The sequence below is a fragment of the Oryctolagus cuniculus genome, chromosome X (assembly GCF_964237555.1).
Source record: "Oryctolagus cuniculus chromosome X, mOryCun1.1, whole genome shotgun sequence".
Lineage (NCBI taxonomy): Eukaryota > Metazoa > Chordata > Mammalia > Lagomorpha > Leporidae > Oryctolagus > Oryctolagus cuniculus.
This window is the reverse complement of record NC_091453.1, coordinates 6,981,988-7,126,166: the sequence shown is the minus strand read 5'-3', so window position 1 is coordinate 7,126,166 and position 144,179 is coordinate 6,981,988. Positions and strand designations below refer to the sequence as shown.

Genomic DNA, 144,179 nt, shown 5'->3' with positions numbered 1-144,179 from the left:
GCTTGAGATTAAGGTGAGTGAGTGAATCATGTGCACAATTAAATTAGCATTGTGCAGAATTGGAACCAGAAGGGGCATAGAGCATAACAGCTCTCTTCCCTATGGGATGGCTTTTCCATCTGTACATTACAGGCCTGCCACCAAATAATGAATGGTAAGCTATCCCAAGATGACAGGTGGCAGAAGAATACAGAAGAATCCCGTTAGCCAACTCCTACAGTATGTATTCCGGGAGGTACTCCTCAAATATTTTTTTCCTTAAAGAGTACCTATTATCAGAAATTAAATAAGTAAATTTCTTTACCTCATGACCACCTGTAGAGAGAAGTGTGCATTAAAGATATTAAAGGGAAAGCATAAAGAATGGGAGCACTAAGGCTATTTTTTGAGTAACCAGGTTAATTATCCTATCTAGAAAGGTCTCTAAGGAATTCTATCTCCTGTTTACAACCCATGAATTTGGAGATAGCATTGGGACAGAGAATACAGCTAAAATTAAGCCAATCTGCACGTTGCATTTTCAGCACACAGTGAGCAATTCACTGACGGTTTCATGATCATTTAGGAGTCTAGGAGACAAACTTAGGCTTTTCTCAAGGCCTCAGAGGAAAAGACACTCTGTTATATGAACATAAGAGATTGTAGGGGGCTATATTACTGCCTTCATACTGCTACTACATGGAGCTTGAGACAGAAGCAAATAAAATAGAAAAACAGAGATAGTGAGATGGAGAAAAACAGTCTTGATGGCATTTTTGAGCACTGAATTCAACTGTGCCAAGGAAAGTGATTTGTTAAAAAAATTGGAACTCCTCTGAAAGTTTTAGACTTTATTGAAATTTTCTGGTGCTTAATTTATTTCAACTCTAGTCAGATATTACTTTCATGTAGTATTGATAAGCATAATATAATGATATAAGGTATAACCGGTGGAGTCACAATGCTTTTACAGAAATGATACAGTATTCCTGAAAATACAATGTAGATTAAGGTTTTTTAATTTTTTAATTAGTCCTATTAGCAAATGGTTGACTCTCAGTGGGTGCATATTTAAGAAGTTAGTTGCTGTACCTATAAACAAAGAAATGTTAATGTTGCATTTTCCAAAAGAGATAATAAATAACCATCTTAAGATGAATTTAAAAGTGTAAGTATTAAAAAATTCCAATAATTCGATAATCTTCCAAGATATCTTTTGAAGCAACTGAAATAAAAGACTAGACTTCAGTTAACAAAGCCTTTTTTTCCAACCTGATGATTAAAGGAGGGAGTTTTTCCTTTTTGTTTTTTAAGGAGGTGTGGGGAGCAACTCAGACTAGACTGTTACTTGAATTAAGACTTATTCTATGCATCTGGTCTCCCACAATATGGCGCTGGCAGAGGAGGAAACAGCTTCTACACAGCTGCCTCCAGTTCAACCAATAAACAGCAGGACCTGCTCCTGATTGGAGGAGAGCAGCGTACTCGGCGTGTGGGTAGCAGAGTTGGGATTGGTGGAAGAGGACTATAAAGGAGGAGAGAGACAACATGCACCAGGAACATCTAGGGGAACACCTGTGCAGCCCCCGAGAGAGCCGGCCGGCGGTGTGCCGCTCCCCCGCGGAAGTGGGGAAAGTGGCAGGGGGAACCGCCCTTCCACAGAGGTGGAAGGGACGGTAGCCAACCCGGGAAGAACCAGCAGCAAACCCGGGGAGGGCCGAGCAGACAAAAGAACAGCGCAGGGTCCTGTGTCGTTCCTCCACGAAGACGGGGAGCGACATAATGGTGCCGTGACTCGGATATGAAGCTTAGGAGGGATAATGGTGCCGTGACTCGGATATGAAGCCTAGGCAGGGTTTAGTGTCGTTCCTCCACGAAGAGGGGTAGCGACATAATGGTGCCATGACTCAGATAGGAAACCTAGGAGGGAAGAAGCGGGAAGAAGTGGGAAAATACCGGAGAGAGAGACTAGCAAAGAGCCTAGGGAAAAGCCGGACAGAAAAGGTGCCAGAAGAAGCTATCGAAAGCCTAGGCATAGACTCGGATACGGACTATGGGGGGAAGCTGGGAGAAATCTCTAAGGTCGAAAGCGAAAGTGAAAGCTAGAAGAAACTTAGACTCGGATATGGACTGTGGGGAGAAGCCAGGAGAAATGAGAGGGGAATATTGTTGGAAGAAAAGTTAGGAAACATACCAGGTAAAGAAAAATATGTTAGGGAGGATGTAGCCGCGGGGGCAGGCTGAGGCGGAGACGTAAGCTAGCTTGGGATTCTTCAAGTCAGCCCGGGGAGCAAAAGGCGTAAACCTAAACCAGAGGCGGAGACGCGTAAGCCAGGTTGGAATCCGTCAGATTAGCCCGGGGAGCAAAAGACGGGAAGCCAAACCGAAAGGCGCAGACGTGAGCTAGGTTGAATTCGCCAGGTCAACTTAGATTGAATACCAGTGGTGGAAACGTAAGCTAGGCTGTGTGATTCGCGGAAGCCACTGCGTGCAGAGAGAGCACGCGGGGCACAAATGGGGAGAGTGCACGGGGCGCGAGTAGGAAACGCGGGGCTAGCGTGAGGCCGTGGTGCGGGCGCGAAGGGCGCAGAGACCGCGGAGCGCGCGCGAAGCCGGGAAGCGGCGCAGAGCCGGGAAACCGCCGTGGGGCGAGTCGCCGAGAAGCAGCCTCGGGGCGGGCGCCGGGAAGCCGCGAAGATAAGAGAAAGAGAAGTTTAGAAATAAAATGAGAGAAATAGGAATGCTGGCAGATAGAAGTAAAATAGGAGAAATAGGAATGCCCGGAGATAGAGAAATAGAGAAAAATAAGGCCTCCCCACAACATGGCAATGAGGGCTTGGATTCGGTCTGCCTGATTAGTAAGACGATAAGCACCTGTGGGCGGCTACAGGTCACCGAAGACAGGCACATTATCAACACCAATAAGTCTCCCCACAAGACGGCAATGAGAAGGCTTGGATTTGATTTGCCTGATTGGTAGGGCTTGTAAGCACCTGCAGGCAGTTCTAGCAGAGCAGAGCATGCGCTGCAGGGCACCGAACACAGGCACGCATCAGCGCCTAAAAACCTCCTCACAACATGGCGAAGAGAGGACCCGGATTCAGTTTGCCTGATTGGTAGGGCTTGTAAGCAGCTGTGGGCAACTCTAGCAAGCAGAGCAGAGTGTGTGCCGTGGGGCACCAAAGACAGGCACGTATCAACGCCAAAAAATAAAAAGAAAGGGGGAATTGTGGGGAGCAACTCGGACTAGACTGTTACTGGAATTAAGACTTATTCTATGCATCTGCTCTCCCACAATATGGCGCTGGGAGAGGAGGAAACAGCTTCTACACAGCTGCCTCCAGTTCAACCAATAAACAGCAGGACCTGCTCCTGATTGGAGGAGAGCAGTGTACTCGGCGTGTGGGTAGCAGAGTTGGGATTGGTGGAAGAGGACTATAAAGGAGGAGAGAGACAACATGCACCAGGAACATCTAAGGGGAACATTTATCTGAAGGAACACCTGTGCAGCCCCCGAGAGAGCCGGCCGGTGGTGTGCCACTCCCCCGCGGAAGTGGGGAAAGTGGCAGGGGGAACCGCCCTTCCACAGAGGTGGAAGGGTCGGTAGCCAACCCGGGAAGAACCAGCAGCAAACCCGGGGAGGGCCGAGCAGACAAAAGAACAGCGCAGGGTCCTGTGTCATTACTCCACGAAGAGGGGGAGCGACAAGGAGGGAGTTTTTTCCCCCTCCCATTTTTGAGCAGTATTTCAAAGATGATGAGAGAATGAGTGAATCTGTTGAGTAAACCAAAACACTCTCCTCATAAAGGATCAGCTATGTCCACAAGATGTGAATGTATATTATATACCTGTCTGTTGACTCAGTTTAGATCTGTGAATACAGTGGAGACAACAGTTGCTATGAGCCAGCAAGTTAAAGAATCAAAAGATCTAATTGGAAATCTTAGCTCCTGTACTCCATAAGTAAATGGCCTTGGACAGGTTACCTAAACTTCTTCAAATTTTAAGTTCCTGATCAATAAAATGAAATTAATAAATGCTAGTTACTACTCCTTACTTTTTTTATTATAAAGGTATTTTTCATTTGTAAAGTTTTTCTCTATGCCATTTGTTACACCAACCACAAAAACACACATACATTCTTAAACTCTATGAGGCAGATATTTTAATCCTTATTTTATAGATGTGGAAACTGAGGCTCAGATAAATAAAAATTAAGTATCTTATGATCACATGGCTTGGATGTGATGAAACTGAAATTTGAGCAAAAGTCCATCTGAATCCAGAAACAATGATTGTAACCCACAAAACTAACCGCTATGGACTATAATAATTAAAAACAAATTGGGACCTGCAATTTTACCCAAATCACAATTACTCCATAGTATGGGGAACATTTACTAATTTTGTTTATTTCTTAGATGGTTCAGCAATGTATAAAGGGAAAACTATGTGTAAAAATCTTAAACCTCAGAATTCTGTCTTTGGGATATAACTGAAATAAATAGACCTTGTAGTTGTGAAACTGTAGGCAGAATGAGCAACTTATAAAGCATAAAGGCAGAGCAATGAGCCAGTAAGTATTGTAAGATGTGACCACAGTCACTCAGAAGATAACAGAACAAATCTCCCCTCACAGTGGAAAGATCATTCAAAAAATTGCACTGAACTCCATTGTGACAGAATCTTCATCAACCCAAAACTCTAGGCAACCAATGACACTGATTGAGATGGGCAAATAATATGAGACAGGAGTTAATGAATCTACATATGCTGTGAAACTTCCCTAATATACCAAATCTTTACTCTGGTATGAAGCTATCTCTGGTATGGTTCTATCAGTTCTAGAATTTTAGAAGTGATGATGTCTAGATGGGTCATAAGCTAGTGTCAAATGCTGGGAGTCACATTAAGAACCTGTGATTTCTGGACAACAAGCCATACTTTTTGAGTCAAATGTTCTAGTTTCATGTTACTTTATATTTACTTGTTCTTTGTTATCCTTGCACTTCAGGTAAAATCTGGTTTAAAGAATTTGTTCAATTATTCTGTGATTTTTTTATCTGGGACCAAGGATAATAGTGGTCAAAACATTGAAAAACAGTTGTTCATTCACATATGGAGATGTTCTGTAAATCAAATAGCACTTTTTTTTTATAGCGATCATCTCTTAATTATCTAACGAACAACCAATTTCAAATCTAATTTGAATCTTGTTAAATGTTTAACCCTGATGAATTCTTTTGCCTTCTTAAAAGGTTTTATTGCTTGAATTACTTCACTCCTAGTTTTCTGCTAAGTTTTTTATATCTTTTTTTTTTTTCAAATTCCTTCATGAGCTCTTCTTCTGCCCAATATTTAATGTTAGTTTTCCTTCCAGGGTTCTCAGTGCCCTGGGTACTGTTGACTTTATACATACCTTTTACACATTATGCATACCAAATCTGGGTAATTTCATTGTCTTGATCTTAATCACTTAGGACTCATAGACTACACATCATGAGATACACAACACTAAGCCTTACATAATGAACAGAATTTGACCCTGTTGTTATACGAGATAGGCAGAATGGACCCACACACAAACCTAAAATTGGTTTAGATATTGAGAATGATAATACACATGTACCAAGAGGGTATGAAAAGATTATTTGTCATATAATGAGGCTTTCTGGAGAGAGCAGTGTAGGCTCCCCCAAAGGTCCAAAAGTGGTTCGAGAGAATAGAGAGGGGTGACTGCTTTGGATTTTATTGTGGTTATGTTACCAGAGAAATTGCAGGGTTCTTGTCTTCGTGCAAGAAAGAATTCAGGCGTGAGACAGAGAGTAGTGGGAGGTAAAATAGCAAGGTTTATTAGGGAAGGGACATCCGTAAGTGTGGATGGGCACCTCTCCAGACAGAGCTTGAGAGACTGGCGGGGGAGGTAGAGGTCACATGGTTGAGTGGAGAGATTATACCTGGTCAGACCAGGCGGGCGGCTCAGCAGAGAGGCAGAGGGGTGAGCACGCAGTCCGGTTGAGGCCGGGGGAGGGGGGGCGTTTAAGGAGATGGATCTTTGTCTTCACACATCTCCTCCTGAAACAAAGGATTTTATGGCTGTAAATATAAAGAAGCTCCTATCTGTTTTCCCTTGAAGGTATCAGACAGGAGGAAGCCTAGCTGGCGCCATCCTGGGTTCAGAGGAAGGGTGAGCAGGACCCCCTAGAGTATGGGGATCCGGAGCAGGGTGTTTGAATGCAGATACTAGGCTGCATCTGGGAGATTGTGGAAGATTTGTCAGGCAGAAGGGGCGGGGACTTCCACCTGGCAGGTTATCAGGTAGAAGGGGGCAGGACAGGATTCGAAGACCAGGCTGCCCCTGAAACATTGTCAGGATGACTTTGAGATGCAGATGCATATGCTGGACATAGACGTCTTCTCTTTAGGCCTTTATGTCACACACACATAAGCTCATAACTGACTTCCTACCTAACAGTTAGGTAGTGAGACTGAGTTGAAAATTCCTTTGCTTGGACTGAAGCTTGAAAGATTTGAACTTACCCCTGGCACCAAAGAAAGGAGCATCCAGGCTACCTTATCAACTCATCTAGATGTATAAGAAGAGGAAATCATGGGGGTTTAAAAGCTGTAATCAGTCAGGTATCAAAAATGGAGTCAGATTTTTTATTATAGACCCCCATCAAAACTAAGTCACAGTTAATTTAGATTTGACCACTACTTCTACATGTATTCTCAAATCCATGTTTTTAATCTAATTGTTTTTTCTGAAATATAGAATTAGCAGGCTTACCTTTCTTCTACTTGGAGGTCTGACAGAGCCTTCAAGTTCAACATGTTGAAAACTGAGTTCTTATTCCAACTGAAGATAATAATCTCTCAATTTACCCAGTTTTCCAAATTAGGAACATGGGAGGTGTCCTAGGTGTCTCTCTCTTCTTTTTTTATATTTTATTTAATTATTTGAGAGGTAGAGTTACAGATGGAGAAAGGGAGAGACAGAGGGAAAGGTCTTCCAGCTGGCTGGTACCACAACTGCTGGAGCTGAGCCAATCCAAAGCCAGGAGCCAGGAGCCTCCTTTGGGTCTCTCATGTGGGTGCAGGGGCCCAAGCACTTGGGTCATCTTCCAATGCTTTTCCAGGCCATAGCAGAGAGCTGAATCAGAGGAGGAACAACCAGGACTTGAACTGGTGCCCATATGAGATTCTGATGCTGCAGGTGGAGGGTTAGCCCTAGGCCACAGCACTGGCCCTCTCTCACTTCTTGCCACCTCTCTACACTTTTCTATTAGTCTTAAGGTCCTGCTGATTTCTTACTAATTCTACTTTTGATGACTTTTCTGATCCATACTCTCCTCCTCTTCTAGATTCCCATTTTACTACTTAATACCAGCTAATTCAGTCCCTTATAGTTTCTTAACAGGACTATTGTAATATATCCAGATTCTAATGGCTGCTGTGCTTCTAATAGCACCCTCCATGATTTTCAAGAACCCCTGCCTACTACATTTACCATCTTCACTGCTGATGAAAATATGATCATGTTACTCTCCTATCTAAAATTCCTGTTATTCTTGACTAGGCATACATTAGAGTATATGTCCTTGAATGGCTTATGAAAGCTTTTTTGCTTGTGTCTCAGACTACTTTATTGCTCTGGTCTACCTACTCCTTATACTGACTTTCATTGTTCCAAATTTACCCTGAGTGTAAACTATAACAATATGTTCAACTCCTCAAGTGACCTGAAGTCAATTTTTGTCCCTTTGCCTTTTCATATGCTGCTGCTTTTGCCCTGAGGACCCCATATGTCCCTATCCTCCAGACAACCCTATTTATTCCTTTTCTCCTGATGCAAATAATGTCTCTCCTGTGAGGCTTTTCTTAACTCTCCCAGGCCATGTTGCAAACATAGCATCCTGAATATAATGAGTATAGTAACCAGCTATTTATTCTGGGACTGACACCTGTGTTGTAGGTAATCTGTATGATGTTTGGGAGCTGAAAATTGAGATCCTTTTTTTAAACTATGCAGTGATTGGGAATATCTGGCCTGCATTCTGTATAAGTCCTGTGAAACCATTTGGTCTAGTCCTGCCAAGGTAACTGCAGGTGGGACTCGAAATTTAAAATGTCTATAGCAAGCCTATAAGTTAAGTTAATGATTTTGTATGGCCTGTGAATGACACTATAAATGCCCAAATGGCCCTTGGCAGTATAAAGGTTCTCCACCCCTGAGAGGATATGAAGGCAAAGAGAGTTACAGTGAGTTACCCAAGATCATATTGCTACCAATTAATAGATCTTGAATTTTAACACAAAGTTATATCACATAAATATTCCATTTCTAAGGTTTATATGTTTAATGACCTGTCTCCCTATAGTCATTTTTGTATTGCCTAGAACAAACACATAGTAGACATCCCTTCCACATGTTGAAGAAATCATTATCTGTAAGGTGGACTAAGCAAATGCCAAAGAACAACATGATATAGGCATTATATTCATATTAAAAAGTTAGACCATATAATAATATTTAAAATCTGGGAAACTGATTAGGAAAAGGCTGAGAATAGGTGGTAATTTTTCTTCTTCCCTGCTCAAATATAAATGAGGGAAAATGGCTATTAATTCTTAAAAACCATAAATGATTGAGATGGAAACAATGTAAAAGGTCAGTAACAGTAAAATGTCACAGCATCCCCTTCCCTCACTTACATCTTGAATGGTCCATAAAGAGAAATGACTCTGGCTTCTGCCATCTGTTCCCTGCATCAAGAATAAGTACCAAGGAAATGATTGAGGATTGAGAATGCATTTTATGCAAGAACTGTCACACAAAGAGCAGACATTAAGACTGCAATTGCAGTGCTCAAATTGAAGAGTTGAACAGTGGCCAAAGATGGGAGAAAGTCTAACATCTGGCAAGTCAAGAAAAGATGGGAAAATGATTCTCATTGTTTAACTTTCAAAGGTGATCTCTTAAAAACCATGCAACCTAATTGCAGCTCTAGTGTCAATGCAGGAATGTCTTTTCGCATCACTCAAATCTACCCTCCCTGAGTTCCATTCTTGCCTATTGATCTTACACATCCCTTGTGATGTAGTTCGAATGCTACCTCTTTGGTGAAACATTCCCTAGTCTCTCAGTACTGATAACCTACCCTCTTTACTTACAAAGAACCCAGTTTATATCTAAATTTAGCACCCTTTAGTTAGGCTCTGGACCAAATTTGAGCTTCTTAAGAACGAAGAAAAATTCTTTATCTCCCAAGATTGTGCTAACCACATAGTAGAGGGCTGAGCTTACACTAGGCTTTCAGTGAAGGGAAATGAAACAAATCTGTTGAGGTAAAAGAATGACTCACTTGTAAACATCTTTCTTACCCAAATGACTTGTTCCTCTAAGGATAAGTTTTAAAGAATCAGGATGTCTCAAATAGTCTCCTTTGAGCCCTGTTTGTATTTGAAATTTTTTATTGAAATTTTAGCCTCTGAATTGCACTCTTTGTTAAGAAAAATTACTTCTTTGGAGAGAAAGTTCAGATATTATGTGTAATTTTGCCTGAGTCATGCTTTAATATTCTTTTAACTTTGTAAATAGTCAACCTTGATTCACTGTTGGATTTCTTGGAAAGCATCTCAAGCAGCTACTGCTGCCACCCCACTACTTAAAATGTTGGCCAGGATCTGTTTGTCCTAACTATCTGGGAGGTCTAAGCAATAGGCCTCTAACTGAAGAGAGAGCCCTTGGGAAGCAGCATCCAAAGAGTGGGCCTAAAATTCTGTAGTGTGTAGGAAATGGGAAAAGAGAATTTTAGGCAGAGAAAATAAATGTTAAAAAGGAGATTGAAAGAGAGAGAGAACACAAAATTTGTTCTCCTCACCTTAAAGACTGCACATTTTATTTATTCATTTGCCTATCCACTTCAGACCCAGAATAAGACGTTTTTCTAAGGCCATTTTGTAAAATGGAAGAAGACTAGAATTAGTAATATTATTGCAGCATATAGGCACATGTAGAATGACTCAGCCATCACCAGTTTTCAGTTATGTGCTATATTGTCACATCAATTAGAATGATTTTCACTGCAAATAACAGAAAAACCAACTCAAAATCATTTCAGCACAGGGAATTTAGGACTTCACATGACAAACTCTCTGGAGATAAGGTGGCTGCATCGTTTATTTCAGGTGTTCAATACTTTCATTATGGTCCCAGGTTCTTATTTATTTGAAAAGCAGAGTTACAGAGAGACAGAGAGAGAAGGAGAGAGAGAGAGAGAGAGAGAGAGAGAGAGAGAGAGAGAGAGAGAGAATATCTTCCATCTTCTGATTCCCTCCCCAAAGAGAGAGAGAGAGAGAGAGAATATCTTCCATCTTCTGATTCCCTCCCCAAATGGCCACAACCAACCAGGCTGGGCCAGACAGAAGCCAGGAGTCTCCCATGTGGGTTCAGGGGCCCAAGGACTTGGACCATCCTCTGCTGCTTCCCAGGCACATTAGCAGGAAGCTAGATCATATGTGGAACAACCAGGGCTAGAACTGCTCTCATGTTGGATGCCAGCACTGCAAGTCATGACTTTAAGCCACTACGTCTTGGCGCTGGCCCCCAATTTCTTAATATTCTGTCTGGTAGCTCTCCTTGAGGTTATAAAATGGTTGCAATAGCTCCACCATTACCTTTTGGTACACTGAAGTTCAGAGGTAGAAAATTGTTCATATTTCTTGTTTCCCTTAAGAGTTATGAAACATTTCCCAGAAATAGCCCCTGAATCTAGTCACAGATCTCCTTTCATATCTCACTGGCCAGGATGGGTTGGTGATAAAATAACTATGTTGGGCTTCATCAACTCAAGAGTCACCCACTGAGGACAGAGATGGAGCCAGCCCTCCATGAGGCACTGAAGTGCCACATGAACAAGCCATAGAGCCATGTAATGTTTTGAAAAGAAAAGGGGGAAGTCTTTTGGCAAGGTAAACCAAGCTGGATACTACAATCACTTTCTTGTGTCAAGAAAAACACCAGTGGCATTTGAAGAGCTCACATATCATTAACTGCTGTTTAGTGCAGTTCTGAATATGAATTCCATGGTTGCTTATTTCCATAGAAGGGGAGAATGTTCAGGCAAGACTGGAAGTAAGGAAGAGAAACAGTATGAGAGAGTAATTGGTCCTGGGAAGGGTGGGAGAGAGGAATTGGTGAAGAAATTTAAAAGTATCAAAAAAATACAATAAGAAGCAGGCATGGATCAATTCATGATGTAAGAAGGATCTTCATTATATTCGTATATAGTGGGACAGGGGCTTGTTCTTAAATTCTAATTGAGGGGCCAGCACCGTCGCTCACTTGGTTAATCTTCCACCTGTGGTGCCAGCATCCCATATGGGCACCGGTTCTAGTCTCGGTTGCTCCTCTTCCAGTCCTGCTCTCTGCTGTGGCCCAGGAAGGCAGTAGAGGATGGCCCAGGTGCTTGGGCCCTGAACCCATGTGGGACCAGGAAGAAGCTCCTGGCTCCTGGCTTCAGATCGGCGTAGCTCTGGCTGTAGCGGCCATTTGGGGGGTGAATCAACGGAAGGAAGACCTTCCTCTCTGTCTCTCTCTCTCTCACTAACTCTATCTGTCAAATAAAAAAAAAAACCTCTAATTTGAAGTGTTAAGGACAATTTCCACTGCTAACCTGGTAAATGTTTAATTAAAAACACATTTTTCATTCTAACAGTTCAAAAAAATGAAATATTCCACTTCTCATGATACCTCTCTATGTGGATAGGTAGAAAAAAGAGTTTCCAAATAGAAAATTTTGGTTATCTTAGAATCTCCACTGCACAGTTTTCAAAGCAACAAAACTTGTTGTTCAGCCTAGATAGGGATCTATATGTAGAGTGTTCTATGTGCCAACTGAATTTGAACATACTATCCAGGCACAGATTTCCACATAGACTGATTGCAATTAAGTCTATCCTTTTACACCGTACTTAAAATCCTACTATTTTATGCTCATTTCTTTTAACTTTCCTGAGGTGACATGTAAATGGCTTCCTGTGTTCACCCCACATCCCTTTTCCTTATCTCTATATACAGAGAGAGTGCTATTTTGAAGGAAAGATTTGTTGGAACATTTTCCTCAAAATTTTCTCAGATGGGATGATATTGTTTTTTAACAGACATTACTTACCACTATATCCAAGGGAGAGGAAAAAGAGAAGCAAGAAGTACTCATAATTTTTATTAGTTTCTATAGAGCTAAGGGCTAACTGTACAACAGTTTCTTCCAATACCTCCTGCTTCAGGCAAAGAGGGGAAAGAGCAGGAACAATTATATCTGCAGAACTACTTTATTGATTATCTTTTGTCATTTTTTCTCCTGTTATGTTGTAGATACTGTTAGGTGATAATTTTACTATTTATATGACTGCTAAGAGAAAACAGCTAAGAGGAACATCTTTGCACTTAAAATATAGTCCAGAGTTTCTTGTCAATCACAAGATACTATTTTGTTTTATGAGAATCAATAGGTATTTTAAAAATAATGAATTGATTTTTATATTTCTAACCTTTATTGGTCAATTTTAAATGACATCATTTGATAAAATACAGAGAAACATTGGAGTAACAAAACTATTCATGTAATCCCTGCAGCTATATACCCCAAATTCTTCAACCTTGAGTTCACATCCCATATTGTAAGAGCCTTAGCATTTCCCCAAATTTCTAAAAACTCTTAACAAAGTGTACATTTCTCCTAGTCATCTTGTACTCTAGTATCTCCATCCTCTTGATTCTCTGTTCAACACTGTCCAATAGAAATACATTAAAAGCTACATATATAATTTGAAATATTCTAGTAGCCACATTAAGAAAAATAAAATTTAAAAAGTTAACTGAATATTAATATTGCATCTTTTAAAACACAGTATGTACAAAATGTTATGTCAACATGTGACACCAGCCACAATTGAAGTGCTCAATAGCCAAATGTGCTACTGTCTACCATGTTGGACAGCACAGATCTGTATTATAAGTCTCATTTCCAATGATAGGTCTCTTTCCTCTCTGCCAACCCTAACATGGAACACTGGACCTTTCCCTGGTTTCCCAAAGCAGCTGTGAACTATGGTTTTTAAGGCACTACACTTTAATTTAAGGCTTGAGGAGAATGGAAGATGGTTACCTTATTATACACCCTGCCCAACCAACCACTAAGATTTTTTTAAAGGATTTATTTATTTTACTTGAAAGTCATAGTTACACAGAGAGGGGGGAGAGAGAGAGAGAGAGAGACAGAGACAGAGACAGAGACAGAGAAGTCTTCCATTTGCTGGTTCACTCTCCAGATGACTGCAATGTCCGGAGCTGTGCCAATCCGAAGCCAGGAGCCAGGAGCTTCTTTCAGGTCTCCCACGTGGGTGCAGAGACCCAAGGACTTGGGACATCTTCTACTACTTTCCCAGGCCATAGCAGAGAGCTGGATTGGAAGTGGAGCAGCCGGGTCTCAAACTGGTGCCCATATGGGAATGTGTTGCAGAACTTTTTTTTTTTTACTAAAAGTTAAGTGTCAAGATTTTACCATACTGTCTTCCTCATGATCAAATTTCAAAGGAAGCCTTTTCTGACTTCAACAAATAAATATAAAATCTTTGTGGAAACTTACATGAACTTTTCTTAAGCCAGTTAACATATTTTGCCTTGTGATAGCTGCCTATTTATTTACTTCTTAGAGCCTATCTTGTTACCTACAGTATGTACATACTGATTTACTTATGAGAAAAGACTCTCCTACTTTTTGGTCATGTAATAACTTGCTCATTTATGACAGCTCCTGAGTATCTCTTACTTGTGCAAGCACAGGATGCTTATGTCAGTCTCCTCGCTTGGCTTCTTTAACCAAACCACTGCCACAACCATGATGCCTGTGTATCGTGTGTAACAAATCTGCCTGTCTGCACATTGCTGCCACCTCTGCCATTTCATCCATCTTCTATGCACTTCGCAGGGGCCATATTAGCTAAGTTTGAGTCAAAATGTGATATAATGAGGTCTTTTATTTACTTAAACTTGAAGATAAGACAAACATTTATAAGATTTATAGGACAAACATCTCAAATGAACTGGAGATGACACACTGGCTAACGAAAACCAAATTATAAACAAAAGAAAATATTTCAGATGTTTGCAAAGCTTGGCTGTTCACAGCTCTGAATTTTTAACTTTTCAATGCTATGTGCTACTTGCCCCTCACTGAGCAAAATGAGCACTTTTAGCCATTGCTTTGGTGACTGTTTTAATGGTGACATGTTGACGAATTTTAACAATAATCTGCACTCTTGGTCATGAAAAAAATAAAAGAACAAATAAATATGCAGTCGTTGTGGGAGACTTTAAAGTATGTTTGTGGTAGGGGTGGAAGGGTTCTTTATTTTCTTAGGGAGTTTGAAAATTCTAAACCTTCTGACTTGCAAATACTAGTTTATAACCAAGATAATATAAATATATTAAAAGTTTTTGATAATTGTTAAACATAAAAATGTAGAATTCCAACTCAAATGCATTTCTTAATGATGAGAATGAAACTTTTTAATCTAATTATATGTGGCACTTATTAGTAGAGTGACACAGGAGTCAGCATCATTCTCATCTTGATTTTCATGTTGTGCGTGTTAATACCAAACAAGCTTATTGACTTGGAAGGAAAGGAAGTCACTTATAACAATGTCTCTCTAAGTTCTGTGCCAAAACCCCATGTGCTTTATCATCAAAAACTACCTTCAATGACCTATCAACATTTCATAAATGTTGTGGAAAGCACAAAATTGGACACCATGATTTTAAGATAGGATTTGTTACTCTCTTACTAGAAGCATTCACTTTTATATTGATGAAACCAGTATTTTGAATTGCTACCTTGTTTGGCCCTAGGAAATTTTCCCCAAGCAGTGTAAGTGAGTGTCCAATAATCAGACTCAAGATGGTTGAGAAACAGCCTTTTCTTTTTGTAAAGTGGGAAAAATATGATTCTGAAAGCAAAAGTGGGATAGGAAAAGCAGAATGATGGCAAGCACATTCTCCCTCGGATCAATATTAGGAAAGAATAGATAGGAGTAAGGCATCTGGAAATTTATTTTACAGCTATCCATGCTCAAACTCTCTTTAGTTAATTTTGTGTACATAAAGGAGTCCCTCAGCCTAAAATTTCTGAAGAAGAGCACACACGAATCACTCCTTGGGGCTCCTTTGACATTACTGAATGGTAGTCAACTGACTAATAATCATATACTACCTGGGGAATTTTCTTGCATTTTTTGGTTTAGAATTTCATATATGCCGTAGTGGGTTATTTATTTTTATCCCCAAATATTTATTAGTTCTTGTTTTCTTACTTCAATTATATGCTGTTAAAAGATTGGGGCTTGGGTCCGGCGTCTTAGCGCAGTAGGTTAGTTCTCTGCCTGCAGCGCCAGAATCCCATATGGGCGCCAGTTCTAGTCCCGGCTGCCCCTTTTCCAATCCAGCTCTCTGCTATGGCCTGGGAAAGCAGTAGAGGATGGCCCAGGTCCTTGGGCCCCTGCACCCTCATGGGAGACCGGGAAGAAGCTCCTGGCTCCTGGCTTCGGATTGGCACAGCTCTGGCCATTGCGGCCATCTGGGGAGTGAACCTACGGAAACAAGACCTTTCTCTCTGTCTCTCTCCTCTCACTGTCTGTAACTCTACCTCTCAAATAAATAAATAAAATCTTAAAAAAAAAGATTGGGGCTAAGTGTCATTTAGTGCCACACTCACTGCAGTACCATTCGCAAAACTGACACTTGATTGTTGGCCCTGGTCAACCCTGATAATGGCTTTGATAGGCAAGTTCCTCTCTCTCTTCTGCTCTCCTTTACTTCAAAACACAATCCTATCAGATTGCTTATCCATAAAAATTGTCCTTTAAAAAGAAATGGTTCATGTCTGTGGTTATCTCTGCATTTAGATCCTAGGTACCCCAAGATCACAGGCAGATGTGCCAGTTCAAGGGAAACAGAAAGCTTTAGGGGTGTATGACACTTTAACTTTGGAGTATTTCAACTGCTTATAGGCATCCCACTACTACATTTTGAGGGAAATTTATTAGACATGTAAAAATTTTAAATTGCTATGTAATTCTTGATGGATTAAGATTTTTATCCTTATGCAGTTATGTAGCAATTATAATAAATTCCATTTTTAATTTATAGACCAGATATCAGCAAACCATTTGGAAAGGGCCAGATTGTAAATGTTTTAGACTCTGCAGGCCCTACAATATCATCAGAACTAATCAACTCTGCCTTTGTAGCATGAAATCAGTCATAGACAAGATGCAAACTAACAGACATGGTTGAGTTCCAATAAAATATAATTTGCAAAAAAAAGACAATGGTTAGATTAAGTTACAGTTTGATGACCGTTACAAACTGACTAATATTAATAGGACAAGTCTAAGTCTACTTTGATTATTTTTTTTCTTTTGCTGTCTTTTCATGTACAACCTCTCCATAATCTTCTGTTTCAGGCCCTGGTAACAAGAATGTAGCATCATTTTTTTTCTCATCTATTTTGAGAGTCTTTTCCTTTTTGCTAGCTAATTAATACATTTGTGTTAAGTAGATCACTTATTAATACTTGCTAATTCAATCTTTATTTTTGATTTCTTTTTTTTTCAGTCTACCTATTTTAGGTTCATTGGAGGTATCCCTACAACAGAGAACAGATTAACAAGAGAAAACTAAATGGAAAATTATTAACATGTATATTTTAAAAATATATGGGAGATAACCCAGGGAATAAGTAATTCTCAAAGAGGTGGCTTAGATCTCTGACTTCTATACCATCTTTAACAAAGAATAGTAACATTTTAGAGATGTTACTAGATAAAGGAAAAGGACTTTGAGCCTCTAGAAGTGACAAATCATGGAAAGTCAAATGTAACATATAGTAAATAAATGATAGTTTATAAAGTTTGCCATAGAGGTACCCTTTGTACCCTTTCTAAGCCCATAAGAGTCTAAAGTTGTTTTGAGTGATCAGTTTTTGTCCTTCATGGTAGGAAGGGGTAGAGGGTCACCTTTGCCTTTGTAAATTTATGTCTTCCTTTTAGGAAAATAGGAAAAGAACAGAGAGTTTTTCTAATCTATGCTTTTTCTCACTTGCCTTCAACTCACACTAATCCTTCGGCCAAGGAGGCTTATAATTAGTGTGACGTATTTTGGTCTCTTACACTACCTCTTAGAAAAGTGGGGTTTCTTTAATCTGGTCTGTTTTGGAATAAAATATTATTGAGAGAATTCTTTATGTAATTATCATGCATTATCTGTTATCCCTCTAGAGGTTACTCTTGAAATCTTACTATGCATATTTACCTTAAACCTACATTTAAACACCAATATTCCTCCCTTTGAATAGTAAATGGAACTTTTAAAATTTAATTTCAATCATGCTCATTCCTGGTTTAATTGCTGTTTCTGTCTAGTAATTTGCTTCTATGCTTTTTTTAGCCCATCAAATTATTCATGGTTATAGCTATTTTATAAAATAATATTTGTTTACATTTACTTATGTATTCATTCCCTGCCCTTTATAATTACTCTGCATTTCAAACTTTCCTTCTAGAGATTATGTTTCTTCTCTCTGAAGCATATCACTTAAAGTGCATTTAGTGTAGGTCTGACTTGGTAGATTCTTTAGGTTTTTTGTTTCTGTGTGTTTTTCAAAGGAGAACTACTGGCATTTTGAGTGAAACAAGCCTTTGTCATTCAAGAGTATCTTCCTATTGCAAGATGTTTAACATCCCTTAATGTAGCCAACTAAATGCTAGAAGCAAAATTTCTGGGCATTGAAACAAATAGAAATACCCTAACACAAATTGCCCCTAGAGGGATAAGGAAGCTCCTGGTTTTTGAGTACCTAGAAATCTTTATTTTCCATTTTTTCTCAAAATACTTTTGAAGTATAGACAATCCTAACTTGACATTTTTAACTTCCTCAAAATTAAAAACTTTTGCTCTGTAAAAACCTGTTAAGATAACGAAAAGATAAGCTACAGACTAGGAGAAAATGTTTTCAAGTCATGTATCCAACAAAAGTCTCATATCTAAAATACATAAAGAACTCTGAAAAGTCAACAGTAAAAAATGATCTGGTTAGAAAAGAGGCAAAGACATCAAAAGATATTTTAAGGAAAAGGATATGCAGATGGAAAAACAGCACATGAAACGATGTTCAATATCACTAGCCATTAGGGAAATGCAAATTAATATCACAATGAACAGCTGATTTTTAAAAAAAAATTAATTTTTTATTTGAAAGTGTTACAGAGCAAGAGGGACACACACACACACACACACACACACAGAGAGAGAGAGAGAGAGAGAGAGAATCTTCCATCTGCTGGTTCATTCTCCAAATGGCTGCAAAGGCCAGAGCTGAGTCGATCCAACGCCAGAAGCCAGGAACTTGTTCGGGGTCTCCCATGTGGGAACCCAAGCACTTGTGCATCCTTCACTGCTTTCCCAGGCATATTAGTAGGAAGCTGGAGAGGAAGTGGAGCAGCCAGACAGGACTCAAATCAGAGCCCATATGGGATGCCGATGCTGCAGGTGGCAGCTTAACCTGCTGCACCACAGTGCCAGCATAGAACAGCTATTTAAAAAAAATAAAGTAAAATGAAGACAACACCCAATGCTAGAGAAGATGAGGAGAAAATGCAAGTATGTAAAACAGTCCATCCACTCTAGGAACCAATTTGGAAGTTTCTTTAAATACAAAACAAAACTAGACATACAGTACTGTATGACCCAGCAGTCACACTCCTCAGCATTATTCCTAGAGAAATAAAAACCTTTGGAAAAATCTGTTCTTTTTTTTTTTTTTTTTTTTTATTTTTTTTTTTTATTTTTTTTTTTATTTTTGACAGGCAGAGTGGACAGTGAGAGAGAGAGACAGAGAGAAAGGTCTTCCTTTGCCGCTGGTTCACCCTCCAATGGCCGCCGCTGCAGCCGGCGCACCGCGCTGATCCTGGCAGGAGCCAGGAGCCAGGTGCTTTTCCTGGTCTCCCATGGGGTGCAGGGCCCAAGCACCTGGGCCATCCTCCACTGCACTCCCTGGCCATAGCAGAGAGCTGGCCTGGAAGAGGGGCAACCGGGACAGAATCCGGCGCCCCAACCGGGACTAGAACCCGGTGTGCCGGCGCCGCAAGGTGGAGGATTAGCCTATTGAGCCACGGCGCCGGCTAAAATCTGTTCTTGATTGTTCATAGCCACTTATTTGCAATAACCAAAAACTAAAAGCTACCGAATTGTCCTGCAATAATTAAATGGTTAAACTATGATACATCTATACTGTTGAATCCTACTCAGCAATAAAAAAGGGACGAACTACTGATGCACACAGAAACTTGGATGGTTCTCAAGGGTATTATGCTGAGTGGAAAAAAAAAAAGCCAAACTCAAAAGTTCACATATTGTATTATTGAATTTTTATTACATTTTTGAAATGGTAATATTATAGAGAAGGACAACAGATCAGTGGTTTCTAGGGGTTAGGAATGGTGGAAGGTAAAGGGATGGATGTAATTATAATGGCAGATCTTTGTAGTGATAAAGTAGTTCTATGTCTTGATTGCCATGATAATAGAACCTATATTTGATAAGATGACATAGAGCTGTTACACACATTGTACCAATTTCAGTTTCCCAATTTTGACATTGTATTATAGTTATTTAGCTGTAGCCATTAGATGAAATTGGGTATAGGATACTTGGGACCTCTCTGTACTGCTTTTGTACTTCCTGTGAATCTGTAAGTATTAAAAAAAACTAAAAATATCCACATTATATTTTCCACTTTAGAAGTTCTAGTTGACAATTTTCATATCTGCCTTCATCCTTTCTATTCCTACAATTATAAGTATTTTCTATTCTATATTTGATAATTCTAATATCACAAATTTTATGTGCCTATTCTCATTCTTAGTTCTTTGTTTCTCATATACTTTTTGATTTTTAACTCTGGGCTAGTTTCTTAGAACTTTATTTTTACTAATTGTTCAAAGTCTGTTTTGAAGCCGAGTTTTTCTAGAACAAATTTCTTTTTTGCTTCTGCAGTCTTCCGAGTATACCAAACCTGAACAACATTAAATTTAATCTTCTACTTGAGGTTTTTGGACCATATTAATATGAATTCTTAGAGAATATTTCATATTCTTTCATCTAGTGACAGTTCAAAATAGCCATGTTTTCTTTCTGTTTCCTTTGTGCTGAGAATGATTTTTCCACTCACCCTTATTCCATGGGTGTGGTCCTTTGAATCCCTATGTCTGTGTGGGAGATAACATACAACATACTCCACTTGGACTGACCCTGGTCCTATCCTCCACATCTTGTTCAGTTGGGAAAGGAAGACCCTCAAAATTTCCATAGTCTGGCAAAACCCCAAGGTTGAAAACCTTTAGTACTCACTCTACTCCCCCTCTCCCTGGGGTTCTTGGCTTAACATTTTAAAATTTTGGTTACATTGATTCTCTGCTTTTATTTGAGCTCAATAATGATAATGCATTTTCTATTTTATCTAGCATTTTAGTGTTTCAGTAGAGAGAATAATTCATGCTACATAATCTGACATATACCCAGAAATGGAATTCTGCCAAATTTATTTTCTTGTATATGTTTTTAAACTCCCTGTTTTGTAATCTCTAGTCTTCCAGAAAACACTGCACCCATAAACCCCTCCACACACAACCCCATGAGTCACAAAGCACTGCTTTTGTTCTAATAAGTTTTGTTTTGAATATTATCTACTTTTTTTCAAATTGTATGCTCCTAGAAACTTAAATTAGATGATTGCATTTGAAGATGAAATGGGTACCAATGAGCAACATATGAAATATCACAGTGATATTTCATATTTTAGAATCTAAAAAGATTTTTAAGATGTTGCTATGAGAATATGCAGGCACTTGATGTCAGGAAAAAATCTGAATAAGAAAAATTTTTGATAGTTTTCAAATAGTAAAGGCACAGCCAACAGAATGAAGCAACCAGAAATCTCTAGCTTCACTATGGCAGGGAAGGTAAATGAGAACCAACATGCCATCATTTAGAGATCTTTGGGAAAATTCGACCTGTGATTTCTCCAGGAGACTATTAAGTACTTGGGCCCTGCACCCCATGGGAGACCAGGAAAAGTACCTGGCTCCTGCCATCGGATCAGCGCGGTGCGCCGGCCGCAGCGCGCCAGCTGTGGCGGCCATTGGAGGGTGAACCAACGGCAAAGGAAGACCTTTCTCTCTGTCTCTCTCTCTCACTGTCCACTCTGCCTGTCAAAAAAAAAAAAAAAAAGAATGAGATTTCTCAACAGAATAATCCAGCAAATTTGTTTGCTTCCCTAAATTATCTAGGATAAACCTCTCCCTGGCCTGGCCTGCAGGGTGCACTGAGGCTGGATTTAATTGAAGGCAAAGTGAATTCTCATTAAGCCTTTCAAGAGGGAAACAGCTTCTTCCTAAGTAGCTCAAGTTCCTGTCTTCTGTAGATCTTGCTTTTCTTAAAAGAGGCAGCAATAATTTGATTAATATCTTGATCAAAATGATCTCCCATTCCTGTAAGAAAAAGAATCTGAATGTCTCTGCATGTTCCAAAACAATTGAACTATTTTTTTTTTTTTTTGCTTCAGGTACATGGCTACTGCTTGCTCTCTGCTAGGAATTTGCTTGATTAATGCTAAGTATTTTCTCTTTTTCTGAGTTTCAGAAGGTCTTAGAGGGTTTTTATATTTTACAGATCTGTCAACTACATTACCTGTAGTCACAAATCTGCTCTTACGATGAATTCTTTCTTTTTCATGGTACAGATCTTGGGTAGCGCATATCAAAGGACACTGATAATATGTGTGCAGCACCCCCCTCCTGACAAAATAAGCACTTTTTCAATCATAGACAGTGATAACTGAAAATGCTCGTTTTTTGAAGTTTAATACATACAACAGAAAGGGAAGGGACACACAGAAACTCTGAAAGAATAAGTAAACAGTGGTGGGAATGTTATTTAAAACTCTATACAACTTTGACTGGAATGGAAAAATGCCAAAAAAAGAATACATAAAGCCTAATGGGGCGATTATATAATGAGATCATAATTGGCAACCCAAAAATAAATCTGAAAAAAATAATTATTCAAATATGTAAACCATGAGTTATCATGGGATGATATTATAATAAAATGCACATAGATATTTACAGTTTCCAAAGGATGTATTCAAGGGCCCAACAAGTTCATGTGTCCATGAGATACTTAATATAACAGAATAAACCAGAGGTGAAACAAGAGTTTAAAAAGCTAGTAAGTTCAATGACATTAGAACATCATTATAAAGAGCAAATGGGTTTTCTATCTAAGTCACAGCTCTGATCAAGTTATTTCAGGGAAAACAAATCCTCTGAAAGCCCTCTATTGACAGTAGGGTCAAGCTGAAAGTCCTTGGGAAGGGAAACAAAGGTATACAATCTATTTTCAGCTTACTATTTTAGTCGGATCTCTCAACATTCCTCCCATCTCAAGGTCTTAATAACCAGTCACACAACGGCTCTACCAATAGATCCCACAACATGTTATGCTTTTTCTTTTTTCTTTTTGGCTGTTTTTGTCATAAAATACTGTAGTCTTGTTGTGAAAAATTAACACAGTGTAGGAGAAATACATTATCTGAAAGTATAAGTGTCCATCTCTCCCCAATATTCCCACCTAACTTAATTTTCTAAGAATAATCATTTCTGGTATGAAAAGTTTGCTGAATATTTTCCAAGGCATTTTGTATGCATATAAGTTATATGTGAGGGTTGGCACAGCAGGTAAAGCCACCTCCTGTGATACTGGCATCCTATATGGGCTCTGGTTCATGTCCTGACTGCTCTACTTTCAATCCAGCTCCCTGCTAATGCAACTGGGAAAGCAGTAGAGGATGGCCCAAGTCCTTGGGCCCCTGAACCCATATGGCAGACCCAGATGAAGCCCCTAGCTCTGCTTTCAGCCTGGCCCAGTGCTGGCCATTGGCAGACATCTGGGGAGTGAACTAGTGGGTGGAAAATGTCTCTGTCTTTCTCACTCACTCTCTTGGTAACTCTGATGTTCAAAATAATAAATAAATCTTTAAAAATATTTATGTAATAAATAATATAGTAACCCTAACCCTGTATTATACATAATAAAAAATAATACAAATGTAATATATATATACATATATATATATGGCCTACACATAAACAAGGCCTTTTTTACAACTTTAAAGCTATCTCCAAATTTAACTTCCTAAAGCTTTGAACTCTAAAATTTTCTTTTACAAAAACATTTTGAGCAGAGAATGAGGAGAGGGGAATAACATCCCATTATTCTGTACACAGCAAAATTTTCAAAAATTCCTCTTGATAATTCTCTCTCTCAAAGTCAATATTTATCATGATCTCTCTTTCTCTGTCTTCATCTGCCTCTTTTCAAAAAGTTCATCTATTTCTTTTTTCCCCAGATAGACTCATATTCCACCTAATGGAATCAAATTAATGACATTGACTATCTCTTACCATTCCCACCTATTACCTCTAAACAACATGACAAAGACACGGAATCTGACAGACACAAACAAATATTCTCTTTAGAAGGGGGAAGACAGCTTTCTGATGTGTTACATTCTATTGGCCAGAATTTTATTGAGGATTTTTGCGTCTATGTTCATCAGGGATATTGGTCTGTAATTCTCTTTCAATGCTGCATCTTTTTCAGGCTTAGGAATTAAGGTGATGCTGGCTTCATAGAAAGAATTTGGGAGGACTCCCTCTTTTTTGATTGTTCTGAATAGTTTGAGAAGAATTGGAGTTCTTTAAATGTCTGGTAGAATTCAGCAGTGAACCTCACTGATCCTGGGCTTTTCTTTGTTGGGAGGGCCTTTATTACTGATTCAATTTCTGTCTCAGTTATGGGTCTGTTTAGGTTTTCTATGTCTTCCTGGTTAAATTTAGGTAGGTTGCATGTGTCCAGGAATCTATCCATTTCTGATAGATTTCTCTGTTTGCTGGCATACAATTCCTTGTAGTAATTTCTGAAGATTCTTTTTATTTCTGTGGTGTCTCTTGTTACATTTTCTTTTTCATCTCTAATTTTGTTGATTTGGGTCTTTTCTTTTTTAATTTAGTTGGGCCAATGGGGTGTCAATTTTGTTTATTTTTTCAAAAAACCAGCTCTTCATTTGGCTGATCTTTTGTAATGTTTTTTTGGGATTCAATCCTGTTGATTTCTTCTCTTATTTTAATTATTTCTCTTCTCCTACTAGTTTTGAGTCTGGTTGGCTGCAGTTTTTCTAGATGCATTGAAAGCTCTTTATTTGGTGCCTTTCCAATTTCTTGATGTAGGCACCTATTGCTATAAACTTTCCTCTTAACGTTGCTTTTGCTGTATCCATAGTGGTTTTACCAGGTTGCATTCCCACCAAGAGTGGGTTAGTGTCCCTTTTCCCCACATCCTCGCTAGCATCTGTTGTTGGTAGATTTCTGTATGTGAGCCATTCTAACCAGGGTGAGTAAAACCTCATTGTGGTTTTGATTTGCATTTTCCTGATGGCTAGTGATCCTGAACATTTTTTTCATGTGTCTGTTGGCCATTTGGATTTCCTCTTTTGAAAAATATCTATTGAGGTCCTTGGCCCATCTGTTAAGTGGGTTGTTTGTTTTGTTGTTTTGGAGTTTCTTGATCTCTTTGTAGATTCTGGTTATTAATCCTTTATAGGTTGCATAATTTGCAAATATTTTTCCCATTCTGTTGGTTCCCTCCCTACTATACAACCCAGCCATCCCTCTCCTTGGAATTTACCCAAAGGAAATTAAATTAGCGAACAAAAACCCTGTCTGCACCTTAATGTTTATTGCAGCTCAATTCACAATAGCTAAGACCTGGAATCAACCTAAATGCCCATCAACAGTAGACTGGATAAAGAAATTATGGGCCGGCGCCGTGGCTCACTAGGCTAATCCTCCGCCTTGCGGCACCGGCACACCAGGTTCTAGTCCCGGTCGGGGCGCCGGATTCTGTCCCGGTTGCCCCTCTTCCAGGCCAGCTCTCTGCTGTGGCCAGGGAGTGCAGTGGAGTATGGCCCAAGTGCTTGGGCCCTGCACCCCATGGGAGACCAGGAGAAGTACCTGGCTCCTGCCATCGGATCAGCGCGGTGCGCCGGCCACAGCGCAACGGCTGCGGCGGCCATTGGAGGGTGAACCAACGGCAAAGGAAGACCTTTCTCTCCGTCTCTCTCTCTCACTGTCCACTCTGCCTGTCAAAAAAAAAAAAAAAAAGAAATTATGGGACATGTACTCTATAGAATACTATACAGCAGTAAAAAACAATGAAATCAGGTCATTTACAACAAAATGGAGGAATCTGGAACACATCATGCTGAGTGAAATAAGCCAGTCCCAAAGGGACAAATATCATATGTTCTTCCTGATCGGTGACAACTAACCGAGCACTCAAAAGGAAACCTGTTGAAGTGAAATGAACACTATGAGAAACAGTGACTTGATCAGCCCTTGTCCTGAATGTTGATGAACAACTTAATACTTTATTCCTATTAGTATTTTTTTATTCTACTTAATACTATTGGTTGAACTCTTTACTTAACACAAAATAATTCTTAGGTGTTTAAATTTAACTGAAAAGCAATCTCTGTTAAATATAAGAGTGGGAATAAGAGAGGGAGGAGATGTACAATTTGGGACATGCTCAATCGGACTTGCACCAAATGGTGGAGTTAGAAACGTGCCAGGGTATTCCAAATCATTCCCATCAAGGTGGCATGTACCGATGCCATCTCACTAATCAAAGTGATCAATTTCAGTTCACAATTGATCATATTGATAGGTCTAAGAGTCAAAGGGATCACATAAACAAGATTAGGGTCTGCTAATACTAACTGATAGAATAAAAAGGGGAGAAAACAATCCAACATGGGAAACGGGATACACAGCCGACTCATAGAATGGCAGATGTGCTAAACAGCACTCTGGCCTCAGAATCAGCCCTCATGGCATTCAGATCTTGCTGAAGAGCCCATGAGAGTATTATAGGCATGGAAATCCAAGACACTCTGGCAAGAAAAGACCTAAATGAAAGATCTCTGTGAGTGAGATCCCAGTGGAAAGAACAGGCCATCAAAGAAGGAGGTACCTTTCTCTGAAGGGAGGAGAGAACTTCCACTTTGACTATGACCTTGTCTGAATAAGATCAGAGTCAACGAACTCAAAAGGCTTCCATAGCCTTGGCAACTCATGACAAGAGCCTAGGGTGATTACTGACGCCATAAACAAGAGTGTCAATTTGTTAAGTCAACAACAGGAGTCACTGTGCACTTATTCCTCATGTAGGATCTCTGTCGTTAATGTGTTGTCCAATGTGAATAAATGCTATAACTAGTACTCAAACAGTACTTTACACTTTGTGTTTTGGTGTAGTGCAAATTGTTGAAATCTTTACTTAATATATACTAAATTGATCTTCTGTATATAAAGAGAATTGAAAATGAATCTTGATGTGAATGGAATGGGAGAGACAGCAGGAGATGGGAGGGTTAGGGGTGGGAGGGAAGTTATGGGTTGAAAAGCCACTGTAATCCATCAGCTGTACTTTGGAAATTTATATTTATTAAGTAAAAGTTAAAAAAAGAAGGGTGAAGAAATCTTTATAGGAGTGGAAGAACGGATTGTATATTTAAATTTTGACATTTACTAAAATATTATATATGCACATGTATATAGCCATGTGCATATATATATATATATATGGCATAGAAATTACTGTGTATGTTACAACTTTTATTCTATAGTCTGTACCTTGCTGCTCGATATTTTGCATGTCAGCCCTTCCAAGTTGGTACTGATACATCCACCTTATTTTCTGAGAGTGTTACAGGCACCATAATAATTTAAGCTTTTCTTCACTGGTGGACATTTAACTTATTTTCACTTTTCTTCACAATTATAAACAGTACTACTTCATTGTGCATAGATAACAGAACTTCAAATAGTTCATGGAAAGTAGAATTAAAAGAAGTTTATTTTGGTGCAAAAATATTGAAACATATGCATAGGTCATTTCAGAGTATGCATTTTTTAACATTTTATTTCAGGGTAGTTTTAAATTTACAAAACAAAAATTGTGAGGCAATAATACAAAGAGTACCCATATATCCTACACCCCATTTCTCCCATTAATGTCTCATTTTATTATCTTTGTCACAATTCATGAACTACATCCAGCTTCCCCAATTTTTATCCAAAAATCTTTTATTGCCTGCCTCCTTTGAAGTACCCTCATATTTTTGTCTCTCTTTCTTGTTTGAAATACTGTCAAGTTTATCCTCCTATTACTTCTATATGTCAAAGTCTCTAAAACGATGTTGAAAATATTCCTGTTGCATGAATTTTCATTAAAGTTCCAAAAGTGAGGGTTTAAAAAGAAGTGGTAAACTCTTACTCCCATTACCCAGTGAACCCATAAAGAAAGAGAACACACTAAAGAAAGATGTTCTGCTAAGCAGAGAATTTGTAAGATTTTAGTTAGCTATTAACCTAGTGGAGTATTGATATAACTATTTCTTTCTTGTGTTCTGGCCTTTTGTCAGCTACCAATATCTATTAAATGGCACCTGAATGCTTTTTCTCTGAAGCTATCGATGCACAGGGCAGCTGACAATTTGAGAGTACTGGAAAAAATCTATACCTTGATCTGGCTAATGGTTATAGGGAGGGAAGAAGGAAAATTAAGAGAAATGTGGACTTACATAAGAAAAATCACCAAGCTGTACACTTAAGATTAGCACACTTCACATTGTTTACTAATTCTGACTAGACTGTCATAAAAACATAGAAGCATTTCTCCTTAAGCCATTTACATTCAAATGGCTAAAGCCAGATGTGTTTCAATTTTCAACATGTGTGCATGCCTAAAATGATCTGCTTTCAACATACCTGATTGGTTGGTGTAACAAAATTGGTTGATTGTTATATAGTCATTCTTTTCTCCAAGTAGCTCAGAGTCTTTATTAATTCATCTCATGATATGAGCATTATAAACAAGGTAAGTCTAATTTATAAGAGCACTTATCTTGCATGCCAAGTGTTTATTTAAAAAAAAAAAATTTAAGACTGCATATCTGAATGCAGACTCTTGTTTTTGTTTATCCTGTTATTCTGCACACCATAAGTGTTATTGGATTATCATAGGTCTTAAAGAAATCTTGAGAAGCAATATATCCAGGTAATTAGCTGACTCTCTTATTTCTTATAAGTATGACCTTGTGTAATGGCCCAAGTTCTGGGAATTAAATAGGTTAATATATTTTTCAGGGCTTAAAATAGTTCCTGTCACATGATATGTGCTTAAAAATGGTCGATACATAACTTCACCATTTAAAAATAATTAGATGGCAACTATAAAAGAAATTCAACTATCATGATGTCACCTTTCCAAAAAAATAAAAAATCTAATGTTTGTGTCTTACCTTTGTAATAGGAAGGCATTTTCCCAAAACAGCAATATTCTCTCATGTCTAAATTCCTTTAAAGCAGAGATTTTATGGGTATAATAATCTTAGGACACACATGTATATTTTCTCCAACTGAGAAGTAAGCAAAGATCCTTAGCTTACCTAGTGGCAGAATAGATTGTATATTTAAATGGCATAGACCTGTGAATAGGAGAAGAAATGCTTATTGTTGTATACCACTGAATTCAGGGGTGATTTGTTAAATTATTAATCAGTATCTGACTAATATACAGGGTAGATATCAGTTTAGAGCAAAGGTTAGCAAACTATGGCCTTTGGGACAATTCTGTTTCAAGGCCTACTTTTCTAGAGCTAAGAAACATTCTTTACTTTTTTAAGGGTCGTTTTTTAAAAAGGAAGAATTTGCAACAGAGAACTTATAGTGTTTGTAAAGCCTAAAATACTTACTGTAGGGTCTTTTAAATAAAAGGTTTGCTGATTTTTGGTCAAGAGTAAAAGATAAGAAAGAGAAAAGATAAATTTTCACAGAAGGCATAGCAAAGGAAGGGGCGTGTTTATGGACTACATCCCCATCTGGCCATATGTCCCTATTTTGGACCTTGACTAGATGTATGCTGCTGAGTGAGCAGAAGACCACTTCTTTTTTGGGGAAGGTTGTATATACACGGACAGGATATTGTAAGTATTTCTGTAACCCACTGACATAAACAACTGCTGCATATGAGCAGAGGTACTGTTCACAAGGATAATGAGGGTAAGACTGGTAAAAACTTCATAAAAGTTCTGCAGTTCTAATAGCAAATCATGATCTCTCTCTCTCTTCTCTCTCTCTCTCTCTCTCTCTCTCTCTCTCTCTCTTACTACATTTAGTTCCTAAGCCCTTCCTAGCTTTCTTTTTCCACTCGTAGAATTATTTATACATCTAATGTTCTTTGATCTACATTGACACTGCTAGCTCTCATTGGGCAGTGAGCTCCTGGAAAGCATGATGAAAAAGAGCATCCTAAAGCAGACCAAGCATGTGCTGGTACATACAGCCCCTGTCATTTGTTTCTTCACTTTGGCAGATGCTGTTGAATGAGCAGGTAAAGACTATGAGAAGTGAAGCAGAAACATTGAATAAGCTGCATCAGATTAACAGAACCAGAAAACAGCTGGCAATGCTGAGTAGCCAGTGTATCCAGATGACCATATTAGGAGATGAAACAGCTCTCTATATACTACAATTGATGGAGAAACAACCTGTAGAACATAGATCATTAATCCATAGTATTTGCATGTCATAGACCAATATTGTATTGTGTAGAACAAAATATGGATTGTAATCTGCCTTTGGTACTTCCTCTTACTAAAATATTATGTATAGGAATGCAAGTGATTGTTGCAACACTAAGTTGTTTCTTTACTTAAAAATCTAACTTACATTGTTATGTTTTAGGATATACATATTGCAGTTGGCCCTCTGTATCTATGGGTTCTGCATCCATGGTTTCAGCCAAGTGCATATGAAAGATATTCAGAAAAAAATTTGTATTGAACATGTACAGATTTTTTTGCATTATTTTCAAACAATGTAGTATAACAGCTATTTATATCACATTTATATTGCATTGATTTATAAGTAATCTACAGGTGATTTAAAGTACATAAGATATGTGTAGGTTCAATGCATATTGTACACCACATTATATAAGCCATGTGTATCCTCAGATTTTGGTATCTGTGGCTCCTTAACCAATCCCTAATAGGCACTGAGGGATGCCTGTATTTTATTTATTTGTAAATTGAAAAGAATCTGAACATTGACTTTTTAATTGGGAAAGGTATACAGCACTGGTTGTATGTATATGCTATGCCCAAGAATCAATGTCTGTTATATAAAAGTCTGAGAGAGTTTGTCTGGATCATAAATGCAGTTTTCTGCTTCTCTCTGCCTAGGAAGTCTCCTATTACTGTAATTTTATACCTCATTCTAGCATTCGCTGTTACTTCCATATAGTCAATATAGCATCTGAATTTCATTTTTAATCTGGGGCTACACACTTGCTTTTTGGAATTGCACTGCACTTTTACTTATAAAAGCAGAAGGAAACTGCAAAATAGTCATTGACCTGAACACAAAATATAGTTTTAAAAATAAGAACTGTGTGGATATAACAATTTAGTGCAGAGGCATGTGTTTTGTCAGGTTGAAGCTGATGATCCTGTTCTAGGCTGCCTCTGCAGTTCATTTTTTTATGATTTATTTACTTATCTGAAAGTCAGAGTTGCAGAGAGAGAGAGAGAGAGATAAAGAGAGAGCGAGGTCTTCCATCCACTAAATCACTCCCCAGATGACCACAACTGCCGGAGCTATGCTGATCTGAAGCCAGGAGCCAGAAGCTTCCTCCGAGTTTCCTATGTGGGTGCAGGGGCCCAAGCACTTGGGCCATCTTCCACTGCTTCCCCAGGCCACAGCAGAGAGCTGGATAAGAAGTGGGACAGCCAGATCTGGAACCAGCACCCATATGTGATGCCGGCACTGCAGGCAGTGGCTTTACCCACTATGTCACAGTGCTGGCCCCATCTCTGCAGTTCTTGTGACTTATCTGTATTTTCCAGTAAGATCTTACTCAGGCCTTCATGGCGTGATATGAGATATGCCAAGAAAAACCCCTCCTCCTGAAATATCTCATCAACTGGGTGCTAGAAGTGGAGATGAAATCCTTTTTTAAGGCATGAAGATACCCCAAAAATAAACTTCAGAAATTTCTAAATTTTTACTGGAGTTGGTTTCAGGATTGGAAAGGGTGGACATGAAAACTTGCCTTGGGGCTGGTGTTGTGGCACAGTGGATTAAGCTGCTGCCCACAACGCTGGCATCCCAGTTTGAGGCCTGGATGCTCCATTTCTGGTTCAGCTCCCTGCTAATGCACCTCAGAAAGCAGCAGAAGATGGCCCAAGTACTTGGACCTCTGTCACCTACTTGGAAGACCCAGATGGAGTTCCAGGCTCCTGGCCTCAGCCTGCCCCAGCCCTGGCCCTTGAAGACATTTGGGAGTGAACCAGAGGTTGAAATATTCTCTCTCTCAGGGCCGGCTCTATGGCGTAGTGGGTAAATCCACCACCTGCAATGCCAGCATCCCATATGGGCACCAGTTCCAGTCCCGGCTACTCCACTCCAATCCAGCTCTCTTCTGTGGCCTGGGAAAGCAGTAGAGGATGGCCCAAGTCCTTGGGCTGCTGCACCCACACGGGAGACTCGGAAGAAGCTTCTGGCCCCTGGGTTTTGATCGGTGCAACTCTGGCCATGGCAGCCAACTGGGGAGTGAATCAGCAGTTGGAAGACCTCTCTCTCTCTCTCTGCCTCTCCTTCTCTCTCTGTGTAACTCTGACTTTCAAATAAAATAAATAAATCTTTAAAGAAAAAGAATTTTTCTGTCTCTCTGTCTCTTTCTCTCTCTCTCTCTCTGTCTCCCCCTTTTCCTCTCTCTCCTCTCTCTCTCTCTCTAGTTCTGCCTTTCAAATAAATAAAATAAAAAGAAAGAAAACTTACCTCTCAATTTGTCCTTTAGAGAATAAGACATTTTTTGTGAGATAGCTTGAATTCTCCGGAGAGAAATCACATTAGGGAAGGAGGGATATTCTCAGTACTTGTACAACTTTGACATTAGGATGGAGAGTTTCCTGTCCTGGGAGGATAGGGTGTAGCCTTCCCCAAATTCAAAGTAGGCCCAGTCAGATCAATTCACAATAGCAGTATTGTGTATGTATATTTAAAAATAAGACACACATACGTGCGTATGCAATGGAGTAATAGACATGAAAAAGAATGAAATACTGACATTTGCAATAAAATGGATGGAACTGGAGATTATCCTGCTAAGTGAAATAAGCCAGTCCCAGAAGTCCAATATCACAGGTTTTCTCTTATTTGTGGATGTTAATATTCAGAGTATAAAAATTGTGTAGATTCATAAAATTAGGTTTATAGTTATGAATAGTCACTGAATCATTTCATGTACATGACAACATTGCCATTCTTTCCCCACAGTATGATCACTATCATGAATTCTTTACTTTGTGATAGTAATACCTCTGATTTCAAGAAAAAATTGTGTATATGTGTATGTAGATAATGTCTATATATGAAATGAATGTGGAAAAATGTTAAATATTTTTAAATTTGAAGACTAAAAAGTGAATTTATATATAAAAAAGTAGGTTGCATGAACTTCAAATGATCATTCTTCTGCATAGTTTGGAGATAACTTGTTCTGCGGGCCTGCTTTTTTCCTTTGGTCTGTCTGTGCTTGACAAGGTATGAGGAAAGGCAGATTCCCCTAAGGATCTGAGCAAGAGTCTCCTCTACAGATCTAGTTCCCCTTATAGTGGTCCCAAGGTCTAGACTTGAAGTAAAGAAGCCAAATCTCATACTGACTTTAGATATTAGCCAGTCTCCAAAGTAGCTTGGAAATAATGCTGGTGTTTTTGATTCCTTTTACCAATTGGTTCAAAATTCAGAGGGACAAAGTATGAATAATTTTCACTTAAGGACTACAGCATGAGGCATTCATGAACATTTGGGGTGGCTAGAAGTGAAGAGTACAGTGAAGCACAAAGACTAGCCAACTAGAAGGCTTGTGACAGAAAATATAATCAGAGTGGCCATTATGGCAGAGCAGGTTAAGTTGCCACTTAGGACACCCACATTCCATGTCAGAGTGCCTGGTTCGATTCCCTATTCCTCTATTTCCTCCTGCTAATGCACATAGGAGGCAATAGATGGTGGTTCAAGTATTTGAGCCCCTGCCACCCATGTGGGAGACCCAAATGGAGTTCCTGGCTCCTGGCTTCAGTCTAGCCCAGCCCTGGCTATTGTGATGGACATTTGGGGGAGACAACCAGCAGATAGAGGATCTCTCTCCATAGTTATTCCTTTCAAATAAATGAATGAATCTTTTAAAAATGGTGATGGGCAGAGATAAGGAGGAACGAGAATACTACAGAAGGCCTTCTTTGCCAAAATATGGATTGGAATTTTCACAGCCTAGCTGCTACAAGGAAGGTACAAAATTAATTTCAACACAATGAGCTAAATGCTATTATAAAGATCCTTTCAAAGAATGGGAGAGGCTAATTCTGCTTGAGAAGTGTGTGAGGAAATGCAGGAGGAGGAGGGAGGGCTAATCTTTGAAGGTTTTTACAGTTACTACATTCGAAATGCTGAGAATGGTCCCGTGTATCAGCTATCAGCAGTGTCCCCCCTCATCTCACGCCCAGCATGCTTAGGAGGCAGCAAAAGATAAGCCTGAAAAAAAGGCATGAGTGTTAAGGAGTTTGCATTAGGTGTTGGAAGCAGGAGAAGCCCCCCGGAGTTTGTGTCATTGTGCAAACTCATACATTGCAACCAGCAGATTTAGGAGTCATGAGAGAGTGTCTCTCAGAGCCATGTGAAACCTCTCATGACCTGAAAATGTATTCTTTTGGTGGCAGTATTTGAATGCATTCACATGTGTGGCATGTACTTGACATTCACATTTTTCCACAGCCCCTACTACTCTCTTGTTACCCCATACAGCATTCACAGACTTTATTACATGCCTGGATTGAAACCACAGAAACTTTTGGTTCTACCTTCTAAGAATGGTAAAACAATTTAAAATAATTTAAAAGACTTTGACATTGTATTCATACAATGCCATATCATTCAGCAATGAGACACATGAAGTCTTGACACATGCTACAATATGGATGAGCCTTGAAAACATAATACCAAATGAAAGAAGTCAGTCACAAAAGTCATGTATTGTACGTGGGTGATCACATATTTGTATGAAAAGTCTGGAAAAGTCAGATCTGTACAGATAGAAAGTATATAGTAGTTTCCTTTGCCTAGACCAGAAGGGATGGGGGAATTTGGGAGTGATACCTAAAGGAATGGGATTTCTTTGGGGGATAATGAAAACATTCTAAAGATTTTGGTGATGGTTGCACAACTCTGGGAATGTATTAAAATGCACTGAATTCCACACTTTAAATGGGTAAAGTATGTGGCTTGTGAATTACATATCAATAATATTATTTTATAAAAGGTTTTGATGTCCAGAAAATTTAGAGTTGAATCTTGACTATTCAATATACACAATATATATGCTTCAGTTCTAAATGGATACACTTTTAGGCACACACTAGGGTTTCTAGAACATATCCCCTGCAGATAAGATGAGACTTCTGTATCAGCTCATTTAAACTACCCTGAAGGGATGTCATATTAAAAAAAATCAAAGTGTGTTATGCACTGATTGACAAAGGAAGATTTGAACAGATTTTTTTTTTAAGTTCTCTAAGTTTCCTCCAATTGGAAAAAATCAGATAATGTCATTATCTGTGTGGGAATTAGTATTTTTATTGGCAGAACACTGTGAGAGTCATTTTCCTTTGTCATGGCTAGGAATAATTGAAATATTAGGTTGCCTGTAAATTATTGAAGTTAGCTGGGAAGCCATTGTACAATATGTGTTAACTTTATTTTATAACCAAAGAGCAATACTAATGTTTATAGCAAAGGCCATACCATTGAAATTCTCAAATGTGCCCCCAATACATAAGGGAGTAGGCAGTTGGGTCACCTCACCTCCCATTTTTTGATAACCGGATCTTAGAATAGACTAAGCCAAGGAAATTTGAGTTGTAATTCTTAAAAGCCTTATGAGAAAGGGACCAAGGAAAAGCTAGCTATTCTCTAATGAGTATGATCGTGGCAGTTCTGTACATTATATGAGATCTGAGGTGCCATAGTGAGTTTTGTAGACTTTCAGTTAGGCTCATGCTTTGATGAGAGTTATTAATCAATATCATCCTGATATTTCTAAGTCATTTCCATCCCCCAAGAGGGAGAATGTGAGAACCTACATGAATCTTGAGCCTTGGAACCAGGGTTCTGAGTTGATGCCACTTCTCTTTTCACTTCTCTTTTCTCTTGGATGTGTCTTGTCTACACATTCAAGATATCATTAGTCTCTCTCCCCTTTTTAAGTGCTTGCAAGGCTAAGGAGAATTGAACTGTTATACTACCTATAAATTTCTGAAGTTAGCCAAGAGGCTATTTTGTAATATTTTGAACTTTATTTTGTAGCCAAAGGGCAATTATCAAAGTTTTATGAATATGGGACTGACTTCACATGTCCTAGAAATATGAATCTCTGTCCTATGTGAATAATAAATTGGAAGGGATACTAGGGAATAATTGTAGGAATATTACTGGTCAGATATTACATTGTTCCCAGCTTGAGAGACTGTATTATAAAGCCAGGCTGCTAGCAGTGAACATGGGAAAAAAGGGCAAGATATAAAACATAATGTGAAGGAATAGCTAATATAAAAGGACATGTTTGGATAAATCCTGGTGAGAGAAAACTACAAAAGATGACTTTGGCTGCCGATGCTGTGGTGTAGTAGGTAAAGCTGCCACCTGAAGTGCCGGCATCCCATATGGGCACTGGTTCGAGTCTTGGCTGTTTCACTTTTGATCCAGCTCCCTGCTGATGGCCTGGGAAATCAGTGGAAGAGGCCCAAGTGCTTGGACCCCAGCACCCATGTGGGAGACCCAGAAGAAGCTCCTAGCTTCTGGCTTCGGCCTGACCCCCTCCCCCGGCCTTTGTGGCCATTTGGGGAGTTAATCGGCAGATGGAAGACTTCTCTCTCTGCCTCTGCCTCTGCCTCTCCCTCTCTGTAACTTGACCTTTCAAATAAATAAATAAATCTTTTTTTAAAGGTGACTGAAATTTAGAACCTGGGAAATTGTCTTCCCATTTCCTACCCTAACTGTAGGGAGTAACAAGTTAATAGATATTTTAGCATCTTTATGTCTCCTAAGGAGTAGGGAAATTGATAAGCAACCCTGATTCTTCTGAATTCTAACGTTAAAGTAAACAAGCATTGGAGGCATGTGCAATGTCTGTTTTGTAGCCACGAGAGACATACATTGTGCTTCTATTCAGGGCATTCTTCCAAAATGCTTTAAATCGTTAGAACATTCAGAGAATGATAGAACCATCTCAGGAGCCAAGCTCCTTGGTGTACAAATCATAATCCATTTGGCTGCATTTTCTAAAAGTGGTGATGAAAAGAATACAGATTATGAGATTTCTAGAAACACCTATTTACTCATAGTTTTTACAAAGTGAAAAATATGTTACTTTTGCCAGTTTTCTAATTCTCTGGGGACATGAGAGAACAGTTACTTTTATTTGTCTCTGGTTAAAACTAAATGCATTTGAGTTTGCCTATATGTATTTGACTTTTGTCAACTGTTCTAAATCCTTTGTAAAAAAGTGATGCATTGTCCTTTTCCTTTAGAATTTATCACAAGGCTTAAGCTCCTATATTTCTTCCTGTCCTTCTAAGAAATGAATTATTTTCTCCTTTTCTTAGTTGTTAAGTATAATAGAATAGAGAATTAATTTTAACATAATCTCCCTGAATTGTTGCTATCCTTCCATTTTCTTATTTTTACAAAGGCACTTTCCCCCACTTTCGATGTAATTTTTGTGACACTTGTAAATTTATGATGTTGAATTAGATACAATGTCATGTAATCTGCAAATCTTGAAGAAAGGAAGAAACAATACCTCACTTAGGAATTTATAATTAGATGAACAAGAAAGCCTCTAGAGGAATAGAGTAAGAAAAATGTCTACATGAAAAGGACTAGTGTCAGAAGTCAGGGGAGAGAGAAAGTAACTTTTTTAGTGGGGAAAGGAAAGAAAAAACAAAATAACTTTTTATGCTGTCAAAGGGTTATGTCTCCAGGTTACATGGTATGAAGGATCCTCCTTAAGTGTGAACAGTTATTTGCTTTATGATACTAGTTGAGGAACACCAAAATGCATAAAAGGACCACTATTCCCTCCTGTACTGTCTCTGGCATCTTACCAGGTATCTCCACCCTAGTCATTGAAATGGTAATGGAGTTAGCTAACTTAGTGACCTTGGTTCCTTGAAGTCAGAATTCTAATAGTAAATATTAGGTCTTTGGGTATGGATACCTTCAGTAAAAGACTAGAACTGAGGAGTGAATCTCCCATCAGATAGATTGTTTTGTGGGCCATACAAAAGGATTTGGGGGCCACCTAAGAAATAACATGATTTGGAAAAGAAAGACTGCATCAGATATATGGGAAGTTATGCCTAAAGAATTAGTTGTTAACAGTGATGATGATGAAGAGGTGGTCTTGTGAGAAGGCGAAGATAGCATTAATTGTAAATGAGGAATCAGTGAGTCAGGGCTCATTCCAGATTTATTTGTAGAAATTATATCATGTAGTAGTGGGTATCAGCTAGTCCAAAATTTGTAGGGCAGTACAACAAGCTGGAAAATCATATAGTCAAGGAATGTGTGCTTAGATATTTCAATTTCAATTTAAATGTTGAAAAAGTGTCTCATATTTATGGATTTTTTCTTACTAAACAACCAACTGCTGTTTTTTTATTGTCTCAGATTCTTCTCATTTATTTTGGTGAGAATACTTAAAATATACTCTTAGCAATTTTCAAGTATACAATAAATTGTTGTTAACTCTAGTCACCATGCTGTATAATAGATTGCTCAAACTTAGTCATTCTAACTGAAATTTTGGATCCTTTCACCAAGATATTCCCAATTGTCCCCTCATCTCAGGTGCTGGAAACCACCATTCTGTTCTTTTATTCTGTGAGTGCAGCAATTTTAGAATCCACACCCCACTGTCCAAGGGAGGGGGGTGTTATGTGGTATTTGTTTTCTGGATTATTTCATGTATTTTTTAAATATTTATTTCTTTGAAAGGCAGAGAGGGAAAGAGAGATTGAGATCTCCATCCTCTGGGTCACTCCTCAATTGTCTGGAATAGTCAGGGCTGGGCCAAGCTGAAACCAAGAGACTGCAACTCTATTCAGATCTCTGACGTGGATGGCAGGGGTCCAGGCACTTGGGCCATGTCCTGCTACTTTTCCAGGCGCAGTAGCAGGAGGTGGATTGGAAGTGGATCAGTCAGGACTGAAACTGGTGCTCATATGGGATGCTGTGTTGCAGGCGGCAGCTTAATCCACTATACTACAATGGTCAGGCCTCTGATTATTTCATTTAACATAATATCCTCCTGTTTTATTCATGATATCACAAACAACAGAATTTCTTTCCTTTTAAAGCCTGTATAATTCTACTGTTTATATTTACATTTTCTTTACCCATTTTATTTGTTGATGAGCACTTACGTTGATTCCATGTCTTCACTATTGTGAGTAATGCTGGGATGAACATAGTGGTGGAAGATAGCTCTTTAACAGAATGCTTGTATTTCCCTTGGATATATGCCAAACAATGGGATTATTGTATCATAGGACAGTTATATTTTTAACTTTTGAGAAACTTTCATACTGCTTTCCTGATGACAGTACTAATTTATGTTCCTACTAATAATATGTAATGGTTCTCTTTTCTCCATGTCCTTGCCAACACTTGATATCTTTCATATTTCTGATCTATTTCTTCCTATTCTTACAAATGTGAAGTGTCAATTCATGATGCTTTTAAGTTTATTTCCTTGATGATTAGGGATATTGAGCATTTTTTCATGTAACTGTCAGCCATTTGTATGTCTTCTTTAGAGACATGCATTGTTAGGTCCTTTGCTGATTTTTTAGTTGGGTTATTTGTTCTCTTACTATTGAGTAGGTTGAGTTTCCTATATATTTTGGACAGTAACACATTATCAGATGTAGTGTTTGTGAACATTCTCTCTTTAGGTTGTCTCTTCATTCTTGCTTTTTTCCTTTCCTGTTTAAAAGCTTTTAAGTTTCAGCCAGCGCCGGGGCTCAATAGGCTAATCCTCCGCCTGCAGCACTGGCACACCAGGTTCTAGTCCCGGTCGGGGCGCCGGAGTCTGTCCTGGTTGCTCCTCTTCCAGTCCAGCTCTCTGCTGTGGCCCAGGAGTGCAGTGGAGGATAGCCCAAGTTCTTGGGCCCTGCACCTGAATGGGAGACCTGGAGGAAGCACCTGGCTCCTGGCTTCGGATCAGTGCGGTGCGCCGGCCGCAGCAGCCATTGTGGGGTGAACCAACGGAAAAGGAAGACCTTTCACTCTGTCTCTCTCTCACTGTCCACTCTACCTGTCAAAAATAAATAAATAAAAATAATAATAAAAGCTTTTAAGTTTCATGTAATCACTTTTCTCTGCTTTTGCTTTTGTTGCCTGTACTTTTGGGGACATATCCAAAAATTCAGTCCCTGAACCAATGTCCTGGAACATTTCCCATACATTTTCTTCTAGTGTTTTTACACTTTTGGGTCTTATGTTTAAGTCTTAATCCATTTTGAGTTGATTTTTGTGTGTGGTGTGAGACAATGATCTAAATTCATTCTTCTCCATGTAGATACCTACTTAGTTTACTCAACACCACTTATTGAAGACATTGTCCTGTTCCCATTATATATTCTTGGTAGCTTTATCAAAAATAAATTGACCATAAATGCATCCCTATTATGTATTCTTGTCAGCTTCATCACAAATAAGTTGACCATAAATACATGGACTTATTTATGATTTCTCTATTCTATTCCATTGGACTATGTGTCCATTTTTATGCCAATGTCATAATGTTTTGATTACTGTAGCTTTGTAGATGATTTTGAAAACAAGTAATCTGATGCCTCATGCTTTAGCTCCATAAGAACTTTAGGATTTTTTTTCCTTTTTTAGTATTTCTAGGAAAAAAATGTAATTGGAATTTTGATGAGGTGACATTGAATCTATAGGTCACTTTGGACGGTATGGTATGGCATTGAATCTATAGGTCACTTTGGACGGTATGGGCATTTCAACAATATTAATTCTTCCAATCTATGAATATGAGATCTCTTCCCACTTATTTGTGTCTTCTTTATGTTTTTTTCACTAGTGTTTTATTGTTTTCCAATACAGATCTTTTATCTCCTTAGTTAAATTTATTCTTGGGTATTTCTGTAGCTTTTGTAATTGAAATATTTTCTTGATTTCTTTGTTAATGTATAGAAATATTACTGATTTTTCTTTGTTAATTTTCTATGCTGTACTTCTACTAAATTCTTTTACTAATTCTAATAGTCTTTGGTGAACTCTTTAGGATTCTATGTAAGATCATGTTGTCTAGCAGCCTTATCTTTTAAATAAGGATCAAGAAAAAGATAACTTCATCTTTATTTCATTTCAACAATTTACTAGTGATAATAATCAGTATGGTAAGATACGAATTTGAAAAAAAAAAGTAGAATGCATTAGATTTGGAAAGTAAAGAGTAAAACTACCGCCTTTTGGAGAATATGCAAATATCTATACAGAAAAACCAAGACAATCCACAGGAAAATTATTAGAATTTATAAGATGTTTCAGCAAATTCACTAAGTGAACCACAAATATTATTTTAAAAAGGAAAAGAAAATCTATTATATTACTATATATCAGTGACAAAGTTAGAAATGTAATTTTTAAAGAGGCCATTTTTAATAGTAATTTTTAAAAGATTTATTTATTTGAATGGCACAGTTAGAGAGAGAGAGAGAGAGAGAGAGAGAGAGAGAAGTCATGCATCCACTGGTATACTCCCCAAATGGCCACAACTGCCAGAGCCGAGCCGATCTGAAGCCATGAGCCAGGAGCTTCCTCTGAGTCTCCCACTTGGGTGCAGGGGCCCAAGCACTTGGGCCATCTTCCACTGCCTTCCCAGGCCATATCAGAGAGCTGGATCAGAAGAGGACCTGCTCAGACATGAATCAGCACCCATATGGGATACTAGCACCACAGGCAGAGGCTTAACCTACTACACCACAGTGCCAGCCCCTCAACAGTAATTTTAAAAGATACTCTGTAATAGCATTAACAAAAGATGTATGTGACCTTTATGAAGGAAATTATAAAACTATTATAAGGTTTTATGAAAAACTCTCAAAATGTACTATAAATATATGCTATGTTTATAGAGAGAAAGATTCAGTGATCATAAATATTTAAGTTGCCCCAAAATGAATCTAAGAGTTCAATATAATTACAATCAAAAGACATTCATGAGAATAATAAATCTGAATTCTGTAGTAGAGGAAATATGAGAAAGGACATGTAAGTATTTCCATTATTTTGCAGTACTTTCTTTCTTAATATAGGTAGCTGGTATACAACCATTCATTATGTTGTTTTATTCTTTATATTTCTAAAATATCATGTTTGGAAAAATAGTTGCGGTGCTCAATATCATTGAGAGGAATGATCTCTTTATCATTCAGATAGAAGTAATGTGGACGTCCAGCAGAGCAGGCTTAACTCACACACTTGAGGGTATTTGTCTTGATATAGACACAATATCTTCAAAAAATCTCCAGTGTGGGAGCCAGCATTGTGGCACAGAGGATTAAGGTGCTGCTTGTGATGCTGGCATCATATATTGGAGTGCTGGATCACGTCCTGGCTGCTCTGCTTCTGATCCATCTTCCTGTAATTGGACCTGGGAAGGCAATGAAAGATGGCCCAAGTTCTTGGGCCCCTGCCACCCATGTGGAGGCCAGGATGGAGTTCCTGGCTCCTGGCTTCAGCCTGACCCAGACCTGGATGTTGCAGTCATATGGAGAGTGAACCAATAAGTAAAAGATTTCTCTCTCTCTCTCTCTCTCTCTCTCTCTCTCTCTCTCTGTGTGTGTGTGTGTGTGTGTGTGAGTGTGTGCCCCTTTCAAGTATATAAATAAATGAACCTTTAAAAATCTCCAATCCGTGAAAAGTACCTTTATATCTTTTGCAGTCACTAGATCTCTAAAAAGTAAATATTATGTGAAATGCTTTAAATTATGAAATGAAAATGGCAACACCTACAAAAAATAAGCTTTAGCATCATATCCTCCAGACTTACCTTACTGTTAAAAACAAAACAGGGGACCTTTCCTTCCGCGCGGTTGGAAGAGGAAGCTTGTAACACAGTAAGTGATGGACAAGTCAGAAATGGACCCTCTTGACCACATGACATCTGATGCAACTATGGAAATTGATAATGAAAGTGATGACAGTTCATCTGGTAGCAGTGTGTTTAAAATTCAATGTGTTCCTTCCTCACCTAATTGGAGGCCAAAAAACACCATTAGAAAACCTATTCATTCATCTAAAATTGTCGAAACAACAGATTCTTCAAGTGATTCATCTGTAGAACCAAGACCATTGACACTAAAAGCACTTATTGCAAAATTTAAGAAAAAGAAACGTAAAAGGAGAAAACAGAAATACAAGGCAACAGGAAGGCCAGTAGGCAGGCCTAAAGGACGGAAAAACACTAAAATATCACATGTAGATAAAAACCAATTTAAAGACAAAGGACCTAGGTTCTCATTTTTAGAATCAGAGAATGGAACTCAACCATCACCTTGGAGGAAAATTTTAACCTTTGAGCAAGCAGTTGCAAGAGGATTTTTTAATTACATTGAAAAACTGAAGTATGAATATCACCTGAAAGAATCTCTGAAACAAATGGATGTTGGTGATGATTTAGAAAAGGAAGATCTTGACAGTCGAAGATACAAGTATTTGGATGATGATGGATCTATATCTCCTATTGAAGAATCAGTAGCGGAGGATGAGGAAGCAGCACACCCTGAACAGGAGGAATGTGATATCAAATTGGTTGACAGTAGTTGTTTCATAATAAATTCGGAATTCCCAAAACTGATGAATGTGAATTCAGAACAGAATGTGAAAGAAGCCGTTTCCTATAAAAAGAGAGCCTCAAAAGTCAAAAACACTGCACAGAAGATGGAACCTCCTGAAAAGGAGACAGCAACAGGAAACTCAATGAAGGTAAATGATGAACAGGAAAAGTGACTCTTCACAGAAAGACAAGACTAGAAACGATAAATGTGGACAAATGCCAGTCTGATGGTGAATAAATTCTTAAATCCAAAATCATCTGAGAAAAAACTGAACAAGTTTGTGAAAAAGACATCTTTGGGAAAAGCTAAGAAATGACACTACCTAAATAAAAGATCTTGCTCTTAAAAAAAAAAAAAAAAAAAAAAAAAAAAAAAAAAACAGGGGAGCACCAAGATGGCGGAGTAGGGAGGGAGCTTACTGCTCTAGTCTAAGAGAAAATAGTTTTTAAAAAGTTGAGAGAGTGAAGTCTCAGTGAAGAGTTGGGGAGAAAACAACATAGGAAACTCTATGCAAATTAGAGGCACAAGGTGGACCTACATGGAGGGTGTGGACACCCTCAACAAGACTCCAGCAGCTGAGAGCCTATGCAACAGCATTGGAAAGTGAGGTGAGACCAGACCGCAGCAGCCCAAGCCACTGGCGATAAAGCTGCAGGAAGAGCCTAGAGGGAACTCAGCTTGGAGCCCCATGGGGGATAGCTTACCTGCCAGACCAGAGGAGAAAAAACAAAAAGGAGAGACATGTTTCTCTCTCCTCGATCACTTTACAATGGCTATTTGTAATTCATTCTTTGAAAAATGCTTGTTCATATCCTTAGCCCATTTCTAAATTGGACTGTTTGTTTTGTTGTTGTTGAGTTTCTTGAGCGCTTTATAGATTCTGGATATTAATCCTTTATCAGATGTGCAGTGTGCAAATATTTTCTCTCATTCTTCAATTGCCTCTTTAATTTGTTTAGTGTTTCCTCTGCTGTGTAGAAGCTTCTTAGCTTGATGTAATCTCATTTGTGTATTTTTCTCTTTATTGCCTGTGCTTCTGGGATCTTATCCAAAAAGTGTTTGCCTATGCCAGTGTCTTTCAGTATTTCGCCTACATTTTCCTGTAGTAATTTGGTGGTTTCAAGTCCTAGGTTTAGCTCCCTGATCCATTGTGAGGTGATTTTTGAATATGGTGTAAAGTAGGGGAAACAAAACTTTCTTAGCATTCCTTTGCACAACTATGTTTCCTTGCTGGGCTTTCCGTTTCAAATGATATCAAAGTATGTCCCAAGAAGAGATGCCTTGGAGAACAGCCAAAGACCTCATGAGTTGTTGGTTGATACTGCCTTCCATCATTTGTTTCTCTCCTCACAAAATTAAGTTCATATGCAGATTTATGATTGCTTTATGCCACTTCTTGATCTTGTGGCTATTGGTAGGGCTAATTTATTGAATGTTGGTAAGGATAATTTATTGAATGAAGGGATAATTTATTGAATATTGATTTGGAAATAATAGCATAGTGAATTTTCTCAAATTTGCCTGCATCTTCATTCTCAGTAATCAAGATCTATTACAAAAATGGGGAGAGCATTAGAGGGGTAAAAAAGACTGATTTCTATGAAAAAATCTGAGGAATGAAGAAAGTATTTTATTTTCCCTGGAGGTATCTTTGCTTATTTCCTTAGCTTTATCTCTAGCCACTCCACATTTCCCAAATCCCTGGTAAAGGTTAGGTTTTTTGTCCACCTACTGCATTAAACTTCATTGTTTCCTATGTGATCTCAACAGAAATGTCATGAATTATGCCAAGATAGCTTGTGGTCATAGGCACAACCTCAATCTTAGTTTAAGTGTCCTTGCCATCTATTGCATGTGTGCACCTCTGTTTCTGAATGTGATTGTCAATAAGGTATGTAGATGGGCTTATTTTATATTTACAACCCTGAATCACATGCAGACCTTCAGTACTAACTGGCAGTCTGACTGTACTTCCCTAAGGTCAAATCATTCTTTAAGTTTCTAAGATGATATATTATCCCATTACCTCCTGCCTCAAACCCCCAATATCTTGTGTCTACTCCTCACCTAGCTGATAGTTTGACTTCTAATTTCACTGAAAGATCAATCAGAAAGAGTTCTAACTTCCACATCCTTTACTATGACAGTTTCTGATTTCATTACATCTGTACCCATATATTTGACTGCCTTCTCTCCAGTTACAAACTGGCTGATAATTGTGTATTGTCACCCATATTCTTCTTACCACTCAAGAAAAATGCTTTGGTAACTTTCTTCCTTTTCCCTTGCAGTGCCTGTTCTGCTATCATTATCATTGGCATGCAAACATGCTGTAATAGCTTCAATAATAAAAATTCCACTTGTTTCACCATTTTCTGAACATTTTATTGCTTTATTTTAGATCCAGTCTTTGAAAGTGTTCCCTATACAATCTTTGCTTCTTTTCTTCCAACTATTATTTGAATCCACTGCAATATGATTTTTTTCATTAGTATTTCACTTAAATGTGGCTCGTTATGCTGCCTCCACATTGCCAAATCCAATGTCAGTCCTCAATTTTCATATTTCTGGAGCTGTCAGCATCATTTATGAAAGGTGATCATTCTCTACTTCATGAAATACTATCATCACATGGCTTCTGAGACTGGCTTTCAATCCCTTTTTTGATGCTTCTTTGGACTCTATTGTTTTCTCATTTCACATTTCTATATGTTGTAATGTTCCAGCATCGATCTTTAGATGCCTACTCCTGTCTATCTGCACTATCTTCCTAGGTGATTTCATGCTTTAAATACAATAAATAGGCTGACACCCCCCAAATGTCACCAATCCCAAACTTCCCCTGAATTCCAGTCTCATATCTATGTTAAATTATTAATGTTCAAAATATTAAATTGGACAATATTGAAATGTCAAAAGATGAACCCTAAATTTCCCCTAATCCCCAAGACTGCTTTCTCCGGTGTTTTTTTATCTCAGTAAAAGAAGCCGCTGTTCACACATTTCATAAAGTCACAAAAGTTAGAGTCATCTCATACTTTCTCTCTCACATGCCACATCTAATTCATTAGCAAATCCTGTAGATTCTACTCGTACTCATTTCAACACTTACAGCACAGTTAAAGTCTCAGCCACCATAATGTCTCACCTAGATTACTGAAATAGCCTCCTACTCTGTCTTCCACCTTTCACTCTTACCCTTCAACAGTTCCTTCTTCTACAGTTTCCAATATGATCCGTAAAAAAATAAGTCAGTATATATCATTCTCTTCCAGTGATTTCCCATTGTACTTAATAATAATCTCCAGTCTTTACTGTGGACTACAAAGCCCTTGATTTTACTGTCTCTTGACATGTCTCGGACCTCATTTCCCAACACTGGCTCTCATATTAACTGAGATCAAATCACATGCTGGCCTCTGTCTCTTATTCTAACACATCAAAGATGTTCCTACCTCAAGGCCTCTGCTCAAGGTATTCTGTTCTCTGTCAGAGACTGTCTTCCACAACATCTTAAAAGGCCTCACTTTGTTCAGGTCTTCACTCAAACATCACTTCCTCATTGAGGACTTCACTGACAACCCTACCTTATATGGTATCAACCATAACTCTTCTTATTCATTGGTTAACTTTCCTTTTATGACACCACTAATTAACATTATACTACACATTCATCAACATTACTTATTTTGTACACTGCTGTATTTCTAGTACCTAGAACAGCAATGTAACCTATTATGTTCTCAATAAATGTTGTTGAATTGATTAATCAATAACTTTCTGAATTACCTTGGATAAGAGGACTGTTCTTATTGTAATAGAACATGAACAACCTATGGAGAAAAGGTACAGAGGATCATCTGTTTTCTTTGAGTACTAGGTTTATCTCTCTAAGTCATAATGGGGATATGTGGGCACCAGTGGGTCTTCATTTACAAGAATTTTAAATTAATTAATTAAAGTGTAAATTAATTTAAGTTTATAAATAATAAAATCTATAATCATTGGACATCCTCACATTAAGGATTCTCACTTGATGCAACTCATAACCTGAATGAGCTCTGTGGATTTACCATTTTAAACATGGCTAAGAAAACACAAGTATTACAAACAATTACTGATTCAGATTTTAAAACAGTAGTTCTTAGCATGTAGGAGATCCTCTCTCATTCTTTCTCTCTTGCTCTGCCTTCCAAATAGATGAAAATAGTCAATAAATATACTTTTAAAATAGTAGTTTTGTCTTTAAATGAAGGAATGATTGATCTATATTTAAATATTTATTTATTTGAAAGGCAGAATTACAGAGAGGGAGAGAGGTAGAGAGAAAGGGACAGAGAGGGAGAGAGAGAGATCTTCCATCTGTTGGTGGACTCCCTAAATGGCCTCAGTGGCAAGGACTGGAGCAGGCGGAAGCCAGGAGCTTCTTCCAGGTTTCCCACATGGGTGGCAGGGGCCCAAGAACTTGGGTTATCCTCACTGCTTTCCCAGAACATTAGCAGGGACCTGGATTAGAAGTCGAGCAGCCGGGACATGAACAGGTGCCCATATGGGATGCTGGCATCTTAGGCAACAGCTTAAGCTGCTCTGCTACAACACTAACCCTGGAATGATTGATCTAATACCCGATAATAAAGAAATCTTACAAAAATGTTAAAACTTTTTAAAGAAAGATTTGCCATGTTGATTGTACTAAAGGGAGTGTTTACAGATATTTTTCTTCTTCTGATCAGAGCTACCAGGTCTTCTTCTTCCATAACCTGGTTGCTTGCATGCCAGGAATTGTTTCTCCACAAGACCAATTGAAGATTTTTCAACTAAGCTCCAGTACTGATGCTCTTTCTTCAATTCACAGGAGAAGAAAGCTAGGCTAATACATGGGACTTTGCCAATGTTTTAATTCCACCTATGAATTTTTGTCACACTGGCTGCTAACAGTGCCAGCACATGACAAGAATTATTGAAGTGGTAGCAAATGAGGACCAGTGGAGTACTTTAGAAACTCTTTTAATGAATATCTGTGGTTGTGGTTGTATATTGCATACATGTGCCATATTTACTTTGAGTCAAACTGCTTCTAGTTCACAAGACAGTGTTAAATATGTCAGAATTTCATGGTGTTTCTCAAAAGGCTTTTATTCCCAGATGCTTCACCATCTGAACCAGATTGACAAACTCCCCTCACAGAGAAATAAACTAAAATTTACTGACACCATATTTTCTCCTGTTCTTTAACAATGAAAATATTTTTCCATCAGACTTATTTTGAATTCTGTCTTGAGGAATACAAAAGACAAAGATATTGACCATCCTAAAACAGAATTACATAATCCAGCAATTTGACTATTATAGTTCTTTCTTGATACCAATTATAATTAATTATAATTAATTAATGTAATTACTAATTACCAAAGGAAAGATTCTTTCACTTATATAAGTATTATTGATTTAAAATCCCACCTAGGGGGAACTAAATGGTACTAATAAGAAGCTGAGCTGTGATTCTATATTTGAGACACTAAAATATATATTTCCTGACTAGCCATGCTCATTAAAAGTCTAAGTTAAAAAAAAGAGTGTAAATCATCCACTTTTTTATAATTTATTTTGCAAGGAATATGAATTACATCAGTACAACTGTAGGAGTATAGTTATTCTTCCCTCCATACCCACCCTCCCACCCACACTCCCACCCCTCCTCCTCCTCCCTCTCCCCTTGCCAGTCCCATTCGCCATTAAGAATAATTTCAATTAACTTTGTACACAGAAGACCAACTGTATACTAAGTAAAGATTTCAACAGTTTGCACACAGACACAAACACACACAAACACCAAAAAAGTAAAAAAAAAAAAACTGTTTGAGAACTAGTTTTACTGGTAACTGATATATTACAACTCATTGAGGACAGAGGTCCTGCATGGGGAGTTAGTGCACAGTGACTCCTGTTGTTAATTTAACAATTGACACTCTTATGTATGACGTCAGTGATCACCCGAGGCTCTTGACAAGAGCTGCCTAGGCTATGGAAGCCTTTTGAATCACAAACTCCACCAGTATTTAGACAAGGCCATAAGCAAAGTGGAAGTTCTCTCCTCCCTTTAAAGAAAAGTACATCCTTCTTTGATGGTCATTTCTTTCCTCTGGTGTCTCACTCACAGAAATCCTTCATGTAGAACATTTTTTGCCACAGTGTCTTGGTTTTCCATGCCTGAAATGCTCTCATGGGATTTTCAGCCAGAACAGGAAGCCTTAAGGACGGATGCTGAGGTCAGAGTGTTACTTAAAGCGATTGCCCTTCTTATGAGTCTGCTGTGTGGACTGTTTCCCATGTTGGAACATGCTCTCCTTTTTAATTCTATCTATTATTATAAGCTGATACTTGACCCTGTTTATATTAACTCTTTAACACTTAATCCTACCTATGTGTTCACTTGACCACTTAGTATGGTCACTTTAACACTTAAGATAGCATTTTTACCACAGAGCTAAATGGAATTTGGAGTCCCATGACAAGATTTTAAACTGTACCCTTAGAAGTAAGTCTGTAGGAATGTATGTAGACCTATCCAGCTCTACAGTTAGAAACTTCCTCCTCCCTCTCTTAGTCCCACTCTAATTTTTTACTGAGATCCATCCTCAATTAACTTTAAACACGTATGATTAACTCTATGTTAAGAGTTAAACAAATAGCCCGGCGCCGCGTCTCAATAGGCGAATCCTCCACCTTGCGGTGCCGGCACACCGGGTTCTAGTCTCAGTTGGGGCGCCAGATTCTGTCCTGGTTGCCACTCTTCCAGGCTGGCCCTCTGCTATGGCCCGGGAGTGCAGTGGAGGATGGCCCAAGTGCTTGGGCCCTGCACCCCATGGGAGACCAGGAGAAGCACCTGGCTCCTGGCTTCGGATCAGCGCGGTGCGCCGGCCGCAGGAGCCATTGGAGGGTGAACCAATGGTAAAAGGAAGACCTTTCTCTCTGTCTCTCTCTCTCATTGCCCACTCTGCCTGTCAAAAAAAATAAAAATAAAAAAAGTGTTAAACAAATAGTATGAAGAAAAAAATCAAAAAAATTAAAAAAAAAAACCATTCCTCGATAGACAAGAAAAGGGCAGCTCAAGTCATCCCTTCTCGAAGTGTCCATTTCACTTCTACTCTACAGATTTATTTATTTTTTTTTTGACAGCCAGAGTGGACAGTGAGAGAGACAGACAGAGAGAAAGGTCTTCCTTTGCCGTTGGTTCACCCTCCAATGGCCGCTGCGGCCGGCGTGCTGTGGCCAGCATGCTGCGGCCGGCATGCTGCGGCTGGCGCACCGCACTGATCCGAAGCCAGGAGCCAGGTGCTTCTCCTGGTCTCCCATGGGGTGCAGGGCCCAAGCACTTGGACCATCCTCCACTGCACTCCCGGGCCACAGCAGAGAGCTGGCCTGGAAGAGAGGCAACCGGGACAGAATCCGGCGCCCCAACTGGGACTAGAACCTGGTGTGCCGGCGCCACAAGGCGGAGGATTAGCCTAGTGAGCTGCAGCGCCGACCCAGATTTGGTTTTAGGTGCTCTGTTAGTTCTCACAGATCAGGAAAAACATATGGTATTTGTCCCTTTGGGAGTGGCTTATTTCACTAACTATGATATTTTCCAGATTCCTCCATTTGGTTGCAAATGACCGGATTTCATGTTTTTCCCACTGTGTAATATTCCATAGTGTACATATCCCCTAATTTCTTTATCCAGTCTTTGGTTCATGGACATTTAGGTTGACTCCATATCTTAGCTATTGTGAACTGAGCTGCAATAAACATGGGGGTGCAAGATAACTCTTTTATTTACTGATTTCATTTCCCTTGGGTAAATTCCCAGGAGTGGAATGGATGGATGATATGGCAGGTCTATAGTCAGATTTTGGAGATAATGCAATACTGTCTTCTATAGTGGCTTTACTAGTTTACATTCTCACCAAAAGTGGGATTAGGGTAGCTTTTTCCCCACATCCTTGCAGGCATTTGTTGTTTATAGATTTCTGTATGAAAGCCATTCTAACTGGAGTGAGTGGAAACTCATTGTGATTTTGAGTTACATTTCCCTGATGGCTAGTGATGCTGAACATTTTTTCATGTTTCTGTTGGCCATTTGGATTTCCTCTTTTGAAAAGTATCTGTTTAAGTACTTTGCCCATCTCTTAAGTGGGTTGTTTGTTTTGTTGTTGTGGAGTTACGTGATCGCTTTGTATATTCTGGTTATTAATCCTTCACCAGTTGCATAGTTTGCAAATAATTTCTCCCATTCTGTCAGTCGCTTCTTCACTTTCCTGAGTGTTTCTTTTGCTGTACAAAAACTTCTCAATTTGATGGCATCCCATTTGTTAATTTTGGCTTTGACTACTTGTGCCTCTGGGGTCGTTTCCAAGAACTCTTTGCCTGTGCCCATGTCTTGCAGGATTCCCCCAATGTTCTCTAATAATTTGATGATTTCAGGTCGTAGATTTAGATCTTTAATGCATGTTGAGTGGATTTTTGTGTAAGGTGTAAGGTAGGGGTCTTGCTTCGTACTTCTGCATGTGGAAATCCAGTTTTCCCAGCAAAGTTTGTTGAAGAAATGTCCTTGCTCCAGGGATTGTTTATAGCTCCTTGGTCAAATATAAGTTGGTTGTAGGTGTTTGTATTGATTTCTAGTGTTTCTATTCTGTTCCATTGGTATATCCATCTGTTTTTTTTTCTACCAGTACCAGGCTGTTTTGATTATAACTGCATTGTAGTATGTCTTGAAATCTAGTATTGTGGTGCCTCCAGCTTTGTTTTTATTATATAAGATTGTTTCAGCTATTCGGGGGTCTCCTGTGTTTCCATATGAATTGCAGCATCCTTTTTTCTATATCTGAGAAGAATGTCTTTGGTATTTTGATTGGTATTGCATTGATTCTCTAGATTGCTTTCAGAAGAATGGACATTTTGTTGATATTGATCCTTCCGATCCATGAACATGGAATATTTTTCCTTATTTTTGTATCTTCTTCTATTTCTTTCTTTAATGTTTTGTAGTTCTCATTGTAGAGATCTTTGAGAAACTTAGTTAAATTTATTCCAAGGTATTTGACTTTTTTGTAGCTATTGTAAATGAGATTGATATCAGAAGCTCAATCTAAGCCTTGGCATTGTCAGTGTATACAAAGGCTCTTGATTTTTGTGTACTGATTTTATATCCTGCTACATACCAAACTCTTCTATGAATTCCAATAGTCTCTTGGTGGAGTCTGTTGGATTCCCTATATACAGAACCATGCCATCAGCAAATAGGGTTAGTTGACTTCTTCCTTCCCAATTCGTATCCCTTTGCTTTCTTTTCCTTGCCTAATGGCTCTGGCTAAAATTTCTGGGACTATATTGCATAGAAATGGTGAGAGTGGGCAGCCTGGTCTGGTACCAGATCTCAGTTGGAATGCTTCCAAGTTTTCCCCATTCAAAAGGACACTGGCCATGGGTTTGTCATAAATTGCCTTGATTGTGTTGAGTAATGTTCCTTCTATACCCAATTTGCTTAGAATTTTCATCATAAAAGGATGCTGTATTTTATCAAATGCTTTCTGTTGAGATAATCATATGGTTTTTGTTCTGTAGTTTGTTAATGTGATGCTTCACATTGACTGAATTACAAATATTGAACCATCCCTGCATACCAGGGATAAGTCCCACTTGGTCTGGGTAGATGATTTTTCTGAAGGATTGTTGGATTCAATTGGCTAGAATTTTTTTTTGACAGGCATAGTGGACAGTGAGAGAGAAAGACAGAGAGAAAGGTCTTCCTTTTGCCGTTGGTTCACCTTCCAATGGCCGCCACGGCCGGCGCGCTGTGGCCGGCGCACCGCGCTGATCCGATGGCAGGAGCCAGGAGCCAGGTGCTTTTCTTGGTCTCCCATGGGGTGCAGGGCCCAAGCACTTGGGCCATCCTCCACTGCACTCCCTGGCCACAGCAGAGAGCTGGCCTGGAAGAGGGGCAACCGGGACAGAATCTGGTGCCCCGACCGGGACTAGAACCCGGTGTGCTGGCGCCGCTAGGCGGAGGATTAGCCTAGTGAGCCGCGGCGCCGGCCCCAATTGGCTAGAATTTAATGGAGGATTTTTGTGTCTGTGTTCATCAGGGAAATTGGTCTTTAATTCTCTTTTTCTGCTACATCTTTCTATAGTTTAGGAGTTAAGGTGATGCTAGCTTCATAGAAAGAATTGGGAGGGTTCCCTCCCTTTCTATTGCTTTGAATAACTTGAGAACAATCGGAATTAGGTCTTTTTAAATGTCTGGTAGAATTCAGCAGTGAAACTAACTGATTCTGGGCTTTTCTTTGTTGAGAGGGCCTTTATTACTGATTCAATTTCTGTCTTGCTTATGGGCCGGTTTAGGTTTTCTATATCTTCATGGCTCAATTTTCTTAGGTTGTATGTGTCCAGGCATCTATCCATTTCTCCTAGGTTTCCTAGCTTGATGGCATAGAGCTCTTTGTAGTAATTTCTGATGATTCTTTTTATTTCTGTGGTGTCTGCTGTTACATTTACTTTTTCATCTCTAAATTTATTAATTTGGGTCTTCTCTCTCCTTTTTTTTTTTTTGGTTAGTTGGGCCAATGGTGTTTCAATTTTGTTTATTTTTTTTTTAAAAATCAGCTCTTAATTTTTCTGATCTTTTGATTTTTTTTCTTGGATTCAATTTTGTTGATTTCCCTCTAATTTTAATTATTTCTTTTCTCCTACTATTTTTGAGTTTGGTTTGCTGTTGTTTTTCTAGATCCTTGAGAAGCATTAATAGCTCTTTTATTTGGTGCCTTTCCAATTTCTTGATGTGGCACCAATTGCTATAAACTTTCCTCTTAACACTGCTTTTGCTGTATCCCATAAATTTTGACATGTTGCATTGTTGTCTTCATTTGTTTCTGGAAATTTTTTGATTTCTCTTTTGATTTCTTCTGTGACCCACTGTTCATTCAGGAGCATGTTGTTCAGTCTCCATGTATTTGCATATGTTTTAAAGATTCCGGAGTTGCTGATTTCCAGCTTCATTCCATTGTGGCCTGAGAAGATGCATGGTATGATTTCAATTTTTTGAATTTGCTGAGACTTGCTTTATGGCCTAGTATGTGATCAGTCCTACAGAAAGTTCCATGCACTGGTGAGTACAATGTGTATTCTGCAACTGTAGGATGAAAAGTTCTGTACATATCTGTTAGGTCCATTTGGTCTATAGTGTTGATTAACTCTGCTATTTCCTTGCTAATTTTCTGTCTGGTTGATCTGTCCATTGCTCAAAGTGGGGTATTGAAGTCCCCTCTTACTATTGTTTTGGAGTCTATGTCTCCCTTTAGATTGCTTAACTTTTTTTTTTAAATACAGGCTCCACTTTCAATTCTAGCTTCCTCCTATTATGCATCCTAGGAGGAAGCAAATGTGGGTCCCTACCACAGGTGTGGAGAACTCAATTTATTTCCCATCTTCTGACTTTAGCCTGGCCAGCCACAACTATTATAGGCAGTTGGTGGTGGGGAGATGAGCCAGTAGATAAAAGATCTGTCTCTCTGCCATTTAAATAAATTAAATAAATTAATTAAAATAACCTAAAATCTCTCATTCAATATAATATTGGACGTTCTTGTAATAACCACGTTTTATAGCTTTTGTATTTAATGCTTTGATATCTTGAGGACTTGCTGACTTTTATGGTTTGGATAATCCTTTGTGTGTCTCCTGAAGCCCCAAGGAGACTTTCATCATGGAGGCTTGATCCCTGGAATCTTAGCTAATGGATTAAAGATGGAATTTAATCCAATTATCATATCTGAGGGTATAACCTTGGAAAGTGATTAGATTGGATTTGGTTATTAGGATAGAGCTCTTCTGATTGAATCACAGTGGCATTATAAGGAGTGAACACACACATAGGGTGAGCATGTTTCTGGTCTCTGCTTCCTGGCTTGCCATGTGAGCCCATCTTGAATGGTGAACCTTCAAAACGATGAGCCAAAGTAAGCCTTCTTCCTTCCTATGTAGTTCCTCTCAGATATTATAATACCAAAAAAGCTAATTAATACATTGGAGGGGCTGCTCTTTCTAGGGTGAGCTAATTCCTAGAGATAACAAGGTACTCTCATATAAAAGTATAGCTTTCATATGCAAATCAACCAATCCAGAGCCCACACTCCCAACCACATCATTTATCACACTCAGGGTCAATATTCCCCTGTCTTAATTATCTCAGGAATAAGTATCAGACAACTAGAACAGTCCCTGTGCCACAGAGTCCACCAAAATTATTCAAATTAGTTAATCCTAAACTTTCTTATATTTCCTTGATTGTTCTTTCCTATAGAAACCACAATAAAGGCTCTTGCTCACATTTTCCCTTCTCTTACTGTGCCTTCTGACTGAGCTTGATGCTTTCCCATGTGCACCCTCCACTATTGTGTGCCCCCTCCTATTGGATATATGAATATAAAAGTCTATCATGATTTTTATTTATTTATTTTAGAGATGGAGAAGAGAGCAAGAATGAGTGAGGGAGTGATAGAGAGTGCACCCATCTACTGGTTAACTCTCTGGATGCTCACAGTGGCTGAGGCTGGGCAGAGGCCAAAACAAGGAGCTGGGAACTCAATCCAGGTCCCCCTGTGAGTGTCAGGAACCCATCTACTTGAGCCATCACTGCTGCCTCACAGGTGATGTGGTACACAATCATCTTAACTGCCGGGCTAAATGCCTACCCCCAAAAGGCTATCTTTTCAATAGAAATTGTCTATGGATTTCTTGGCCTAACCATACCTGAATAATAATGAAATCTATATTTTTTAAAAGATTTATATATTTATTTGAAAGTCAGAATTACAGAGAGAGAGGGAGACAGAGAGAGAATCTTCCATCAGCTGGTTAACACCCCAAATGGCTGAAATGGGCAGGGATGGACGAGGCCAAAGCTAGCAGCCAAGAACTTCATCCAGGTTTCCCACATGGGTACAGGGGTCCAAGGACTTGGGCCACTTTCTGATGCCTTCCCTGGCACATTAGCAGGGAGATAGATCAGAAGTGGGCAGCCAGGATTTGGACCAGTGCCTGTAAGGGATGCTGGTACCACAGTGCCAGGCCCTCTAAAATCTACATTTTTAAAGCAGTTCTAGACACTGGAATTGGGCAAGAAAAAGAAATAAAAGGCATATAAAATGGTCAGAGGGACTGCCATTTAGCCTAGCAGTTAAGACTCTGGTTAAGATAGCACACATTCCATGCTGAAGTACCTGCAGCTTGATTCCAGGCTCGAGCTCCTTACTCCAGCTTCCTGCTAATTGATACCCTCAGAATCAGTAGTGATGCCTCAAGTAATTAGATTTCTGTCACCCACTGAGAGACATGGATAGAGTTCCTGGCTCCTGGCTTCAGCCTGGCCCTGCATGTCCATTCCAAGGCATTTGTGTAATAAACCAGAAACCAGTAGATGAAAGTTTCTCTCTCTCTCTCTCTCTCTCTCTCTCTCTCTCTCTCAAGTAAACTTCTAAAAAATGCACAGCAAGAAATACAACTGTCCCTATTCACATACAACATGTAAAGAATATATATATAAAAAAATCTTCCTAGAACTAATCAGTGATTTCACCAAGTTGGCAGGATAAAAGACTAACATGCAAAATTCAATCACCTTTTATCCATTAACAACTGAAGAAATTGAAATCAAAAACATAATATTAGAGGCAGACATTTGGCATAGTTGTTAAGGCATTGCTTTGGATACCTGTATCCAATATTGAAGTGCCTGTGTTTGGTTCCTGCCTCTGCTCCTGACTCATTTCCTGTTAATGAACACCCTGGGAAGGCTCAAGTAGTTAGGCCCCTGCCACTCAAGTTGGAGACCTGAACTGATTTCCAGGCTCCTGGCTACAGCCTGACCAAGCCCCAGCTGTTGTGACAATTTGGGGAGTGAACCAGTGGATGGTAGATCCCTATCTGTCCATTTCTCTACCTCTCTGACTTTGAAATAAAATAAAGAAACATTATTTTAAAAACCACAATATCATTCACAATTGCTCAAAAAATAAAAATACTTAGGTATAAATCTAACAAAACCAATTTAGATTCCATTTCTTGAAAACCATAAAAATGCTGATGAAATTAATCAAAGAGAGCCTAAATAAGTGGAAATACTGTGCTGATGGATTAAAAGACTCAATATAGTAAGATGTCAATTCTTAAATTGATATACAACTAATTCCTGTTGAAGTCCAAGCAAGGATATTTGTAGACATAGACAAGTTTATTATAAATTTACATAAGAAGGCAATAGGTATTAGATCTAGAATTACTAATGTAATTTTGAAAAAAAAGGGTGAGGATTTACTCTACCTAATGTTAAAGCTTATTATACTCCAATAGCTACGCTAATCAAAATAGTGTGTTGTTAACAGAACAATAGACACATAAATTTGCAAAACACAATAGAGAATAAATAAATAAACATAAATATATCCTACTGATTTTTTATAAAGGTCAAAGGGACAAAAGCAATTTAGTAGAGAAAGGAATAGTCTTTCCAGCAAATGGTGCTGGCACAATTGGGTATACATAGGCTCAAAAAGAATGTTAAACAGAAGAAAATTTTTTATGAAGATGAGGTTTGGTTTATTAAATTTTCTTTTTATGTATTATGCTTTTTCATATAAAGTGTTACTTCTGCCCGTCAGTATCCAACACCTCACCTTCGTGTATATTTTTGTTAACAGCTATAAGGTTCTGACATGGGTTTTCATGAATCTTGAAGATAAGGACCATGGGTCCAGATTTTGTTAAGATTTATTTATTTATTCAAAAGGCAGGGTGACAGAGAGAGATATAGAGACAGAGACAGAGAGAGGGATCTTCCATCCACTGGTTCACTACCCAAATGGCTGCAAGCAGCCAGGAATGGGCCAGTTCAAAGCCAGGAAGCAGAAATTCCATTCTAGTCTCCCATGTGGGTAGCAGGGACTCAAGCACTTGAGCCATCATCTGCTACTTTCTCGGGCACATTAGCAGGAAGCTGGATCAGAAGCAGAATAGCAGGGATTCAAACTAGTGCTCCAGTTTGGGATGTCTGCATTGCCACAACACCAGCCCCAAGTGCCTGGCTTAAAAGCAGAGAAATAAGGGAGAATATTGACTTCTGGAGTATTTTATGTCTCAAATAAACATGAAGCAAAAGAGTGGAGAACCATGAACAAAGTAGGACTATGCATAGACACGTGGGATAGCAAGCATTGGGTGTGATTGTTTTGTGGATTTTGATATTTTCCTGCATTAACTTTCCAAGTGACATAATTTTTGTAAAATGTCTCTAGAGTCTATTTTACTGATTTGGAAGTCCAAAAACTTATGTGGCCTGACTAGCCAAAAATACTTCCCTCATGCGTGGCCCATTATAGTAGGGATTTCCTTATTGGAAAAGCATTCCATTGAGCCTCTTTTGTTTTTGGTATTCAACAATTCCTTATTAAAATACTATCTTACATGCTCTTTATGAAGTCAGCAGGCTATAAATTTAAATTAAGAAGAGATGAAATTATAAGAGGTGAATACTTCTGATGATCATAATATCTTAGGCCTTTAGCCTTGATTGGCTGAGTTCAAGAACCTGAGAATTTTCTCTCAAATAGGACTGAGTTTGGGTCTTAAAGAAACTGAAAGAGGAGATAGGAAGAGCTAAGATCTAATTCTTTCTAGTATTAGATCAACAGCTGCTGCTGCTGCTGTTCATGGCCCCTCTTCCTCCCATCTGGTTACTCTTAAGGTAAATGAGTTTATTAGAGCAAGCATGAGAGTTTATGGCTCTTATTAGGTTCCATGGTAAGAAAGGAAAGTTCTAGTACAGCTTCTTTGACCAAGAGCCCTCTCTTTCTGTTACTGTTTATACTTAACATTAGTGAAGGCAGAGCCTTTTTGTTAGATAAAACCTGAAAAAAATAACAAAATTAAAACTCATTTGTAATTGTTATGTATAAAACATTGATAGTTTTTATTTTGATTAAATTGGCTTTTTGTTATTTAAAGTAATATTATTTAAAATAATAAAAATAATATGCATCCATTCTGATAGTGTTGGTTAGAAGGAAATTTGGGGAAGTGAAAAACACTCCCAATTTTATCATCCACAGACAACCACTGCTAATGTATTACATAGAAATTAATTTTAACTGAATATAATCAGAAGAAAATAAACTGAAGTGAAAGTGAAGGAACTAAACAAGTAATATCTTAGGTAATATTTTAAAGTAATAATAAAAATTGAGAATAATGGGAAGATATTGGATTAAACTTTGAAAAATCTTTCAGGTACATTCATAGGCATAAGTTAAAGTTTACAGGAAGTAAAAAACTGACTATGCTATAAACATAAAAATACACTACTAACAAAAAGCATCAGGATGATACCAAACCAAACCAATCAGTAAGTAATTTTTTAAGTATTGTTTCACTTATACCAACTTTTGAAATGATATTTTTCAGAGATAATTTTGGGGAAGAACTGATTAATAGGCAAAATGTACCATAAAATGCAAATAACTTTCAGAGATAATTAAACACACCATGCATAAATGACTAGAGCTGTAATTTACTATAACCTCAAAAAAATTAAACAAGAATTCAAAGAATCATTGGCCTTCTCCTCCTTCCTGATTTATCTGATCAGTATGTCGTTATCCCTAAATCATACTACATCTTACATACTTCATATTTAAACCTTGTCTTTCTTTGTAAAGTTTTCCATTTTCCTCACATATCCTATTGCCATTCTGCTTTCTTAATTTAAAGAGTCAGATTTCTTCATCTAATTAACAGTGAACAATAGGTGTACATTCAGGTTTCTAATCACATAATTATTATTACTATAATTTGTAAATTGTAAGACATTCCTCTTAAAGAAGTGCACTTCATACCTGCTTCTTCAGTTCACTTTGATAGTGATGGCAGACTTTCTATAGCTCTTCAAACTCTTATGCTATCTTCTCCCTCTACCCCACCTAGACTTCTTAGAAGATTAGACTTGGAAGGTAAAGGCATGATTGTGAAACCTCAGGGAAGCTACTTCACCTCTATTATTCTCAGTTACTACCTTAGGTTAAGGAGAACATTGTATTTCAAACTTTATTCTTACTGCTGTTATTGTTGTTTGTGCAACAAACTTTGTACAAGTGTACAATGCTATATGTAAGATATACTGCACAACATAATGTTGAAAATGGAGCTAAATGTTCAATCGGAGCTAGAAATCACAGAACACTGACCACTTGACTGTCTCCTTTACTACTCTGTGCTATTTATACATTAATTTTTACAATTTTTATAGAGCACATACTATGTCTTAGAAACTCTACTACATACTGGAAATACATTAGGGAACAAAACAGGTATAGATCTCTGCTCTAATCTAGCTTCCATTCTACTAGGAAAAATAGAATATAAACAAGAAGAATTAAAAAATTAACGTGTTAGATGTTAAATGACTATAAGGATAATGTAAGGGAGGGAAAAAGGATATAATTTGTGTGTGTGTGTGTGTGTGTGTGTAGGAAGAATGGGTTGCAACCTTAGATGTGGTGTCAGGAAAGGCTGCAATAGGGAAATGACATTTTAATAAAGGCAGAAGGAGCTGAAGGATATCTGGAGAATGTATAGAGTGTTGGGGGCATGGTGGAGGGCAAGTGCAAGGACTCTGGGGCATGGGCATGCACTAGTGTTGAGAAACAGCTAGAAAGCTAGTAGGACTAAATTGAGTAGGTAAGAGGGAGAGTAAAAAGGGATGAAGTCATAGAGGTGATATGGGACCAGAACATGGAGGGTGTTGGAGGTATCATAAGGACTTTGACTTTTACTCTAAAATAGATGGGAAGCAATTGGGTGGTTTGAATAGATCAATGATATGATCTGACTTTCATTTCACCAAAATCACTCTGACTGCCATGTGAAAGATACTCTATTAGGAGGCAAGAACAGAATGAGAGAGACCAGTATGTTATATATTAAATCCACTTGGGAGCTTATATGACTCAGACCAGAGTGGTATCTATGGAAATGGTAGGAAGTTGTTGTATCTATGTGTGTTTTGAGGCACAACAAATGGATTTTCTGATGGATTTCATGGATATGTATATGTGGCAGTGTGCTGGTAATAGTTTATCAACCATGTTGAAGGTGGGGAGGTGGAGAGACTTTAGCAACCATGCTGGAGGTGGGAAGGTGAGGAGGCCTGCTTTATAGTATTTGTTGATTTCCATGATGTATCTATTCCTACCATGGCTGATTTCAAGTTACCAACATAACATCACTGAACAGAGTTGGGGAAGAGGTGTACACCATTGAATCTTATATGATATGCTAGTTTTAACTGGCTTCAGGACACTCCTAACTATAAGAGAAAAAGAGTACAGGATGACTCCATGATTTTTGTCCTCAGGAATTGGAGGGATAGGTGTGGTCATAAAATAAGATGAGGAATAGTATGATTGGATCAAGCTGGTTGGGGGGATTGACTATTAGATCAGCTTTGAACATAGTAATTTTAAGATATTTCTTAGACATCCACACGGAGATGTCAAGTTTGTAGCATAATACATGATTCTGAAGTTCAAGAAAGATATTTGGGATGTAACTATTAATACATGAGCCAAGCGTATATTTATGTTATTTAAAGCCATGAAGCTTTATGATAATATCAAGAAGATGAGTGTAAATAGAGAAGAGATGAAATCATAGTGTTGTGAGAAACAACTCTATCTCCTGGTTATAGATATGAAATTTTCCAAGCATGGCACATTTGACATTAAAGAACATAGATGATTTTTTGGCCTGAGCAGGAAGAGATGATGCCTAGATACCACAAAAAATCTTTATGTGCTCTGCTTGGAAAATAAACAAATATTCAAGTGTCTAATCTCTACCAAAAATTCTAAATATTCATCATAAAGTCAAATATAACCATTATTTTTTCATGAATTTTAACCAAATTCTTTGTATAGTTAGAAACTCTATAAAAAATATTTGCTTGGAGCCCCACACATTAGAGGAGAGACCCTTTGTTTGCTACCAACACGTGTCCTCCCTCAGCCCGTAACATTGTGTATATTGTCTTTCCAGCACCTAAACCTGCCAATGCTGAGTAAGTTTAGAACATTGTTTTTGATAGTCCATCTCAAATTGGAAAATGTCGTGATCCACAATATAAATTTTAAAGTTTAAGATGTATTCAGTTTTCTTGAGGATTGTAAGGTAGAAATATATACCTTGCTTCCTCATGTCTTTCTGAGACGATCATCTATTAAAGCAGTCCTAGCTCTTAAAAGGATCTTATCTCAACTAATATCTGATTATGTTAGACCTTTCAAAATCGAAGTACATTTACTAAATGCCTATATGTGTATCCACGAATCCTCTTTTGGAAACTAGTTAGTGGAATGGAATGCAAAATATAATTCTAGAAAACCTGCTAAATAGGAATGTTAATCAAAGTCTAGCAATGGAAACAACCTAAATGTAACTGTAGGTGAAATGGTAAAGCTGGCTGTATACACTTGATACAATATTATACCACCATTTTATAAAATGGATCAACAAATTCTTTGATGTTCCTGCCATAAAAAGATGGAGTGTCATTCCTTTCCCCTTGAATATGGGCCTGCATTAAAGACTTATTTCCAATGAATAAACAGTGGTGGAAGACATGCTGTGTGACTTCTGAAGCTAGATCATAGAAGAGAGTACAGATTCCACCTGGCTTACTCTTACAGGAAGCCCACCCTTGGAATCTAGCTACCACATTTTGAGGAAGTCCAAGCAACATTTAAATATCACATGTAATATTTCACCTGACAGCCTAAACTCAGGTCCCAGCCAACAGCCACCATCAAAAGAGACACTTGTAAGTGAACAAGCCATCAAATGATTCCAGCCCTAGCCTTTGAAATGCTCCTGTTAGTACTGAGATGGGTATAGTCCAGCTGTCCCTGGCAAGCCCTGCCAAAATTCCAGATTCTTAACCCAAATTATTTTTCTTGTTTTAAGCCAGTACATTTTGTTGTTACTTGTTGTGAAGCAATAAATAACTGGAATAGACTATGTATAAACAGGGGAAATAAACCTTAGGATATATCAGGTGGTAACTTCAGAAATCAATATGTAATTATACCTATCTAAATGAGTCTATGCATGGTCCAAAGGCCAGAAGAAAATACCTAAATGCTAACAGAGTTTGTGTTGTGGTTATGTTATTATACACACTTTTTCACCATCCCGAAGTCTCCAGATTTTCCCATACATGTATGGAAAACAGAACTGCTGAGTTTATTTGTTGCCTTTTCTGAGTATTTCTGGTTTAATATAAGTATATAAGGAAGCATTAAAACAGTCTGACAGACTGACTTAGTCTCTCATTGTGTGCTACAACATTCTTGGCAGCTTTTATTGTTGATCAACCAAGCATACACTGAATTTAAAGCACACATGATTGAAATGTATTCATTTATCATAAATTAAAGATCTTAATTGGAAACAGACACCCAATGCAGACATCTCCCATCTGCTGTTAGTAATGTTGACATTAAAAATGTCAGTACAGAGAAACTCATTAATTGCATATTCTGGGGACCAAAAAAACCATTAACTTCTATTTCAAAGAGTTCAAATAGCTCTTGCATTCTGACTGTAGGACAAGAGGGTTCTGCTCGCATCTATAGATCACATTCAGAATTATCTAAGAAATGGCAAATAATCAGAATTTACTTTCATAAGCTCATTCACCTCCTCTCATCAACAAATCCAAAGAAGTGCTGATTGAAGACTGACCAAATTTGGAGCAAGGAACAAATTCAAAGCTCTCTTGAATAAGACCCCTGTACTACAAATCATCTGAATTTACATGTCATTACCATGGAAACAAAACAAATTTCAACAATAATTAAGAATGAAAATTGACCCCTGCTTTAGATCGTATCTACTCAAAATGTAGTCCCAGGACCAGCAGCATCAGTATCATCCAGAGCTTGTTAGAAGAGCAATTTCTCAGCTCTGCTCCATACTCACCCTCCAGGAGCTCTGGAGGGGTCCAGGAAGCAGCAGGTTCACTAGCAGTACACCTGACTCTAAATGTTCACTAAAGTTTTAGAAACACTAATCTAAGTTACCTTCAAACCAAAAAATAACTATAAATGTCGGACTTTAAGACACCACCAAGAGATGCATGCTCATGCTTTGACACCTTTGCCCTTGCTTACCTGCCCACACACACTAAAGTGGTATCCCTGGGCATGGCTAAACAGGGTGATGCTACAGAAATAGCATTGTTTGTCAGCCTGTAAAATTATGAAGTGTCAAATATGCTTTTGTTTCTCTCTACTTCTTTCTTCTCATCTCCCTCTATTCATCCCCCTTCCAACTCTTCTTCTAGATATTTCCCTTTAAGTATCAGTTTCTTTTTGAGTCCCAGGCATCCATAGGCTTCTGCAACACAAGATGATATACAATCCAGTCTGAACCCTTGAAAAAATATAGTTGTTCTAAATCTCTTTTCCTCAGTACTATGCTTATTTTTTTAACTTTTATTTAATAAATATAAATTTCCAAAGTACGGGGGCGGAGCCAAGATGGCAGAAGAGTGAGGGCGCGCACCGATAGTCCGGGAAAATTTAGTTTAATAAAAGTGGAGTTACGATAGCCTCAGAAAAAGGATCAGGAAAAAAATTGCAGAGGAAACTCTTCCGGATCTAGTGGCTGTGACTCGGAGGACCTACTGGGAGAACAAGGTCGCCCACCGCACGGAAGCCGAGCCATGGGAGCCGCAGGGTCTGCGCGCCAGTTCAGGAAGTGGAGTGGATGTCACACAGACACCAACGGGGAGAGCAGGGACGCCCAGGGCTCCGAGTTCATACATTGGCGCTGGAAGGGGAGGTGAGCTCAGTAACCTGAGACATTGGCGGGGAAATGGCGGTCAGAATCTAGAGGGGAGCGGGAAAGTTCACCAGACTGACTACAGGAGAGAAGGAAAAAAGGTGTGGGGGGTACTGGTACTAGAGTTTCTCTTTAGTTTCTCTCTCTGCCAACCTTGCAAAGGCGAGCAAGAGACAAACAGCAGGCCCCACTCTGGATTTACATAACAACAGGGGAGAGCTAAGGAACTGAGTCGCTACAATTCAGTAGCCTAGGCAACCCAGTGGGAGTCCAGAGGAGAAACAGAGCTTGCACAGACTCTGTGGGTAGAAGCCAGAGATCGGAAGCTGAATACCATCAATTCTGCACAGCCGTGCAGTGTGGTATTACTTAACTCCTGAATAAATTAAATAAATAAATAAATAAATAAATAAAAAGAGAGATTTACCACGCATAACCTGAGGGTGTCACCTTTGCACACCCCTAACACAGAAGAACCAAGCAGAGCTCTCAGGCCACACCCATCTCAAGCCTCCAAGGCTCCTCCAACAGCAGGCAGTCCACTTAACACAGACATAGTATAAAAAAAAGCGCACAGTGAGGAAAGAAGAATTAATATGCCAAGTAACAAACACAAAATTCCAGGGAACAAGATCATCGATGACACTATAATGCCTCCAAATAAACAAAACACCCCAAGCCAAGATTATGAAGATGATGAGATAGAAGAAATGCAAGATACAGATTTCAAAAAATTTATGATAAGAACATTTAGAATTTTTCAAAAGCAAATCCTTGAACTACAGAAATCCTTATTGGACAGGATTGAAAATCTCTCTCGTGAAAATGAAATTTTAAGGAAGAATCAAAATGAAACTCAGAAACTAGTAGAACAGGAAAGTGTGATAGTGAAGAGAAATCAAAATGAAATGAAGAGCTCAATAGATCAAATGACAAACTCATTAGAGAGCCTTAAAAACAGAGTCAGTGAAACAGAAGAGAGAATATCGGACTTAGAAGACAGAGAACAGGAAAGGATACAGTCAAACCAAAGAAAAGAAGAGGAAATTAGAAATCTAAAAAACATTGTTGGGAATCTACAGGATACTATTAAAAAAAACAACATTCGAGTTCTAGGAGTTCCTGAAGGCATGGAGAGAGAGAAAGGATTAGAAGGCCTTTTTAGTGAGATACTAGCAGAGAACTTTCCAGGTTTGGAGAAGGACAGAGACATCCTAGTACAGGAAGCTCATAGAACCCCCAATAAACATGACCAAAAGAGATCCTCACCTCGACACGTGGTAATTAAACTTACCACAGTGAAACATAAAGAAAAGATCCTAAAATGTGCAAGAGAGAAATGTCAGATTACTCTCAGAGGATCTCCAATTAGACTTACAGCAGACTTCTCATCAGAAACACTACAGGCTAGGAGGGAATGTTGAGACATAGCACAGGTGCTAAGAGAGAAAAATTGCCAGCCCAGAATATTATATCCTGCTAAGCTCTCATTTGTGAGTGAAGGGGAAATAAAGACCTTTCATAGCAAACAGAAATTGAAAGACTTTGCGGCCACTCGTCCAGCCCTGCAAAAGATACTTAAAGATGTGTTACACACAGAAACACAGAAACACGGTCATCAATATGAAAGAAGGTAAAGGAAGAAAACCTACCAGTAAAAGAGCATGGGAAGCTCAAAGCATATACTAGAAAATATCTCCGGGAAAATGGCAGGGCAAAGTCACTACGTATCAATAGTCACATTAAACATTAATGGTCTTAACTCTTCAGTTAAAAGACACCAATTGCCTGATTGGCTCAAGGAACACAACCCAACTATTTGTTGCCTACAAGAAACACATCTCTCTAACAAAGATGCATGCAGACTGAAAGTGAAAGGTTGGAAAAAGATATTCCATGCCAACAGAAACCAAAAAAAAGAAGGTGTAGCCATGTTAGTATCAGACAAAATAAACTTTAATACAAAAACTGTTAAGAGAGACAAAGAGGGACACTATATAATGATTAAGGGTTCAATTCAACAGGAAGATGTAACTATTATAAATGTACATGTACCTAATTACAGGGCACCGGTCTATTTAAAAGATATGTTAAAGGACTTAAAGGGAGATTTAGATTCCAATACAATAGTACTGGGGGACTTCAATACTCCACTCTCAGAAATAGACAGATCAACAGGACAGAAGATCAACAAGGAAACAGCAGATTTAATTGACACTATTGCCCAAATGGATCTAACAGATATCTACAGAACTTTCAATCCTACATCTAAAGACTTCACATTCTTCTCAGCAGTGCATGGAACCTTCTCTAGGATTGATCACATACTAGGCCATAAAGCAAGTCTCAGCAAATTTAAAAGAATTAGAATCATACCATGCAGCTTCTCAGACCACAGCGGAATGAAGCTGGAAATTAGCAACTCAGGAAACCCCAGAAAGTATGCAAACACATGGAGACTGAACAACATGCTCCTGAATGAACATTGGGTCATTCAAGAAATCAAAAGAGAAATCAAAAACTTTCTGGAAGTAAATGAGGATAACAACACAACATATCAACACTTATGGGATCCAGCAAAAGCAGTATTGAGAGGCAAGTTTATAGCAATAGGTGCCTACATCAAGAAATTGGAAAGGTACCAAATAAATGAGCTTTCAGCGCACCTCAAGGACCTAGAAAAACTGCAGCAAACCAGACCCAAATCTAGCAGGAGAAGAGAAATAATTAAAATCAGAGAAGAAATCAACAGGACTGAATCAAAAAAAATTACAAAAAATCAGCCAAGCGAGGAACTGCTTTTTTGAAAAAATAACCAAAATTGACACCCCATTGGCCCAACTAACTAAAAACAGCAGAGAAAAGACCCAAATCAATAAAATCAGAGATGAAAAAGGAAATGTAACAACAGACACCACAGAAATAAAAAGAATCATCAGAAATTACTACAAGGACTTGTATGCCAGCAAACAGGGAAATCTATCAGAAATGGATAGATTCCTGGACACATGGAATCTACCAAAATTGAACCAGGAAGACATAGAAAACCTAAATAGACCCATAACTGAAACAGAAATTGAAACAGTAATAAAGGCCCTCCCAACAAAGAAAAGCCCAGGACCAGATGGATTCACTGCTGAATTCTACCAGACATTTAAAGAAGAACTGACTCCTATTCTTCTCAAACTATTCAGAACAATCAAAAAAGAGGGAATCCTCCCAAATTCTTTCTATGAAACCAGCATCACCTTAATCCCTAAGCCAGAGAAAGATGCAGCACTGAAAGAAAATTATAGACCAATATCCCTGATGAACATAGATGCAAAAATCCTCAATAAAATTCTCGCCAATAGAATACAACAACACATCAGAAAAATCATCCACGCAGACCAAGTGGGATTTATCCCTGGTATGCAACAATGGTTCAACCTTCGTGAATCAATCAATGTGATTCAGCACATTAACAGACTGCAGAAGAAAAATCATATGATTATCTCAATAGATGCAGAGAAAGCATTTGATAAAATTCAACACCCTTTCATGATGAAAACTCTAAGCAAATTGGGTATAGAAGGAACATTCCTCAATATAATCAAAGCAATTTATAAAAAACCCACAGCCAGCATCCTATTAAATGGGGAAAAGTTGGAAGCATTTCCACTGAGATCTGGCACCAGACAGTGATGCCCACTCTCATCACTTCTATTTAACATAGTTCTGGAAGTTTTAGCCAGAGCCATCAGACAAGAAAAAGAAATTAAAGGAATACAAATTGAAAAGGAAGGAGTCAAACTATCCCTCTTTGCAGACGATATGATTCTGTACTTAGAGGATCCAAAGAACTCTACTAAGAGACTATTAGAACTCATAGAGGAGTTTGGCAAAGTGGCAGGATATAAAATCAATGCACAAAAATCAACAGCCTTTGTATACACAAGCAATGCCACGGCTGAGAAAGAACTGCTAAGATCAATCCCATTCACAATAGCTACAAAAGCAATCAAATACCTTGGAATAAACTTAACCAAGGATGTTAAAGATCTCTACTATGAGAATTACAAAATCTTAAAGAACGAAATAGAAGAGGATACCAAAAAATGGAAAAATCTTCCATGCTCATGGATTGGAAGTATCCATATCATCAAAATGTCCATTCTGTCAAAAGCAATTTATAGATTCAATGCAATCCCAATCAAGATACCAAAGACATTCTTCTCAGATCTAGAAAAAATGATGCTGAAATTCATATGGAGGCACAGGAGACCTCAAATAGCTAAAGCAATCTTGTACAACAAAAACAAAGCTGGAGGCATCACAATACCAGATTTCAGGACATACTACAGGGCAGTTGTAATCAAAACAGCATGGTACTGGTACAGAAACAGATGGATAGACCAATGGAACAGAATTGAAACACCAGAAATCAACCCAAACATCTACAGCCAAACTTATAGTTGATCAAGGATCTAAAACCAATTCCTGGAGCAAGGACAGTCTATTCAATAAATGGTGCTGGGAAAACTGGATTTCCACGTGCAGAAGCATGAAGCAAGACCCCTACCTTTCACTTTATACAAAAATGCACTCAACATGGATTAAAGACCTAAATCTACGACCTGACACCATCAAGTTATTAGAGAACATTGGAGAAACCCTTCACAATATTGTCACAAGCAAAGAGTTTCTGGAAAAAAACCGGGAGGCACAGGCAGTCAAAGCCAAAATCAACTATTGGGATTGCATCAAATTGAGAAGTTTCTGTACTGCAAAAGAAACAGTCAGGAGAGTGAAGAGGCAACCAACAGAATGGGAAAAAATATTTGCAAACTATGCAACTGATAAAGGGTTAATAACCAGAATCTAAAAAGAGATCAAGAAACTCCACAACAACAAAACAAACAACCCACTTAAGAGATGGTCCAAGGACCTCAGTAGACATTTTCCAAAAGAAGAAACACAAATGGCCAACAGGCACATGAAAAAATGTTCAAAATCACTAGCCATCAGGGAAATGCAAATCAAAACCACAATGAGGTTTCACCTCACCCTGGTTATAATGGCTCACATACAGAAATCTAGCAACAGATGCTGGCGAGGATGTGGGGAAAAAGGGACACTAATCCACTGTTGGTGGGAATGCAAACTGGTCAAGCCACTATGGAAGTCAGTCTGGAGATTCCTCAGAAACCTGAATATAACCCTACCATACAACCCAGCCATCCCACTCCTTGGAATTTACCCAAAGGAATTTAAATTGGCAAACAAAAAAGTGGTCTGCACCCTAATGTTTATTGCAGCACAATTCACAATAGCCAAGACCTGGAACCAACCTAAATGCCCATCAACGGCAGACTGGATAAAGAAATTATGGGACACGTACTCTTTAGAATCCTATACCGCAGTAAGAAACAATGAAATCCAGTCATTTGCAACAAAATGGAGGAATCTGGAACACATCATGCTGAGTGAAATAAGCCAGTCCCAAAGGGACAAATATCATATGTTCTCCCTGATCGGTGACAACTGACTGAACACTTAAAGGAAACCTGTTGAAGTGAAAAGGACATTATGAGAAACGGCGACTTGATCAGCATAGCACTGACTGTTAATGAACAACTTAATACATTATCCCTCTTAGTAATTTTTTTGTCTGTTCTACTTAATATGACTGGTTTAATTCTGTAATTAATACACAGTTATTCTTAAGTGTTGAAATTTAACTGAAATGTGATCCCTGGTAAACATAAGAGTAGGAATAAGTGAGGGAAGAGATGTACAATTTGGGACATGCTCAAGCTGACTTGCCCCAAATGGTAGAGTTAGAAATATACCAGGGGACTCCAATTCAATCCCTTGAAGGTGGCATGTACCAATGCCATCTCACTAGTCCAAGTGATCAATTTCAGTTCACAATTGATCATAATGAAAGGACTAAGAGTTAAAGGGATCACATAAACAAGTCTAGTACCTGCTAATAATAACCGATAGAATAAATAAAGGGGAGAGTGAACCAACATGGGAAGTGAGATACACAGCAGACTCATAGAATGGCAGATGTCCTAAACAGCACTCTGGCCTCAGAATCAGACCTTAAGGCATTGGGATCCGGCTGAAGAGACCGTGAGAGTATTGTAGGCATGGAAAGCCAAGACACTCTGGCAAAAAAAAAAAAAAAAAAAAGGAAAACAAACAAACAAAACACAACCTAAATGAAAGATCACTGTGAGTGAGATCCCAGTGGAAAGAACAGGTCTTCAAAGAACGAGGTACCTTTCCTGAAGGGAGGAGAGAACCTCCACTTTGACTATGACCTTGTCTAAACAAGATAAGAGTCGGTGAACTCAAAAGGCTTCCATAGCCTTGGCAGCTCATGACAAGAGCCTAGGGTGATTACTGATGCCATAAACAGGAGTGTCAATTTGTAAAGTCAACAACAGGAGTCACTGTGCACTTACTCCTCATGTAGGATCTCTGTCCATAATGTGCTGTACATTGAGATTTAATGCTATAACGAGTACTCAAACAGTATATTTCACTTTGTGTTTCTATGGGGGTGCAAACTGTTGAAATCTTTACTTAATGTATACTAAACTGATCTTCTGTTAAAAAAAAAGAAATTATCAATTCCCAACTTGACTCTCATGACTCTCACTGGGATTAAACATGACAATAGGTCTGATCTGATTTCTTCATCATTTAAAAATCATCTATTATTTTTCACTTTATATTTCTGTGTGGGAGCAAACTGTTGAAATCTTTACTTAATGTATGCTAAACTGATCTTCTGTATATAAAGAGAAACGAAAATGAATCTTGATGTGAATGGAAGGGGAGAGGGAGTGGGAAAGAGGAGGGTTGCGGGTGGGAGGGACGTTATGGGGGGGAAGCCATTGTAATCCATAAGCTGTACTTTGGAAATTTATATTCATTAAATAAAAGTTAAAAAAATTTTCCAAAGTACAGCATATGGATTACAATGGCTCCCCCCCAAATTCCCTCCCACCTGTAACCCTCCCATCTCCTGCTGTCTCTCCCATTCCATTCGCATCAAGATTCATTTTCAATTCTTTTTATATACAGAAGATCAATTTAGTATATATTAAGTAAAGATTCAACAATTTGCACCCACACCGAAACACAAAGTGTAAAATACTGTTTGAGTACTAGTTATAGCATTTATTCACATTGGACAACACATAAACGACAGAGATCCTACATGAGGAGTAAGGGCACAGTGACTCCTGTTGTTGACTTAACAAATTGACACTCTTGTTTATGGCGTCAGTAACCACCCTAGGCTCTTGTCATGAGTTGCCAAGGCTATGGAAGCCTTTTGAGTTCACCGGCTATGATCTTAGACAAGGTCATAGTCAAAGTGGAAGTTCTCTCCTCCCTTCAGAGAAAGGTACCTCCTTCTTTGACGGCCCATTCTTTCCACTGGAATCTCACTCACAGAGATCTTTCATTTAGGTCTTTTTTTTTTTTTTTGTCAGAGTGTCTTGGCTTTCCATGCCTACAATACTCTCATAGTCTCTTCAGCCGGATCCCAATACCTTGAGGGCTGATTCTGAGGCCAGAGTGCTGTTTAGGACATCTGCCCTTCTATGAGTCTGCTGTGTATCCCGCTTCCCATGTTGGATCATTCTCTCCTTTTTATTATATCAGTTAGTATTAGTAGACACTAGTCTTGTTTATGTGATCCCTTTGACTCTTAGTCCTTTCATTATGATCAATTGTGAACTGAAATTGATCACTTTGACTAGTGAGATGGCATTTGTACATGCCACCTTCAAGGGATTGAATTGGAATGCCCAGGCACGTTTCTAACTCTATGTTTAGGGCAAGTCAGCTTGAGCATGTCCCAAATTGTACATCTCTTCCCTCTCTTATTCACACTCTTATATTTAACAGAGATCACTTTTCAGTTAAATTTAAACGCCTAAGAATTATTGTGTGTTAATTACAGTGTTCAACCAATAGTATTAAGTAGAATAAAAAATACTAAAAGGGATAAATTATTAAGTTGTTCATCAATAGTCAGGGCAAGGGTTGATCAAGTCACTGTTTCTCATAGTGTCCATTTCACTTCAACAGGTTTCCTTTTGGTGCTTGGTTAGTTGTCACTGATCAGTGAGAACATATGATATTTGTCCCTTTGGGACTGGCTTATTTCACTCAGCATGATGTGTTCCAGATTCCTCCATTTTGTTGTAAATGACCTGATTTCATTGTTTTATACTGCTGTATAGTATTCTATAGAGTACGTGTCCCATAATTTCTTTATCCAGTCTACCGTTGATGGGCATTTAGGTTGATTCCAGGTCTTGGCTATTGTGAATTGAGCTGCAATAAACATTAAGGTGCAGACAGCTTTTTTTGTTTGCCAATTTAAATTCCTTTGGGTAAATCCCAAGGAGTGGGATGGCTGGGTTGTATGGTAGGGTTATATTCAGGTTTCTGAGGAATCTCCAGACTGACTTCCATAGTGGCTTGACCAGTTTGCATTCCCACCAACAGTGGATTAGTGTCCCTTTTTCCCCACATCCTCGCCAGCATCTGTTGTTGGTAGATTTCTGTATGTGAGCCATTATAACCGGGGTGAGGTGAAACCTCATTGTGGTTTTGATTTGCATTTCCCTGATGGCTAGTGATCCTGAACATTTTTTCATGTGTCTATTGGCCATTTGGATTTCTTCTTTTGAAAAATGTCTACTGAGGTCCTTGGCCCATCTGTTAAGTGGGTTGCTTGTTTTGTTTTTGTGGAGTTTCTTGATCTCTTTGTAGATTCTGGTTATTAATTGTTTATCTGTTGCATAGTTTGCAAATATTTTTCCCATTCTCTCAGTTGCCTCTTTGCTTTCCTGACTTGTTGTTGTTGTTGTTGTTGTTGTACAGAAACTTCTCAATTTGATGCGATCCCAAATGTTATTTTGGCTTTGACTGCCTGTGTTTCTGTGGTCTTTTCTAAGAAGTCTTTGCCTGTGCCTAGATCTTGCTGAGTTTCTCCAATCTTCTCTATAATAATTTGATGGTGTCAGGTCATACATTTAGGTCTTTAATCCAAGTTGAGTGGATTTTTGTGTAAGGTGAAAGGTAGGAGTCTTGCTTCGTGTTTCTGCACATGGAAATCCAGTTTTCCCAGCACCATTTATTGAATAGACTGTCCTTACTGCAGGGATTGGTTTTGGATCCTTGATCAAATATAAGTTGGCTGTAGATGTTTGAATTGATTTCTGGTGTTTCTATTCAGTTCCATTGGTCTACCCTTCTGTTTCTGTAACAGTAAAAGTCTGTTTTCATAACAACTGCCCTGTAGTATGTCCTGAAATCTGGTATTGTGATGCCTCCGGCTTTGTTTTTTTTGTACAAGATTGCTTTAGCTATTCGAGGTCTCCTGTGCCTCCATTTGAATTTCAGCATCATTTTTTCCAGATCTGAGAAGAATGTTTCTGGTATTTTGATTGGTACCACATTGAATCTATAAATTTCTTTTGGGAGAATGGACATTTTGATGATATGGATTCTTCCAATCCATGAGCATGGAAGATTTTTCCACTTTTTAGTATCCTCTGCTATTTCTTTCTTTAATATTTTGTATTTCTCATCATAGAGATTTTAATGTCCTTGGTTAAGTTTATTCCAAGGTATTTGATTGTTTTTGTGGCTTTTGTGAATGGGATTGATCTTAGCAGTTCTTTCTCAGCCATGGCATTTCCTGTGTATACAAAGGCTGTTGATTTTTGTGCATTGATTTTATATCCTGCTACTTTGCCAAACTCTTCTATGAGTTCCAATAGTCAATAGTTTCTTAGTAGAGTTCTTTGGATCCCCTAAATAAAGAATCATATCGTCTGCAAAGAGGGATAGTTTGAGTTCTTACTTTTCAATTTGTATTTATTTAATTTCTTTTTCTTGCCTAATGGCTCTGGCTAAAACTTCAGAACTTCATTGAATAGCAGTGGTGAGAGTGGGCATCCCTGTCTGGTGCCAGATCTCAGTAGAAATGCTTTTAGCTTTCCCACATTCAGTAGTATATTATCCGTGTGTTTTTCATAAATTGCTTTGGCCCAATTAACTAAAAAAGAAGAGAAAAGACCCAAATCAGTAAAATCAGAGATGAAAAAGGAAACGTAACAACAGACACCACAGAAATAAAAAGAATCATCAGAAATTACTACAAGGACTTGTATGCCAGCAAACAGGGAAATCTATCAGAAATGGATAGATTCCTGGACACATGCAACCTACCTAAATTGAACCAGGAAGACATAGAAAACCTAAATAGACCCATAACTGAAACAGAAATTGAAACAGTAATAAAGGCCCTCCCAACAAAGAAAGGCCCAGGACCAGATGGATTCACTGCTGAATTCTACCAGACAATTAAAGAACTGACTCCTATTCTTCTCCAACTATTCGGAACAATCAAAAAAGAGGGAATCCTCCCAAATTCTTTCTATGAAGCCAGCATCACCTTAATTCCTAAGCCGGAAAAAGATGCAGCATTGAAAGAGAATTACAGACCAATATCCCTGATGAACATAGATGCAAAAATCCTCTATTAAATTCTCGCCAATAGAATGCAACAACACATCAGTAAGATCATCCACCCAGACCAAGTGGGGTTTATCCCTGGTATGCAGGGATAGTCAATGTTCACAAATCAATGAATGTGATACACCACATTAACATACTGCAGAAGAAAAACCATATGATTATCTCAATTGATGCAGAGAAAGCATTCAATAAAATACAACACTAATGAAACTCTAATCAAATTGGGTATAGAAGCAACATTCCTCAATACAAAGTACTGTGCTTATTAAATGACAGTAATTAGTAAGACACAGATAAATTTTATTTCAAATTAACTTTACTGGGGATGAATTTGCATATCATAATGTGTGCCAATTTAGACATTTCAATGCATTTTGGCATGTTTTAAACTCAGTTAACAATCAGTGTAATCAAGAAATAGAATTTCAAAAAATTCCCTGATGCCTCTTTGCCATCCATTTTCCCCTATATCTAGGCAATCAATGACCTGCTTTCTGGTGTAAATAGATTACCTTTTTCTAGAATTTCAGATGAATAGAACATGTAGTATACATCCTTTTGTATCTGGCTTCTTTCATTTAATGCAGTGTTTTTGAGATTCATCCATGTTGTTTCTTTTTACTGTTGTGTACTAGTCCATTGCATGCATAAACTTTGATTTGTTTATGAATTTACCTGTTGATAGACATTTGGGTTGCTTAAAGTTTTTGTTCAGAGTACAGCTATGAGCATTAATGTTTAGAATGTCTGGTATTCTCTTGTATGAAATTTTAAAATATTGGACTGGCATATGAATAGTACAGCATATTTTCCAGTGCTAAATGCTACAAAACAATGATGATATGGCTAGACATTTAGATTCAAACATGACAATTGAAAGGTTGAAATTGGGAAATACAAATATCACAAGATCATTGCTCTTTTGGGGAACACATATCATTTGTTTTACTCTATTATATATTTTATTTTTTAACAATTTCTTTGTTTATTTAAGAGAGAGAAAGAGGCAAAGAGAGATCTTCCACTCACTGGTTTTACTCCCCAAATGACCACACTCACCAGGTCTGGGTCAGGCCAAAGCCAAGAGCTTGGAATTCCATCAAGGTCTCCCATGTGGGTGTCTGGGCCCAAGTACTTGGATCTTCATCCACTACATCCCAAACAGTTTGGCAGGGAGCTTGGAAGCAGAATACTCTGGACTTGAACTGGTACTCTAGTGTGGGATGCCAGTTTCACAAGCGGTGGTGGCTTAATCCACTGCACCACCATGCCAACCCTTCTGTTGTATATTTTAAAAGGACACAGAGGCCGGCGCCGTGGCTCACTAGGCTAATCCTCCGCCTTGCGGCGCTGGCACACTGGGTTCTAGTCCCGGTCGGGGCACCGGATTCTGTCCCGGTTGCCCTTCTTCCAGGCCAGCCCTCTGCTGTGGCCAGGGAGTGCAGTGGAGGATGGCCCAAGTGCTTGGGCCCTGCACCCCATGGGAGACCAGGACAAGCACCTGGCTCCTGCCATCAGATCAGCGCGGTGCGCCGGCCGCAGAGCGCCAGCCGTGGTGGCCATTGGAGGAAGACCTTTCTCTCTGTCTCTCTCTCTCACTGTCCACTCTGCCTTTCAAAAAAAAAAAAAAAAAAGGACACAGAAATATCTAGGCACCACAGCATTATCCTGATTTATTTGAGTGCAGCAGTAGATAGTTCTTATACCTTGTATTTCTACTACCTTGATGGATAATTTGCATTTTCTTAGTGGTGATGTTCAAACATTAATGTAGCTCCAATGGCAAGCCTACATGTAAGTCCAAATGAAATGCCAAAGATTGCTAATTCCTTTTGAACAAACCTGTTCAAGTGGGTCTGTTTCATTTATAAAAAATAAAATCATACCTCCCCTCCTATGAGCTGTTCAATAGATTTTTTGTGAATGTACACAGTTGGCCTGCAGGGTGTCCTTTTCATTTGTCAACACTGAGCCATAAAAGCTATCATTATTTACAGGCTTTGAGAACATTAGTTCAAACTTATTCATACTTTTATTATGTGCCTAATTTTTTTACATCAAGATTGTACACTCCCAGACATGAGAGCTTCCATTCAAGCATTATGTGCTTTGGAAAGGGAGGAAAGAGGTCCATCTATAAAATATTTCTTATGTTTCATTTGCTTATTTATTTTTTGCAAAATTTAAAGCCCTTAAAGATCCTACTAAATGTGCACCAAATTCAAGGGTTTGGGGATTAATGGAGTAATCAAGTTCAATTCAATGCTAGATTCATTTCCTCATTGGCTTACTCCAGGGAGATTACTCAGTTTGTGATCCTTCCAGAAGAAGGTTTTGCATCAATAGTTCAAGTCAAAGTCGTTTATTTTCGGGGGTGATCCCAGGAAGCCCTGGGAGGAGAGGGGAAAATAGGGAAAGAAAGGGAGCAAATGGAGAGTACTTTATTGAAAAGGTGTATGAGCAACTGGGTCTCAATTCACTGTGAGACAATGTAGAAAATATTCTGAACTGTCTACTCCGTATCTCATGACCAAAGGGTAATGAAGCTTGGGAGTTAATTCTTCAATTTCTCTTTGTTATTGATACTGCCTTGAACAACCTTAACACTCTCTAGAACATTGTCTGCCAAGGAGATACAGTCTGAACACCAACAGCATCTGTCAGAGAGTTCATTTTCTACTCTATAAGTTCTTTTTCATTTGAACCCATTTCAAAATGAGTATTGGAAAAGAATCAGTCACCCTATACATTTGTCATGCATATTCTCAAGTATCACCCATCATGTTGTATTTATTTTGCTAGATGGGCATGTAGTAACTTTTTTTGTTTTGAGTGCTGCTTAATTCTAAAGGATTTCCTTCAAGATCTGATTTTCACAACACAAAATGAATTATCCCAAAAATAACTGAATGTTTTATATATCATGTCTCCCCCATGGAGAAACTATATAGTATCATTTAAGAAAATTATTGAAACTTTAATTCTAAACTCCTTCATTGATGACTAATCGGCTCTATTTGAATTTTATTTGTAAACAAAACTATAAATCACTAGTTTTTAGCCCAAGGATTCTTTATAAGGTCTGGGATCTATACCAGAAATGTAACTTGAAAATTTCTATTTCTGTAAAGTTAGGAGAAAGAATGAAAACTGCAATGGCATAAATATATCAGGATAATAATACATATTTGACCACATACAAAATTTAGCACAAAGCTTTCAGGAGAAAATCAATACAAAGAGGCAACTTTTCATCTCTACCTCTTTTTACTACTCATTGTGTGAACTATTTAAGGACACAGTTTTATGAAAGAAGTTATTTGTGGAGTGAATGAGAGTGAGGTTGCTCATCCTCTTAACCTACTTCACATTCAGGGAACCTAAATATCTAGGAGCACACAAAACAGTAACAATATCAAATGGCATTGCAGTTGATTCTGCACATGTCTATCAGTCTTAATGCAAGAACCTATGGAACTAAGAATAAATGTTGCATTTCTGCCAAAGACTTTGTCTGAACGTTATTTCCCTGTAATTCCTAACCTATGAGTTTTCTTTATAATAATTACTTTTGTGTCTATACAAAAAATTATATTCCTTAGTGTCTTTTGTTTTCTCTGTATCAACATGTATATAAATGTTAGCACATATTCAACACAGTTAAATTATTTACTGCTCTGTCAACAGTTCACAAATAGATCTGGAAGTCCTGTGTCTCAGCATCACAACAGAATGTATAAGACATTGGTCAGATGCCTGTGGAGACTTCTCACTGATTTAAAGTATTTGTCTTTTCTTCTTCCTATTATTCAGTTAAACACAGTACTAGATTGCTGTTAATGAAATGAAGGACTTACAACAAGGTTTTTGTATATACCACTTTGGCAGCTAAACCTCAAAAGGAACATGCAAACGATGCATTTATGTGCACAACAAATTATTAGATTAAGATTGCTTCATGAGACACTTCATGAAGGAGAAGGGAGTGAGTGAGATGAGTTACATACCTAGGGTACTACCAAAATTGCATTAATCAATATAAATAAAATTCTAATGCATAACTTAAAAATCTGTCAATAAAATATAAACATTTTTAACAAAAAAAAGGATGACCTTTACTGAATTTTCCTTTTGCCTGAGGTCCCAATATGGTTGGGACAGGCACTGTTACTGACTTTACCTTTATTTAAAATGTCTATATTTAGTTCTGCGATCTATTAAGATGTTTGCTTATATTATTTAGACCTAGGTCCTCTGATTCAGACATCTCTTTCATCCTTCAGTTAACCCAGAACCAATTTAGCCATGCACTTTAATGTCTTAATAGTTCTCTTCATTAAGTTACTGACTAGCACGACAGACACAAACATTGGCTAACCAGAACAGATGCTGGCCTTTTGACCATACCAATGCATACAGATGAATATTGACTATGATCCTATCACCAGGTGCATTCCAGATATCAAAAAAATGTCATGGGTGACAAACGCATGTGTAAGGTGATGTAGGGATGAAATTGGTTATATAGCCATATTTCAACTGTTCAATAGTTTCATGTGGCTAATGGATGCCATTTTGATCACCATAAATCTGGAGAATACAAACTGAGACAGAAGCTACCATATTTTACAAAAGTGGTGCCTTACTGATGCATATTGACTTTGTTTCCATTCTCCTCCTATTATTTAATGTGTTGATGAGTCTATTGTCTCTATATGCTTATTTCCTTAAGATAAAATACTAAAAAATTGGTTTTCCATATCAAACTTCCATCTAGAAGAACAGTTGTCGATTTCTTCTCACCCTAGGCAACACTGGATCTTATTAGTCTTCCCTGTGTTTGTAAATCTGATCATTAGAGTTTTGAGTTTAAATGTTTCTTCACCTTTTCAAAAAACCTAGAGGCATTTCTCTTTCTTTTTCCCTTCTCATTAACTTTGAAGATGGTAGATTAATAGGGAGTTCCTACTACTGTTGTTATTCCAGGCATGAAAAAAATCCTACATACACATAAATATTTAATAGTACAATAAAATAAATAGTACAATAAAATAAAATTATACAGTGCATGCTCAAACTCTATTAAATTAAAGAATAATCTAAAAACTATCTCTATGGCTTTTTCTGTGATTCCTCCAACCCAGCACACCTGTGAATATGTGATTGTCAAAAGGAAGATTAAGGAAACTAGAGACAGTTACAGCTAAACAAAAATTAAAATTACAATCACAAGAAGGCAGTCACAGTTTGACAAAAATTGTGACAACAGTAGTAAGAAAATCTACTTTGTAATAGAGTGCCTTACAAGCATTCCAATTTCATGGGATACTTGCTGGTATTACCTGTTACAGAAGGAAATTTAAAGATCCATATGGATATTGATTTTTTAAATAAGGAAGATAACCAAATAAATTTAAGAGCTTGAAAAATAATCTCCTGGGCTCCAAGTTGTTTGAGTAATTTTTTAGTAAAAGTGAAGTCATTTGTCATGACTCAGAATTGATGGTTTCTAAGGCCCAATGATGAGTAGAAATGCCCCATTCCTGGTTGAAAGGATGTCATTTTTCCAGATGCTTAAGAAAACCTATTTTAGGGATGTCTAAATATTTAACTGTTTCATTTCAAACTATTACATCCACTGAAATAATTTTCTTGTTATTTGGGCCATTTTTTTACCATCTTACCTTCTAGGACCACATGAATATAATTCTTTAAAGTAGGTGTTTCCACAGAGATAAAATTGAAAATCTTTCAACCTACAATTGCTATCCTTAAAAAATGTGCTGGTTAAAGAGTGTCCTGTCCCGCGGGACGTCAACTAGGGCCGAGCACCTAGAAGGAGAAATGAAGGGACAGGAGACACAAAGATGGCAGCATGACAAGGGTCCTGATCAAGCTGCAAATTTTATTTTTCAACCACACACTTATATATCATAAAGGCAGGGTGTCGGGCAGGGGAAGGAGGGGCGTTTAGGAGGGCGGGACGTCAGGCGGGGTAAGAAGGGGGAGCTTATCTTGTAGCTGCAATGCTAGTGCAAGTAGGGGAAAGGTTACAAGGTCTTAAGGCACAAGGTCACACAAGGTTGCATTATCAGTACTCTCCGGCCTGGGCTCTCTAGCCCTGCCTCAGTAGTTTTCCACTAAGAGGCTACATGCTGTGTGGTCCCTGACAAAAGAGATTTTTTCAATACTGTATGATCCAAAACTTGAAACAAAGACTTTCATGATTCTATAGTACATGTTTTTTTCTACTATGTACTTCTGCAGCACATGCCTATGATATAGTGGCCTGGCCTTTTCTTAGATTGGAAATAGAAATAAACCCTTAGATGTTCTTAAGAAAACAATAATTTTTCCCTCCTAATGCCATTATCTATTATATCAATCATTTGGCTGTAAATGTTAAGGAGAAGAAAACAAGAAGTCATGAATAGCTTTAACGCAGCCCAGGCTAAAGGTTCCTTTAAAATATTTAACATGCTCTATCTCCTTATGTCTATATTAATTTATATCATCATATATATGACTTAATTATATCACTCCCACTGATGAAAGATTTTCCTTCACTCAAGTGTTGGATGATGTCATGAATTACTAGGATCATGGCTTACTGATATCCCATTTTTTACCCACAGGGAGAATCTGATTGTGTTTAACCTCAGAGTGTCATTTTCAGGATCTGTTTCTTGGGCTTACTCCTATATTATGAGTTGTATCATAGTCCTGTATGAAAAGGAAAACTATGCTCTGTATTTCCAATAGGAGGATTTTATTATAGGAAGTTGTTTCACAGAAGTGATCAAAGATCTCAGGAACAGGAAATGGTGAAATAACCCAGAAATTAGTAACAGTAAAATATCACTACCAACCCTAGGACTTGACGAAGAACAGAGGAGATGGTTTAACCAAAGACCAGGAATCAGAGAAGCCCAGAGGAAACTAACCAGGGCCTGTCTGACCAAGGTTAAACTGAGATCAAAGAGGTAGAGATTGTCTAAAAGGAACAAGAGCTGTAGGGGAGAAAACATTTATTGCCACAGACACTCACTGAAAGAGAGAGAGAGAGAGATCATCTTTTGTTTCTCCCCTTCTTCTATCATTCAGCTGCTGCCCTTGGCTTATCCAATCAGCTCAGCATTTTGGAAGCCAGTTGTCCAAGGAGTCTGGAATATGCAGTTCCTTATTCTACAGAGAAACGAAGAAAAGGGAAGGAAATAGATTTCAAGGCAAACAGGCAAAGAACTGTCATGATAAACTATATGAACACAAACTATGGAAATGAACTCGATATTAATCTTCCTTACATATTTCGCAAATTCTACTGTCATTTCCCTTAGTGGTATCTGTGCATTTATGAATTGGTGTATTGAGAATATCTTCACAAATGAAGAGAGGGAAATGTGTGTGTGTGTATACGTGTGTGCATGCATGCATGCATGTGTGTGTCATAAATGCTGACTGGGGCCACTAAATTACAAGACTAGTGTATTATTCTCATGTCTCACCTAAGAAAGGGTGGTAAAATCTAAAAAGAAAAGACCTGGAGTAAAAAAAGAAGAAACTAAAGTTCAGTTTCTAGAACAATCCTTAATTTTGTGGGTAATGGATTAGTCTTTCTTAGTTTCTCTATGTATGGTAGCTGCATAAATATATTACAAGGCACCTAGAAGTACCAAAACTGTCTTGCAGGTAGACAGGAGCTACCTACTTAGCTGAAGATTTTCACCAGAATTTTTGTTTAGTGTTAAGCTAGTCTCTAAACGTCACAGAGGGCTATTATATCTTAAGTTTCTCCCTTTTTTCTACCAACTGGGCGTTTTGGGAAATAAACCACTGTTGAATTGTCTTTTTATGTGCTCCAAGCTTCCGTTGGCTTCATGTCCCTCCCACAAGGTATCACTCATCATTTAATTAGAATAGAAAGAACTGAAAGATTTTACTTTTTAAGAAAACAATAATATACTACGAAGGTTACCAATAATTCCATAACTGTGTCACCTTCTAACAGCTTAAAGGATTATCTGGGAGCAGGCATTTGGCCTAGCAGTTAAGCTGCCACTTGGGACATCCGCATCCTGTATCAAAGTATCTGGGTTCAAGTCCCAGCTCTGCTCTGTCTCTCTGTCTATCATGTAAATAAGGAGGTACCTTTTTCTGAAGGGAGGAGAGAAATTCCACTTTGATCATGGCCTTGTCTAAATAAGATCAGAGATTGTGAACTCAAGAGGCTTCCATAGCCTTGGCAGCTCATGACAAGAGCCTCGGGCAATTACTGATGTCATAAATAAAAGAGTGTCAATTGTTAAATCAACAATGGGGACCGGTGCCACTGCTCAATAGGCTAATCCTCTGCCTGCTGTGCCAGCACCCGGGGTTCTAGTCCTGGTCGGGGCACCGGATTCTGTCCCGGTTGCTCCTCTTCCAGGCCAGCTCTCTGCTGTGGCCCGGGAAGGCAGTGGAGGATGGCCCAAGTCCTTGGGCCCTGCACCCACATGGGAGACCAGTAGAAGCACCTGGCTCCTGGCTTCAGATCAGCGCAGCGCACAGGTCGCAATGCACCAGCCATAGCGGCCACTTGGGGGGGGGGCGGTGAACCAAAGGTAAAGGAAGACCTTTCTCTCTGTCTCTCTCTCTCTCCCTGTCTAACTCTGCCTGTCAAAAAAAATCAACAATGGGAGTCACTGTGCACTTACTCCCCATGTAGGATCTCTGTCCTTAATGTGTTGTACTATGAGAATTAACCGTAAAACTAGTATTCAAACAGTACTTTATACTTCGTGTGTCTGTGTGGATGCAATCTGTTGAAATCTTTACTTAGTATTTACCAAGTTGACCTTCTGTATGTAAAGATAATTAAAAATGAATCTTGATGAAGAATGGGATAGGAGAGGAGTAGGAGATGGGATGGTTTGCTGGTGGGAGGGTATTTATGGGGTAAAAACCGCTATAATCCAAATGTTGTACTTTCAAAATTTATATTTATTAAATAAAAGTTTAAAAAAGAAAATAAATACGTAAAATTTATGGAATGCAGATATGAACTGCTATTCCATTTTCTCTTGCTAAGTAACAAATCTCTCAACATTCGGCAGCTTATAGCCACTATTTTATTGTGCTTATTGCTTCTTTTGGTCAGGAATTTTGATGGGGGACAATAGGAATGGGTTATCTTTGTTTTATAATCTCTGGAACGTTGACTAAGAAGATTCACAGACTGGAGGCAAATCAGTGGTTTGAGATCAAAGGCTAATAGTTTACTCAGATGGCTGGCATTTTAGTGGGGATGATACGAAGACTAGAATTTTCAACTAATGCGCCTATCTATGGCCCTTCCATGTGGCTTGGCATCTTCACAGAATAAGAGCCCTCGGGTGGTTGAGCTTACATGGTGCTTCAGTGTTCAAAGTGTTCTAGTTAAAATGAAGGAAGTTGAATTGATTCTTAAGACTTAACCTCCCAAATCACATAGCACCACTTCTGACATACTTTATTAGGCAAAGCAGTCATAAATCTGCCATAATTCAGAGGGAGAGGAAACAAACTGCACCTCTTGGTGGAGGGAGACACAAGGCCACATTGTAGAAAATCATGAGAGGGGCCGGCGCTGTGGCATAGCATGTAAAGCTACCACCTACAGTGCGGGCATCTCATATGGGTGCTGGTTCAAGTCCTGGCTGCTCCACTTCTGACCCAGCTCTCTGCTATGGCCTAGGAAGGCAGTAGAAGGAAGGCAGTAGAAGATAGCCCAAGTCCGTGGGCCCCTGCACCTGCATGGGAGACCCAGAAGAGGCTCCTGTCTCCTGGCTTCAGATCAGCCCAGCTCTTGCCATTGCGGCCATTTGGAGAGTAAACCAGCAGTTGGAAGACCTCTCTCTCTTCCTCTCTCTGCCTCTGCCTCTGCCTATCTGTAACTCTGCTATTCAAATAAATAAATTAATCTTTAAAAAAATAAAATTGGGATCACATTAAGAAAAAATATTTATAAAGAAAAAGAAAAAAATCATGACAGAAAATAGTATATTATTTCAACCATCTTTGGAAAACACAATCTGTTATAGCCTCATTCTCACAAAGCTTGGAACTACAGGAAAATTCAAATCTTAATTGAAATAGTCACACAAATGAGTGAATTGAGAATGGTGAAGGAAAATAATGTGGTTATAAAAGCACAAAAACAAAGGAATTAAACCCAAAATGAGAATTGCACAGTTTCCCTCAAGTACCAATTTGTGGACAAACATATAAAAATATGAGTAGGAATTAACCAAGTAAGGTGTTTGGAGAATGGGATGTGGCAGAAAGATCATTTCAAATAAAGATAACAACACACCCAAAGGTCCTAAAGCAGAAGAGACCACAGCTTATGTGAGGACCTGAAAGAAATAACTAGGTAACCAAAGTATAAAAGAGACTATGTGAAATGATATGGAGCTAGATATGAAGGGCATGATGGGTCCTCTAAAGGAGTTTGGTCTTTGTCCTAAAGAAAATGGTGACCCACTAAAAGATTGGAGGTCTCATAGGATCTCATAGGAGGTATGTGATCTGGAGATATAAATGTATAAATTATCTGCTTATAGTTTACTGAAGCCATGGGCATGGAGAACATCAGATCCATTATCTGATTGAAACATGTTGGAAACCTGAGATTTTTGACTACTTGAGATGTGAAGGGGAACCTTTCCCCCTTCCTCCTTTTTTTCCTTGCCCCAAGTGACTCTTGAGGGATACACAGAACTCCTTGGTCCAGCAGAGCTCAGTTGGAAAGTCTGACCAAAAGTGCTCATTTCTTAGATGGACAAATTGATAGATAGTGATAGCTGAGGTGACACTTGAGCCGAGGACTCCTGCCTATTACCTCATTCAGTCACTTCTCTACATACCCAATGAGTTACCAAAAGCTTATTTTTTCTTATCTTGTAGTAGAAAAAAATTTAGTTAGCTTGTATATCTGAAACTTCATAGAAATAAATAGACCTCCTCTGAAATATTACTGAAATAACTGTTAAAATCATATTTGTAAGATGGATCTGTAAAGATAAATCTTTTATAATACGTTGATAAAGAAGAGTGATTGAAAAATGTCCTTTTAATTTTCAGAAATGTGAAACACAAAAACAAGCCACTTGCTCCCTTAGTTATTTCAAGGACTTCACTTTCCATTTATTCTCTGTATATAAGACAGACATGAATACACTTTTGAATGTTTTAATTTCAATTACACCTCAACAAATAATGTCAATCTCAGACATTTATGGCTCTCCAGATTATTTGTTTTAGACAGTCACAATACTGATACAATAGGATTTTCATGCTCCAGCTTCATCAATGCTGATTTCAAACAGTCTGTTGGAAAATAGCATTTTACCAAAGGGTTTGCATCTTTACAAAATAAGCCATAGCTGAATTCATGACCAAGTTATCTTCAGCTTTAGAATGGATTCCAACAATACATCAGAAAGTGAACTATATTACTAGTTCCCAAAATTTGACTAAGGATCACTAGTGATCCCTAAGGGCCCTCACAGTCCAATAATATAAATGTCTAATAACTTCACAACAACCATGTTTACATGTCCTTTGAAAAATCATTGGTCAATTTAATCGAAAGTCATATGCCAGTCACCAACCCCTCCCCCTGAAGCCATGCACACACATGAAGGTCATGGCTAATCTCATAATCAATGAGCAACCAGTCTTAGGGAAGCCAGTATAAATTGATTAGTGCCACATGCCCAGGTGACCATACATCCCACTCACCCATAACAATCCTGTTTTATACCTGTTGTCCTAGTTTAATTATTAATGGTGCATCTCTCATCTCATTTGTGTTCTGGATTAGATGATGGCTAACTATGCATCACTAATCTATTGTAATTAACTCTGCTCAAAGATTGATTATATTAAATTTTCACTCTCCACCATTTGAATTTAAAAATGAAATTAGGCTTCTATGATTAACAGTGAAGCTTAGTGCAGTGAAACAGAAAATTCATGAAGAGAAGTGGGAGGGTCATGATAGGCCATGAGTGAGTCAAAATTATGAGTAATTCAAATTTATGAATTAGTAAGAGCTCCAAACTTGAGAAAAGAATTACAGAATATAGAGTGAGGAATGACTGTACTTTGGAGGGAAAAAGGACTCACAGAGAAAACTAAAATGCTTTATACAATGGTGGAACCTCATGGTAAATACTCATGAGATCCCAATGCCTAACCCATTTGCCATGAATCTTATTCTAGCTAGTTCTTGGATTCCTATAAGAACCTTTCTGCTATACAGATATCCTAATTTGAGTTCCCTCAGAAAAATGCCTTAGGAAAAGGATTTGGGTGCAAGTAGTTTGGGAGACAATTTCAGGAAGCACTGGTAAGGGAGTGGAGAATTGAGACAAAGAGAGAGAAACCAACACAAGTGTATTAATGAGCATATTTCTACTGTAGGCAACTAAGCCTAATCATACTGGAGACCCCTGGGAAACAGGGTAAAGCACAACTCAGAGTATACACTCAAGGAGAAAGGAGCTAAAATATTTATTCTCTATTTCCAATCATCATCATTGGAGGACTGCTCCCTTGAATGTTAACTCATTGGCACTTCCAGACTGCCCCTTGCACAGGCTAGACGTGCTCCTGTGGCCAGAGAAAACCCTCAAGCAGAGAATCCTATATGTTTGAAGTAAGACACTATTAGCAAGAACACCAAAAGGACATAGATAAGTACAAGCAGAAACTGCTACACTGATCACATTTTAAGTAATCTAAATGTGCTTCTCTTTATTGCTATAGAAATTGCCCAAGACAGTCTCCAACCATTTATTTAATTCTTGAATTCCCAAAATACTCACTTAGCAGCACCTGTCATACTATTCAATTTTATAATTTTAATTGAAATAATGGAAATAAGAGAAATCACTTTAGTAGAGGTAATTGGCCACACAATAGTAACCTTGAATTAATAGGAAATATTGATTTATTAGTATGAACCACAGTGATGTTTAAATTTATTTAAGATGCATTTCTCTTTCTGTTCAGTGTTAATGAGAATCATTTTCAAAGATTCAGCATATCACAGAATCATGGAGTTGAAAGAGCCCTTAGAAATTATCTAATACAGCCTCTCCCTAGTGCAAAATTTTGTTCTACATTAATACATGGGCATACAGTTTGGGCACCAAGTAGATAAAAATATTTCAGTGGAGTATTCTTTTCCAAACATGAGATAAATTGGAATTTATTTATAATGGCATGTTTTGGTTAGGGATTAGATTTATGAAACTCTTAGTCAAGCTATTAAAATACATTGATATGGAGCCAGCGCTGTGGCATAGTAGGTAAAGCTGCCGCCTACTGCACTGGCATCCCATGTGGGCATCAATTCAATTCCCATATGCTCCACTTCCAATCCAGCTCCCTGCTGATGCACCTGGGAAAGCAGAGAAAGATGGCCAAAGTGCTTGGGCACCTGCCACGCACATGGGAGACCCAGAAGAAGCTCCTGGCTCCTGTCTTCAGTCTGGCCTAGCTCTGGCCATTGTGGCCATTGTGGCCATTGTGGCCATTTGGGGAGTGAACCAGTGAACCAGCAGATGAAATATTCATTCTCTCTCTCTCTTTCTCTCTCTCTCTCTAACCCTGCTTTTCAAATAAAATAAATAAATCTTCTTTCAACTCAATCTTATCAAGGAGACATGTACCAATGTCAGCGCACTTGGTAAAGTGATAAGTATAAGTACACAACCTATCAAAAAAGATAGGGTAAGTGTCGAAGAGATTTTACAAACAAGACCAGTGTAAGCAAATAATGAAGGATGGAATTAAAAGGGAGAGAATGATCCTGCGGGGGAAGCAGGACACACAGCAGACTCATAGAATGGCAAACGCCCAAAACAGTACTCCGGCCTCAGAGTCAACCTTTGGGGCATTGCATTCGGATCTGGCTAAAAGGCCCATGAGCATCTCACAGGCATGGAAAGCCATGACACGGTGGCAAAAACAATCTAAATGAAAGATCCTGGTGAACAAGACCCCAGCGGAAGCAACAGGCCATCAAGGAGGGAGGCGCTTTCCTCCGAAGGGAGGAAGGAATCTCCACTGTGATACGGCCTTGACTAAACAAGGTCAGAGTCGGTGAACTCAAGGGGCTTCCATAACCTAGACAGCTCATGGCAAGAGCCTCGGTGATTGCTAACGCCATAAATAAAAGTGACAATTGTTAAATCAACAATGGGAGTCACTGTGCACTTACTCCCCATGTAGAATCTCTGTCCTTAATGTGTTCTACTATGAAACTTAAAGACAACACTACTAGTCGAACAATACCCTATACCTTGTGCGGCAGCCTGTTGAAATCCTTGCTTAGTGTATACTAAGTTGATCTTCAGTATATGAAGGTAATTGAAAAGGAAACTCAATGAAGGGCCGGATGGGAGAGGGAGTGGGAGAGGGGAGGGCCTCAGTAGGGAGGGAGGTTGGGTGGGGGGAAGCCACAACAATACAAAAGTTGCACTTTGTAAATTCACATTTATTAAATAATGGAAAAAAAAACATAAAATAAATAAATCTTCAACATAAAATAAAATGTACTAATATGTTCATTCAATTTTGGATTTTTTACCCAACAATATTTTTATTCTCCTAATTTAAAAAATTACACATATGTGGACACAAATTATATATATATATATATATGAAAGGTAGCTATGTTTCTTCTGGAATAGGATGGTGGAGTCTGTGTTATTCAAATAATAAAACTTTAGGAGTAACTAACCATTTTATTTAAAATTTGCCTTTAGAATTAATTTTGCTATGCAGTAAGCTAAGAGGCACAATCATGTAAAGTAATCAAAACCATTTTACGAATATAATATAATAAAACATGCTTGAAGTAGGTGTTTATAAGCCTAAACATTTCCAGTGTATGATTAAAACTTTTCTAGCAAAAAAAATGTGGGCAGCCGCAGGCAGTCGCCCCTTTTGTTTACACTTAAACATATGGATGGAGACATCCCAGCACAGACAATTAGGCTAAGGAGATTCCAGGAAGAGGCAGGAAGAACCGTATCTCACTGCTAGACTTCTCACAAAAGATGATGTAGATAATCAGCCACACCTGAAACCAGCATTTATTACCTAGGTGTTTTATTATGCCCTTGTAATCTATGATTGATAACATTTTGTGATCTGTTAAGTGGAAGCACTTTATCGGGAACTCTTTGTAACCCCAAAAGTCTTTTAGATATGTAAATCCTCTGTGTGCCTTCTTGTGTACAACTGGTCATGTTTAAATACTACTGGACTTGTTGAATAAACGAGCCTTGATCAGGATTTGTCTTGGCTCCATTCTTTGCGTCCTTGTCCCCGCATTCCCACTCTCTGTTTCAGGAAACCCAGTTCATTGTGCTGCAGGCCGGCACAAAAAAAAAAAAAAAAAAAAAAAATTGAGACCCCAGCTGTTGGATCTTCTTCCCACAAATGCTCTCTGAAAATATTCTTCTTTTGTAAAATTGTGGTAAAGTATACATGACATAAAATGTACCATTTTAGCCATTTTATACAGTTCAATGGCATAAAATACAATCACATTATTGTGAAATTATCACCACCATCCATATCCAGAGCTCTTAAAAATCTTACAAAACTGAAACTGTACATAATAAGCAATAATTTGCTTTTTCTCTCTTAATCTCCAGTGCCTGGCAACCATCACTTTACTTTCTTCTCTTATGAATTACACTCTTCAGTACCTCATATTAGTAGAATCATACAGTGTCTGTCCCTTTGTGACTGGCTTACTTGAAATTGTGCTTCTTAACTCTTTCTTCCAAATTCATTGAAATCAGTGCAGGATGCAAGGTGCTGCTGCTTTCCACTAAACTCAAGCTCTGGTGAAAATGCACATATACCCAATGTATAGTAAGCTCATTGATGGCCAGAAAATAAAACATAACTCACATTCTGGCAAAAAAAAAAAGTCATTTCTTTGTCCTTCAAGAAGATTCACAGAAGGCCCATCCAGGTGCTTTATATAAAAATAACAGTTCCCTCCAGCTACCTAACCTAGATTTTAAATTATGTGAAATGAGTTACTTAGAAGGAAAATGCTGAACAGACACATTCTAGGGTTGTGGCAATATAATTACTCTGATAATTTTCAGGGGTATATACATCCCCCACAGACCTAAGAGTAAATTCTGACTGGTCTCTGCAAATACCTACAATCTCATTCCCTTACCAGTGATTGGTATGGAGGGAGGTGTGAACCCCAATTCTGGTCAGTGACGAAGGAGAGGTTAGCCAGATGGTTTCTAAGAAAGGGTGTCTTGCTCTTGAAAAAGATTCAGATGAAAATATTCTATTCTTGTGCTTGCATGCAATGCTATCTTGGGACTCAAGGAATGCTAGGGTGAGTCACAAAGCCACCACGTTGAGGATAACATAGCAGAAAGAGAAAACCCTTGGGAATTTGATGCTTTGGGTGAATCACCACATTAACTAATTTAAAGCAACCCCAGCTCAGGATTTCAGGTAGTATGAGACTACAATGATTGTTTAAACCAGTTGAGATGGGACTGTGTTACTTACAGACATTCCATGATAAAGGTAGATTGCATAATGTCAGAGGGTACTTTTCTAGGAAGCTGATGATGAGATGGAGTTTAATTTTCAGGAGATTTCTTAAGGAGTGAATTGTGAAAGAGAGAGGAGAGAGGCAGAACTGGGCATTAGAAGTGAGGTTGTGAGATAGGCAGTGACAGTAATGTCCTACCTCCTGAGGAGGTCCCAGCTAGACTAAGAGAACCAGGCCTTTTATACTGCCATCTTTATTAGTCACTGGGAACAAGAGCATGACCTCAGGGAGCTAAGGCAGTCAATGAGGGGGCAATTGAAAACCATCTGTGCTGACAGCACTCTCAACAACTGGGGCAAGAGGTACTTCATTGAAGAGGAACCTGGGTGATGCATGAGAGGCTCAAAGAACATGCCATCCCACGTCCAGAAAAAAAAATGTCACTGAGGCTAGCAAGACCTACCTAAATTCTGTTAAGCTGTGGCTTTTGCTAAAAATAGCAGTCATGTATTTTTGCTATATTTGTCTTCATTTAACTTCATTTTGATTGCCAATGACTAATAATTGAATTTTATCTAAATATCCATACATTATCACTAAGCTATGATCTATGGGTTTAATGTAATCAAATTGGTTTCGTGTTTACTTAAAAGCCAGCTAACCTTCCTTGAATCCTTTACCAACCAGTCTTCTTGAAACTCCTTCCTTGGCATCTCACATACATCTTACTCTTCTATCTTAGTTCTTCCATCATCTTTTTTTCCTTTTGATCCTTAGTCATAGGTATGATCTGAGGTGAAATCCTTAGCACTCACTTAGTTCTCTCAGCAAAGTTTTATTTATTGAACTTGCCCTGTCATGGTTTCTGTTCTCCTCCAATCCTACTGAATTCTCAGGTTGTTTCTAGCCCTGACCTTTAAACTAGGCATCATCCCTTTATCTTCAAGGACCTCCTAGTCATCTGTGTAGGTCCTAACCACTTCCATCTTAATATGCTCTAGAAGAATTCATTATCTTTCTCCAGAGAACAAGCTCAGTTTCCCAGTAACTCAGTTCTCTTGACTCTATCACTCCTCATTCACCTTCATTCAAACTCTTGGATTCACATTTTTGGGTGCCAGAAGTAAAAGACAGGAGAAATTATTTATTTACCTAATTTGATTACTCATTAAAATCTGTTTACTCCTGTTTTTTGCTCTCTTTTTCTGGGTACTTCCTTTTATTTTGGTTATATTCTAAATGCACCTCTGCAATAATACTTAGTGCACCACATTCTAATTACTTTTCCTCTATACTAGACCGAAAGTTCTTTCAAAGCAGGAACTATATCATTCTTCTTTTGGATTTCCAGTGTTTAGAATGTGCTTATCATATTGTAGATACTCATTAAGTGTTTCGGGCAAATGAATAACAAAGTCTAAGACTGTCATTTCTGCAGTGCATCAGCGACCTCACTGTAGTCACTGCAGATGTTTTGGGTGCCTCCTATCTTATCTCATCTACCTTCGTCTTATTTCAGCCACGGCTATGCTGGACACTGTAGGATTAGACTATGCCAACAGCATCCCCTGTCAGTTCTGAGCTGCTCCAAAGTTTTCTGCCTCTGAGCTTTCTCTGAAGCATTTGGAAATCGCGCATCTCAGAGGAATATGTAGCCCAGATATGTGGAGATATTAACTAGCCTGAAGGGGAGGTCAAAACTTTTCCCTTTACCTTCTTATATTCTGCACCCACAACACTACAAATTAAAATGACAAAAGACAGATTAATAGGAGAAAAATACATAAATTTTATTTGATGTTAATATTTTTATATGGCACGGGGATCTCCTAGAAAAGCAAGAGAAAAAAAAAAAAAAAAACAGACAAAAAAGACAGACCTATAGGCTTGTAGGCTATTTTACCGAAGGACAATACATTTTGCTGAGCAGCTTTCTCCCTTGCGCTCCTGGAGGTAGCAGGCTTGGCCTGGACATGCAGACAATGCTGGTGAATTAGTAGTCCTGCTCGTGACTCTGAAATGCTCCACCAGCAACCACATCATTGTGGCCAAGGACCACGCGTCCATCCAGATGGACGTGGCCGAGGTCAATAAGGTCATGGGCAGGTTTGATGGACAGTTTAAGACCAACGCGATCTGTGGCGCCATCCACAGGATGGGTGAGTCATGATTCCGTTCTCTGGCTGCTAAGTCTGAAAACATCCTTTCAAAGAACTGAGCAACAAAACAAGTGTGTGGAGTATTTTTGACAAATAAAGGGTGGCAAGCTGAAAAAAAATTTTGCTGAGCAGTGACAAGATAGAGAGAAAGGACTTTTGAGTCACTAGCCTTGGTAAATTGTGGGAAGGTAAATATGTTCAGGAAAACTATGGAAAATAAGAGTTTTTAGTAAGGTTTATTGTGCAGATTCCTCTCATATCCTGGTTGTTTCGGGGCTAAGAGTCTAGAGTTGTCTTGGTGATTGAGAGTCTTGTGATTGAGAGTCTTTTTTGACCTTTCTGGTATGAGAGAGGGGAAGGGAAAAACTGTAAGAAAGGGGAATTTATGCTCTGACTTTATGCAAAAAGAGGAAGGCCAGAGAGACTTCTTGCCATATCTGCTGTTCTTTAATTCTCTTAGCTTAAAAAAATCCTTATGGCAAAGTGGCAGTTTTTAGAGTGGCATATTCTGATCCATTTCACCCTTAATCAGTAGGGGTTGGGAACTGGCAAATAAATGCTCTAACCTGCCTCCTCAGAAGTGTATTAAAGGGTTTTCAGTGAAACCAGCCGAATCCAGCCCCACTGCCTACAGCAATGGCATACATAATGCATCCTTACAGTAGCTTTCACTTTCCTCTCTTCCTCACCAAGTTCTCTGGCCTCACATCCTGTATAAATTACTGCATTTAAATCTTTTCTCAGGCTCTGCTTTTAGAGGAGCCCAAATTTATGATGATCTTGTTTCTGCTTCTCCCAAACCTCCATAAAACTAAAAAAGTGACGGGTAAATTGTCCTGAACCATTGCTTTCATACATCACTTGCTATTCTTCACAGAGATTCTCTGCTATAGTCTTTCCAAAAATTCATATTTTGACAATTAATCTCCAATGTGATAGTATTAAGAGGTTGAGTGTTTAGGGGGTGATTAAGTCATGAGGGTGAAGCTGTCATGATTGCAATTAGCACCATTATAAAAGAAGTTCAGGGGAGCTGTTTTCCCCTCTTGCCATGTGAGGACACAGTGAGAGGTGCCATCCTGGGATCAGAGAACAGGCCCCTACTAGACACTGAAACTTCTAGTGCCTTGATCTTATACTTCTACAGCCTCTGTAACTATGAGCAACTGGCACCCATATGCGATGCCAGCGCTTCAGGCCAGGGAAATAACCCGCTTCACCACAGCACCCGCCCCTCACACACAACTTACTTTAAGCACCCATAGTTTCTCAACTAATTGACAGATACTTCATAATTTTTTTTTGGACAGGCAGAGTGGACAGTGAGACAGAGAGACAGAGAGGAAGGTCTTCCTTTGCCGTTGGTTCACCCTCCAATGGCCGCCGCGGCCAGCGCGCTGCGGCCGGCGCACCGCGCTGATCTGATGGCAGGAGCCAGGTACTTCTCCTGGTCTCCCATGGGGTGCAGGGCCCAAGGACTTGGGCCATCCTCCACTGCACTCCCTGGCCACAGCAGAGAGCTGGCCTGGAAGAGGGGCAACTGGGACTAGAACCCGGGGTGCCGGCGCCGCAAGGCGGAGGATTAGCTTAGTGAGCCGCGGCGCCGGCCAAGCAATAGATTCTTACTGTTTATAAATTACCTAATCAAAAGTATTTTGTTATAGTAGCATGAACTAAACTAAGATCAACTCTAATTGTTAGGGTTACTAGATTTAGCAAATAAAAATAGAGGACTCCCAGTTAAATTTGAATTTCAGATAAAAAACAGATAATTAGTATAATCATGTCCCATGCAATATTTGGGACACATTTATACTCACAAATGATCTTTTGTGTATCTGAAATGCAAATTTAACTGAGCATCCTATATTTTATTTGACAATTCTGGCTATTGACTCCCTTAACTTTAAAAAGCCATCTAAACTTACATATCATCATTTAAAGATCTATATGATTTGTCCCTTATTCTAACAATATAACCTGTCACACTTCTGAATGCAAGTTCTCTTTTCCATCTAGAATTTGAGAGCAAGAAAAGCTTCATCATCATTATCATCATTGCCATTATCATAATTCCTTTGCTTCTCCAAAGTACTTCAATTTTTTAAGTACTTTCCCGGTTTCTTTCAATACTATTGTGATATACCTTGCACAAAAATGTTAATTTAAATTTAAAGTTTGTAAAATCTGAGACTAATCAAATTGCCTAAGCTCAAAGGATAGATTTTGGAGAGGGATGCTCAAACTCGGGATATCAAATTCCAAGTTAAGTGTTCCTTTCATGATATCACATAGCTTTCTGTTCACATTCCTTCATTTTACAGAATATTAAACTGAAGCACTGGGGCTGGCGCCATGGTACACTAGGTTAATCCTCCACCCACAGTGCCGGCATCCCAAATGGGCGCCGGGTTCTAGTCCCGGTTACTCCTCTCCAGTCCAGCTCTCTGCTGTGGCTTGGGAGTGCAGTGGAGGATGGCCCAAGTACTTGGGCCCTGCACCCCACGGGAGACCAGGAGGAAGCACCTGGCTCCTGGCTTTGGATCAGTGCGGCTCTGGCCATTGCGGCCATTTGGGGAGTGAACCAATGGAAAGAAGACCTTTCTCTCTGTCTCTCTCTCTCTCTCACTGTCTGTAACTCTACCTCTCAAATAAATAAATAAAATCTTAAAAAAAGAAAAAGAAAAAGAAACTGAAGCACCAAGAAGTGAAGTGAGTCAAGCACAGGACAGTCCTAGTTCTCCGTTATTTGATGATCACAAACCACTTTTTATGAGTGGGACTTGATTTCTGCATCTACAACATCAAGCCCTCAGAGTAGAAAATCAATAGATTTTCTATAGTTTCTAACTCTTTAGTTTGCCCAGGCTTCTCCAGATAAATAATGCAGAGCTGGAAATAGAGTACAGTGTGCTGAAAGTTTGTTAGAATCAGGGTTTATTAGATAACTTTGTTCTTCAAATATTTCTCCTACTACATCTTATACTTGTTCATTCCTCATAAGGAGCTAAGTATTTAATATCATTTGTTCATATGAATAAAATGTTCTGTTCTCTGTACTTAAATTAAAAAGTGGGCAATTTGAGTGTTTTGTACTGAAAATGGAAACTGTACTAAGTTGTTATTGGTTCTTGATTAATTTTGCTTTTTTCCCCCTGGGTGGTAAGGGGGGCAGGAATTGATTATCTATCTAGAGTTAAGCAAAGATATCTAAAAGCCAGGTATTCATTATATGTTGTGTTTATTGATCTTATTTTTGAAATAAATTAATATTTCTCATAGACCAAAGAACAAACCTGTATTCCCTTCCCCAGGCTAAATGAGTGAATGCTTTTTTAGATCATTTTTAAAAAATTCTTCTAATAGCAAAATGAAAGAAATCCTGTAATGTAAATTTTTTAATATTTATTTATTTGTTTGAAAAAGAGGGAGGGAGGGAGAGAAATCTCTAAATGTTTCATCCACTGGGTCACTCCTCAAATGCCCACAATAGCCAAGGGTGGTCCAGCCGATTGCCAGGAGCCAGGAACTCCATCCAGCTATTCCATATGAGTGGCATGAAGCCAACTGCTTGAGCCATCACCTGATGTCTTCCAGGATGCTCATTAACAGAGAGGTGGATCTGAAGTAGAGCTGGGACTTCAACCTACACACTCTGATATGGGATGTTGGGGTCCAAGGCAGCAACAGAATCACTGCACCAAATGCCCACCTCTATAACATAACTGTCCACCATGAATTTGGCCATCACCACAATCTTTCCTATATCTTTACACCTTCCTATTTGGGGGAGTGGTGAGAAAAAACCATAGAGGATCGGGTTTCTATCAGACATAAAAGTATTCAATTGTAACACTACCACCTAGCTGCATGACCTTGAGATAGTTACTCTATCCACAGAAACCTTAGTTTCCCCTTCCATATGAGATTGTTTTGAGGATCAAATGAGATGGCAAGAGCAGTCCACATTGAAAGGAGAGAGTTTGTGTGCTTTCCTCACTAGATCCCTCACTAAAGTTTACTCATTCATTAACATTGATAACTAATATTTTATCAATTACTTAGTAAGCCTCCTATTGAAGAGACAAGTGTCTAGCCTTTCTTTGGATATTTGGGTGGGAGTAAGATTCCTCTCCGCTTGTTGTCGAGTGCTTCCTATACCTGTATATGAGAAGGCATGATAGTCGCACACAGATTTGACATATCTGAAAACATATCATATTCAAAAGTATAATTCACAGAAGAAGATATCTTTTCCCATGCACATGATCTATCAGGTCTCTGGTGCCGTTCTCTTCTGGGTGCTATGCTAGAAGATTCATTAGACCTGCCCTGGCTGTCTTAAAGGAATATCTATTGTAATTCTCCCAGGTATTGGAGGGTTGATGCCCTTCTCCCGTGCAACTTCTTCCTCCTCCCTCTCCATGTTCCTTTCCTCTTCCCCTGAAAATTTATTAAAATGGCAAAAAAGCAGGGGCAGGCATTTGACCTATTGTTAAACCTGGTGGTTAGGATGCCCACCTCTCACATCAGAGTGCCTAGGTTCAATTCCTGGCTCCAGCTCCTGATTCCAGCTTCCTGTACTGACAAACTCTGTGAGGCAGGAATGTTGACTCAAGTAGTTGTGTTCCTGCCACCCATGTGAGATTCCTGTATTAAGTTCCCAGCTCCCTATACTTGGCTTGGGAACTACTGCAGGCATTTATGGAATGAAACTGTGGTTGGTCATTCTCCCACCTTCCCATCTCTCTCTGTCTCTCTATCTGTCTCTCTCTCCCTTCCCTCCCTCCTTTCTCTCCCTCCATCCCCCTCCCAACTCTCAAATAAATAAAACATATTAAATGGCCAAAACAACAAAAATACCCATTTCTCCATGAACAAATATGCCACTTCACTCAGGGACATAAAAGTATATCCTTGTCTATCCCAAACTCTATATTTTTGTTCATTTTGTGACCAAGCATCTCACAGAGCCCTCCATTCCTCTTTGACAACTTTATACTCTAGATAAAGATCTCCATATAAGGACCAGAGTCATTCCCAGAAGAGATATGCAACCATCACCATAACCTTGACAACTTTATACTCTAGATAAAGATCTCCATATAAGGACCAGAGTCATTCCCAGAAGTGATATGCAACCATCACCATAACCTAAATGCCTCATATTTCCTCTGGATCACACAGTTCTAGAGGATAGGATTCAAATCTTATATTCACTGGCACACAATTCTAAGATGAAAGGGATGCTAGACTCAGAGCTCTGATTTTATAGTCCATGATATTTCTGTTTTATAATTTCTTTACCAAGTAATCATTCATTCCCTGTCTGAACATCTCTGATTCCCTTCTCTAGTTACCCATAAAAAGACATTTGATTAATATTGTTGATTGCTGTTTGGTGAGTGAACTGAACAAGGAGATCGCCCCAGGACAGGTTCCTCTTGCACTGAGCAACTTGCAATTATGCAAAGGAAAAAATATCTTTTCTTCACCCATCTCAGGTTCACAGCTGAAGCTCCAATACCAAAAGGAGAGATCAAGAAGAAAAAGTATACAAATGTATTTAATATAAGTTTTACATGACATAGGAGCTTTCACAAGGAAATGAACACCCAAAGAAACAGTGATAAACCGTAATGTTTTTCATAGTAGTTTTGAGAAAGTGTGGCTACTTGTGGGGAAATCTAACAGGGCAAAAAGGGTATGATCTATTAGTAACTAACTGGGAGAGATATAGCAAGACCTGTTTGTTCATATTCTTCTCTGTAACCATTCCTCTTCAAAGAAAAGGATCATTCCTCTGGGGAAAACGAAGATACCTTCATGTGAGGGTCTCATGACCTGCTGCAGGGGAGACAAGCAGGGAAAACTCAAAGAAACTTTCCTGCATCTGTAGTTCTCTCAAAATCCTTTGTCTTAAAATACTAGATTTAGCAAGATGACACGTTTTAGGTTAGCATATCCTGAACCCCATTACAATGTTCAGTTGTTCCAAGGTATTAGTCTAAAATACTCAGAGGCGTTATTACACAGAAGCAGTTTTGGTCTATGTGTATGTATGCATGCATGCACACAGACATATACACACATACAAAGGAGAATTTCAAAGAATACCATGAGCAAAAGAAGAAATCTTTTAGAGAATACTCTCACTTGTTTTTTTAAATGACACTAGAGGCAGTAAAAAACAAATGGAAAGTTATCTTTTTCCAGGTTTCTAAGCAGTTATACCTAACAGAAAAAAATATGAGGGTATAAATCTTCTAGGTGGTTAATAAATGAGAAATAGAGAGAACAAGTCCCACTTTGAAAGTCAATCCCATTTCCTCTGATTGAGAAAATGATCCTTTTGGAAGGAAGTGAAAGTGAATTTATTTTCTTCAGCCAAGGGCCATCACACATCAAATGATCATCTTGTCTAAACCTAATTTAGTTTTTGAGAGAAAGCAAGCAGCAGTGGCCCAGACACCTTTTTTCCCTTTCTAATGAATCAGCCTTACATGCCTCTGAATAATCAATTTCTACCAGAACATTTCAGAATCTGTAACTAAGACAACATTAAAGATGTACAGTGATTTTTTTATTAATCATCCTTCAATTGCAGGATCAACTATCATGTAAATGTCAGTTAGTTATAAATGGACAAAGGCTATTGTTGGAATGGTGTCAGAATGACACTGGAGAAAGCAGACGCTAGTAAAGTGCTTTTTGAATTTTTGTAAGCTGAGATATTAGTATGTGAAATCTCAGTACATACAATAGCTAGAGAAATATCTGCCAGGCTTAAATTTGGTGGGTGAGCAAGACAAAATACGGACAGAGGTAGAGGTGACCTTGTGAACTTTATCTCTTCTCTTTCTCCAGTTTGCCTCAATCCCTCCAACAGTCCTGAATATCTTGAGAGGACATTTAGGATTCCTTGCAACATAATTTAAAAATTAATGGCAGAGTGTAAAACAGATGGACCGAAGCAGTTGATGAAATCTTATCTAATCTTGGCTAAAAAATATTAGCTGTATGAATCAGTGCAAATTACCCTTTTGACATTTGTGGAATAGAGATGGTGCTGGAATTGCGGTAGATGAGATAATTCCTATAATGAGTCAAGTAGGTATGCCTGGCATATAATAGTTATTTAATGAATGGCAGCTACTCTTATTATCTAGAGCAAATATATAAGTTTTCAATGTAGTGCTGAATGACCTCTATGTTGAAGGTTTCTAAAGAATCACATTGTTGAAAACCATGGTTTATTTTGAGTGTGGTAATAGCCATAAAAGCTCTCCATCTTTTATGAATTGTGTCAGGTGCTTTCATAATCACAATTTTTACAACCCAAACCATGATGGAGTTAAGAGGATATTTTAACTGCCAGGAGATATTTTTTGCCTAAGGAAACTCCCAGGCCCAACCGTCAGGCTTTCCTTTGAGCTTAAACATTAGCATCATTCAAAATCAGCAGTCAGACAACTTTAGGGCTTGGAAGGAGCTAAAAAATCAATTAGTTCAAATTTCTCGTTTTACTAGGCATCCAACAGAGGGGATGGGGAGGGGTACAAGGCAGAATAGGGTAACAAGCAGATGTCTTTTGAAATGCAAATAATGCTGGTGAAGGAGAACTATTAAGTCAAGATGGGGTAGGAAGAGTGTTAAACAAACTATGCCAGAGCTTTTAGGCCTTTGGGTTAGGGAAGCTGAAAATGAGAAAGGTCCCTGGAAATAGGAGCCCCTACAAAATGCCTTTAACCATATGGGTATCTTCAGTGCAACTGACTGAACTCAGTATGCTAAGAGCTTCAGCGGACTTACTGAGGGATGTATGCCTTCACACATCCATTACCCTGAATTGCTCTAATCACCCACGCTAACTCTGAAGGGGCAGAAAGTAACTGGACCTAATCAAGACAGTCCCTCTGATACTTCATGAGGACAGAAGGACTAGGGAGTTGATGGTGGGAAAAAAAGGGTGAACAAATCAAAAGTTAAGCAATATTTGGAAAGTTTTGGGCGTGTCTCAAAAATACTAAATCCTACTCCCCACTTCATGCTTTGCCTTGCACCTTGACTCCTAAAACAGGTCAAAAGCTAGGTGGCCATGAACATGGAATACTGAGTCTCATTTTTTTGTCACAGTGTGGTGGTGCAATTTAGGAGTTGAATAGATTTTTTTAATTAAAGATTTATTTATTCATTTATTTGAAAGGCAGAGTTACAGAGAGAGAGGGGGAGAGAGAGACAGAAATCTTCCATCCACTGGTTCACTCCTCAGATGGCCACAGTGGCCAGAGCTGGGTCAATGTGAACTCAGGAGTCAGGTCTTCCTCCAGGTCTCCCACATGGGTGCAGGGGCACTTGTGGCATCTTCCACTTCTTTCCCAGGCCATTAGCAAAAGCTGGATTGGAAGTGGAGCAGCCAGGACTCAAACTGTGCTTATATATAGGATGCTGGCACTGCAGCAGGCAGCTTTACCTGTTATGGCACAGCACTGGCAAGAATTGGTTGTTGTTTCAGAAAATCTCTACCCATTCTCTGAGAGATCCACCTGGTGTCAGGATTCACACTTACCTCAAGAAAGGAGGACCTTCCAAACTTGGAAGCCCACAACAAAACTGGAAGGCCAGAGGAGGATCAAACTAGCCTTCCAGTGCTGTTCAAGAGGACTTTCTGAGATGTTAGAAATATTCTATCTAAATATCCTGTGCTTATAGGATAATTGCAGTTAACAACAATCATTAACAACAATGTTTCAGGACAGCTAGACAAGGTCATTTTGAGTACTCCAAATACAAGGAAGCGATGTACGTCTGATCATTACATGTTTTATCCATGTATTGAAATGCCACACTGTGCCCCATAAACATGTATAATTTTTAAAATAATTTAAAATTTAAAAAGAAAAAGTAAACAAATTAGCTACTAGTCACGTGTGGATATTGAACACTTGAAATGTGACTAGTAGGACTAAGGAAATTAATTTTAATTTTAATTTTAATTAATTTAAAATATGCACATGTGGGTAGTGGCTACTGTGTTGGATAGTAGCCCCTCTTTTTGTAACCATGTGACCTCCATTGTCACTATCCAAGTTTTGTTTGTTTATTTATTTAAAAGACAGAGACACAGAAAGAAATAGATCTTCCATCCATTGGTTTACTCCTCACATGCCCACAACAGCGCAGGCTAAAGCCAGAAGCCTGGAACATCATCTGGGTCTCCTACATGAGTGGTAGGGGCCAAGAACTTGAGTGCATTAGAATAAAGCTGGATCAGAAGTGAAGGAGCTAGTACTCTAACCAGGCACTCAATATGGGATGCAGCAGTCCCAAGGGGCAACTTAAGCCACTGGACCAAATGCCCACCAATATCCAAGGTTTTGTTTCCACTCAAGACAATATAATTGATTTCATTGACATCATTTGATTGCCCTACTGAAAAACTCTTTCCAGGAAGTTAAAAAGTTGCTAAAGTTTACTCATCTTACAAATAGATGATATTACTTCCCTGATGAATATAGACACAAAAAATTCTCAACAAAATTATAGCAAATCAAATCCAACAACATATCAGAAAGATCATTCGCCCAGACAAAGGGGGATTTATCCCTGGTATGCAGGGATGGTTCAACATTCATAAATCAATCAACGTGATACATCACATTGTTGGCAATCCAAATGGCCAACAGATATGAAAAAATGCTCAGGATCACTAGACATCAGGGAAACGCAAATCAAAACCAGTAAGGGGCCGGTGCCATGACTCACTTGACTAATCCTCCACCTGTGGTGCCGGCACCCAGGGTTCTAGTCCCAGTTGGGGCACCGGTACTAGTTCTGGTTGCTCCTCTTCCAGTCCAGCTCTCTTCTATGGCCCAGGAGGGCAGCGGAGGATGGCCCAAGAGCTCGGGTCCCTGCACCTGCATGGGAGACCAGGAGGAAGTACCCAGCTCCTGGCTTTGGATCGGCACAGCACCGGCCGTAGCAGCCATTAGGGGAGTGAACCAACGGAAGGAAGACCTTTCTGTCTGTCTCTCTCTCACTGTCTATAACTCTCTCTCTGTCTCTCACTCTCACTGTCTAACTCTGCCTGGCAAAAAAAATTAAAAAAAAAAAAACACAGTGAGGTTTTACCTCACCCCAGTTAGAATGGCTTTCATATAGAAATCAACAAACAACAAATGCTATTGTGGATGTGGAGAGAAAGGCACTCTAATCCACTGTTGGTGGGAATGTTAACTGGTAAAGCCACTGTGGAAGACAGTATGGAGATACCTCAGAAATCTGAATATAGGCCTACCAAATGACTCAGCCATCCCAGTCCTGGGAATTTACCCAAGGGAAATGAAATCAGCATATGAAAGAGTTATCTGCACCCCAATGTTTATTGCAGCTCAATTCAGAATAGCAAAGACATGGAATCAACCCAAATGCCTGTCAACTGAAGACTGGGTAAAGAAATTATGGGATTTGTACACCATGGAATACTACACAGCAGTAAAAAATGAAATCTAGTCATTTGCAACAAAATGGCTCAATCTGGAAACCATCATGCTTAGTGAAGTAAGCGAGTCCCAAAGGGACAAATACCATATGTTCCCCCTGATCTGTGATAACTAATAGAGCACCTAAAAGGCAATCTGTAGAAGTGAAATTGACACTTTGAGAAGCAATGACATGAACAGCCCTTGTCTTGACTGTTGAGAATCAGTTTTTTTCATACAATGCTTGAACTCGTTACTTAACATAGTGTTAGTCATATGTACATGAAGTCAATTGAAAATAAATCTTAGTAAAAAATAAGAGAGAGAGGGGCTGGCGCCGTGGCACAGAGAGTTAATCCTCCACCTGTAGCACCGGCATCCCATATGAGCACCGGTTCTTGTCCCAGCTGCTCCTCTTCCTATCCAGCTCTCTGCTGTGGCCTGGAAAAGCCGTAGAAGATGGCCCAAGTGCTTGGGCCCCTGCACCCACATGGGAGACCAGGAAGAAGCTGCTGGCTCCTGGCTTTGGATCAGCACAGCTCCAGCCATTGCAGTCATTTAGGGAGTGAACCAATGGATGGAACACCTTTCTCTCTGTCTCTGTCTCTGTCTCTCTCTCTCTCACTGTCTAACTCTCTCTCTCAAATAAATAAATAAATAAATAAAATAAGAGAGGGATAAGAAGAGGGGTGGGAGTGTGGGCATCATGAGAAGAATCACTGTATTCCTAAAGTTGTAATTATGAAGTGTATGAAGTTTGTAACTGTAAAAATAAAGATGATGTTTCACACATTGCTTATAATTTTTTTTTTTTTTTTTTTTTTTGACAGGCAGAGTGGACAGTGAGAGAGAGAGACAGAGAGAGAAAGGTCTTCCTTTGCCGCTGGTTCACCCTCCAATGGCCGCCACTGCAGCCGGCGCACCGCGCTGATCCGATGGCAGGAGCCAGGAGCCAGGTGCTTTTCCTGGTCTCCCATGGGGTGCAGGGCCCAAGCACCTGGGCCATCCTCCACTGCACTCCCTGGCCATAGCAGAGAGCTGGCCTGGAAGAGGGGCAACCGGGACAGAATCCGGCGCCCCAACCGGGACTAGAACCCGGTGTGCCGGCGCCGCAAGGTGGAGGATTAGCCTATTGAGCCACGGCGCCGGCTGCTTATAATTTATTTTAAAAATGCTAAGTTCGAAACTAATGAATGCTAATGTTGACGTGTTGCATTTTGTGGACAAAACTGAACCTCACTGGACTTTTGATTCCTCAACTACCAAATCAAGAGATTATACCAAATGAACCTGAAAGCCTTTGCCAGCTCTAAAATGCTGTGATTTTAAATAGCTGCTATTATGGTGAAAAGATTATATATGTTCAAATAAATAAAATTATGGAGGATTTGACATTTCTAATACAGCTGTCACAAATGTAATAACAAACTTAAATTTAATATAATTACAGGAAGTAAGACATTATAGTAAAAGATAAGCTCAATTTGAAGACATGAACTTTGAGGCAGAAAGTCTGAGAAGGACGATTCCCCTAGATTGCTCATGTTTACACTGCCCACTACACAAAAAGACCGTTTCCATTTATCAATCCTAATGAAGCACAAAAGCTTTACAGTTTGCTGTAAATACTGAAAAATATACTACTTTGAATTTCTTTCCATTCACTTTAAGAACTTTAGAAAACCATGGTAAAATAAGAAGTGAAAGTCAAATAAATCATATCCCAGCTATCATGAACACATTACTTTCACCTCAACCCTGGAGAAGAGGTACACTAGGCTGTACTCTCTAAAGCACAATCTTCGTGTGAGTTAACGTTACCCAACTACAACCCATATACCTCTGGGCCCATATCCTAAGACAGCCAGAATTGAACTTCTTTTGGTAGGAAAATACTATTTTTACAAAGGACCTCCTTAAGTGAGCAAATAAAACATGTCTAGCACCAAGTACACCAAAGACTGACTACAAACATTGGCTATACTAGTATATGAAAAGAACGAATTCTGGTAATTTGTTAGAAATGTTGCCTGAGTTCTACAATCTGGATGACAGAATTCTGAGAAAACCTTGCTCATAACCTGAACCTGGCAACCAGCAGACATCTTAATACTAGTAATATAACAGTTGATGACTTCATAGCACTTACTCTGGCTAGATATTGATCTTATGTCTGATAAGTGTCAAAGTAAGCCTGAGTCTTCATGAAGGACATGAAAGGTTGACTCATTTATTCTCAGCACACAGTGCTTAGCCAATGGTACCAGTGAAGCTCTGCCTAATTAAAATGTATGAGTAAGTGGAAAGCTATGACAACAAAATTTATTTAAGTCATTCTATAAACTATGCTGGAAATTACTCAGGAATCAAAAAGTTAACATTAATATGAAGATTTCCTTTTTTTGATTTGAAAAAAAAAGTTGCATCAAACAGTAGAGGATAGTGTGGTGATATCTGTCATAATCTACAGGGACCCCAGTGCAGGCAAATAAAAGAAGCAGCATTCTCAAATGTACCAACTAGTGAGCCTCTCCCATGGGGATTTCACACCTCAGTACTCCCTGGTGATGTCTAAAAATAGATTGACTTGCTCACTGTTCTGACTTCTCTTTTTTCAATTGCTAGTTCCTTATGGCTAACCTTACTGAATGTCATGAAACAAATCTGTCACCTGCATATTTTCTCTCATCTGTTTTCCCTCTGGAATACATTAAATTCTCATCTTGCTTTCTCCTTTCACTTTTGGCCTTGCTTAGTGTTACTTCAACTACAATCAGAAGCTAATTTCTTGCATTACATAAAAATTATGTTCTTAAAATCCATTGTCTAATTTCCCTTAGAATTAAGGAATAAGATTTATAGTCTGGCAAACCAGGATTTGAATTTACTAATGGATAATCTTTGAAAGTTACTTAAACTTTTGAATATTACTAGTCATTATTTTCAATGAAATTGAATAATAAAATCAACCTCATATATAGTGATGCCCTCATTTCATAAAAAGGTGTTAAAGGTTCAGGAGTTTGAGCTACATTTTATAAACAACCATTATTATAAATTGAATTATACAAATTACGATTAAATTACATTACAACAAAAATAACTAATGTTCCAATATCATTATTTCCTCATTATTTTGTTAATTTTATTATAATCTATGCCCTTGAAGTTAATTATGTCTGTTGTATATATATATATATATGGTAAAAATACTACATAATTACACGTGCTACTGTACATCTCTTCTGTCCTTGCCATGTCCATGAAGTCAGGTTAGAAGCCTACAGTCAGCCAAGGTGAAAATATTTACACCATAAAATAAGTAAATACTACAAATCAGGGCTTTTTCTTAACTGAGATAGTTGTCAAGCATTTACCTGCACATTGCTGCTCATGTGTGTGGCATGAGAATCAAAAGAGATAAGGCATAAAAGATGCTTAGGTGTATATTTCATAACATGTACTCAATAAATTATATTTCTCATTAGTATTATTATTATCATCTGATCAGTGAATCAGTTCTTTATTGCCTAATTCAGTGCATTTACAGGTTTCTTAGAACATAGAAATTGTAATGCTTTGTTTCCATAGCAACATAAATCTCAACTTGTTTAACATTATACCCTAGTTATATACAATTTGTGCTAATTTTTATTAGTGGTGAGATTTTTATGGGAATTTAAACTTTTTGAATTCTAGTTCGACTCCCTATCATTTGTCAGACAAGGAAACAGAAGGTCCCAAAAGCCTAGTGGTTAGGGTAAGGTCCCACAGGCATCTAAAATGTGTTGTCTATGTAACTTATAAGGTCTTTTGATAAGTTTTATAAATAGATGGATTGTTTATTAAGGATGTGAATCAATGATGTTTTTCATTTTGGGTATTTATGTTGTCCTTGTGAAAATGTGAGGCTATATATATATAAACTATATATAAATGTGAGGCTATATATATATATATATATATATATGTTGAAACACAGGGAATTTCTATATCTGAGAGTAAAAATGGTCAAATATTGGCATTGTCATATAGTTTGGCCTAATACCATATTTAACTTAACAAAGCTGCTATTTAAACTCTGGTTTTTTTCCTCACTTCTGTCTTGAAAATTTCATTTAATTTTAAGAGAAAAATTCAGTCACTTACATATGAGCTATACAAGTTTAAATAAGAGTTTGTGAAATCATTTGACTAGATGAATTTTCTGGTTTTTATGCCATGCTACCATTGAGCTATACAAGTTTAAATAAGAGTTTGTGAAATCATTTGACTAGACGAATTTTATGGTTTTTATACCATGCTACCATTGTGCTTAAAAACACTGTGGAAAAAAAAAAAAACAAAAAAACAAAAAAACAAAAAAAAAAAAAAAAAAACAAGAATTATCCCCAGGCTTTGAGATGAAGAAAGACAGAGTAAGTAGCTGATAGATGTTTGTGCAGAATTTGTGTCATTTTCTAGTTTGGGTTTAAGACCAAAGAATGACTAAATTATATGTATTACTCTAGGCTTTAAAAAACATCTACCACATAAGCATTAGCTTAGAAAACCCTAAATTGCTTTTTTAAGTGGCCAAGCCAAAATAGAAGAAAATCTATGGTTCTGTGCCCAATATACAATTATACAATTTAGAATTTATATGCTTGCAGTTGGATTTACAAAACCTCCTTAATGTACTAACCTGTTGTCTAATTGCTTACTAATAAAAGGAGGAGATGCTTTCTAATTAGATAAATACCTTTTATTTAAATCTTAGTAAAGATTGGGGGGGGGGCAAAAGGGGAAATGTGTGATGAAGCCTATTTTCACCCTATTGTTCCCAGTGGGGCAGGGTCAGTTTGGAATGCAGGGTCCTTGCCCAGAGCTGCTCAGCATTCCAGACTAACAACTCCAATCAGCTCCTCCTTTAGTCAACAGCATTCAAAAGATAAAAGGAGGCAATAGTTTCAACATTTTTTCCCAGGTAATTGGAGTCAAAACAGTGATTGACTCTTGTTTGTTTTTCCTGTGTGTCCTCTGAGAATAACCTCAGGGTCAAAGTAGTTCTCAGAGTCCCTACATTTTTCTCCAAAACAGAAAATATTGCTTCTGTTTTCATTAGCTCTTGTAGATTCTACTATTTTGGGCTTTTTTGTTTGTTTGTTTTTGCTTTGGATTAAGGGTTCTTGTTCTGAAAAGCTTAAGAAAGCAGCTGTCCTTCCTTTAGCAGACTGAGTTGAAAAACACTAGAAAGTGTGGTCATGGGAACCATAAGCCCTGATTTTTAGCTCTGGGTGTGTTGTGAAACCTAGAGCAGTCACTTGAATTCAGAGTACCTCAGGATTCCAAGCTATAAAATAAAATTTGAGACTGGAGAGTGTTCTGTTAAATTGTCCTTAACTCTATATTAGCTGCAAAACTGGTTCTATGGCAGAAAACTTATTCCAGAAGCAACTGGTATCCCAGAGAAGGCTTTCTGACACCCTAGGGAGTTTCCATCTCCTCCTTTCCTCCCAATTTGGGCACACCCTTGTTGCTCTGTTGGGTGGCTCTCTCACTAGGGCTATGTGACCTTTCAAGGCATGAACTGTAACTTACTCATCTTTGTTCAAGAGATGGAGATACTTGAAAACCACAGGTATGTTTGTGGAAGAAGACTTGAGGTGCTGTGAGACAAGAGACAAAGGCATAAGCAAAAGAGGCGTAAGGAGTGGAATACACACATGACTTCATGTCATTTAAGAGATTTAAGAGATGAATTTAAGAGATGGATTTAAGAGATGAACTATGATGGGTCTGTTGGGCTGTGCTTATGAAGGAACGTTTGGAAATACAGTAGCAAAAGGAGGTGACTCAGCATAATTCATAGTATCCGGGGGTCAGAGGCTGGCAGACTAATGGTAAATATAAAGGGTTATTAAGGAAAGCAAAAAGGTTAAAGTCAGAATGAATCTTTTCTTCCCACTACCACCTCAAAGTTGAGGTGCTGGAAACATACTGGCAGAGTAAAATTTTCTAATAAACCAATGCTCAAGGTATGAGTTCCTGCACTTCTCAGTATTTTGTACAATAACTAGACATTCTGATAGAGGCTTCAGTACTTTCATGTGTATCTGGGGCATTTCCAGAATATTATGGGATATCAAAGGAGAGAGACTCAATCAAAGATAGAAAATATTATAGATAGAGGAGACAGGAATATCAAGGGTATGGAGTAAAAAGTATAAATTGTGTGTATCTACAAGATATTTAGTTCTGTTAAAGGAAAAAAATATGAAGTAGGAAATGATGAAAGCTTACTGGTTAGGCAAAAGGTAGGCCATATAGGACATTATTTTTTAAATTTTAAATTTTTATTTTTTCCCAAAGAATCCGTTTATTTAATGAGTAAAGCTTTCATCAGTACAACTTTGTGAATATAGTGATTTTTCCCATCATACACACCCTCTCACCCCACCTCTTCCTTACTCTCCCATTCCCAGTCCCATTCTCCATTAAGAAAAAAAAATTCTTCCTCAACAGTCAAGACAAGGGCTGTTCATGTCATTGCTTCTCAAAGTGTCAATTTCACTTCTACAGATTGCCTTTTAGGTGCTCTATTAGTTATCACAGATCAGGGGGAACATATGGTATTTGTCCCTTTGGGACTCGCTTACTTCACTAAGCATGATGGTTTCCAGATTGAGCCATTTTGTTGCAAATGACTAGATTTCATTTTTTACTGCTGTGTAGTATTCCATGGTGTACAAATCCCATAATTTCTTTACCCAGTCTTCAGTTGACAGGCATTTGGGTTGATTCCATGTCTTTGCTATTCTGAATTGAGCTGCAATAAACATTGGGGTGCAGATAACTCTTTCATATGCTGATTTCATTTCCCTTGGGTAAATTCCCAGGACTGGGATGGCTGAGTCATTTGGTAGGCCTATATTCAGATTTCTGAGGTATCTCCATACTGTCTTCCACAGTGGCTTTACCAGTTAACATTCCCACCAACAGTGGATTAGAGTGCCTTTCTCTCCACATCCACAATAGCATTTGTTGCTACAAAAAATCAAAAACCTTGGAATAAATATAACCAAGGATGTCAAAGATCTCTATGAGAATTACAAAAGTGTAAATAAAGAAATAGAAGATAAAAAATGGAAAAATCAAGCTCTCTGCTACATCCTGGGAAAGCAGTAGAAGTTGGCCCAAACCTTTGGGCTCCTGCACCCACATGGGAGATCCATAAGAAACTCCTGGCTCCTGGTTTTGGATCAGCACAGCTCTGGCTGTTGTGGCCATTTAGGGAGTGAACCAGCAGATGGAAGACCTCTCTCTCTCTCTGCCTTTCCTTCTCTCTGTGTGACTCTGGCTTTCAAGTAAATAAATAAATCTTTATAAAAAATGGAAAAATCCTTCATGTTCATGGATTGGAAGAATCAATATCATCAAATGTCCATTCTTCTGAAAGCAATCTATAGATTCAATGCTGTATCAATCAAAATACCAGACATTCTTCTCAGATTTAGAAAAAAAATGATGCTGAAATTCATATGGAAACACAGGTAACCTTGAATAGCTAAAGCAATCTTATACAACATATAGGACTTTATATGTCACAGAGAAAAGACTGAACTTTATTTTATAGGCAATGGAGATTTGTTTGAGGTGTTAAATAATGAGAAATGGAGTGATGTAATCAAATGTCAGGATAGATAACTTTTCTGACTGTGGTAAAAGAATTGATACAGTTTTAATGAAGCAAGACTAAAGTAAGAATACCAGCTAGGAAACTTGTATACTATCCAACTAAGAAATGATAAAATCTTAAATTAGAGCAGTATAGAGGTATAGAGTGAAAGGAAAGGCTCAAAAATTATGCTGGATGTCAGTTAGTTGATAATTGATTGTGGTAACTAATGGAGTGAAAACAACTGTATAAAAAGCAAGATAATAATAGTTGCAAGTAATCAGTGTTCAACAGTTTGTCAGCATAAAAGAGGTCCCTGAGAACAAAATAGAGAAATGTCTGATGGCTTTGGTGTGAGTGTCACAGGTGGCTTTTGAATAAATTTCAGGGAAGCAGTGGTTGAGGAGTGAGTTAAAGGTGAAGAAATATAGTCAGAATGTGTAATGTACTGTAGTAATCCTTCAAGAAACTTGGATCATGAGGACAGAGAGAAATAATGCACTTGTCAGAGAGAGAATGTAAGGTCAACAGAATGTTTTTAAATTTGGAAGAACCCAAACTTCTTTATAGATAAAAGAAAAAAGACTATCAGAGAAAGAGAAATTGAAGATATAGGATAGAAGAGATGATTGATAGGACAAGATATTGGATTAAACAGAAAACAATAATATCAAGAGTAAATGTATAGATACTGATTTGTAATGGAAAGGGGAGACTGTTATCACATAAAATGGGATTGGAAGAGGAGAATTTGGATGTAGAAGTAAGTATGTCAGTATGGTCAGGAAGATAAAGTTGTTCATTCCTAAAGAAGAGAAAGGGAGAGAGAGAGAGAGAAAATATGCGAAACCCTGGAATGAGAAGTGGGAAGAGATGATGGGCTTCAGTAACTGAAAAGAGAATTCGGTAGGATTGGGACATAAATTGAGAGAGGAAGGTCAGAAGAAAAGTTTAAAATGAGGTTAAAGTGGTAACTGGGACTAGATCAGGTTGGATTTTATAAGCCATATTAACAGGTTTAGGCTTTATTGCCAGCAAGAGGAAAAAGTTTGGGAGTGACATAACCAGCATTCTATTTGGAAGTATCACTCTGGCTGCAATGTGAAGAATGGGTAAAAGGCCAAGACCTAAGGCATGAAGAATGATGTGGAAGCTACTGGACTAGTCCTAGGGATGGATAATAATGAGATTAGAGGAGAGCGAGAGGAATCAAGGATACTCTCAAGATTTCTAGGTTGGAAAACTGAGAGGATAGTGGTGCCATTTATCAACATAGGGAGCTCCAGGGTAGCAGTAGATGTAGGAATCTATGTATGAACTATGGACCTATCGAATTTGAGGTTCCACGAGACGTAAAACACTTATTTATTCATTCACCCAACAAATACTTATTGAATGCCTACTATATGCCAGGCATTATGCTATGTTCTAGGAATATAGTAATGAATAAATTCCAAGACTCATGGAACTTACATTGTAACTTAATTTTTTTAAGATTTTATTTATTTATTTGAGAAGTAGAGTCACAGACTGAGAGAGAGAGAAAGAGAGCAAAAGGCAAAAGGTCTTCCAGCCACTGGCCCACTCCCCAAATAGCCACAATGGCTGGAGCTGAGCCAATCCAAAGCCAGGAGCCAGAATTGTCTTCTGGATCTCCCATGTGGGTGCAGGGACCCAAGCACTTGGGTCATCTTCTACTGCTTTTTCCAAAGCCAGGATCCAGGAGCTTCTGCCAGATCTCCCACGAAGGTGCAAGGGCCCAAGGACTTGGGCCCTCTTCTACTGCTTTACCAGGCCTTAGCAGAGAGCTGGATCAGAAGTGGAGCATCCGGGTCATGAACTGACGCCCATGTGGGATTCCGGCACTGCAGGCAACAGCTTTACCCACCATGCCACAGCGCTGGACCCTGTAACATAAATTTAAGAAGTCATGTTGATATTTAAGTGAAGCTAAGGAAAAAGATTAAGACAATGATACAGGATTGGGATTCATCACTGAATGAAATCACCCAGGGAGCCTCTGGAAAACATCAACATGTATGGGACAGGTTTAGGAAGAAAGCTGAGAAGTAGTGGCCAGAGGGAGAAAGGAAATCAGGATATGTGGTATCACAGAAGCCAAGAGATAGTGATTCAAGAATAGAGTGGTTTTTGTGGCAGATTGGTTGAGAATGTCACTATCCATAAGATTTAGTGATAGGGTGAGCATAGGTGAGCTATGGGGGCGTATCATTGGAGTTGGGTAGGCAGAAGCCCATTTGCAGTGGGCTTAGAAATAAACAGGAAAGGAAATAAAGAAATAAAGATGGGTTTTATAGATAAGTCTTTCAAAAATTTTCACTGTAATAAGGGAATGAAACATCAGTAGCAGATGGAAGAGAAAGGTAAGTACCCTGAGTTAGGCAGACTGTGACATTGACTTTCAGACTGCCAAGTCTGTCCAAGACTTCTGATCTTAACTGCAAGGAGTAAGGGTCTTCTGTGGTTTGAATGTGTCCCCTCCAAAATTCAGACATTACAAATATAATAGCATTAACAGGTGAGGACACCATCTGTAAGTATGGAATTTTCCCATGATTCAATAGGTCACTAGAAGGACTCACAGAATTCCCTGAAACCTGTTGTACTCATAGGTTTTTTTTTTTTAATAGGGAAAGGATACAGATCAGAATCAGCCAAAAATAAGAGACTTACAGAAAAGAGTCTAAAGGGAGAGAGGATTCAAAATGTGAAGCTTTCATTACCCTCAGGATGCATTATTCCCCAGTGCTGATGTATGAAATACGCTAACCTGGGAAGGTTACCTGAGCTGTGGTATTCAGAATTTTTATTGGGGCTTCATTATATACACATGATTAATTGAGTACCCACATAATTAAACTCAATTTCCTGTTCTCCCTCCCTGAAGTTTGGGCAAATATGTGCTCCTAGTGCTCTTGACAGCAATAAAGCTCTTCTTAGCACCCTAGAAATTTCAAAGGTTTATAGGTTACCTCCCAGGAGTTATGGATGAAGCATAGATTGCTCTTTGAGAAGACCAAATTGTTTTTAAGACTTATTTATTTATTTAGTGAGAGAGTAACAGAGAGAGATTCCATCTGCTGGTTTACTCCCCAAATTGTCACATCACCCAGGTCTGGGCCAGGGTAAAGCCAGAAGCCAGGAGCTCTGTTCTGGTGTCCTACATGGGTGGCAGGGGTCCAAGTGCTTGGGCCATCTTCCAGTGCCTTCCCAGGCACATTAACATTGGATCAGATGTAGAACAGCTGGTACTCAAACTGGCATTCTCGTTAGAGAGGCTGGCATCATCACTGGTGGCTTAACCTGATGTGCCACAACAACAGCCCCAAAAGCCAGATTCTTTACCAGACATTGAGACTGAGTGAAGAGTTTTGCTTTTGTGTTTATTGTTCTGCTTTGGATGAATTAGGCTTGGGTATGCTTAAATGCTTATTGCTGATAAAAACTGCAAGGTTGGAGATATAGTTCCTAATAACCTGTTATATATTTTATCAAGAATTAGAAGCAGGCAGCTAAAAGTCTCCAGTCACTAAGTAATGTCAAATAAGGGGAAATTTTAGTTACCCCTATTTTATCAGTACACACTTTATACATGTATTCAAATATTGCATACAATCCACAAACATATACAATTATTTTAGTACATTTTTTAAAAAGTTGGAGAGAGATGGCAGGGTTAATAGAGCAAGATTTTTTTATTCTTATGATGTTAAAGGTTTGTTTATTTATTTGAAAGTCAGTACCATAGAAAAAGGAGCAAGAGATCAAGAGAGAAATCTATCCACTGATTCATTCCCCAAATGCCTGCAATGACTAGGGCTGGACCAGGCCAAAGCCAGGGACATTGAACTTCATCTGAGTCTCACAGGTGGGTGGCAGTGACCCAAGTACTTGAGCTGTCTTCTGCTGCCTCCCACAGTGTGCAATAGCAGGAAGCTATATCAGAAGGGAAGGCAGAATTGGATCCCAGGCACTCCTGTATGGGATGTGGGCACCCCAATACATGCCTCCACAGTGAGAAGGTAGGAAGGGAGAGATTTAGACATGAGGAAAAAGGAATTGATCTTCTGTAATGTAATAGCAGGGAAAAGGGAAACAATGAAGACTGATTTGGTGATAGAACATATAAAGAAGTCTTGCCCATGGCCTCTAATTTCTTTGTGAAGTAAGAAATAAAATTATTTGCTACGAACAATGGCCCAGGAGAAAGTTGGGATTATGAAGAAAATGGAAAGCATTGGAAATAGTTGCTATAGACAAGAAAAACCAGCAAGCCAGGAAAGCTGGGTTAAGGGCCTGTTTGATATTTTAGCATTGATGACCAGGGATTTACAGTGGTACCAATGTGCATGATTTTCTGCTAATTTCGCTGATGAAGTTCAGGCTTAGCGGCTTCTGATGAAGAGACTCAGAAATGGCATTCTGCAACGTTCTTCATTACAGGACAAGGAGAATTAAGTTTCTAGTAAATTAAGGAGATGGAGAAAGTATTCGGTGACAAGTTAGAAGCTACTGGGCACCTCCAAAGGGCACAAACAGTTCTGAGGGAAAGGCTGTAATAAGAGCAGGAGGGAAGAACTAGAAGGAATGCATAATACAGTGCTGTGGGAAAAGCTAGTAATACTGCCCTTCCTCCATGAGAAAGAGCATTCTTTGGTCTGGGTGTGGCCTTCCATAGCCCCTGCCACAGGGTAAATACCTTAAATAGAATCTGGTGGGCAGGGTAAAGGTAAGCCAACTTCAACAGCAGGCTTGTATCCTTGAGTTGATAACTGTGGAACCTTGAGAACACGACGGTGGCTTTGCTTTGAACACGAATCAACTGTGCTTGTTTATCACTTCTTATTTAATGCTGTGCACTCTGACAATGCAGTGCAAGTTCCTGACCCACTGGCTGCCACTAGTCACTCTTGTAAGTACAATAAACCCATGTCTCTCCCAAAGGGACTTCCTTGTTGCTTCTTTGGAATTAACCAACATTATATACAAGCCCTCTTAGAACCTAAGGTCCTGTAGTGCGACAAGGACAGGGGAGAATTGGAGGTTGGGGGTAGAAAGTTTTCTATTTGGGTGCTAAGGTGTCAATATGAGGTACATGGTTGACTTCATACTCCTTGGCATTGAAAAAGGAAGTCTTGGGACAGGTTAATATGATTCTCTCTCGGAGTGTTCTGTGTAGAGTTATAGTGTCAGAATTCAGATGAAAGTTCACCTGTGTCTGGTTCATGGCCTTGAAACTGGGGTAGCTAGGCATAGAGAAAAGGGGTCTAAGATGGCAGCCACCCTGTACAAGTTGAATGAATTGATGTTAGTCACTAATCTATTTAAAGTTGGGAAATAGAATGTCTTTTTGATCAGAAAGCAAAATTAAGAATCTGCAAGAAAGCATATCAAGCTTGGTTCCCCAATTTGTACTAGGAACTAGGAGGAAAGAAAGGAATGATTATTTTGTGAATATTTTTGCAGTAGATGCTATCCATGCACTGCCTCAGATTTTACTTATTAGTGTGCTCCTAACAAGTTCCCCCAGCCAGTATTTCTACCTCTGCCTAAAAGCTTTTTTTCCAGAGCACCACTCTATGCTCCCATAAGCCATAAGAGCCAGCCATAAGCGCTGGAAAATTCTCAACCTCCGAAATATCCCTCAGATAATATCTGTCAGACATGGGTATATAAATGCCCCAGCTTCCTTTATTCCTTAGTGGGGTTATCTGAGTCTGTGTTTTCCGCAGAGAATTAAGCTTCAATCACTCTGGCAGCAGTCTTACTAATCATGCCTTTTTTGGCTGCCTTTCTTCCTCATTACCCATTGCTCTGGCTGTGTTCCTTGTACCCCTTCAATAAATCATATGCACTGACATCCTTGTATTTGGATCTGATTTTCAGGGACCTGAAGCCAAATCAACCTTTCACGAGGCTGTTATTTTGCCTAAATTATCTAATTTTGTTGTAACAACACCTGTGAGCAATAGGTATGATTATTCTCATTTTAGAAATGAAGCAATTAAGGCTCAATATGCTAAGGCAACCCAGGTTTTAAATAGACAGCTGGATTTGAACCCAAGTTTGATTAGGTTTAACTTAGAGCACCACAGTAACAGGACACAGCTACTTAGCATTAAGAGCTTTCAGAATAGAGAAAGGCTTTCATTTAATTTTCTGTATTTTGGAACTTCATATTTTTAAAATACTTATTTTGGGTAGTAGTTATTTGCTTTGTTTCCATAGTTATCTGTAAACTTTCCTTTAAGAATATTGATGGTGAAGTGGAGGAAGAAAAGGTGTTTTGATTTCAGTTACAGGGAGAAGGGATTACTTGTCCACATTGTGGCTGGATGCCCCATTCAGCCTGGCCATGATTATTCTAAAGCTCATTATTGCTCAGACCTTGCAAGATTTAGTTTTACTAAGGAATCCCATTCATTATCCAGAGCATATAGCAAAAATAGATTCTGGGAAGTTAAATATAGAAAGTCCAGGCCATCATCTAGATGTCAGAATCATAAAGAAAATGACAATGATTCATAGAGTGTCAGAACAGGAATAAATCTCCAGCACCACCCTGTTCAGTTCATTTTGTAGATGAAAAACCCGAGACCCAGAGGGCTTAAGTAAAGTGCCAGCAGTCACACTAGGGGAGTACAGGGTAGTAGATTCAGATCCCCTGATTAAAGTTATTTGTCTACCAATGAGATCAGTGACCAGATTTGATTTTGTCAAATTCTTACTCCAAATCCCTGAGTCCAAAGTTCAGATTGCCAAATGGGATACACAAATATTGCTCTCTTCTTTCACTTTGTTCGTAGAGTAGAAACTGGGAGACTTTGAAGAAGGGTGTGAGATGGTGATATTTCTCAGGTGTTTCTTACTTTGAATTTCTTACCCTAGAGATGTGACTTAGACTGATGGAAGAAGAATTGAGACCTGAAGTTGCCTATATCAGTTATGTATTATAGCAGTTTTAGAACATGGTTCCCAATTACTTGGCTTTATTTAGAAAGCAGGTTTTCCATCCCCTGCTCTTGAACATGGTTTCTGAGAATGCTTTAGTGATGTCACATGGCAGAAGTGAGCCTGGGTTAAAAATGAACAATCTCCAATTTCTGTCTTTTTTTTAAAAAAAAGATTTTATTTATTTGAGAGGTGGAGTTACAGACAGAGAGGGAGAGACAGATTAAGGTCTTCAGTCTGCTGGTTCATTCCCCAGATGGCCACAGTGTCTGGAACTGAGCCATCTGAAGCCAAGAGCTTCTTCCAGGTCTCCCACTCAGGTGCAGGGACCCAAGCACATGGGCCATCTTCCACTGCTTTCTTAGACCATAGCAGAGATCCGGAGTGGAAGAGGAATAGCTGGGACAGAAACTGGAGCCCAAATGGGATCCCAGTACCACAGCAGGAAGCCCAGCCCACCACACCATAGCGCCATCCCCTGTCTCTCTTGGTTTTTATTTTTTCTTTTTTATAAAAAATGTATCTAGGGGGCCAGCACTGTGACATAGTAAGTTAAATCTCCACCTGAGGTGCCTGCATATTATATGGGTGCCAGTTCTAGTCCCAGCTAGTCCCAGCTAATACAGTGTTTGAAATCTAACAGAATGTTGTACTGCTTTTCGAAAACTTAATGAAAGTAAATTCAAGAAACAAGAACTTATATGCACAAAATGTTTCATCCTTGAGTGGGTTGGCAAAATATTGAACCCAGAAAAAAGATAATAGACAATACGATTCTCTTTCCCTGCCTGAACTGAACTATATGATATAATCTGGAGGTGAATACTTTTGCTTTTATAAAGTAGATTGTTCCAGGGGAAGTGTTGTTCATTTTGCTAGTAAAGTCTCAGGTTTCTCATGAGGGCAGAATACTATCTTTACAAGAAGTAGAAGGATATAGCATTCTCCTTTGCTTTTCTATAGATATTAAAGATTAAATCAGGAGGCTAATTTATAGTCTGTGAATGCTTCCTTTTAGAGAACTTGATCTGGGGTGATACTGGAAGAGAGCTAACACTATGGATGAGAGATTTGTTCTGTGTCAACTTAGCTAACCTGGAACTGTTTCACAGAATTCCCTTCTCTGCATAGTTTTTGGTTAAGCTGTATCACAAGAGACATTTTGGATAAGATTTCCATAGTGGAAGCGAATCAGCATTCACATTCTTCCTTACACTTGAAAAGGCAGTACTGAATACAGGTGATTTGCTGATCTTGTATCTTGTGGCTGATTTTCTGCCTGTCCTGTTGAGTTGAAGTAGTGGGGTGGGCCCAGAGTGCTTCCAGCTCCCACCTGATCCTCTGCAGCTTCTCCAACTCCTAAAGCTTCTGGGGCAAATTTCAGGTCTGCGGTTCCCCCAACTACTTGTCCCGCACCACCACCACCCAGCTTCTTTCACACCTGCATCAAATCCATATTTAGCTTTGGATGAAAGATGCCAGGTTCTCCTTCAGGTAGTTACATCACTGAATTTACAGGCTTGGAACAGTTAGGGACTGACACACTTTCTAGCTTCTCCTCATGGATTCCAGTTTGGCCCTGCTCTTTCCTTCTTCTTGTCCATTCTTCCTTCGCAACCACCTGTCCTGCTGACTTCAGATCTGGCAGAAGTAAAAGCCATACAAAAACCATTTAATCAGCTTCCAGGATGGTATAAGGTCAAAGTCCTATAGTATGTCACTTATTTTCCTAATTGCTTATGGTTTTGCTTCTCTAATCAAAGTGCCACAGATAAAAGGACCTTAGGTAAATCTCAACATGATTTTTCTATTTTTTCCCAAATAATCACATCCTTTAGTCTCTAGTAATGCTTACTAGAAGACATCACTGTGGCAGGCATTGAACAAAACAAGATGAATGAGACACACAGGTCCTGCTTTGGGAAACTCAGTCTGGGCTCTGCATATTGAGCTATTTAAAGCAAACAATCCGCACTGTTAAATACATAGAATGTTATTATTCAATTTCTAGAACAGGATGTTGTTCTCAAACCACAGTGCTCTCTAGAGATTTTTCTGTAAACTGTGCTGTGTGTCTGGGTACTGTGGCACTCGCTGACAACACACATGTAGGATATACTAGGGTAACATGGCAATTACTTGTTGTGACATGTCACAGTCTTAAGTGGCCTGGAAATAGTGTAACAATTTTTTTTCAATGCCTAGAGCATAAAACCAAAGTGATATAAAAGCAGTATTGCTAATAAAATTATGTAGGTCAAGAGGTTTGAAATCTAGCCCTTTCTTGGGAGAAAAGAAAATGGTTCCCAGGTATCAGATGTCTGGTGACAAAGGTGGCAGGGGGGTGTGCATCAGGATATGGGGTGTTTCAGCATCAAACATAGTGCCCCTGGGAGGAGGCACAGATAACACACAATTTGTGTAGGGGAAGAAAAAAAATGCGATGATTGTGCTCCTTAAGCAATGTGTTAGGTACACATATTTCTAGAAGTTACAGATGGCCTCATAGTTAAATACATTATGGCACATCCATGCCACAGAATTCTGTGCAGCTATTAAAAAAGTGAAGTGTGTGCATATGGACTGATGATGGAAAAAGCTCTGAGACACATAAATCATTCAAGCAAGCAGCCCAGGTGTGTATAATGTGCTACCATTTGGGTTTATGAAAGAGTAAAAATAATCTCTGTACATAATTTCTTATGTAAGCAGGGAATGTCTTTAAAGGATTCAGAAGAAAGCAATGTCATTGGTTACCTCTGAGGGGAGGTCAGGTTGAAGGAAAGGAATCAGAGGGACAATTTTCACCAAATACTCTTGCAGCTTTTTCATCTTTGTGCTGTGTGAATTTGGTACTCTTCCCGAAGTAAGGAAAACAAAATGTACCAGTTAGGAGGAAAGTGATAATACAATGGAAGAGGCATTTAGAAGTTAACTCACTAGCCCTCAAAGCCCCACAGAGAGATACCACTGGACTTGCTACCTACTACAGTATTTGTTTTGATGCCAGGTTTCCAAGTACAGGGACATTGGCGTTTGAAAAAGAAATACCTTGCAAACAATAAAATTCTGATCCAGTCTGGGGTGAAGAGAGCAAGGGTAATTATTTGCTGTTGAAGACTGTTTCAAAGGACACTTATCTGGTAGAGGTAATGTCTCACTTTGAGAAAGCTCCCCAATGTAGTGGGGAAGCTAGAAGCTCACGAGGTCTTTTTCTTAAAAGATTTCTTTATGAATTTGAAAGTCAGAATTACATAGAGATAAAATGAGAGATAGATTTTCCATCTGCTGGTTCACTCCCCAAATAGCTGCAGCAGCTGGAGCCAGACCAATTGAAGCCAGGAGATTCTTCCTGATCACCCACATGGGTGCAGGGACCCAAGCATTTGGGCCATCTTCCACTGCTTTCCCAAGCCTCCAGCAGGGAGCTAGATCAAAAGTGGAGTAGCCACAGCTTGAATGATGCCCACGTGGGAAGCTGGCTTTGCAGGGGGTGGCTTTATCTACTATGTCACAGTGCCAGCCCCCAGGAGGCCTTTGTTCTAAGAGGACCACACTCAGCACATAAATGATCAGAAACAAAACAAAGTGCAACCAAAAATCCAGACAGCAACAGAGAAGCTAAGGGGCAAGTAAGTGCTGAAACAACTGGAAACTCCTGCCTGCCAAGAGCTAAGAACAGAGTTACTTGTTAACCACCTCAGCCACACACTCAACTCAGCAGGATGTAGCCTTGTATGACAGAGCCTCGGGGCTTAAAAAATGTTGTTGAAGGAGAGAATCGCGTTAGAACCTCCTAGGGCCTACTTCAGACACTCCCACGTGTCATACCCATCTCTTTTAGCAGGAATAGGCCTCTAATTTGCTTTCTCAATCACAGGTATTTCCATCTTTATGCCTGTCAAAGCACCAACAGAGAAATTCCAAAGGCAACCACTTTTTCATCTGCAAGAGAAAGGCAGCCAAGTTCTTAATCTCCTCTCACAAAATCCCCCAAGCCCTAAAGTCTAGAAAGCATGTGGCTTTTTTTTAAGCAATGAAAAATGCCCATCCCAGCCCTGTCAGGATTGTAGTCTTGGTGTTTGTCATTATGCAGAGTTCAAATGTTCAGAGGGAAAGGGGAGATGAAAGAATTTCGGACCCTCAGGCTAATCGGAAGTCATCCCACCTCAGTTAGCTTTTCCTTACCCTGTCACTGGGTTTAAGGGGGACTTGAAAGGAAACTGCAGCTGCAGAATGCCCCTTTGCCCATCCCCCCTCCTGGTCCAACCTACTTTCAAATCTTGCCCTAAAAAATAAATAGGACAGTGTGAAGACAGAGGAAGAAAAAGAGAGGCTGGGTCACAAACCTCCCTTTCTACCGTGAATCTGTTTGTCTCCTGTTTCAAGAGCATCTTTACCCAGACTTTCCTCCCCTGCACTGAGCTTTCTTTTAAGGGACTCTAAGTTGATTTTGCTGAATCATAATAAAACACCTAAGGTGGAAAATCTTCTGTAATGGAAAACACACCTGCTTTCTTTTCAGAGCATGGCTTTAGACAAAACTGTAGCAGGTTTGAGCTAATGAGAACTTAGAACATCACCTTTTTTAAATCTATGATTTGCAGGCAACTGAATCTCAGAAAAAATGAATCGACTTGTCTGAGCTAGTTGCTGAGCCGGTACTAGGAGAGTGGTTACCTGATTCCTGTATTGGATGTTTATCAATAGACTTCAAGGTGAGAATTACAAGTTTTCTTTTTTTATACCACATGGCTTATGCTTATATTAATGAAATCAACTAGTCATTACATAGTTAAGAATCAAAGTAATTGAAAAGGATCAAATACTCTAAATAAATGTCTTCATATTTATATACCAAGTTTATTCACTTCAAATATAGGAGGGGTCCTTGGGCCCTCACTTAAAGTGTATTTATTCTAACTTTGCATAGAATTTTAAAACTCAGATAGTGATTTTTTTCATTCACTTGTTCAATAAATGTCTGTTAAATCCTGATGTGGACCTGACACCATTCTTGGAGATGAATGGTTTAAAGACAAATATTTGGAGCTCCTCTCCTAGAATGGTAAGCCTGCATTTGCAAGACAGTGTGCTTGTATGGAAGTTGGTGCAAGTCCTATAGGGGCATGTGATCCAACCCCTGAGAATCTGAGGAGACCTCACAGAGCAGGACTGGGAGGGGAATCAGGTTTTCATTTACCCAGACAAGGACATCTCAGGAAAAGGGAACAACATGGAAAAGAGACATGGAAGAATCTGGTATTTTCCAGGAGGTACAAGCTTTCTATGGCTGAAGAACAGGCAAGGCTTACTATGCTATACATGAGAGTTTAGATTTTGTTCTGAAGACAATGGAGAATCAAATAAAAGTGGTCAGTAAATTTGCGTGTTTGAAATAAAACTTTAATGGACTTGTGGTAAGTGGGTTGAGTATATAGAAAATGTGAGAAAAAAATGAGAAAGGGCTCAAATGTCCTTGTATTGACTATTAGACATAGTTGAATCTTCATATGCAGAATATAGTTGAGACAAGGCTCTTTAAATCCCTTCCAGTCCCCCAAATCCTGAAACTCCTACTGGATACTCCTTTGAGGACAGTAATGATTGTGGTAGACAAAGTGAACTGATTTTCTAGGTCCTGTTACAATAGAAATAAAGCTACACTGTTGGTCTGCTCTTACTGGTAAGGGATAAACCAAATAGTAAGCTCAGTCTTCCAAAAGTTCAGGGGAAATGGGTATTACAAAAATAGAATGCATGAATTCAAATTTTTCCCCCTTAATACTTTGATTTCCATTTTCCATGAACTTTTTGAAATACCTTTATACATACAGAGGTAGCCCAAAAAGGTCTTTAGAAAGGGCCAAAAGTCCAACATCAATAATTTAAAATTCAAGATGAAAGTACAGGAAAAATAGAGCTCCAATAATACTAACAACAAAGAAAAAAATAAATTCCAGATTCAGTAGCTATTAGTCTTAAATCAGAGGTCAGGAACTACCTCATCCTAGAGATACAAACAGTTAAAAGTGACAATGACTGCTTTTATTGAACTGTAGTGCCATCTACGATGCTTTGCTCTTGAAATACATTTGCTCTTTAAGTAAATCTATAACAAGCCTCCAAAAGGAGATGATAATATCTATTATATGGTTTTAAAAACACAGTCAAAAGGATGCTAAGTAAACTACTTAAGGTTGCCATACTATTATAAAGGCAGAACTGAGATAGAGACTCTCTGAAACTAAATTTCACACATTTACTGCACTATTATTTGTTTGCTGAACTTATGTACAATGATTTAGCTGTCGCTCCCCCTCTTCATGGAGGAACGACACAGGACCCTGCGCTGTTCTTTTGTCTGCTCGGCCCACCCCGGGTTTGCTGCTGGTTCTTCCCGGGTTGGCTACCATCCCTTCCACCTCCGTGGAAGGGCAGTTCCCCCTGCCACCTTCCCCACTTCCACGGGGGAGCGGCACACTGCCGGCCGGCTCTCTCGGGGGCTGCTCAGGTGTTCCTTCAGATGTTCCCCTTAGATGTTCCTGGTGCATGTTGTCTCTCTCCTCCTTTATAGTCCTCTTTCACCAATCCCAACTCTGCTACCCACACGCTGAGTACACTGCTCTCCTCCAATCAGGAGCAGGTCCTACAGTTTATTGGTTGAACTGGAGGCAGCTGTGTAGAAGCTGTTTCCTCCCTTCTCAGCGCCATATTGTGGGAGAGCAGATGCATAGAATAAGTCTTAATTCCAGTAACTTAGTCTAGTCCGAGTTGCTCCCAGTTGCTCCCCACATTTAGCTTTCAAACAAATTTCATGTATGTTGTCTCATCTGGACATTATGTATTACAGGATATTGTTATAACCCATTTTGAAAATAAGAGAAACATATTAAAGCCTCACTTTCCTCTGCTGTAAAATGGAATAACAATGTCCACTTTGGGTTGTTATCGGAAACTAGACATTTCTACCTATTCTAATTATTAGTCCATAGTCAATGCATAAGATAGCTATAATTTTGTTATCATTATCATAGTAATGAATTGTTCAAAGCTTAAAGGTGACACATTCAGGACACACATATAGGTTTTCTGGTTTGTCTAGTTTCCAATAACAACCCAAAGTGGACATTGTTATTCCATTTTACAGCAGAGGAAAGTGAGGCTTAAATATGTTTCTCTTATTTTCAAAATGGGTTATAACAATATCCTGTAATACATAATATCCCAGTGCTTCACCTTCTATTGTTGAGTCTGGTGATACCTTGGGAGGGTGTCTGCACAGGCAAATATTGAAATCAGACAAGCAACATAAGATATAGTCAGGAGCCAGGCATCTAAAAGTTGTTATTCCACAGTACTTGGCAGTTTTTCTTGACCTTGATTGGGGAGCTTTATAAGAATCCTGATACCCAGGTCATGCCACAGCCAATGACCTCAGTCTATAGTTTTAGAGCTCCCCATTGTGTTTCCAGGATTCGGAACCATTGATTTAGAAAAGAGCGTGATCAGAAACGTGTTTATCATGAAGTATTCCTGACTTCCAGTGGCCTTGTCACCCGAGACAGCTTCACATTATACAAAGCCAGCTTCAGGTGATACTCTACAGCTGGTAAAGGATTTTCTCATTGTTCTTTAGGCCATCAAAACACAGAGAAGTTGGCCAAAGACTGTCCACCATTTGCCATATGAGAACATTTATTCTCAAACACAGTTTGGATTATCCAAGGCTGTAACTAGTTAGTGGCACAACTCAGTCTAGAAATCTCTGAGCCTAGTACTTAAGTTTTGTGCCCAGACCTCTTTTTAGTGTACTTTTACTCCTTCAAAATACAAAGAGGGAACGAGAGAGGTGTTATGTGGTCCACGTGTTAATTCCTTGAATTTATTTAAAGAATCCCCATTCCATAGGCTGAAAAGGTTTTTTTAAACTGCAGGTTTAATAAACTGAATTGCTGGCAAAAGAAAACTCAAAATAAATTACTTGCTGATCTTAATGGTAAGTGCAATTTGTATGGACAGATATTAAAAACGTTTCTCAAGAACAATGTGATTATTAGACTAATTTTATTCCTGATTCTAGTAGAATCTCAAAATTGAAAAGCAAAATTTCTGATTTCTCCAAAATTGAGACTATTGGTTTTGGGGAGGGGATTTGATCCAGCCTTCTTTGTTACCTCGCTAAAATCTGTCTCTTACACAAAAAAAGTATGTAAACTATAGTGAAACTAAGCATTTCTTTGTTGGCAGTTTAGATGATCCACTCATTGTTTGGAATTTCAACTGAATGAGGGCCTCATGTTTTTTAGTTGAAAGATTACAATGTTTATAGCTACTGCTTCTTTTTTCAAAAATTGCACCAAGCTAAAACTGAAGCTTTAACTGATGCAAACATGTTGTTTAGGTGTTAGCAGTACTGCCCTCACTATGCGTTCATTGGACAGTAATGCAACCCCAAGAAAAGGATCACTGCTGCTTCTAATTAATAAATGTAGACAAGATTAAGTTTTTCTTTTTCAAGGAAAAAATCCCACATGCTAACCAAAGCTCCCTTAGTTGAGACCTAAAGAAAATACAATCAGAAGTATGTTTTCCAATGAAAAGTGAAAATAAACAGCCATGGAGGGACTGTTAGTGGACAGTTGGTAGGAATTTAACATCGGTTTGGAAATGCTACTAGCTTGGTTGTCATCCTTGACTTTTCTATTAGCTAAGTATTTAGGCTGTGTGTTTTCCAAAGTTTAAAACCACCTATTTCTCATCGTACATTCTATTTGCAAAACAAAATGAAGCAAACTAAAACAAACCAAGCAACCCACCTCCCCATTGCTGAATCAAAACAGGGATGTATACTTTGGGTTAGGATAATACTGCATGATGCATGTAACAAAGACAAGACAAGCATCCACAGTTACTGTATAGGGTATTCTCAGTTGGCAATTACAAGAGAGCTTTAGAGGTAATCTGTGCTGTTATTGCCTGATTTTCTCCATTCAGAGTAATTTCAGTATGTCTTCCTCAATCTGGTTATTTGAATGAGTCCTGGCACCTTTTTTCTTAGATTGGAAGGTTTTGGGTGTAAAGTATAGAAATATAGGATGATATACTTTGTCAATTGCCGTCAAATCATTTTTCCATTACTAAGGAGTCATTCTGCTCACTTAATTATTAAATGCCCTGAAATATCAGGTGTGCAATTTGCAGTGGAAGTGTAACAATAGGCCATCTTCTCTAATGGGATTTCAACAGGGATGAAACTAGAGGGATAAATCTGTCTCTGCAAGTCATTAAGAATATAGGGCATTCCAGTTCCAAAGGGGTTCCTAACAAGCAGAATTATGTAGCAAAGAAGTGAAAAAATGCAGGTATTCAGTTACCATAACTACTTATTCCAGAGAAAGATGTAAGTTATAGATTTTGATGAAGCATGTATTTTCCATTCTTGATAAATAAATCATGATCTTGTTCACTTGGGTTTAAGAAAAGATTTCTTCCCCTGGAAAAACCAAACGATGCTTTGTTTTTAGTTTACTGTGAAAATCCATTCCAACTATTTGTTGAAAATAAGCATACAAAATGTACTTGGCTCCAAACCTTGCAAAACTCTGCCTTTATTTTTCAAAGTCGGTGCTGACAGGAATGGGTTTATGTATATGGAAGAGGGATGTCACTGTTACTAGAAGAGAGATGGAATCCCAGAGCAGAACAAGAAACAAACTGAATCCTTTACTGCACACATAAATCATGCTTGGCCTACGGCAGCTGACAATTTGCAAGGCTAACCTATAATTCTTTTCATTCTTGGAATCTCTTCAAACTCTAAACTGGTTTATATAACCATCCAAAGCCAGTAATTTTTGTTTTCTTTTTCTTTTTGTTGTGTGTTTCTACTTCCATTCATTAACAATGATCACAAACAAACAAGAAAATTAAATGGATTATGCTGGATGCATTCATCTCAACAGTGTGGAGATATCCTAAATCAACACCTGAAGGAAGGAAATTCATTTGCCTTAAGAAGAATCTAGGTAGTCCCCAATTTGTGTCTTTTTGCTTTTCAACAAGATACTGTTAACCTTGTTGAGAGAGGTCACACCCATAAGCAACACTCTGCTTCACACGCTCCATTTCCCATTACTTATGAGCAGATTTCTCAGTAGGACAACTTGGTGGTTAAAATGTACATGAATCTGTACCTTATTCTTTGAGAACATAAAGAAATAGGTTTATGAGGTATAGACCTATTTTATGTCTATGGATGGACCAAGAAATTCCATCCTTTTAGCTTTGTTCTTTCAGCTTTTAAAAGAAAAATCATTAAGTGAAAAATGCTTTTCAGGGCTCCATTTGAGATTCCAGATATCAAGATTCTTACTCCAGAAGCCTTGAGGTAACACTTACCCATCTACTGGGAACATGAACCATAGAGATCAGGGATTCTCGTTAGAAGATGTAACATCAATTGCTCCTGGAAAAATAAGGAATTCTTCACCAAGATACATGATCTCTATAGATTTTTTTTCTGTGTCAACTTACCTAAGAAACTACATTGCTCCAGGATTTCCTTACCTATATAGTTTTGGGTTACTATCAGCTATAAGAGATAGATAGCCTCCGATGGGAACAATACAAATGAAGCAGAACCATCTTCTTACTCTTGAAATATCAGTGTATGGCAGGAGGTGCTGTTGCAGCTCATACACATTCTGTCTCATCTGCTGCCTCACGCTTTTGGTGTGGAGAAGCAGCTGGGTTCATACCTCCTCTTCATCTTCTCCAACTCCAGTGACAATTGGGAAATTGAGATGAAGGGTGCCAGATTCTGCAGGAAGCCCCCATCATCGATATCAGATGCTTAAAGTTTGTAGTAAGATCCCAACGTGGTTTCAGTCCATTTTGTGTTTTTCAGCTCAGCCTTGTAGGTTCTAGCTCCTCTTTGTTTTCCCTATTTCATGTTTGTCTTCTCTTCTTGATTGCCAGTCCTGAAAGTCTGGGCTCCAGCATCAGATTCTGAAGCAACAGCCAAACATGGGCCATTAAAATTCACTTTGACAAATTGCAGGAGGTTGAATTCATATAATAAATCACTTAATATAGCTATATATAGTTACAAATACATAAATATATATATATATATATATAGCTAGAGATACAGATGGTAGAAGGGAAAGAGATAGTGATAGAAATGGGGATAAATATTTCCTAATGATTCTGATTGAAATTTGACTGATACTAGAAGCCCTGATGCTTTTAGAGCTTAAAGGACCTCCTTGAGTGTAAGATGCTGAGCTGGTTGTGACTAAGGGAAGCATCTAGGAACTGAATTAGATGTTGGTTCTCTTGCTAATGTCTCAAGCCTGTTTCTACTGTTGATTTCTTCCCTTTGTTCAAGCCTCAGACTATCTTGTCTATTGATCCTGACATCTATCCCCATCCATGATGATATTTAAGCCTGCTCTGTCAACCACTATTGGCTTGACCCTTGTTTGTGACCATTTTTCATTGACCTTATTTCTGGATCTTCTTTATGTCTGTGTAGTTGTAACTTTCACTGAAATCCTCTTGCTCCTCTGGAGCCTATTGCAATGAAGTTGTAGTCACCATCTTCTGCCTCTAACATTCGCTCACTGTAGTTTGTCACTGCCTCTAGAAAGGCAGTACCTTAATTGTCTAATATGCTGACTGCTATACAAAGCAAGTTGTCATCACACAGAAAGCTGAAGGTGGGAAGTGGGAGGGTGGGTAGTTGAGACTGAAGAATTCAGGGTTCTGGTCATCAAAGGCAAGTCTAGGTAGGAGACTATACTGATGGTTTTTGGGTAACCAGGAAATGTCAGGAAAGCTAGAATGTCTTAAAAGATCTTTGGGGTGGGAGGGCATTAGAAAAGGATCTAAGGAAGAGGAGTCAAGGAGCCCAACACAGACCTTATTTGCTTCCTGAATCTGTAGAGAAGCCACCTTACAAACAAACTGGTAGTGGCACTCTTAGCAACAGGGAGTGAACCAAGTCTTTAGATGTGACAAGACATTTCTTTGGCTGAGCAACTCTATGCAGTGGGTAAGCTAGAATTGGGATTTTTGGTGTGTATTTGTAATTATTTGTGATTTCCAAAGTTCCAATCTGAAATTCAAAAAAATGGCCTTTTAAAAAGTTTCTGTAAATATCAAGACTATATAAGAAAAACAATTGCATTTGTAATAGCATCAAAAAGAATAAAATAAGATTAAATTTAACAAATGTATAAAATCAGTAACCTGAAAACTCTAAAATACTGTTTAAAAAATTAAAGAAGGGCTTAAAAGTAGAAAGATACTTTATGATCATATATTGGAAGATTTAATAGTCTTAAGATAGCAATACCCCCTAAATTATCTATAGATTGAATGAAATTTATTAAAAATTCCACTTTCAGCCGGCGCCGTGGCTCAATAGGCTAATCCTCCACCTTGCGGCGCCGGCACACCGGGTTCTAGTCCTGGTCGGGGCTCCGGATTCTGTCCTGGTTGCCCCTCTTCCAGGCCAGCTCTCTGCTATGGCCAGGGAGTGCAGTGGAGGATGGCCCAGGTGCTTGGGCCCTGCACCCCATGGGAGACCAGGAAAAGCACCTGGATCCTGGCTCCTGCCATCGGATCAGCGCGGTGCGCCGGCTGCAGCGGCGGCCATTGGAGGGTGAACCAACGGCAAAGGAAGACCTTTCTCTCTCTGTCTCTCTCTCTCACTGTCCACTCTGCCTGTCAAAAATAAAATAAAAAAAAAATTTTTTTTTTAAAAATTCCACTTTCCTTCTTTTCAGAATTAAATAAGCTTATCCTAAAATTTATATGGAAATGCAGGGGAACTGGAATACCCAAAACAATATTGAAAAATAAGGACAAAGTTGCATGACTCATACTCCCAATTTCAAAATTTACTACAAAGGAACAATAATGAGTAAAGTATGGTACTGGCCTAAAGATAAACATTCAGATCAATGGAATAGAATTGAGGATCCAGAAATCAACCCTCACATTTATAGTCAGTTGATTTTCCACAAGGTTAGCAAAGCAACTCAAAAGAAGAAATAATGGTCTTTTCAACAAATTGTGCTGATACAAGTGGATATTCACATGTGAAACAATTAACTTGGATCTCTAACTCAAACCATATACAGAAATTGATTCAAAGCAAATCAAAGACCTATAAGATCTATAAATATATAATTCTTGAAAGAAAACATGTAGGTGTAGTTCTTCACTATCCTAGATTAGGCAAGATCAAGAGGACAAGCAACAACAACAACAAAATACATCAACTGGATGTCATCAAAATTCAAATCATTTGTGCTTCAGAAGACACCATCAAGAAAGTGACTAGACAATCCACTGATGGGACATGAGTTTTACAAATCTGGGTGAGAAACTGAGAAACGTGTACCTACAACATATAAAGAACTCAATAATAAAAGACTAATAAGGAATTGAAACCCTCATACACTGCAGGTTGGAACATAAAACTACTGCAGCCACTTTTAAAATCAGTTTGAGAGGTTGGCATTTGACATAGTAGTTAAGATGCCACTTAGAATTCCTCCATCTCATATCAGAGTCCCTGAGTTCAAGTCCCGACTCCTTTCCTAATTTCAGCTTCCTGATAATGTGCATCCAGGGAGGTATTAGGTGATGGCTCAATTAGTTGGATCCCTGGCACCTATGTAGGAGACCTGAATTGGATTCCGGGCACCCAGCTTTTGCCTGGCCTATTCCTGGCTGTTATGGGCATTTTGGGAGTGAAACAGCAGATGGAAGCTTTCTCTATCTTGTTTCTTCTCTCTCTGCCTCTCAAATAAGTGAAATAAAAAAAAAACAGCTTGATAGTACCTCAAATGGTTAAACATAGTACCATTATGATTCAGCAATTGTCCTAGGAATACACAGAAGAGAAATGAAAGCATGTTCACATGAAAATTTGAACATGGATCTTCATAGCAGTATTACTCCTGAAAGCCAACAAGTGGAAATGATTCACATGTCCATCAACTGACAAATAGATAAATGATATATCCACACAATGGAATATTATTTGCCAATAAAAAACAATGAAGTACTGCTACATGTGGCAACATGAATGAATTTTGAAAATATATTATAAATGAAGAAAGCCAGTCACAAAGGATTGTATGATTTCACATATCTAAAATGTGCAGAATAGGCAAATCTATAAAGACATAAAAGATGTTAGTTTTTGCTTAGCACTAGGTAGGATGAAATAATTAAGGGGATAGTTAAGGGTATAAGATTTCTTTATAGAATGAGAAAAATGGCCTAAAATTGGCTGTGGTGATATATGCAGAGCACAGAATGTACTATCATCCATTTATTGTACACTTTAAATGGGAGATTTTTGTAAACTGTTTCTTAATAAAGCAGTTTTTAAAAGAAAATAGTAAAAAAAAAAAAGCTTAGAGAAAAAAAATCTTCCACCATCAGACCCATCTGGATCACTGGGAATGAAGAGGCCAAAAAAGCTGGCAGATAGAGTATTGAGGATGCAGAGTGGGCGACTTGCTTGTTCACAGGTGCAGGTAATAAGCATGTTTGTCAGGTTTGCTCCCCAGGGGATAAATTAATAGCTAGAATTAACCCAAGTCCAAAAAGGGCATTCTTAGCTAATTGAGATTGTGAAAATCTGTCATTTTCAGTAGCATGGTGGATATGTTTTCAAAGTGAATGTAACTATATTATGACTACAAAAATAATTTTACAAATTACAAGCAATAATATTTTAGGTGTTTTCTCTTAATTGATGAGTAATAACAAAAAACCTGCCAGACATATATGATTAGTTTGTCCTTTATCTGTCACATGCAGACTTACAGTTAATTCCATTAATTTTGTTTCTTATGTATGATTATTAAAATTAAAATACTATCTGAAGCCATTCTCTGACTGCAAAGAATTGAAACATGCTGTCTCATTCAAACACGAGAAGAGGGTTTAAAACAACTATTAGTGGATTTTGTATCTGAGTAGAAAATAATTCTGATGTAATGTGGAAAATCCACCAATGCTAGGCCTGCTAAAAGACTGATTGTGACCCTTGCAACAATGCCATCCTCATGGAGGCAATACTGCTATAATATTTGATCAAATTTCAATTCCTCCACTAAGTGTTTTTCTGACCAAGAGATTTGCCTGACACTGTTCTGTCTTCAATTCTGTGATGCTAGATCTCATGGTTCCATGGTGGAATTTGGAGCTGTCATGGACAATATGTTTTGGGTGTACACTGTCTCTCCAGATAAACTAGAAAAAATATTAATAGTTTCATTGAGTCACTTTTATTTTAATTACCTCATGTATATAATTTTTTTCTCCATACAGCAAGCTGGTAATGAAAGAATATTAATTATAGTCCCATTTTAGTAATGAATAAACTGAAGTTTAGTAAGGTTAATTAGATTCTCCAAAAAAACAGTGATAGTTAAATTAGTTAGGCTAGTTTTAAAACTGCTTGCGTATCATAATCCCTGATTAGAAAACTCATACTGTTAATTGTGTTTCCCAAATGGGGGCCATGGAAAAACTTCCTGCTTTGACCAGAACAGTTCTTATTTATACTTGGTGACCTGGTGAAATTGCTAAGATCATCCCCATTCTCCCTTGTGGTGGTGGGGAGAATATACTCTCAGATCTTGAATTTTGGGAAGTACAATTTACTGATGACTCTGGGGACTGGGCTCTGAAATCTATCCAATGTTTGCATTGAGGCCACTTCTGCTATGACAGGACACATGGCCACTTCTGGGTGTTGCAGGGATTCTCTAATGCCTGGCATTGACTTGGGGATTCCCCCATGGTCTTGTTGAACTTTCCTTAGAACTACATTATGCTTCTACCCAGCCTTATTTCTTTCACTTGGTTCAGACCTTTATTGAAATCTGATAGCACATGCTGCCTCTTTGGGCTTCCTCCTCATTTTCTCTCATAAGCATTTCCCTTAATATGTTTCTTTCACATCTAATTCCATTTTATAATTGATTCTCAGAGGCTTAGACTAACACATGTCTTAAAAAAACTCACCCCAATATGAACTATAAATGATTGCCCTTTACAGTGTATCACTTTGCATCAAAACTACCTGGGGAGCTCATCAATAAGGAAAATTCTTGGACCGTATTCAACCCCTGATTGGAAGTCTCTGGAGTGGGAACACTAGGGAAATTGCCCAATGTTTTCCTCAAACTTCCTTGGTAGCTCTGATACACACTCAAGTTGGAAAGTCACAGTGCTATGCTTATGTATGAGGGACCATCCACTCTGGTTGCAAAGCATAATCACCTGAACCCATTCTAGGCTTCCTGAATTAAAATTTCCAGAATGAATTTTTAAAAATGTATTTGTGTGAGAGGCAGAAGGATGGTGTTGGGGGGCGGGGAGAGAAAGTGAGTTCTCATCCACTGAAGGGTTCACCCTTCAAATGCCTATAACAGCTGGAGCTGGGCCAGGCTGAAGCCAGAAGCTGGGATTGCAGTTCAGGTCTTTCGTGTGGGAGGCAGGAACCTAGTTACTTGAGCAGTCACCACTTCTTCCCAGGATCTGTATTAGCAGGAAGCTGGAGTCAGGAGCCAGTGCTGGGTATCAAACCCCTGTACCTTGATGTGGGATGTGAACATATTGCCCTAAGTGTTTGAATTTTTATAAGGTATCATAAATGATTCCAATGACTAGCAAAGGATGAGAAGAGTTGTGACCATTCTTGTTTTATTTCTTTTTCCCATTAGTTTTCATTATTCACCCAAGCCCATCATACATCCACATAACACTAGCAGTTAAACCGAGGAGGAAATCCATAACAATTCATTTTACTATAACACCCTGAATTTGTGTAGTCTTTTAAAGATCTCCACAAACCTTACATTATTTCATTCTCACAACTACCTTATAGAACTACTGCAGATACAGTTAATATCCCCATTTTATAGGCTTAAAAAAAATTGAGTCTTAGATGTTAAGTGGCTTGCCCAAGGGCCCAAGGCAAAAAGCCATAAAAATCAAGGAAACAAAAGCAGTTGAGGACCCAAATACTCATATTCTTTCTTTTACATTAGGCTGCCATATCTTGTTACTGAGTCTCACTTAGAGGGACTAATAGAGTGGATTGAGGGAAAATGTGAGCATTAGTCCCTAAATTATATTTCTAAGGAATCAGAGCCAAACTGTGGTCTGAGGAACAAGAAATACCTGGTAGTGCCTATTATTTATATTCTACCCAAAGCCTAGAGTTACAGTATACCTCATGGAACTTTGCCTAAGGCTGCTTTTAGCTTCAGTACAGTGCCTCTCTATATATACTGCCAATATAGGACAAGGGATTATTGTAGCAGGAATTATTTCTCTTCATGTTTTATAAGGAATCACTCTGAAGCCAAACATTTAATAGGTTTGAAAGAAACAACCATTTGGGGTAGTTATTTGAAGTATAAATGTTTTGTAGGTGCTCTAACAACCACAAAATATCAATTATTTGCCATAATAAAAGTTGATTTCTTGTTCACATCATGGTCCAGAGCAGGTCATCCAGTTCTATTTCATGTAGTCATCTAGAAACTCAGGCTTCTATAATGTGGCTCCATCATCAGACAAAGGAAGGGAAAAAACATAAAAAAGTGTGGGAAGACTTGGGAACCAGGATGGATGTGGAGTCCGCACTTCTGTTCACATTCTCTTGTCCATAATTCAATTAAGGGATGCTGGCGGATGTCTGGTCTTGTTACAAAGCAGAGGATAACATGGATATTGGTAAACAAATAGCCAATGCTTCTATAGGATGTAATACTTTTATTGTGCCTAATATATCTGGCATCTTATTTTAAAATTTCAATGGAAAGAAAAACTACCTAACTGCTACATGCCTAGAGTACAAAGTGTTCATTTGTTTGCAATTATTTTGTGTATGCTGAACCTACCTGAGATGGCATCTTGGAGATATCAATCTTTTGTCTGTTTTTATCAGGCACTTTGGTATTTCCTATCCCTCTATTCTTCCTAAGCAATCTAGCTCTACTCTGAAAAATAAGCACATCCAGTATTAAAAGTTCTGAGAATCTTTCCCTGGTGCCACTTTAGAGTAAAGGGGGGAGAGTTAGTTGGAATGAAATGAGGTGGCCCTGAATCTTTTGGATTCCTTAAAAAATGGAAGTCTGGGAGTCTGTGTTGTGGAGTAGCATGATAAGCCACTGCCTGTGACACCAGCATCCCATATGGGCACTGGTTTCTATCCCAGCTGCTCCATCTCCAATCCCGTTCCCTGCTATTGTGCCTTGGAAAGCAGCAGAAGATAATTCAAGTTCCTGGGCCCTTGCCACCCACATTAGAGACATGGATAGAGTTCCAGGTTCCTGGCTTCATCCTGCCCCAACCCTGAATTTTGAGACCATTGAGGTGTAAACCAGCAGTTGGAAGATCTCTTTCTGTCTCTGTTTCTTACTCTCTCTGTATAACTCTGCCTTCAAATTAATAAATCTTTAACAAAATGGGAACTCTATAGGTCAAACTTAACTTTTTCTTGATAATATAGACCACCACTCATGGCATAACTTCCATGTGTTTTATATCCTAACAAGTTAACTTAAATGATTCTTGGCCCATTAGTTCTGTTTTGAGAAATTGATCTAAAGAAATTGATCATAATTTTGGAAAAGAGAAATAAAGATGTTTGACTGAATTGTTTAAAGTGAAGAACCAGAAACAATCTAAATGTCTGAATAACTTGCAATAGGAAAGTATTCTAATATGTTTAGTACATATATACAAAACATGGGGAGTAAGTGCACAGTGACTCCTGTTGTTGACTTAACAATTGACACTCTTGTTCATGGCATCAGTAATCACCCTAGGCTCTTGTTATGAGATGCTAAGGCAATGGAAGCCTCTTGAGTTCGCCAACTCCAATCTTATTTAGACAAGGTCATAGTCAAAGTGGAAGTTCTCTCCTCCCTTCAGAGAAAGGTACCTCCTTCTTTGATGGCCTGTTCCTGGGATCTCACTCACAGAGATCTTTCATTTAGGTCTCTTTTTTTTGCCAGAGTGTCTTGACTTTCAATGCCTAAAATACTCTCAGGGGCTCTTCAGCTGGATCTGAATGCCTTAAGGGCTGATTCTGAGGCCAGAGTACTGTTTAGGACATCTGCCATTCTATGAATCTGCTGTGTATCTCGCTTCCCATGTTGGATGGTTCTCTCCATTTTTAAATCTATCAGTTAGTATTAGCAGACACTAGTCTTGTTTATGTGATCCCTTTGACTCTCAATCCTATCATTATGATAAATTGTGAACTGAAATTGATCACTTTGACTAGTGAGATGGCATTGGTACATGCCACCTTGATGGGAATGACTTGGAATCCCCTGGCACGTTTCTAACGCTACCATTTGGGCCAAGTCTGATTGAGCATGTCCCAAATTGTACATCTCCTCCCTCTCTTATTCCCACTCTTATATTTAACAGAGATCACTTTTCAGTTAAGTTTCAACATTTAAGAATAATTGTGTATTAATTACAGAGTTCAACCAATAGTGTTGAGTAGAATAAAAAAATACTAAAAGGGATAAAGTATTAAGTTGTTCATCAACAGTCAGGGCAAGGGCTGATCAAGTCACTGTTTCTCATAGTGTCCATTTCACTTCAACAGGTTTCCTTTTTGGTGCTTGGTTAGTTGTCACCGATCAGGGAGGACATATGATATTTTTCCCTTTGGGACTGGCTTATTTCACTCACCATGATGTGTTCCAGATTCCTCCATTTTGTTGCAAATGACCTGATTTCATTGTTTTCTATTGCTGTATAGTATAGAGTACATGTCCCATAATTTCTTTATCCAGTATACTGTTGATGGGCATTTAGGTTGATTCTAGGTCTTAGCTATTGTGAATTGAGCTGCAATAAAAATTAAGGTGCAGACAGCTTTTTTGTTTGCCAATTTAATGTCCTTTGTACACCCACTTTTTTTTCATTTCTGTTGGCATGGAATATCTTTTTCCAAACTTTCACTTTCAGTCTGCATGCATCTTTATTGGAAAGATGTGTTTCTTGTAAGCAGCAAATAGATGGGTTTTGTTCCTTAATCCATTCAGCCAGTCTGTGTCTTTTAACAGGAGAGTTGAGGCCATTAACGTTCGATGTGACTATTGATAAGTAGTAACATTGCCTGCCATTTTCCCAAAGATTTTTTTTTTTATCTTTTATTTAATGAATATAAATTTCCAAAGTACGACTCATGGATTACAATGGCTCCCCCCCCCATACCGTCCCTCCCACCCACAACCCTCCCCTTTCCCACTCCCTCTCCCCTTCCATTCACATCAAGATTCATTTTCGATTATCTTAATATACAGAAGATCAGCTTAGTATACCTTAAGTAAGGATTTCAACAGTTTGCTCCCACACAGAAACATAAAGTGAAAAATAATAGATGATTTTTTTTAAATGATGATGAAATCAGATCAGACCTATTGTCATGTTTAATCCCAGTGAGAGTCAAGTTGGGAAATGATAATTTCTTTTTTTTTTTTTTTTACAGAAGATCAGTTTAGTGTACATTAAGTAAAGATTTCAACCTTTTGCACCCCCATAGAAACACAAAGTGAAATATACTGTTTGAGTACTCGTTATAGCATTAAGCCTCAGTGTACAGCACATTAAGGACAGGGATCCTACATGAGGAGTAAGTGCACAGTGACTCCTGTTGTTGACTTTACAAATTGACACTCCTGTTTATGGCATCAGTAATCTCCCTATGCACCAGTCATGAGTTTCCAAGGCTATGGAAGCCCCTTGAGTTCTCCGACTCTTATCTTGTTTAGACAAGGTCATAGTCAAAGTGGAGGTTCTCTCCTCCCTTCAGAGAAAGGCACCTCCCTCTTTGAAGACCTGTTCTTTCCACTGGGATCTCACTCACAGAGATCTTTTTGCCAGAGTGTCTTGGCTTTCCTTGCCTGAAATACTCTCATGGGCTTTTCAGCCAGATCCGAGTGCCTTTAGGGCTGATTCTGAGGCCAGAGTGCTATTTAGGACATCCGCCATTCTATGAGTCTGCTGAGTATCTCACTTCCCATGTTGGATCACTCTCCCCTTTATTTATTCTATCGGTTAGTGTTGGCAGGTACTAGACTTGTTTATGTGCTCCCTTTGACTCTTAGTCCTTTCATTATGATCAATTGTGAACTGAAATTGATCACTTGGAATAGTGAGATGGCATTGGCACATGCCACCTTGATGGGATTGAACTGGAACCCCCTGGTATGTTTCCAACTCTACCAATTGGGGCAAGTCAGCCCGAGCATGCCCCAAGTTATACATCTCTTCCCTCTCTTATTCCCACTCTTATGTTTAACAGGGATCACATTTCAGTTAATTTTCAACACTTAAGAATAACTGTGTGATAATTGCAGAATTAAACCAGTCATATTAAGTAGAACAGATAAAAAAAATACTAGGAGGGATAATGTATTAAGTTGTCCATTAATAGTCAGGGCTATGCTGATCAAGTCATCGTTTCTCATAGTGTCCATTTCACTTCAGGAGGTTTCCTTTTTGGTGTTCAGTCAGTTGTCACCGATCAGGGAGAACATATGGTATTTGTCCCTTTGAGCCAAGATGGCGGAATAGTGAGGGCGCGCACCAATAGTCCGGGAAAATTTAGTTTAATAAAAGGGGAGTTACGGTAGCCGCAGAAAAGGGAACCAGGAAAGTACTGCAGGGGAAACTCTTCTGGATCCAGTGGCCGTGAATCGGAGGACCTACTGGGAGAACAGGGTCGCCCACCGCACGGAGGCCAAGCCGTGGGACCGAGCCGCGGAGGCCCCAGGGTCTGCACGCCAGTGCTCGAAGGGGAGTGCATGCCACACAGACAGCAGCGGGGAGACTTGGGACGCTCAGGGCTCCGAGTCCACACATCGGCGCTGGAAGGAGAGGTGAGCTCAACGACCCAAGACATTGGTGGGGAGACGGGGGTCAGAATCTAGAGGGGGGCCGGAAAGTGCAGCAAACTCATTACCGGAAAGAAGGAAAAAAAAGCTTCGGGGTTTCTCTTCCCCCTAACCTTGCAAAGGTTACAAGGCTGCAAGGCTTGAAGAATTCCCAAGAGACAAAGAGCAGGCCCCCCTCTCTGGATTTACATATCAATGGGGGAGAGCTAAGGAACTGAGTCACTACAATTCAGTAGCCTAGGCAACCCAGTGGGAGACCAGAGGAGCCTAAAGGGACTCTGGGACTCTGCGGGTAGAAGCCAAAGACTGAAAGCGAAATACCATTAATTCTGCACAGCCGTGCCGTGCGGTGTTACTTACGCCCTGAATAAATAAAATACATAAATAAATAAAAAGAGAGAGATTTACCATGCATAACCTGAGGGTGTCACCTTTCCACACCCTTAACCAGGAAGAACCAGGCAGAGCTCTCAGGCCGCACGCATCTCAAGCCTCCAAGGCTCCTCCAACAGCAGGCAGTCCACTTAACACGGACACAGTATAAAAAAAAAAAAAACGCACAGTGACACAAGAAGAATTAACTATGCCGAGTAACAAACACAGAAATCGAGGGAACAAGATCAACGATGACACTATGATGTCTCCAGATAAGCAAAACACCCCAAGCCAAGATTATGAAGATGATGAGATAGAAGAAATGCAAGATATGGATTTCAAAAAATTTATGATAAGAACATTTATAAGTTTTCAAAAGCAAATCCTTGAACTACAGAAATCCTTAATGGACAAGATTGAAAATCTCTCTCGTGAAAATGAAATTTTAAGGAAGAGTCAAAATGAAACTCAGAAACTAGTAGAACAGGAAAGTGTGATAGTGAAGAGAAATCAAAATGAAATGAAGAGCTCAATAGATCAAATGACAAACACATTAGAAAGCCTTAAAAACAGAATGGGTGAAGCAGAAGAGAGAATATCGGACTTAGAAGATAGAGCACAGGAAAACATACAGTCAAACCAAAGAAAAGAAGAAGAAATTAGAAATCTAAAAAATATTGTTGGGAATCTACAGGATACTATTAAAAAAACCAACATTCGAGTTCTAGGAGTTCCTGAAGGCATGGAGAGAGAGAAAGGATTAGAAGGCCTTTTTAGTGAGATACTAGCAGAGAACTTTCCAGGTTTGGAGAAGGACAGAGATATCCTAGTACAGGAAGCTCATAGAACCCCCAATAAACCTGACCAAAAGAGATCCTCACCACGACACGTGGTAATTAAACTTACCACAGTGAAACATAAAGAAAAGATCCTAAAATGTGCAAGAGAGAAACGTCAGATTACTCTCAGAGGATCTCCAATCAGACTCACAGCAGACTTCTCATCAGAAACACTACAGGCTAGGAGGGAATGGCGAGACATAGCACAGGTGCTAAGAGAGAAAAATTGCCAGCCCAGAATATTATATCCTGCCAAGCTCTCATTTGTGAATGAAGGTGAAATAAAGACCTTTCATAGCAAACAGAAATTGAAAGATTTTGTGGCCACTCGTCCGGCCCTGCAAAAGATACTTAAAGATGTGCTACACTCAGAAACACAGCAACACGGCCATCAATATGAAAGAAGGGAAAGGAAGAACACCTACCAGTAAAAGAGCATGGGAAGCTCAAATCATATACTAGAAAATATCTCCGGGAAAATGGCAGGGCAAAGTCACTACGTATCAATAGTCACATTGAACATTAATGGTCTGAATTCTCCAGTTAAAAGACACCGTTTGGCTGACTGGTTCACAGAACACAACCCAACTATTTGTTGCCTACAAGAAACACATCTCTCTAACAAAGAGGCATGCAGACTGAAAGTGAAAGGTTGGAAAAAGATATTCCATGCCAACAGAAACCAAAAAAAAAAGAAGGTGTAGCCATGTTAGTATCAGACAAAATAAACTTTAATACAAAAACTGTTAAGAGAGACAAAGAGGGACACTATATAATGATTAAGGGTTCAATTCAACAGGAAGATGTAACTATTATAAATGTATATGCACCTAATTACAGGGCACCGGTCTATTTAAAAGATATGTTAAGGGACTTAAAGGGAGATTTAGATTCCAATACAATAGTACTGGGGGACTTCAATACTCCACTCTCAGAAATAGACAGATCATCCGGACAGAAGATCAACAAGGAAACAGCAGATTTAATTGACACTATTGCCCAAATGGATCTAACAGATATCTACAGAACTTTCAACCCTACATCTACAGACTTCACATTCTTCTCAGCAGTGCATGGAACCTTCTCTAGGATTGATCACATACTAGGCCATAAAGCAAGTCTCAGCAAATTTAAAAGAATTAGAATCATACCATGCAGCTTCTCAGACCACAGCGGAATGAAGCTGGAAATTAGCAACTCAGGAAACCCCAGAAAGTATGCAAACACATGGAGACTGAACAACATGCTCCTGAATGAACACTGGGTCATTCAAGAAATCAAAAGAGAAATCAAAAACTTTCTGGAAGTAAATGAAGACAACAACACAACATATCAAAACTTATGGGATACAGCAAAAGCAGTATTGAGAGGCAAATTTATAGCAATAGGTGCCTATATCAAGAAATTGGAAAGGTACCAAATAAATGAGCTTTCAGCGCACCTCAAGGACCTAGAAAAACTGCAGC

At 38.7% G+C, this 144,179-nt stretch overlaps 1 non-coding gene and 2 pseudogenes across 1 annotated transcript; 2 read left to right on the top strand and 1 right to left on the bottom strand.

The window, feature by feature from the left end:
• The first annotated feature begins 42,457 nt into the window (after nucleotides 1-42,457).
• LOC100338939 (TATA box-binding protein-associated factor RNA polymerase I subunit D pseudogene) lies at nucleotides 42,458-43,590 on the top strand (annotated as a pseudogene).
• Nucleotides 43,591-43,749: 159 nt separating this feature from the next.
• Nucleotides 43,750-94,483, top strand: LOC108178681 (small ribosomal subunit protein eS21 pseudogene; annotated as a pseudogene).
• A 33,394-nt stretch (nucleotides 94,484-127,877) lies between these two features.
• Nucleotides 127,878-128,004, bottom strand: LOC127485066 (U4atac minor spliceosomal RNA). Its single transcript, XR_007912265.1, has one exon. It is a non-coding gene; the product is annotated as a U4atac minor spliceosomal RNA (small nuclear RNA).
• Nucleotides 128,005-144,179: the final 16,175 nt, after the last annotated feature.